General features: G+C 34.5%; 4 protein-coding genes across 6 annotated transcripts; 1 reads left to right on the forward strand and 3 right to left on the reverse strand.

Annotated features, from left to right (window-relative positions):
• The first annotated feature begins 10,734 nt into the window (after positions 1-10,734).
• On the forward strand, positions 10,735-31,771 carry adra1aa (adrenoceptor alpha 1Aa). The gene is made up of 3 exons (XM_042761647.1): positions 10,735-11,012; positions 18,952-20,752; positions 30,098-31,771. Exons 2-3 carry the CDS (start codon positions 19,828-19,830, stop codon positions 30,631-30,633), a joined length of 1,461 nt encoding a protein of 486 aa, XP_042617581.1. The 5' UTR covers positions 10,735-11,012; positions 18,952-19,827; the 3' UTR covers positions 30,634-31,771.
• Positions 31,772-43,625: 11,854 nt separating this feature from the next.
• dpysl2a (dihydropyrimidinase like 2a) lies at positions 43,626-68,298 on the reverse strand. The gene is given in 14 exon segments (XM_042761649.1): positions 43,626-45,895; positions 47,059-47,224; positions 47,324-47,503; positions 48,487-48,657; positions 49,478-49,619; positions 50,899-51,119; positions 52,066-52,125; positions 52,527-52,595; positions 53,480-53,560; positions 53,831-53,892; positions 55,579-55,743; positions 57,389-57,573; positions 57,679-57,767; positions 67,950-68,298. Coding segments are annotated over 14 exon segments (2,004 nt in total). The 5' UTR covers positions 68,271-68,298; the 3' UTR covers positions 43,626-45,803.
• A 5,978-nt stretch (positions 68,299-74,276) lies between these two features.
• bnip3la (BCL2 interacting protein 3 like a) lies at positions 74,277-83,900 on the reverse strand. Of its 3 annotated transcripts, XR_006160613.1 has the most exons (7): positions 83,760-83,900; positions 79,663-79,915; positions 78,373-78,454; positions 78,120-78,226; positions 77,419-77,574; positions 76,630-76,755; positions 74,277-76,575 (listed from the first exon to the last, which is right to left on the reverse strand). XR_006160613.1 is itself a non-coding variant. In XM_042761650.1 (6 exons), exons 1-6 carry the CDS (start codon positions 83,872-83,874, stop codon positions 76,707-76,709), a joined length of 762 nt encoding a protein of 253 aa, XP_042617584.1. In that variant the 5' UTR covers positions 83,875-83,900; the 3' UTR covers positions 76,582-76,706. The 3 variants fall into 3 exon arrangements, 2 of the variants coding, with proteins under 2 accessions (XP_042617584.1, XP_042617585.1); XM_042761650.1 differs by lacking the exon at positions 74,277-76,575 and having other exon boundaries at positions 76,582-76,755; XM_042761651.1 differs by lacking the exons at positions 74,277-76,575; positions 83,760-83,900 and adding an exon at positions 81,532-81,673 and having other exon boundaries at positions 76,582-76,755.
• A 545-nt stretch (positions 83,901-84,445) lies between these two features.
• ppp2r2aa (protein phosphatase 2, regulatory subunit B, alpha a) lies at positions 84,446-97,235 on the reverse strand. Its single transcript, XM_042761652.1, has 10 exons — positions 96,956-97,235; positions 96,423-96,494; positions 94,385-94,482; positions 93,343-93,508; positions 91,861-91,973; positions 91,598-91,775; positions 90,558-90,722; positions 90,271-90,440; positions 87,607-87,698; positions 84,446-85,640 (listed from the first exon to the last, which is right to left on the reverse strand). The coding sequence occupies exons 1-10, from the start codon at positions 96,960-96,962 to the stop codon at positions 85,361-85,363; spliced, it is 1,341 nt and encodes a 446-aa protein (XP_042617586.1). The 5' UTR covers positions 96,963-97,235; the 3' UTR covers positions 84,446-85,360.
• Positions 97,236-105,784: the final 8,549 nt, after the last annotated feature.

Below are 105,784 nucleotides of genomic sequence, written 5' to 3' on the forward strand. Positions count from 1 at the left end.
ACGGGTGCTTTCATGCTGTCAGCACATTCATTTCACACACCATCCATCTTCTTTTTGCTGTTTCATTCCCTCCCCTAGACCAATCAGGGAAACGTAACAGCTTTAAAATGGGGCTCGTCCCTTGTTGATTTTGTAGTATCACAAAAGTGTGTGTGTAACAACTATTTGAGGTAAGTGTTCATTCTTTTTGCATTGTTCACATTTGTTTGCCTGTGCCTGATTCACTTTTTGATGAGAGAGGGAGTAGTCTGTGTAGGATATGGAATTTGATCTAATTTCGTTCGCACTTATATCCTTCTTGGGAAGTATATAATCGGTGGCCGAAAAAAGATTTATTTAATTCAAATAGCCGATTTCTACAATATATTATTCCAAAAGAATCGAGGTAAACAAGTAATCAAGGAGGAGTTATTTGGAGAGCTAGTTAAAAATTGGGCGTTCTAGTACCAACCAGACGAGGGAGAGGATCGTTGGGGTAGAGTCTGATGCAGTGGTGGAGACCGCGAGGAGTCCCTGATTTCTATTCCTAACATGGGGCCTAAAGATACTTGTTCTGAGCCATTACTAGAAATTAAGTTAAAGGGAGATAGGAATTGAAGTTAAAAACAGGAGAGAATGTGATGGCAGAGCGTATTAATTGCGTATGGTAGAAGGGAAAGGAGATCGTGATATCGAACTGTGCGTAGGGTTAGAGATAGAAGCTTTAAAACTGCGTAGGCCTGTTTCCATTGCCTCGATCCAGTTTACCTTCTTCCTCGGTAGTGAAAATGCCAGAAGGGATTCTGTTAAAACAACTCTAGGTGTAACTCCTCTGATTACCCATTTGACTCCCCCTCCTGATTTTTGATGTAGGTAAATTCATTCGTTTGGTACCATCGTTCAGAGAAACTTACATGTGTGCGGAATCATGCACTATTTACAGCATGGGACAAGCGGATAGTGCAAAGGATTGGCGAGTGGCCTACTTAAGGAATTGCTGTGGGTTCTACTTTTGCAAAAGCAACTCTTTGTAGGGGAAGGCGCTACCGAGAGGTCCTCAGCTGCATTGCCATTCGAAGCAAGCCCTTGATTATGATGTAGTTAAGACGGGCAGTAGTTGAGAGCATATGAATTAGTACCTGAGTGCCTATCGTCAGAAGTTCGCGGATCGCATGTGAAATCAAAGCCAGACAGACATTTGTTCGATTTGCCAGAGAGAAGGAAAACACTATTTGATAAGTGGTGTCTTTCCAGTGGGATTACAACTTTTGAGCAGCTTCAGGAGTTGATCCTGCTGGAAGATTTTAAAATGTGTGCGCCAGAAAACGTTGTTGTATATCTTATGAACAAAAAGTGCAGGCTCTAGCTGACGCTGCTATTGCAGCTGATGAATTTGTTTTAACGCATTCGAAATGTGTTTTCAGGAACTCGGTTGCACAAAAGCCAGCCTTCCCAGGGGGGGAAGCTCTGAAGCTTTCCGACCATCTAGCCGTAATATCAACACCGGTCGAGACTACAGTTCACAACGTAAATTGAGTCCTAAACGTGCAGGTGATGGGACGAGCATGTTTTTTTTGCCTTGACCCTAATCATTTAATTTCGGAATGTAAGGCGTGGAAGCAACAAAAATGCTGCTTCCAAGTCCAAAAGTGTGGCGCTCATGCAATCGGGTCAAGAGATATGTGAAATGCTACCACTTATCAGCCATTTTATTTGTACTGGGTACCCCGTCTCTCCTTTCATCTGAGTCAAAGGAACGACAGTTAAGGATTTGAGGAAACTGGGGCTGCACAGTCGCTTTTATTTTAGAAGACCACAGCTCCACTTTTTTCTGCTGGTCATATACGGGTACTGACGTTGCTAGTTCGTGGTTTTTGGAATGGTTTGTGTCAATGTTCCTCTTCATCAAGTGTATTTGAAGTCGGAACCTTGTTAATGGGTTAGTGACGCTAGGGGTATGTTCACAGTTACCGGTAGATGGAGTTGATTTCATCCTAGGAAATGATCTTGCAGGTGGCAAAGTCTTTCCTCGTCCTATTGTGTTCATGAAACCGGTTGTTACTGGAAGAATCTGAACCTGTGACTCAGTATCGATCCGTATTCCCTCCCTGTGCTGTAACACGAGCTCAATCACTGAAATTTGGTGATGTTTCAGATCTTTCAGATACTGTGCTGTTTTCTCTAACCTGAGGATATGGAGAGGGTACCAAAAGTTACATCGAGTTGTTGAGTTAGAAAATATTGAATCCCCTGTGTTACCGAAAATTACATTGAGAATAGGTAAGGTGGAGTTAGCTGCTGCACAGATTACTGATCCTTCCCTGGCTACTTGTAGAGATGCTGTAGTAGACTGCAGTCAAGTGCCTAAAGCTAGAATCGCATATTTTTGGGAAGATGGAATTCTGATGCGTAAGTGGAAACCCTCTGCATTGTGATGCAAAGTGGCAAGAGGTTCGCCAGATTGTATTACCAACTGATTATCGACACCATGTACTAGAGTTAGCTCATGAGAATGTTCTAGCAGGACACTTTAGGAGTAACAAAAACATTCCATCGAATCACCAGATACTTTTTTGGCCTGGTTTGAAGTCTGCAGTTTCTACATTTGTTCGTTCATGTCATACATGCCAGTTAGTGGGGAAACCGAACCAGACCATTCCAGTGGCTCCTCTAAAACCGATTCCTGTCCTTCACGAACCATTTGGAACGGCTGGCTTATAGATGTGTGTAGGTCCCTTACCTAAATCTAAAACTGGGAACAAATATATTTTAACCATCATGTGCACTGCGACTCGTTACCCAGAAGCAATTCCCCTCCGCACCATAAAAGCTAAATCTGTGGTTAAGGAGATAATTCGCTTCTGTTCTCTTTGGTTTGCCTAAAGTTATTCAATCTGACCAGGGTTCGAATTTCACATCAAAAGTATGTTCACAGATACTGCGTGAATTGGGAGTTAAACATCAATTGGCGAGTGCATATCATCCAGAGTCTCAGGGGGCATTGGAGAGGTTTCATCAGACTCTTAAAGCTATGCTCCGAAGGTTTTGCACAGAGACTGGTAGAGATTGGGTGGAAGGTCTACCTTTAATGATGTTTGCAATAAGAGAAAGTGTTCAGGAATCACTCGGATTCAGTCCTGCAGAAATTGGTATTTGGCCATACAGTGAGAGGCCCACTAAGGTTACTGAGTGAACAGTTGCTTTCACAGACTTCTACAACCTGTCTCTGTACTGGAGTATGTGACCTCTTTCAGGGAACGTCTTCACCAAGCTTGTCAGTTAGCTACTGCGTGACTCATCTGGTGGAGTCTCAAGGAGAAGATGAAGACTCGTTGGGGGGACCACAAAAGGGTGAGGCGTGAGTTTCAGACAGGTGAACCTGTTCTGGCCCTGCTTCCTGTGTCTGGAACAACCTTGCAAGCTAAGTTCTCTGGTCCTTTACATCGTTGAGAAAAAACTTAGTGATACTAATTATGTTATTGGCACTCCTGGCGGCGACGGGAAGAGCAGGGTATGTCATGTGAACATGTTTTTTTGAAAGCATATACTAAAGAAATGTGAACCCAGATGTTCCTGTTTCTGTTAATGACCTGTGTCTGCAGCAGTTGTGTTACCTACTGAATGTTTGGAGGAGGATGGACTGATAGCAAAGGATGCTCAAACTCTGTGTGCCCGCTTGCAGAATTCAGTTATTCTGATGATCTGCGATCCTATCTCATCCACACTAACAGAAGAACAGCGTAAAGCAGTTAGTAACTTAATTGTTAACTATTCTGACCTGTTCTGTGTGACGTTCCCTCCCAGACTACCTATACTGATTGTCACGACATGTGATGTAGGAGATAGCCAGCCCATTTTAAACAACATCATATAGAATAAATCCAAAGAAACGAGTCATCATGAAAAATCTGAGGTAACCTCTTTAGTAAGCGCATGGTTTGCAACTCGCAGTCAGAGTCCCATGGAGTTCACCATGGTATTCTAGTGCCGAAGTCTGACTCTCTACGTTTCAGATTCTGCACTGACTATCGTAAAGTTTAATGCTGTGACCAGACCAGACTCTTTTCCCCTCTTCCCAGAATGGAAGATTGTGATTTGACAAAGTTGGTGCTTGCTCATCATTATGTTACTAAGTTAGATCTACTAAAAGGGGTACTGGCAGGTCCGTTAACTCCTGCGTGCCTCTGAAATATCTGCGGTGTTTGTCACACGCTGATTCATTCTTGCAGTACTCGCACCGTGTCATCCGGCGGCTTGGCTTTGGTTATGCGAAATGCACCAGCTACGTTCCAGCTTAGAACGGTTTTTATGAACAATGTTGAGTTTTGTCGAGCGGCAGAGCAAGCGCAGTGAACAAGAGATATGAGGGTATATGGGCGGGTGAGGATGATGTTCAAGAAGAGGAGTGTAAGTCTATGCCAACGCACTAACACGTGGGACTGGAACGCACCGTTGAAAAGGGTTAACTTTGGGTTGTTTCATGTTTTTGCATACCACGATGCTTGATGGCGCAGGGCGTATCTCTGACTCTTAATTTGGCTACCAAATGTGAATTTGCCAAAGCAACGCAGTTTACCTATCGTGGTAAATGTGTTGGGGCCAGGACAAGTAAGAACCTGTAGAAGCCAAGGTAGCTGCCATTTGTTGAGTTTCCAAGTCCCCACTATACAAACGGGAGTTGCGTCCGTTTTATTAGGAATGGGTGCGCTACTATCGAAGCTTTTGCAAGAATCTTTGCTGCTAATTCTCTCAAATCTCTTACTGATCTTCTGAGTGCATCCAGGAAGTTTGTCTGTGTGGACCTCCAGAGTGCATGGATGCATGTCAATGCAGTGCAAAAGATCTCCTTGTACTGCCCCTGTTCCGCGCTACGACGAGAGTCTGCTATCCCATTTCGGCAACGGTTTCTCAACTACAGTTTGATGCCAAGCAGCTGCAGGAGCCCGGGGCAGTCCTGATGCAGGAGGATAGAGCATGGAGTTGACCATACTGTATCTTTTTTCTCAAAGAAAATTCACGAAGTGTCAACCTAATTACAGTGTAATTGAGAAGGAAGCATTAGCTTTTTGTTACTACCCTTCAAAATTTTTGAAGTTTATCTGGGGGAAGGTGATAGTCCCCAGGTTGGTTTATACAGACCATAATCCAGTTGTGTTCTTAACTCGCCTGTCTAACAACTAATCAGCGTTTAATGCGGTGGGTCTTTAATTGTGCTAGGAATACAACATCTTGACATCCGACACAAGAAAGGAATTGACAACATCATTGGCAGATGGCCTTGTCCAGAACTCATTCCTTAGACAGTTATAAAAGGTTTGATGATTATGTGAATTAATAGGATGTTGACATATACCAGTGGGTGGTTATAGTCTTTTGGTGGTGGGCGTGTTACGTCCAGAGCAGGAGTTGCTGTTTGTGTGTGTTCAAGCTGGGCTGTTTTTCTTTATCCTGCTCTCTTCATAGGAGAAAAGGGTTTCCACCTGGTTCAGCTAATCAGTGCCCTGCTGTGATTTTTGGGGGGATGCTGGGAGTATTGAAGCTGGCAACAACCATCAGAGCGGTGTTGGTGGTGCGGTGACTGTGTGCATCATTTTGACGGTCCAGTTTCAACAACAGACTGATACTTGTTGGACACGTAGTGAAACAGTGTTATCTATTACCTGTCATATTGTGCAAACTACGTATTGACGTATTTTATTTTGTAGTCTCTTTCTCTGACTGTTATGATTTGAGATCAAAGGCAGAAGTGAGTGAACTAAATATTTTCTTTAATGTTCTCTCCAAACCCCATCTAAAACCTTATTTCCCCGCCTGCTGATGACACGCTCCATGTCTTTCGAAATCCAGACCCATGACATTTGTTTATTCAAATCACCCCATGCCATTTAGCGTTTGGTTTCTTTCTTTATTTTTGTTTGATTCGGGTTGAATCATTGATGGTTATTGATGGGGATTGGGATGTGTGGGGGGGGGGCATCGATTGTACGGAAGCCCCTGACTGCAATCATTTTCTTAAGATGCATGCCGACCTCCCTCTCCTCTCATATCTAAAGCTATTCCTGAGCAGTGATTTAGGAGATAAATACAACCTAAGAGTTGTCATGGTGATTTAGACTCGGGAGGTGGGGATAAGACGTGCTTTCCTGAGGCAGAGGAGGGTGAGACAAAGACAAAGAGGAGGATGAGAGACACAAAGCACGAGAAAGAGAGAAAGAGAACACAGAATACAGCTGCTGGAGGGCATGATAATGTGTAGAAGCCCACTTGATTAGTTTGTGCTTCCCTCTAAAACGAAACTGCGAGACGAATAGTGATAGCACATTTGGGCTGTGGACCATGGAGTGAGAATGGGTTTGGTTTGTGTGTGTGTGTTTTTTGGTGGTGAGGAGGGAGGGGGGGACTTGTTGATGAGGAGAGAGGGGATTTTTTTTGTTGGAATAGTTGTTGTTTTATAATGTGGTTTTTTTGAAAGTGTAGAGTCTTTTTTGTTGCATTTGTTAGAAAGACGCTTAAAGTAGCTTGATCTGAATGTGTTTTGAGTGCACCATTTAACTACAGTATACCAAAAACATATGTGGGTCTCTGATAATGGGACAGTCTGACCCCGTCAAATATCGAACGGTAGAGCGAATGACACCTGAGATCCTAAACGTTTGGGCTTGTGATCTCTTCTGCTCTTTCGTTTTATACATACATTTTTTTCCCAAAGATTCTCTATCATCTAATGTAAGTCATCTCAAGGAGAAAGACGGATAAATATAGCCCTGAACCAAACCCTGCAAAAGCCAAACCCAATAGACTGCTGAACACGAGCCTGTCAATCTAATCATAGCCTGACCTGAGCTTTAGGAAGACTGACTTGGCTCTCCTGGGATTGACTGTGATAAAGGAGGAAGGTGAAATGATATGAAGGGAAAGAAAACACATACTGTAGAAGGTCTGTAACAAAACCTACCGAGCTGCCCTGAAGTCAAAGGGAATGTTACTCATTATGCAGGCTTTATGGAAAGTAGCATGTTAAGTTAATTTTGCATTACTTTTTACTACATTACATTACATTTACATTCTTACATTACATGATAGGTAAAAAGTGATAGCCTGAATGCACTGTAAGTCGCTTTGGATAAAAGCGTCTGCTAAATGCATAAATTAAATTTAATTTAATTTTAATTTTACTTTTTCTCACTGTATTATTCTTATTTTCTTTATTTTTATTTTAACATTGTACATGCTAGTTTTTATATTTATTTATTTTTTGCTGTAGACCAAGTATTTTATGTCATTCCATGCACACCAGGGTTATTACAGGTAACTAAAGCGAAAACTTTAAATAAAAAACACATGGACATATGTTTTAAGAAAACCAAAACTAATAAAAATGACAAAAACATGCAACAAGATTGCTAAAACTTTTGCTAAAATGAAAATGAAGTGTAAGTTTTTTTTTTTTTATTTTTCGTGCGGTAGATAGAAAGATGGATGTTTTTTTTTTTGATGTTGTTTGTGATTGATTAAATTGCTTGCTTGAAATAACACCAGTTTTGTTAAATATATAACTAATTTTTTTCAGTATTCAATAAAATATGTTTATTATCATTTCTCTTGATTCCAGCTTCCGTCGTAATCAGTGTTGTGGAATGTAACATGTTGCATTACTTATTATAAAAACGAACTAATTGTTATACCGTTAAATAATAACTAATAATGTTACATCACTACATCACACCTTTGCATTACTGTTTTTTGTTCTGTTTACTGTTTTTGGCATGTTTTTCCGCTTATGTCATTGCATGCAAACTACTCACAAGCTTCTGGACTTTTTGCAGTAGAAATGTATTTACTCAAGAATCAAATTGCAGGAAACATTGTATCATGTGTTCGAACATTGCATTTTTTTCAAAAAGTGACTGTTTCTTTGGAACTCTCATGTGGCCAATAGAAAACAAGATGCACCGTTTGTCATGGCAACGACAGCACCTGCTGCTCTGAGGTAACACAAGTTCCATCATTTTATAAAAATATATATTAGTCATTTTTTTCAGATGGATTTGATTAATTGCAATGCATTGGGATTCCCTTTCCGCTGAAGGATATATGCAGTGTGTCTACAGAATATGTACAAAATGAGATGTAGAAGGCAATGGGAACAGTCTTCGTGTCAGGAGCACACCGGTGATGTCTAGATAGACAGCTCACTTGTTTTTGGAAGAGAGCTTTAGTGACTGATGGAGTGGGTGGACAGCTAATCACTGGACGCTATCAGCATCTGTGTGGCTCAGGTACACAACCGCTACTTCTCTCAACAGTGATGAGACATTTCAGAATGACTGCCTGGTTTTGCATAGAGTGATTCTTATTCCTGTACACGGATAGGTCGCGTGATGTCCGCTATTATTAGGGCTGTTTACTAAGGAAAAGCGTCACTAACTATTGCGACAGTGTACTTAGAGGCCAATTCACTAGAGAGGCCAAATTATTATAAACATCCCACCATAACCACAAGCTTTGTGCCAGAACACTCTTGTAGTTAAAGGTCTACTTAGATGACATTAAAAATTATTTAACAGACATACATTTGTAGACATCAGTTGTTTATGATTTTAGAATGTGTTCTTTTTTAATATTTTTATAAAAGGTGATGTTGTTATATAATATAAATTTTTGTGGGGGTTTTTAAACGGTTACATTAAATACAGTGTGACACCTCACAGCTGCTAGTGTGATAACAGTACACATACTGTACATCAGAAGACGGATATATAAATGTAAAATGTTAGTTTTCTGTTTGTTTGAATTAGTTTAAATATGCCATTGATGCAGGCACTTCTGCATTTCTAAACATCTGCTCATAAAAGCCTTTGGTTTTCTCGCTGGGCTTTTGTTAAGGCTCTAGTCTTTGTCAAGCTGATGTGGAGCAATTTGTGCAGTGAAAAGCTCCACATAACTCTGAATTCAATACTCTCACAGGTGAGTTTTGCTGCACATTTGTGCGTTTCTTGTACCCTAATTACTCATTTAATTACATTTAATTCATGATTATATCACCTACAAAACGGATGATTTGAGATACAGAATTCTTACAATAAGACTCTTAGTAGTGAACTGAACCAAAAAAAAAAAAAAAAATTTCTTCTGGTTTCATTGTGTTTTTGTTTTCGTGATAGATTTTCAAGGTTTTAATGTAATGTCCTCCATTTCAAAATTAGTTTTCTGTAGTATCCTGATGTTACGGTGCACAACAGTGATGGTTTTGAAGGTGTATATATATATATATATATATATATACATACACACACACACAAAGTTGTGGTCAACATTTTACATACACTTTGAAATATCTGCAAAATGTTAATTATTTTACCAAAATAAGAGGGATCATACAAAATGCATGTTATTTATTATGAAATATACTCCACAAGAGAAAATAATAGTTGAATTTATAAAAATGACCCTGTTCAAAATTTTAAATGCATGATTCTTAATACATTGTTGTTACCTGGATGATCAACAGCTGTTTTTTTAGATAAGTCCCTTGTTTGTCCTGAACATTTAAACTGGCCGCTGTTCTTCAGAAACATCCTTCAGTTCCCACAAATTATTTGGTTTTCCAGCATCTTTGGCGTATTTGAACCCTTTCCAAAAATGACTGTATGTTTTTGAGATCCATCTATTCACACTGAGGACAACTGAGGGACTTACATGGAACTATTACGAAAGGTTCAAACTGTTCCTGATGCTCCATAAGGGATACATATAGGAACACAAAATCATGCAGTTTGGAATGACACAAGGGTGCGTAAATAGGCTCTCACAGAAACATAATACACTCTAGAGAAAAGCCTATTTTAAAGACCATTTAAAGGATCAGTTCACCCAAAAGAGAGAATTTGCTGAAAATTGCTGTGTGTTTTAAGAAATGATTAAATTTGGTTTTTTTTTTATTAAAACTGTAATTAATCTATATGTTTTTCTCCAGTGAAAAAGTAATCTTGTTTGTATTTGTATGGATATGTCCACAGATCAAACACCATGTCCAAGCCAAACCAGCCCCAAATGATTCCAAACAAATATGTGGATGGATTTTGTTGTGACAGACAACAGGAGATGGAGTTTTTCACTGGAGGAAGCGTTATTATTTGGACTCCTATTTTATCTTGTATTTAGATTTTTAGGTTTGTTATTTATTTTTGATGGTTTTGATTTTTCTTTGTTTTTCAGATTTTTTGTTTCACAGGATGTTAACTGATGCACTGGAGTGGGTTATTTTTGGTTTGTTTTGTTGTTTTTTTTTTGTTGTTTGTTTTGTCTTTGTTTGTGAAGGCATTCATTGAATGGGGTGGATTGATTGGTGAGTGATTTATTTATTGATTTATTTATATATATCTGTTCTGATGAAGAAACAAACTCATCTTGGATGGCTTGAGGATGATTGTGTTTTCCTTTTTGAGTGAACTAAACAAACTCATCTTGTTTGGTTACTAACTTGTATGATGTATAATTTATTTTTGATTTTGGGGTTAAATATGACTCGTGCATTAGCAAGTTTCTCGTTTAGGATCACAGTCCAGTTCACATCGCGGAGTTTGGGTGACCACCCTTCTCATGTCTATTTTTTTCACCAGATTTTTGTGTATATTTTAACTTGATAACGGGTGTTGGGGTGTTTAACTATTATTTGAGTTGGTGTATGGTTGATTGTTCTTTGAGATGATGTACTATCGCTGGCCAATGGCCACGTCCACGAGCCCAGAGCGCAGCGGCACCAAAGTTTGTGCGTAAAGGAGGCGGCGCGGCGCGGGGCGCCATGACTCACTCCCTGTCACCTCCTCTGAGAAATACTGATGTCCCGAGGACCCTTCCGATCAAATGTGCGTGTGGAAACACAGAACTGCATTTGACTCGCTGAACTTGAGCTCTGCCGTTTCCACAGCGATGACAGGAGAGACTGAAGCGATGAACCGGAGACGCGCCGCGCGTCCATCTACCCAAACACCTCAGGATCGAGTTCTCGCGTTCACTGACACGCTGCTGAGGTGAGTGTTCAGTCAGTCGCACAACTGCTAGACTATATTGAGCATGCACTCATTATGCATAATAGGCTACATTAGAAATAGCCCATTCTTTTCCGTTTGCAAACTTCGTGTGATGTGCGCTGGAGTGAGTCTACAGGTTGCTTCTGATAACTTCACATACGTGCTGTTTACGGTCTTTAAAATGAGGGATTTTGAGTGTGTTCGCGTGTTTAGTGGTTGTGTTGGTGCCTACTAATGTAATGCATTGATTAGTTATGTGTTCCAGAAATTTCTGCATTCTCTCCCAGCTGTCACAATGATTTATGCATGATGGGCAACATGAAAAGGTTACTCTTGTCGTCTTGTATTGACTGGAGCAAAAATAGTTTGATTACAATGGAGAATTTTTCTTTCGATTGCCTCTGCTCAAAAACAAACTGTTGAATCAGAAAATGGGAACTATGGTGGTGTGCTTATTTATAATATATAATATAATATATAACATATACATATATGCATAAGAATAATGCTGTGACTTTCTAGTTTTTATAGTAAGCTGTTCAGAATCTTATATTTAATAATGGGGGAAATGATTAGGCACATTTTAATTACATTTTATTCTAATGAGTTTCAGATTTTAGTATAGCAAACAAATCTTGTTTTATTATGTTTTTGTATCTGAATGAAGATTTTAGATTAAGATTTACATGATTATTTAAGGTGCTGCTCATATTGCTGCTTATATATATAATTTCCCATTATTCTAATCACCTTTTCCCCTAACTGGTTCATTTTAAATGGCCATTCGGTGTAACAATATATATTTTAAAAGTACAAATATTCCATGTCTTTAAAAATATCTATCTATCTATCTATCTATCTAAAGATTGTTTTGAATATATACATACACTAATCTGAATGAGTGAGTGAAGTAGAAAAAGTGTTTAAAATGGTGAAAAACAATATATATATAATATTTAACTACATAACATTTTCTGCTGTAATTAGATCTCTTACATGTAAATTTTTTCATTGTTTCAGATATAGTCGTGAAATTTCCATAGACTACGACCACCTTCAAATTCAATTACTTCTCTTTCTTTCACTCATGACAGAGAGAAAAGAATAATGTGAGTCTCTCAGCATGTCTCTTCTGTTGCTCCTGAAGAGCCGTGGACTTGAGCTTTCAGTCAGGCGAGATACAGGACTGTCCGCGTGCCCCTTCACCCTCTGCTGAGGTCTCACGCTTTGATGCTGCATAAACACTGAGTCACAACGAGCAGCCAGTGGCGGAACTCATTTCTGTCTTTTTGAAGCCTGTACATTAGGAAGCTTTGACTTGAATTACCTTTCAGTGGTGAAGCCTAAATATTTACCTCTCTTTATGTAAAAGCAGGCAACCGTATCCATTAATTTCAGAGGAGGCTCTGGCGATTATAGAGAGAGCGCTGTGGCTCTGGTTATTGCGTGGCCCTGCAGGGCTGTGATAAGTACTAGGCAAAGAAGACCAATAATTGTGATTTAATCTCAGTCAGAGAGAGTGTGGGCTACAGGTTGTAAGGGGACCACCGAGCTGAAACCCAGCGGAACGACTGTTTCTGTGATGAGTGAGACTGTCGGACCGCCCGCAGGCCGCCCTGATTTCTTCACAATCTGTTAATGAATAATAGAGACTCCTCTGAAGTCCTCAAGGAATTGATCAGTCTAAAAGAAATATTGACTAACCCTCGTGTATAAAACCATATGCTGTTTTCAAAAGTTATAATAAAAGGAACCAAACGATAGCAAAAGAACTCTGTGCTATGTTGAATAAGTCATATGACTGCTTTTTGTGAGGAATAGCCTAAAATGTATGTCTTTTTGTCTTGTGACTGAACAAGAACCAATGAGGTTTGAGGTTTGCAATGTGATATTTGATGTACACTGAAATAACTGGTGTAAGATTTACTTTGAAACAGTTGTCAAAACTTGTTAGTTACTTTCACAAATAATACACTGTATTATACATTCAGTTTTGAAGTAGAAAGACTTCCTACATACTAAATACTAAAACATACTACATACTACATGGTTGCATAAACTTCTAAAACTTTCAAAAAAAAATAAAAAATAAAAAATGAAACAAAATAAGAATGATAAAATGATAAAATAATACATAAAATATTTGTAAAATTAATGAAAAATGTTTTGTAGATAAAAATGCATAGACTTGTTATTTTTTTCAATAATAAAAAAATTTGTTCAGCATCAATGAATCAAACTAAATTCATTAAATTTATACCAAAAAAAAAAGAAAAAATGGATTGAATCAGGTAAAAATAGTTGCAGGTTACCACTTTTTACAGTATAGTTTTAAATTACAGTATTAAATTATAGTAGTAAATTACAGAGTTTTATTTTTGGGTGCACTTTTGCTTTGAGAGTATTATATAGGCCTATGATTAATAATAATACTGCATTTTATTTGTAATGCACTTTTCTTAAACCCAAAGGGCTACAATAAAACAGAAACACAAAAAGAACAATACAGATGACAAAAATCAATTTAAAACAACCTTTAATAAATGCATCTTAATCAGTTTTTTAAAGTGATCCAGGATAGGTGCATTTCTGATATTAAAAGGAAGTGCATTCCGTAAGTTGGGCCCTTTGAATGAAAAAGGTCTTTCTCCCATGATTAAATATAAATATCTAATATTAAGTATAAGATATATCTCTCACAAGACTATGCTTGCTTCTGTTCGCTGAGGTGATGAGCTGTTTTGGTGAATCGTTTCATGTGCACGACCATATGGGTGCCAGTCTGGCAAAGCTCAAGGTCTCTGACTGATGGTAGTGAGAATCATCTGGCTGTCAGCTGAATTTACTGTTTGCTTGAGGACTAAAACAACAAATGCTTTAGTTGTGTCCCTCACCATAGGCGAGTGTTGTCAATCTGATGGAGCGCTGCTCCTTAAAGGAATAGTACACACTAAAATGAAAATTTCCTGAAAATTTACACTCACCCTCAGGCTATCTGAGATGTAGATGAGTTTGTTTCTTCATCAGATTTGGAGAAATGTAGCATTGTATCACTTGTTCACCAATGGATGCTCTGCAGTGAATGGGTGCCGTCAGAATGAGAGTCCAAACAGCTGATAAAAACATCACAGTAATCCACAAATAATCCACACCACCCCAGTCCACCAGTTAACATCTTGTGAAACAAAAAACTGCATGTTTGTAAGAAACAAATCCGTCATTAAGGTGTTTACTCTCACATCAAAACCCACCCACATATTTCTTTAGAGCTGTTTTGGATTGTTTTCACTCGTTTGATCTGTGCAGATTTCTCTCCTGATTCAGACGAGATGAGTTTTTTCACTCGGGAAAACACAATATTATGGATTTTGGATCCATATTTTAGTGAGAAGCAGCGGTTTGAAGTTAAAAACATGGATTTGATTATTACAAACACATATCTTTTCACTTCACCAGAAGTTAAGTGATGGACTGGAGTGGTGTGGATTATTGTGATGTTTTTATCAGCTGTTTGGACTCTCATTCTGACGGCACCCATTCACTGCAGAGGATCCATTGGTGAGAAAGTGATGTAATGCTACATTTCTCCAAATCTGATAAAGAAACAAACTCATCTACATCTTGAAACGTCTGAGGGTTAGTACAATTTCAGCAAATTTTCATTTTTGGGTGTTGTAGTAATGTTTTGTTTATATATTAATTTGACTGAAGATGATGAGCGTTGATAGCAGCTCAGGAGAGAGCAGCACATCTTACTGTTGATCTAACTGTCATCAACAGTGGGCAGACGGTGTAGCGCAGGCAGGAGGGCTGGTGTGCAATGCAGCATGGCAGCTCAAAGCGAGCCAGCTGAGGCTCTGAACAGCTGGCGTATCAGCATGGAGTTCCACTCGATGCAGCGGTGAGGCCCAAAGGTCAGACGCCGGTTGATGTCGTGATGGGGAGATCAGAGACAGAGAGACCGCTGAACTCCACTATCTCAGTCCTAGCACTAGTATTATCACGCTGAGCCTCACGAACCCGGGGCGGGATTCAGTTTCTCTCGCCTGTGTGTATAAATACAATAGCAGTTGCGTTTAGACAGGAGACCGAAGGAAATGAATGCTGACACTCACAAAGCAGCGGAAGGGAGATAATGCGACAGGGGATTTGTCATAAAAAAACAAATTTAAAAGTTTTTTAAAGGTAACGTGAAATCAAAATTGACCAAAATTGAACATCCATGGCCGTATTATGCATGATTTATCAGTGCATGTTTGTTTATATATATAGTCTTTCATCAAAATGCAATAACTGTCATAAGACTTTTGTTTCTCCAGGTGTGTGGGGAAAATAATATTAATCATTAATTTTTGAGCCTAACATCCACAGACAAGTGAAATCCAGATCTTAATGCATAGCATATGACTTTCTGAATATATAGATGTGCCAAAATGTGCAGAATGACAAATAGACCAGAAGTAATATTAACCATGAATTTCTAATATTGCTCTCTTGACTGATAAGATTCAAGACATTTTATACACTACCATTCAAAAGTCTCTTATGTTCAGCAAGGCTGCATTTATTTGATCGAAAATATTGTGAAATATTATAACAATTTCAAATAATTGTTTTTATTTGAATATATTGTAAAATGTAATTTTTTGAATATGCTTTAAAATTTAATTTTTTATTACTCCAGTCTTCAGTGTCACATGATCCTTCAGAAATCATTCTAATATACTGATTTGCTACTCAAGAAACATTTCTGATAATTATCAATGTTAAAACAGTTGAGCTGCTTCATATTTTTGTGGAAATGGCGATACATTTTTGTCAGGATTCTCTGATGAATATAAGAACAGCATTTATTTAAAATAGAAATCTCTTGTAACATTATTAATTGTCTCTTTTGATCAAGATATTGCATCGTATCTTTTTTAATTTTATTTTTTGTTTATTTTGTTGAATATTTTGTGTATTTGATTATTAATATTTTTTATCTATTTTGATGATTAATTTTATAATTCTATTTTAAATGTGAATTAAAAAATGCAGTTTTTTTTTTGTTGACTTTAATAAACTTTTCAACACTATAGTAAATTTATTTGTGTTTGTAGTTTTTTTTTTGTTGAATTTATTTTTGTTTATTTTTAAAAGGGTTTCGCTTTACTGAAGAACCATGAAGAGCTTTTAACATTTCATTGCGCAAAAGGTTCTTTAGATTATTAAAATGTTCTCAACAATAAGAAAAAATGGTTCATTTATGAACTGCTCATTGAAAGGTTCTTCAAAGAAACCCAAAATGTTTGGAAACCTTTATTTTTGTTGTTTCAGAATGTGCCTAACAGCTTGTGTTTTCATTTATGAACTGCTCATTGAAAGTTGCTTGTTTTTTGTGTCATGAGTAATTTTTAGTGTTGATTGTTGAGTTGGAGTAGGATTTGTGTTGTGTTATTTTTGTTTTGTAGTGTCTATTTAGTGTCGTCATGAAGAACAGTTTCATTGCACAAAAGGTGCATTTAGATAAAAAAAAGTTCATTGATGGAGAACTGGTCACTGTCAGAGCGTCTGAGTAGGGGTGTTAAGCTTGCGTGCATTTCTCATCTCAAAGTTAATTGGTTTATTGTTGTGTGGATGGTAGTTTTTTCTGTTGAAAATGAAGCATGTGTCTGACCCATAGACTCCTGAAGAGCGTTTTTGAAGCTCAAAGTGTGCATCTTGGCAGTGCGTCACCGCGGTTTATTGTTGGGGTTTTTTTTCTGTTGAAAATGAACTGGTTGCTGAAGCCACGCCCACCAGCGACGGCAGTCACCGGCAATCCTCCTTCAAGCAAGTGGCCAGATCCCTTAATTATGCAGAACTTTAAGGCTTAATTCATTTAAACGGATGAGTTATAAAAAAATTCACCTCCTCACAGTTGTCATGAAGGGCTTGCTATATAGCAAAATAATTTTTCTCACCAGGCTGTTTTAATTGATAAAGTTCACAAACATGAGGAGTCTATGGGACGACTCCATTTTGCAGCCAGCCTCAATCTAGCCAGTCGAGAATTGCAATTATAAAAACTTCCGTGTTTTTTTCAGAGAGAAGATGGGAGGTTGCTATCGTGTATGGTTTATGATCAAGTGGTTTGCTGTATGTGGGCAGACTCACTGTCACAGCCTTGCACAGTTGAATTTATTCTGACATCATTATAAATAGAGAAGCAACAGACGGCAAAAAAAAGATTAATTTTCCTGTCTGATTCTGCTGATGCCGTTTGGCAGAACATTGGTTAAGGTAGAAAACTGACAGAAGAGAAGAGAAGATTTTAATTTCTAAAGGTCAGGAAGCCAGAAATCTCACAAAAGAAACAAACCAATACATCATTGTCAATATGCACCGAAAAAGGGGGATTTTTGTGCAGCTGAGGGATTTGCCTGAAGTCATGCGATATTTGAATGTTATTAAATATGTTTTCTTAACTTACTAAGCTTTTTTTCTGTGTCTTTTGGCAAGCAGCAATAATTGGCTTGATTAAAGTGGGAATTAGAGTGCATGAAAAAGGCAAAAATAAAAACATTCTCAGAAGGCAGCCTTGTGTTTTTGCACAGTGTGTGCGTTTTTCACAACTGTGAGGTACAAAAAAAATATGTTGCTGTTTCACTTCATTCAGAACCGGCTAGAGTCTCACAGGACACGATCTCGTTAAAACCCCTGTGAAAGGTCGTTTTCTGCATCTGTGGTTTCCTTCGCTCAGAAACAATCTGAAACCAGGGTTTTACATGCTCGGAAGAAAATATGAGTGCTTGACAGAGCGTTACTATGCTGGATGCTGCTTTGCGGTTGCTAAGGTACTTCTGTGTGGTTACTAGGGTATTTCAAATGGTTGCTAAAGACTATTTTGGGTTGTTTTACTCTCTTTTTACTCTCTCTGCTTTTTTATACCAGCAAATGAAAATAAATAATCTGCACAAACTGTTTCAAAAGTATGTGCAATCATTTTATTTTCATCAGTTTGTCACATTTTAGAATAATGTGATATTGCCAGTCATCTATCAAGTTCTCAAGGTGCTGTTAAAGTCAGCGTGTTTTTTTTTTCAGTGTGTTTTTGGTTAAATGCCTGAAATAAGATTTGTGGTGAACACAAGCTCCAGATATTTTCAGTTTATTCTACAAAATAAAATACATCAGCAAGACCCCATTTGTAGTTTGCTCATTAGTCTCGAAAAAGTGAAAGTGAAGATCATCTTAATAACCAAAATGTGTAAAAATCATAAACTTGTCACAGAATTATTTTCTGCAGTAATTAAAATAATTTGGATTTTTTTTAATTTAATTTTATTTATTTTTATTTTTTTGAGGGAACAAACTGGGTTGGCCTACAAAAATACATGTCAAATATAAGAATTTTCATGACCATTTTCCAGTCTCTTCCAGATTTAGGTTACTGTACCTTTAAGACTTCTATGTGAAAAGTACCTCTGAATAAGCTGTCTTTGCAGTTTCAATAAAGTTGTGCATGTTAGAGTTTGGCTATATAATCACTAATTAACCTTTATAATTTAGACTACTTTTTCAATATTAGTTGTTTTGGATTTTGGAATTTTAATATCTATTCAGTGGAAAAATTAGAAAATTTTAGTTGTGTGTATTAGACAGCAACTGTTCATTTTTGTTGTCCCATTTGGTTATGTGTTTGACATGTCGAATGAATCCCTTCAGGAGAAACATATAAATAAAAGCATTTGTTTTGCTGAAGATCCCTCATGGAGAGAAATCCATTTGCGGGCCCTTTATCAGAGAAATATGAATTAATGTATCTATATATCATTATCCACTGGAACTGGTTCATATTTTTATGCTAAATGAGTGCACACTTCATTATAATGCATGAGCGGTGGTTTAAAAGTTGCTTGTCTGATAAATGAATCCACTTCACTGATAAAGCTTCATTTTCTCTGTCTGTTTTCAGGGTTCATCAGTCTTCAAACCAAACCAGCATGCCTGCTTTATGACCAGATCTCTCCTGATTGAAGCCGTTTGCCTAAAGATTGCGTGACTCACTGAGAACTGCTCTTCAGCCAAAAATATCTCCTCAGCATACGCCAAAGTGCTTTTAGCTTTGTCCTTGTTATCCGCTTTGCAACCTCAGTGACATCAGCCAATGCCATGCAGACTTTTGATGTGAATCTGATTCTGGAGTGACCGTCAGCACCATGTGGACTGTTTCCAACCACTGCAGATGTGCACAAAAAGACGGGAAGCTCTTGTTTTACAAAGTGCACTAAAACATTAACAGTGCTTTATGGATGTGCAAAGAGAGATGGAGAAGGCTTTGACACCTTCGCACATCGATGCATTGATGCATATCTAAAACAGATCACTCATGCATCAAACCTAATGCCTGGAAACTACAGACAAACCGCTTTTGTACCTTAATAGATCACACAGATTGCAACAACGGCGTTTGTGTCATTCACATTGTTCTGTATGATGTTGCAGCTGCACAAGGTTATGAACATGTCAAAACAACCCTTGAATTTATGACTTTATGACAAAAGAATCTGACGTTCTCCGCAGCATAATATGTTTAGTTCCTCTTGTTTATTCCTTCACCCACAGCTATTTTCTGCGAACATACATCATTAAAAGCCCATCTAGGAGAAATGAGAACTGAGACACAACAGGTTAAATTTCATTATGTTCCCTCATTGCAGTGCTGGAAATGCTCCAGTGTTCTTGTACCACTGCCAATGCAGAAGTAGTGCTGTTTTCAGCATTTTCTTGGAGAGGATCCGATATTAAGGTGCAAATCAAAACTGACGCCCCAAAATCAGACCTTTATTAAATGCCTGGACATCTTGAACTGATGATTCCCCTCAAAGACAACATGACCCTGGAGTTGTTCCTAGAAAACTGTAGCAACTGCAGCCAGGTTCTTGTCCCGGAGCTGAACGTCATGAAGGCTGTTGTTCTGGGAATGGTGTTGGCGATCTTCATCATTTTTGGTGTTCTGGGCAACATCCTGGTCATCCTCTCTGTGGCTTGCCATCGTAATCTACACACAGTTACCCATTATTTAATTGTGAACTTGGCAGTCGCTGACTTTTTGCTGAGCTCTACAGTTCTTCCGTTTTCTGCAGTCTTTGAGATGTTGGGCCGTTGGATCTTCGGACGGCTGTTTTGTGATGTTTGGGCGGCAATGGATGTCTTGTGCTGTACTGCGTCAATCATGAGCTTATGCATGATTTCAGTGGACCGATATATCGGCGTTAGTTATCCTCTGCAGTACCCGTCCATTGTGACGGAGCGACGGGGGTTGCTTGCACTTGTTGTTTTGTGGGCTCTGTCCATTACCATCTCAATTGGACCTCTTTTTGGATGGAAGGAACCGGCACCGGAGGACGAATCCATATGCCAGATAACCGAAGAACCCGGCTATGCCATTTTCTCTGCGTTAGGGTCCTTCTATCTCCCTCTAGTGGTGATTCTGTCGATGTATTGCCGGGTGTACGTGGTCGCGAGGAGGGAGACCCGAGTACTGATTAGCGGACAGAAAACGGAAAAGTCAGATCACACCACTGAGGCTGTAACTTTGCGGATACACCGTGGGAACACAATGGTGTCCGAAGACGAGGCCTTGCGCAACCGGACAAACTTTGCACTGCGTCTGCTCAGGTTCTCTCGAGAGAAGAAGGCCGCTAAGACCCTGTGCATCGTGGTTGGGTGTTTCATCCTATGTTGGCTTCCCTTTTTCCTGGTTCTTCCGATCGGCAAGTGTCTCACTTTTTACATTTTATTATAAGCAAATACCAGATTGTCAAAATTGAAGATACCTTTGTCTGCCAAAGCTACGCCAGAAAGTGTATTTGTAATGTGTTTGACACAACAGGCACACAAGTAGAAAAAATAGATTAAGAGAAAACTGGTGGCTGTAAAAAAAAGGGTTGCGCCTTTCAGTTTAGGATCATTCTCAGATTTATTTATTCATCTTTTTTTTGTCATGAAAATTCAGTGTCACACCAAAGACATATTTAAATAAATAAACTTTGCTTCCTGTCAGTTCTGATCTGTTGTATCATAATAAAAGGCAAAAACACCAAAAATAAATTACATACAAATTAATAACTTTTTTCCCAGAATAATCACCCTGTGCACCTTCAAAGCCTCTTCTTTCTCTAAAGTTTGACTTTAGTTTTCCACGCATATGATGCGATTTCATGTTTTCCTTTGTCTTTGGAGTGTTACAAACTGTTTGTGCATATACAGTATAAGATCCGTAAAGTCAAAAAGATTAAAGTCTCAAACCCAAAGAGATTTTCTTTATTAAAGTTAAGACTCTTCGACGCCTTCCTAAATCGTGGCCACTCTAGTCAACGCTTGTGTTACCAGCTCTCCGTGCTGATTCTGTCAAGATACATGCATACACCTCCTCCTTCGATTAAGTATAATGGCTTGTGTAGCCAAAATCCCATCAAAATCTGTTACCATGACTTATTGTGAGAGGAAAAAATTATGTTTTAGTCACATAACATTGGTTAATGGAAACGCAGTCATTTTGTAATATACTTTTTTATCAACATTTATGTCAATACATTTTTTTTTTTGCCAAAGTTTTGCACAAATCTGTAATGGAAACGTGCCTACACCCCCTCATATATAGGTCACTGTGTTGGAACATTTGCATAACACCACCCAAATGTATCCGCAAAGAAAGATTTTATTCTTGCTGTAGTATTGTTGCTGCCGCCATGGTAGCGGATATTCCAAATATGGTAAGAGGCGCAGCATTTACATCACACGCTTGAGGTATTCGGCCAATCACAATGCACTGAATAGCTGGCCAATCAGAGCACACCGTGCTTTTAAGAATGATGAGCTTTGTAAGAATCAAGGCATTTCAGAAAGGCGGGGAATAGAGGAGCAACAATAATGTACATTATGTGGAAAATAATGTTTTTAACCTTAAACTATGTAAATACATTGCATTAAACCAAATACACAAAATAATGTTCTTTTTAGCAAAGTCATATGACTCCTTTAAACATGTTTTTAACACTGGTAACACCAGTGGAAAAAGCTTAATTATTTATATTTTAGTAGATATAATATTTTATTTTATAATGTCAATAGATAAATTTTTTTAATTATTTATATTAATTCATTTGTTTAGATTTTTTGTGCATAACAATATAAAGTAAAAACATTTGACATGTTATTTAACAGACAGTTAGATAGAACAAGGCATTTTATATGGAATTTTTCTTCAGTATTTTGGAATATTTGTAAATATATGTTGCAGTTGAAACATTTGTAATGTTATTTTTCAGTTGTTTTGGATAGGAATTGACTGTTTTTTTTTTTTTCTTTATTTCCATAATGTGTTTAAATTATTTTGGACTAACAGGAAAAAAGTGATTTAGTGTGATTTACAGCAAGCTACAAAAGCAAAAATGATGCCATGTCTGACTGTTTTAATGATTTTGCAAGTGTAAACTTGGCAAAGTTAAGGAGATGTCGACCTTTCCCCATTCAGATCAATAGGAGTTGTTCTGAGTACTACCACCAAGTGAACCAGCTTACCTCACAAAGGACTTTGTCAGTGGTCAATGTGGTTTAAATGACTAGAAGACTGAAAATCATTTGAAGAGTTCTAGTTAACTTTTAGATGATATGCTCTTTGCAGTTTGTGAAATATCTGGTCTGTATGTGTGGTTTTCATGCTGTCCCCTGACACAAATAGGTTAACAGATAAAATGCACAGGGACATTTTTTGGTTTCCTGTCTGAAAATCAAATGCACAGAGATTTTTCCAAATGCTAGAAGATGGGAAAATAATAACCTCAAGTGGGTAAAATGCTGCCATGTGGAGAATCGAGAAGATTGGTAAAATATTTGAGTCAGGCCTTGGCTGTTAGTGTTTTAGTGATTTTAGCATGTAAACAGGTCGAAAGGATCAACTCTCTTGTGGCTCTGCAAATCTTGTAGTGCAGCAGAAGTGTTTGTTGTGCCAATGATTTAAAAGATGTTTGTTTAAACCCTCATTTCTAGCATTCTCTCAGACAACAGGGTCACGGGTGTTTACGCAATATGTTTGGCTTCAGAAATGAGTTTCACAGAGAGTCAGAACGGTCTGTAATTCACTTAATGCACGGCAGAGCTTCTTGGGTTCCCCAGATATGAATTTTAGCTGTTATTATATTTCCCACCCCTGCAATAGGGCTCTAGCGAGACCTTTCGGTTCAAGGTCAGAGTTAAACCACAAAATAGAGTCTATTCAGTCTCCAAAAAAGAGAAAGAATCCAGTAAACTGTATTTTTGGAAAGCCAATGCAAACAAATCGCACAGTCTTATGAATCTGTGGTAAACCTGGGGAGCCTGTTTACTCAAAAGGACATGAAAATTATTCTGAATCTGCATGGAGATTTATAAGAAACATGATTTGCACAATATTGAATCGCTTGCTAATTAACTGGCATTAAATTGCATACAATAGAGTGTTAATAAAGCTCAGGGGATTCAGTGACCTTATCAGTATGACTCAGTTTGAGACAAAACAAAGCACACACTCGCTCTGCAAACCGCGTTTAGTAACAGTGAAATCTAAAACACCGCCTTCAATAGGAAAGTTGTTCTTTTAATGTTACGCCGGTCGATGCTAATCTATTTTTGCATGTATGACATCTCGCTGTAAAGCTGAGTGACCCTTTCGCTCATTATGAATTCTCCATTTAGTTTGTAATAATTAAAAACAACAGGTTAATTGTTTTCCCAGTAAAGTAATGCTATTTTCATCACTGCATGGATGACTGGAGCTGAAAGACTTCATATAAATGCTGTATGGTATAACATCGAGGGGATTTTGCTTACAAATGTGGGTATTAGGATGAAGAATTTGCCCTTCAGACAGACATTCTTCCTTTTAAATCTTCCCTCGATGCTTTCAGTACAGTAGCAGCAGTGAAGGGAGAATCGCTTTAATGCTTGGTTGACTCTTAGGAACATCCACTGCATTAAAGTATAATAATATAAATACATAGTAAGTATCATAGTACTGCATAAACACAGTGACCTAATAAAAGACACACAGAACAAACCCACATGCAGCCAATGAAGCCAAAGAAAACAGTTTTTTAGAGTCGATCCTTACAAAAAAGTTGTTTAGAAGGTTAAAGGGTCTTTATAAGCAACAAATAATCATAAGCATAATACTGATAATTAATTAATTAATTAATTTATTATAATTATTTCTCTATATTTTTATTATATATTTATTCGCTTCCTCTATTTATTGTTATTTGTGTTAGTGTTAGTTTATTTTTTTTTAAATGCAATCTTTAGCAAAATAAAATACATTTAAATTAAAACAAATCAATACATCTATACATCACAATTGTATGTTTTGATGCCTAAATTCACTTGTAGCATTTAAAGCATTATTTAAATTACTTAAATTAGGTTTAATTTTAAATTATTGTGACAAAATAGTGTAAATTTATTTATGCATCACTGAAAACAAATTTGGTGTTTTTAACAATTTACAGAAATTGCTAGTTTTCCAATAAATGACAGAAATGGCAAGTAACACAGAATTTACATGAAAGTTTGAAGTAAAAATAGTATTTTCTTGTACAATGTCTTGTACAGTGTAAAAACTCCAGTTAAATTTGAGTAAATAAAACATTTTTTTTTTATTTAGAAACAATTTTCACCCAGAAATTTCAAAATTGTACAATAAATTACAAAGAAATGGCAAGGAATTAAACATGACATTTTGTAGTAGAAATATTATTTTCTTGTCAAATTTCTTGTAACATCAGTTTAAATAAATATAAATAAATAAATATTCTGAAAAAAAATACAAATTTACAATAATTTACAAAGAAAGCATAGCACATGCGAATTAGGCATATTGTTCTTTTGTTGATTTTGATTGCTTCTATTGTCATCTTTTGTTAGTCGCTTCTGATAAAAGCATCTGCTAAATGACTAAATATAAATGTACTCTTTTAAGGGGATGTAAATTTGTGGAACATTAACTGCTGCTCTGGTAATCCAGCAGAAATTGTTCTTACTGTAAATTTAGTGAAGTTAGTGTCTGAATGTGTTAGTTTGGTGGGTGAGTAGCTGTTCAGGACGTTTGTTGCCACCTGTAGCCGATTCTCTTATATTTCATGAGACGTGAGCTCTGTGTCAAACCTGCGTCAAGCAGGCATGAAATGCATGACTGAACCACTGCATGTATTTGAGGGAGACCACAGCCGTACCGTGACGTTTGCACAAGCCCTTTTAACATTGAATTCATGTCTGAAATTCTCAAGTGGCATAAACTCTCTCTTTTCTCTGATCATTTACTCAGACAAGGAACCATGGGAAATGAGATAGGAGGTACCAAACTGCTCAGGCTGAAAGAAATGAAATTTAAAATGAGCTCAGTCATCCTGTATTTTTTGAAGCACTTGCAGACTGGATGCGTAAATAGAGTAAAATGCAGTAGGGATCCGTGAAGCTTTAATAAATAATGTGCATCAGTATCTGCTGTGGTTAATATTACATTAGAGCTAATATTAAAAAGCAGCGGGCTTGACATTAAGAAAAGCTCAGACAAATGTGTTTAGTTTTTAAGAGCTTCTCAAACATTGAGAATCTGTGTGCTCATGACTCACACTGATATAATGAACAGGCTGCTAAAATAAATCACATTATCTGATAGATTTAACTTCAGTAATGCCAATGTTGTGCATTTTTTAAATATCACAATTATTTTTAAGTACTTGTTATAGGAATATTAGCCCTTTTTTTCCTTTTATTAAAATGCTTATTTTATTTTAAACGTTATTTTATGCTTTATATTTTCATTAACTAAAACTATAAAAAATCATTTTAATTTCCTGTGGCTCAGTGGTAGAGCATTGTGTTAGCAGCGCAAAAGGTTGTGGGTTTGATTCTCAGGGAACACGTTAGGTAAAAAGTGTTAGCCTAAATACACTGTTAGTTGCTTTGGATAAAAGCGTCCGCTAAATGCATAAATGTAAATGTTTTTTTTTATTTTTTTTATTAACTCAAAAAAAAAAAGAATAATTTAATGTTGAAAATGTCTAATTTTTGCAAAGTTTAAGTACTAAAATAAAGTAAATAAAGTAAATAAACTAAAACTTAAATGTACAGACATAAAAACAAAAACAAATAAAAATGACAAAAGCACTCGTCAAAATGACTAAAACTTTTAAAATTATAATGAAAACAAAACAAAAAGATGTTAGTATATGATAACATGATAAAAAACTCTGACATTTTTAAAGATATGTTTTATTATATATTTCATATTTCATATTTATCATATTTGAGGGTGTGTACAAAAATACTGCTTGACTATTGTGGTGTGGTGCAATGATATTTATTCATTGTTATTGGTGGTTTTTGGTCTTTTTTTCAATGATGTTTGAATTTTGTGTTTTGGTGATATGATATTTATTGATTTGCTATTAATATTTTAAAAGTATGTGTATTCCAAACCAACGTTATTTAGTATCACTGAGATACTATTATAGCTTTTGTTTATCTTTTGAATTAGATTTTATATTTATATGTTAATATTGCTTTCATGTTAACTTTATTTATTTTTATTTAAATACATTTATTGGTTTAGTTTTAGTTATTTTAGTACATTAATTTTTGATGTATTTTTATATGCTTTTATATTTTCTTATATTTAGCATTTATTTGATTTCAAGAAACAAAACCAATAAATGTATTCATTGAAAGCCTAGCTGAAAACCACTAACCTGAATATTAGGTCCTTCTTTTGTGGTTCCAAATGTCTATGGTGGTCCTTTGGGCCTGATGACTTGCGTCCAGCCTTTCAAATAAAAATGATTGGGACCCCCCCCCTCCCCAGATAGAAATGTCACAGTTTCCTGAGAACATCCCGGTCACTTTTTGTACTGAGCGTAACATAGGACTGTGTCAGAGGTCTTCATGTGTTTGCAGAAATTTATGACGACACCATGTTGATTCATGATGATTTTTTATTTGTTAAGAAGAGATTTTTAATGATTAAGGGAAGATGTTATAGATGTGCATTTTCAGCCTTATTTTGTGATTAGTTGTAATTGCTTTTGTTTTCTCATTTTGACTTCTTTCAATTTAATGCATCATTACATTGGATCCGCTCTTTATATTTCTGCACACATCACTCGGGATAGAGTGGAACATGAGTCATTTAATGTTTCCATTTTTATATTGTTCTCTCTCTTTATACATTAGAACATTATCATCAGAGGCTGGATGAATGAAGACTAGTCAAGAACATAACCAGATTTTAAGTCACTCCAAAATATTGGGATTTAGGACCATTCATTTTTTTTTTCATCATGTAAACTGGTGTTTAATTGTCATGAAAATAATGTTAAAATAAAGCATTTCCAGGGTATATTTCACTCCAAAATCAAAGTAAAGAAATCGATACAAATAAATATGTAAATAAACAAATTATACATTCAGATAAGTATTAAAAATTAAATGTAATTATTATTATTATTATTATTTTGGCATTAGTCACGATTTTTGGCTAAAAATGTGTTTAATCATTGTCATGTAAATAATGTCAAAATAAAGTATTTCCAGGTTATATTTCACTCAAAAATCAAAATAAATAGATTTTTAAAATAAATGTTTATATTTGTTTTAAAATACATTACAAACTAATTTTAAAGACAAATACATTTTTAAATAAATATTTTGTGTTATATTTAATTACTATGTCTGATTACTATGAAAACAATTTGTGGTTAAAATCTGTTTAATTGTCATCAAAAATATTGTCAAAAAAAAAAAAAAAAATTCTAGGTTATATTTCACACCAAAATCAAAATGAAGAAAGTAATAAAAAAATACATATATAATAAATAAATATTTAATTAATGAATTACAAATAAATAGTACATAGTATATTGTAGTAGTTTTGAATAAATGAATGAATGAATGAATGAATGAATTAAATAAAATGTACATACAGATACATGTAAAATATATCTGTTTTGTATTACAGTCATGATGACAATTTCTGGTAAAAAATGTGAAATGAGAATAATGTCACAAAGCCAAAAATGCTAATGGTCCTAAAAAGGCTTCATTTTTTAATGTAAAATAAATCTTGTAATTTCAGGGTGAAATATGTCCTGGTGGACAGTAACTGTAGAAGACCAAACCTCAGTCTAGCCTGAAGATACTAATGATTAAAGTGTGGCGTTTAGAGACTGTTCCCACAGCCCTGTCAGTCAGTCTCTGGCTCTCCTTCATCTTTGTGTTTTAAAAGCCCCTCTAGTCTCGCTCTTAAAGTGTGTTACTCGGCGAACCCAGCTTTCTGTTCTGAGGACAGGTGCTGCGTCTCAAGGCCAGGTGGTTTTGCTAGACACTTGAATGCCTTTAATGGTACTACCAGCATAAAAAAAAATCCAGTGGGTGTGTGAACGGTTAAATATATCGATGTGGCTTTCTTTTCTGTGCCTCTGTCCTTTATAACGGCGAACAATTCCCTTCCACTGAAAGGTCCTTCTCTGATCATATTGAGCTGGATTTATGGCGGCAATTTGAATAAAATTATTAAGCTTGATTAACGGAGGAGCGTTCCAGCGTGAGATCAGATCAGATGCTATAAAAAGACTTGGCCGGCATTGTGATGCATGACGTAGTTATCCGTCCTGTCACACCGAGGCAGCGGCGAGAACAATGCTTTCAGAAGCATTCACACGTTTTTCTCTTTCCCATATGTAACATTTCTCATTTTCTGCTCCTTATCTGTTCATTTCAGGTCCCATTAATCATCCCCATTGCATGACGAGATGAGTCTTCAATCTTTTTTCACAGAGAGAATGAAACAGCTGAAACACGTCTATTTAACTGTCTTTTAAATTCCAAAAGCCTGAACTTGACTTGTCGATTGATATCAAGATCCAGATGATTTTTACTGCACATGCATGGTTACATGCATTACATGAATATTTTTATATCTTAATAAAAACACCTGAAACTTTTCTTTTCATGTTGGATGAAACTCATCTGCTTTTATGTGAGTTTTTGTTTGTGTGCATGTCATTTTACATCTGATGTCAGGACTGCAGGATAAAATTTCCAATAATCTCATGTAAACAGATTTTTGCTATTAACGGTTTATTGATCTGATATTGATACCGGTCCTATCTGTTTTAAAACTAAACCTTTTGATTTTATTGTGAATGATTCTTCAATGCACATTATTCACACAATTTTCACCATCTGACATGAATATTGATTAATATTTAGTTTCACTACTAACTGATTATAGAAGTAAAATAGGTTGCAAATGTGATCTCACTGACTATTATGTATAAAAAAAACTGTATGTGTGTGTAGTATGAGAGGAAATTACGGAGCCCCTAAAGGGACATTCTCTCACAAAAATTTTGCGTTCCTTTGAGAAACTTTGCGTTCCCTCGCAAAACTTTTTGCGTTCCCTCACAAAACTAGTTGAGTTTGGACAAACACTTCCTGTTTACATTACAGCTTGCAGTGGTTCATACACATACAGCATATATATTGAAAATATTTACATGTATATATTTATATTCATATATATCATATATAAATATATTTAATAAATAAACATAACATATTTTATTAAATATATACATGCATGTATGTATATTTATATATACACAATAAATATACATAGTACACACATATACTGTGTAAAAAAAAACTTTTATTTTGGATGCGATTAATGTTTGATAGCACTAATTTACATTTTTATAAAAGAAAGTAAAAAAACTAACTTTTTGTTAAATTTTGTAAATATTGTATATATTTATAATATAGAATTTAGAAAATATTGAGAAAATTATAGCACATTAAGTTAATTGTATATATAAAACATAATTTAACTTAAAATGTGCTCAAATTTTTTTATATTTTTGTATATATTTATAATATAGAATTTATTGATGTTTGCACTTTTATCAATCAAAAATATGTAAACTATGAATGATCATGAATTACTATTTTTGATGTTTAAATCCATTTGTTTGGCGAATTTTTTAAATTGTGATGTGCTCATTCCCTGTGTCTTCTTCTATTTCTAGGTTCCATCTTCCCGAAGTACAGACCCTCGGACACCGTCTTCAAGATCACGTTTTGGCTGGGCTACTTCAACAGCTGCATCAACCCCATCATCTATCCCTGCTCCAGTCAGGAGTTTAAGAAAGCCTTCCTGAGCGTGTTGGGTGCCCGCTGCCTCCGCAAGAGATCCACGCCGTCCCACGCGCTCTATCAGAGCCACAGTCCACGGCACGGACAGTCTCAGATCCTCGGCCTGACGAGCCGCGACAACCCGTCCCGCCTGAGCCCGTCCTCTTCCATCGCTCTGTCCCGCAGCCCATCCTCCCGGGATGGCCGGGAATGGCAGGCCCCTTCTCAGACGTCATCGGCGGGGGCGACCGGGGTCAGCGCAGGGGTGAGCACGGGAGCGAAAGTGGCGGGAATGTGTGGTAAGAACCTGCTGAGGACATGCTGCTGCGTGAGAATGGATTCTCCGCAGCCCGAGCCTCCCGCGCACAACTCGCTTCCCGTTATCAAAATCCATCAGCTCTCGCTGTGTGAGGATGGGGATGCGGTGTGAATGAGCACGCTGGGGAAATCACTCGACACACGCTGTCTGTGATGCCACTTTGCCAGTTGACAGAGCCTCAGACTTGAGAACACAAACTGATGAAGAAAAGCGAGCTTTTGATTGAAACGATCAGCTATGGGGACATTGAAAGCTGCTGCGGCACTGTTGATGCCTCATAAAGGCATGAAATCTCTGTCTTTATTTCCTCACTCTCATGTTGTTCTAAACCTATCAATTAACTGAAATGCAAAGGAGATTTTGCAGCTTCGACAGAGGGAAGTGCATTAACGTTAACCCTGCAAAGCCTGAGATATGAAATAATAGTCAGAATCGTCTAATTTTTTTAAATGGTGTAGTTTGGACCTTTAGACAAAGTATAGATATATAACAGTAAATGTGTGTATAATTTTTTGTTATGCATCATATTTGCTACATCGGGCATTTATGGCTCATATAGTATGATATAGAAGAACGTGGAGGAGAAAAAAACACCCCAATTTTATTCAGAGGCCAAAGCTGCAGCTGATATTTACAAGCCAAAAAGATGAAATTCTGAAGTCTGTCATGTAAATCAATGGGAACTTTATAAGTTATAAAGTTTGTCACTTTATCTCCCAATGTCTTAGTAAGATTATATTTAATGCTTAGGTTTATGATCAAAGCTCTGTAATAATAATGCAATGCAATACAATGATTATTGAGAGATCCTTAAGAGCCTGATGATCATATCTGATACAAAAACAAAAAACATTAAGTATGAATAATAAAGTAAACCTATACTTCAGTCCAGTAAGTGTTCATCTTGAAATATTACTAAAAATACAAAAGCTATTCTTATATTTACTTCACAGAAATCAGTAAAGATTTCACAACAAAAAGCTAATTTCATGAGCTGCAGGAGGATGCTTGTATTATTATACTAAACAGCCTTTTACTCGCTAAAAAGTTTAAACTATCAATCAGATGACAGAAGGCATGTAGTAGAGTGTGAACAGGTTTTCAGCAGCTTTGATCACGTTGATCATTTAGACGCCTATGAAATTCATATTTCAAATATATTACTGTATGCTTTAGGGTTAAACTCTGTCTATTCATCAGACAAATCCATCACATTCTTCAGAAGATTTTGAATATAACGCACAAAATAGACCATTTTATGCTGCTTTTATTGTATTTTTTGAGCTTGACAAACACAGTTGCTATGACCTCTCATTGTTTTATATGTTTTTAGGTTTGGAATGACATGATGTGTGAACAAATAATGACGGAAATGTCATTTTTTAGTGAACTATTCCTTTAAAAGGAGGATGTCCAGGATTTTTTGTTGGAAATTATGGTGGACATCATTCTGCATGGGTCTGTGATAATATATACCAGCATCTGTTATTTTTGTTTTTTTTTAATTGACAGCAGTTTTATTTTAACATGTCTAATGAGTGTTATATTATATATGAGTGAATATTCTATTTTTGAGTGTTTGTTCTCCAGTTCATATCTTCTTTATTCAATCCTCAGAAACTGCACTACAGTTAGTGGGCATGGGTTGTTTGCACAGAAACCGTATTGAACTGGGTATCGATCGTATAAGTGTCTTTCTGATAATCCTGCATGATCGCCTTATTATCTGTGGTATTATAATGTGTTTTCTTATTATTTTCTGTTTTAGTTTTTGGTGTTTTTATTTTTTGTGTGAAAAATGATTCTTCCCATAAGTCGTGTTCCCATTACTATGACCTCGGAAATACACAAATTTTCTTGTGATATTGATACTTGACCATAATAAAGAATATGTAATGACCTCAAAATGACGTATGTGGCTTAAATGCCTTCTAACAAGTGGCACTTTGTTATTGTGTTTGTTTCTCAAATGACAGAAATTCGAATGATTCCAAAACGGAAATATCCAATAAAAAAATACTGCATCATAAGTGTATTGGGAATCGTTCTGATTGAACTTCCGGATAAACTGTCCATGAGAATGTCATCATGGTTCCAGCAGTGGACACATTAATGGGATATTTACAGTTTCTTGTAAATATGTCTTGCTGTATCGATCAAGTATGAGAAAAGAAGTGTTTACTTTTAATGTTTTGGAAGTTATGTCTCCGAGTTAGACTAATAGACGAGAAATATGATGACGGGGATGTTTGGGAAACGACATACTGTAGTCTGGGGTCAAAAATCCATCCCGTGAGACAGTATAGTACAGCCTTTATATGTCAAGACCATATGTCTGACAGTTATGACTGTACTTTTGCGGGTTTGTGTTTTGTTTTGTTTTTTTGCAAGATGTCATATTTTTTCTTGGCTGAAGTAAACTTATAATGTTAACGGAGTTGACGTTTATACGGATTTTAATTTATATGTATATATATATATATAAAATACATAAATATATATAATAAGCACACTTATAATAAGCATTTGAAAACGCAACAGAATAGTTACGTTTCTTGTCAGCGTTTTTGTTCTCGGTTTTATGAAAGATTTATTGTTTTATGTTTAAATGTTTTTTAGTTAAGGTCTAGGTTTTTTATTATTATATTAATTTATATATTTTATATATTTGATAGTATTTTTGATATTATATATTAGTTTTTTGATAGAATACAGTATTTTATTTAAATAAATTTTTATACAAAAAAATCTGTGTGTGTATATATATATATACAGTACAGACCAAGTTTGGAAACATTACTATTTTTAATGTTTTTGAAAGAAGTCTCTTCTGCTCATCAAGCCTGCATTTATTTGATCAAAAATACAGAAAAAAACAGTAATATTGTGAAATATTATTACAACTTAAAAATAATAGTTTTCTATTTGAATATACTTTTAAAAAAATAATTTATTCCTGTGATGCAAAGCTGAATTTTCAGCGTCATTACTCCAGCCTTCAGTGTCACATGTAACATCCAGTCTATCACATGATCATTTAGAAATCATTCTAATATTCTGATTTATTATGAGTGTTGGAAACAGTTCTGCTGTCTAATATATTTGATGAATAAAAGGTTAAAAAGAACTGCATTTATTCAAAATAAATAAAAAAATTCTAATAATATATATTTTAATAATATATTTTCTTTACTATCACTTTTTATCAATTTAACACATCCTTGCTGAATAAAAGTATTGATTTTATTTTTAAAAAAAAAGAAAGAAAAAAAATTACTGACCCCAAATTACTGACCAGTAGTGTATATTGTTATTACAAAATATTTATATTTTAAAAACATAGCTTTTTTTTTTTCTTACTTTTTTATTCATCAAAGTATCCTAAAAAAGTATCACATGTTCTGAAAAAATATTAGCAGCAGCAGAACTGTTTCCAACTTTGATAATGAATCATCATATTAGCATGATTTCTAAAGGATCATGTAATAATGATTCTAAAAATTCAGCTTTGCATCACAGAAATAAATGATAATTTAAAGTATAATAAATTTAAAGAAAATTTTTTTTTTAAATTGCAATAATATATAACAATATTACTATTTTTAATTTATTCTTTTTTAAATAATTAGAAATTTAAATATGAATAAAACTTCTTTCAAAAACATTAAAAAATAGTAATGGACCTTTCCAAACTTTTGGTCTGTACTATATATATAAGCTATAAGTTTGTTAAGAAGACCTGTGGTTGCTAGGGTTTTCTTGGTGGGTGCTAGATGGTTATTTAGTCAAAAGAGTCCATCTGCAAGTCTTTGATAGATATGTTGTTGCGGTTTTATTTTATTGTTAGCCTACTTTATTTTCTGAAAATTACAAGTAAACCTAGAAATGTAATATACTGCTCAACAAGCCGCACAAATTGATGTGTCATTCACAAGCGGTGCAGGGTGAGTTAACAGCCCTTATTCTGAGCATTAGTAATCAGGATGCTTGCCTTAGCAAACAGTACAAATATTATAAACACACTGTGATCGGTTGTGGCATCTCAGAATGGCTGTTTTTGATTTATGGCAGTGTTCAGAAAAAGCCTTTTTGAGAAGCATAAACAGAATCATCTGGGGAAGGTTATTTTCACAGTAGTACTATAGCTGTGAGTCCAAAAGCCTTCCTCTATATCTTCAACATCTTATCAGCACTGTTCACAGCCTTTCTGAGAGCATCTCAGATAATTTCAAGTTACGGAAGGTGGACGGGGCCAAAGGTCTTCAAACGAAATTTAATGTAAATGTAAAATTTGACCTTGCATCAGTAGGTTATGTGTACATTATGTATATAATGTCATGTCATTTTTAGTTGTTCTTTGTTCTTTCTCAGCTGGAAAAGTCTTAATTTACATTGCAACATTAATTAATTTACTCTAGCACAGTGGCTATCAGTAAAGCAATGCCACAATAAAGTAAAGAAAGGACTAATATGTGGGTAAATCTAGAGGAAAATGTGTATTACACATTCGAACATGGCCAGAATGTGCACATGCTGAAATGTTAAAATTTGTCTTGACGCTTGGTCTTTACACAAGGCAAAAATGGACACCTTAACATGGTATAAAACGTGCATGCCTAGACATAAAAAAGAAATGCATTCAAAATTACCATGTGTATGTGGACAAACAGTCAGTGTTGATATGGTCAAAATTTCACATTCCATTTAAAGATTTCTGGCCCCATCCACCTTCCATATCTAGTGGCGTCTCCTACCATTGACTGCGCTTCGCAATCACTTATTCTCAAGCAGACGTTTATCATACAAGTGTCATATTCACTGTCTCCCTCTTTAATCCTGTGTTGGTGTGTGGCACCCAAATGTAAATTTGGTTTAGTGCAATCTAATATATTAAAAAGGCACAGAAGGTCAAACGCAGCGAGATGCTACTAATAATACAATCACAATAAATCTATGGAACTCAGCACTGCAGGTTTATCAGACAAAATGTTCAGCTAATGTTGACATAATACCTCTCAGCATTTTAAAGGAATAGTTTGGACAAAAATGGTCTTTTCTTTGGATTCAATAAAAGTCGACAGTGACCAAAGGCTGCTAAAGTCAACAATAAATGCCATTTGAGACTCGTTTTAAGAATGAATTCTGTAACAATGAATTTTCTTTTTCATTTAGTGTAAAAAAAAAGTTATTTTTTCTGTGGGACATAATGTGCATGGGTGAATTGTGCACAATAAGACCAGGAACAGGCTGTACACTCTCAGAAAAAAAGGTACAAAAGCTGTCACTGGGGCACCTGGGGAACCTTTTCAAAAGGTACACTTCTGTACCTTTTAGATACACTTTAAGCACTAACATGCCTTTAAAGTACCAACATGGACTCAAAAGATGTACAAAGATGTATATATGCTCAAAAATATGCTCAAAGTCGGCCTTATCTTGAACCACAATTACAAAAATTCATCAAAAGTAGTCTCAATTAACCACATACTATATTTCAAGTCTTCTGAAGTCTTTTCAATTATTATTTTTTTATTATTATATAACTGTAAAATTATTTATTTAATTGTATAATTTAAATGATAACATACAGATATTTTGAAAATTATAATAATAATAATTATTATTATTATTATTATTATTATTGTAGTATAGTCATTAATTGGGGGAAAAAATGGTTAAATTACAGATTTTATTTTTATTAAACTGCCAATCATTTCTTTGCATTCAATAAAAGTCAACAGAGATCAAAAACAGATCAAAGACATAATAAACATAGTCTATACAATCCTGATTCCCTACACTGTTTCAAGCCACGTAAAGTCTTAATATTAAAAATCTTCCAAGACACCTGATCTATTAGTTCACGAAACAGCAACTTTGTACAATATATGTTGACATGCAAATGAAATTTAATAATCATCACATGTGTTTTGCATTGAATAAATAAAAGATTATCCCCGGTTTCACAGACAAGGCTTAAACCTAGTTCCAGACTAAAACGCATGTCTGAGCTGTTTTAACTGAAAGAAACTTGCACTGACATGTCTTAAAATAGTCAGTGACATTGATAAGTCTCAAGATGCACACCAGTAATGTTTTTTCTAAGACATGTTTATAAATTCTACTTAATGTCCCGATTGAACTATGATTTAATACTTGCTTAATCCCAGCCCTGTCTGTGAAAGCATGCCTAAGGGATTATTTTTGTCTGAACTGTTTGTCAAGATTTTTCGCCCAAGAAAACAGTCTGATATAAATTCTTCTGCATATCGGAAGGGTATTTTTTTCATACAAGTCCGTCTTGTATTTGTCACCGGCCTGATACACCAAGGTTGCACATTTCCTGGATCTGAATAACACAGTGTTCTCACGGGACTGAGATATGCTTCATTCAGGCCTGCGTGAGAGCCGCTCCAAACATAGTGCACATGAGAAAGCCATCGCCCACAGAAACATGGCAACATGACAATGTCCTCGCTCAAAGGATCGTGTGTTTAGAACCCAGCGCATAATTTACCTCAATACTGATGATCAAGGACTCTGTGAAAATAGTGTGTTTTATGTATACAAAATATGTGTTTATAGAAATCAATCTCAAAACATCTACACTCCATACCTCCTTGCACATTAATGCGGAAATGTTTCCTGAAATTATTGTGGAACACATATGGTGGTTACTATACAGCTGAACAGTATCAGAAATAAGCAAAGATTTCTTGTGGAAACATGGAAATGTGCATCACTTTCACTGCAGATGTGTGCTCTATAGAAATGTTGAACAATTATCAACATAAAATGCATCGGCCTCAGAATTTATATATATATATATATATATATATATATATATATATATATATATATATATATATACAGTACAGGTCAAAAGTTTGGAAACATTACTATTTTTAATGTTTTTGAAAGAAGTTTCTTCTGCTCATTATGCCTGCATTTATTTGATCAAAAATACAGAAAAAAAAATTTAATATTGTGATATATTATTACAATTTAAAATAATTGTTTTTAAATTTATTATACTTAAAATTATCATTTATTTCTGTGATGCAAAGCTGAATTTTTAGGATCATTATCACATGATCCTTTAGAAATCATTCTAATATGATGATTCATTATCAAAGTTGGAAACAGTTCTGCTGCTTAATATTTTTTCAGAACATGTGATACTTTTTTAGGATACTTTGATAAATTAATAAAAAAAAAAAAAAAAAAAGTGTTGTTTTTAAAATATAAATATTTTGTAATAACAATATACACTACTGGTCAGTAATTTGGGATCAGTGATTTTTTTTCTTTTTTTTTTTAAATAAAATCAATACTTTTATTCAGCAAGGATGTGTTTAAATTGATAAAAAGTGATAGTAAAGAAAATATATTATTAGAATATATATTATTAGAATTTTTTATTTTATTTTAAATAAATGCAGTTCTTTTTAACCTTTTATTCATCAAATATATTAGACAGCAGAGCTGTTTCCAACACTCATAATAAATCAGAATATTAGAATGATTTCTAAATGATCATGTGATAGACTGGATGTTACATGTGACACTGAAGGCTGGAGTAATGATGCTGAAAATTCAGCTTTGCATCACAGCAATAAATTATTTTTTTAAAGTATATTCAAATAGAAAACCTATTATTTTAAGTTGTAATAATTTTCCCAATATTACTGTTTTTTCTGTATTTTTGATCAAATAAATGCAGGCTTGATGAGCAGAAGAAACTTCTTTAAAAAACATTAAAAATAGTAATGTTTCCAAACTTTTGGTCTGTACTGTATATAAAGCGGAATACTTTAACTGAAATAAAATATTTTACAAAAATATATTAAATACATGTACATAAAATTCTATATAAATATAAAATTATTTTATTTCTGATATAGTTCCAAGGCAACATTTCTCATCTCCATTTAGTTTAACATTATAACTAAAACTTTTCGTAAAATAAAAAACTTTTCTTTCATGTTTTCATTTTAACAGTAAAACTCTGTTGTCCAACACTTTGTTTGCTTTTATTAATATTTCATGTCTTCATTTGATTATCAGTAAAACACAAAATTTCTGGGGAAAAAAATTTGTGAAATTGTATAGGTTTTATGATTTCAATTAATTAGACATACTTTTTGATTGCCAAGATTACTTTTATTACCATTAAAATTGAGTCCAGAAAAATTCTAACAGACTTTATAAAGGCCTAAATAAAAACTACAATTAATAAAAACAAAATGACTAAAAAATATATAAAAGTAAGAACTAATTCAAAATAATAATATAAACTATAATAGTATCTCAGTGATACTAAAACATCACTGCCCCATACAGAATGTTATTAATTATTTACTGCTATAATAATAATTATTAGTATTTATTTGTTTATAAATGATAAGTGTATAACACTGTATTATATTGATTTTTTTTAGTTATTTATTTATACTTTTTGTTTTTTGTGTTGATACTAAAATTTGTGAAATTGTATGTGTTTATTAAAGGTAAAAAAAAAAAAGGCTCTTTAAAATCAGTTCTGGGGACAAATACGGCCCCGTATTTGAAGTTCATTTCTAACTCTGCTGTACACCACACCTCCACGGCTAAAAAAATAATTATATATACAGAAGATCAGACAATAGCCAGTCATGTAATGATCTATAACGGGCTCTTGCCGCAAGACAGCGGAGGAGAACTGAAAAACCTGTCAGGGTCATTAGTGTTGTAGTCCTGGTGCTGCGGGGGAAGACAGCGCCTGCTCAACATCATCCCACAGGAACTTTAAATGGGAGCTTGTGTATATTTGCATCACTTTTCAGATGCCCTCTCATGTGGGAGGCTGAAATCGCCTCATGCCCCTTCGATCTCCCTTTGTAAAAGTACCTTCAAATGAGCACACATGAACAGAAAGCACTAAAAGTACTCATTACCATGTTTTCTTTAAGACATGGTAACTTGTCTAACATGGTAATAGCATGTTTTTGGGCATGCAATATGAGAAAATCATGCCTTTTTGAATATATATTCTTTTTTTATAATATAATATAACATATAATATGTTTTTAGAGATTTATAATGATAGTACCATGCTATTTTTGAAGTAGCCATGGTTTTTGAATATGGCAATGATTTAGTACTATGATACTGCACAACCTTGACTTTCGATCCACTCATATTTAGAATTTTTTTTTTTTTTTTATCTTTATTTCTTCAAATAGCTACATTATAATGAGCCATAGGTCCAGATGTGAAGGTCTTTTTCTTTGACCTACAACACCTCCTACTGTTCTAATGTGAGTATAACACAGAGTTTGAACACTTTGGCTGTTCAAAACAGCATACTGCTTCATTTCTGCAGTATGTATACTAGGCTAAAGGAAATATCCAAAATGCGCTACAGTACAAAACATTTTCAATGCACTGCATTGACAGCATTGTCAGTATGATGTAGCCTGGCAGGATGAACAATTATATAAAATGGATAATTTTTTTTTTTTAATAAAATAAATAAAAACTCCACGTATTACCTCCTCTTCTGCTGCAGCTGCGATCAATGAGAGCTTGAATGTTTTCAATGGAGTGGGCGGAGACTTGAGTAATCAACCAATCAGACGATTAGGTGGCTCACTATGTATTCGTATTTATTTATTTATAAATATAGCTAAATATTTATTTTAAGTGATTTCTAAAGACAAAACACAGAAGACAAAACACTTTACACAGATAGCTAGTATAAAACTCCTAACCCTCTAAATCTAATTACTTTCACATCACACCGTACACATGCATGCAGGAATTAATACAAGCACTTTAAAGAAAAACATATAATTTGCTGTTTATTTACTCACCCTCTGGCCATCCAGCGTGTAGGTGATTCAAAATAAAAGTCGAGGGTTACCATCACTTTGAAAGGAAAAATAAAGCAGTTACAAAAACACAAAAATGACAATATATGATGCCCCAGAAAATATATTTAGATCTTATGAAGTGAAGCGATCGGTCTGTGTAAGAAACTGAACATTATTTACAACAGTACTACCTGTGGTCTAGAGTCAGGTAAATGACACGTGCTCGCTCACGCGCGCTCTCATATGACGTATGCGCCTATGTGAATTTTTTTTTTTTCACTTGAAAGAAAATACAAAATACCAAATAAACAACAGTAAGAAAACTCTTAATACAATTCCAAGAAGTACAAATAACAGCATAACAAAGGTAAACATATAAACAAAATAAACATTCAAGATTCAAGATTTTTATTTGTCACATACACAATTATATAGAGCATATATAACCAGCAGTGAAATGTGAGATTTTTTTTTTTTTTCAAGATAAACATAATCAGAACTTTAAGAAAGAAAAATAAATAAAATAAATAAATAAATAAATACTATACAAGGACCTTACTCATAAAAAAAATACATTTAAAAGATTACATAGTGTAAGGTTTTTTTATTTTTATTTTTTTATGACGCATGAGTTTTAAGGATTTGAAGATGGCCATTAAATCTTTCTGGAAAAGTAGGGTTGATTTATGAATGAAGTAACTGGTCAAAATCACAATATTATTAACCAAATATTCACCATCACAATTCCAAGAAAAAGACAATATTTAACATATAAAATCAAAGTCAGGTATTACATACTTAAAACTTAAGCAAGCATAGAGGCCATCCCAGAATATTTGAGATAATTTGCATAAATAAAACAGATGTTCCAATGACTCTGTGTAGGTCTGTAATGAGGTGCACTCATTGCAAGCCAAATTAAATCTGTGTTTCAGGAACTCATTACACGGATAATTATCGTTAATAATTTTATACTCATTTACTTTTGGTAGAAGTGGAGAAGAGAGAAATCTTGTTCTAACTCGAACCACTTTATCTTCAGGAGAATCCAAAACAAGGGGTCCCTTCTTTACTTTAGAAGGGAAGATCAGTGTGTTTACTAATGTTCATAAAACCTTATTCTTACAGCTCTGCTCCCTTAAATTAAGACCGGAGGTGATACAATTACCTAATCTTGGTATCACAGGTGAATAAACACAATGCACCTTTAATAAACTGAACAAAAACCAGCAGGAACAGCTTTCACCAAAGACACATATAATTCCTGAGTACAAGTAATACTGTATTTTTCACCTAAATAATAATCAACTAAGGAAATTTCCATCCCCATTCATAATGTGCACAATGTCCATCCAGCCCTGAAAAAACTTTTATAAGGATACACTATTATTACACAAAGAACAACTATGTGGGGAAAAGTTGTGTTTGTATGTTAATTTCCAATATAATAAAACCTGACTATGAAAAAGATGATAAATTACACTTTAATTAAATATTTTAGATTTTAGAAAAGAATCTAAACCAGACAGAATGTTTATTCCTTGGAGCCACCTCAACTTGAGGGTACCATTCATAACATCAAAATCAATTACGTTGTAATCAGATCAACCCTCCCTCACTAACTGACTTCTCCACATCTGACTTTTTAAATATATAATGGTGCTTGTTTTTCCCAAATAAATTTATACTGAATATAATTAATTTCAAAGTCTTTTGTCCACCTATCAGATACTCAAAGAAAATGCTGGTTAAACCAACCTGGAAAGTGCTTCGGATTTCTTTATAAGAATTCTGCCAAATATAGAGATATCTCTCTGTAACCACATATTTAAAATATTTGTACTTTTTTTTTCATATTATCAACCAAATTATTTTTAATATCTTATTTTAGAGTCTTTAGTACTAACAATTACTAATATTTTACCTAATTTATATAATGGAATATTAAACAATTGAGATTCTGTGTGATTATGAAGTGCCATCAGCTCACACTTTTTTAAATTCAATTGCAGACTAGAAGCTTTTAAGACATAAATTGCAAAACGTTGAGCTATTAAAATAAATAGGTATGGACTTGTCAGATCCCCTTGACTGCAGCCATTGTGTGTGTGTGTGTGTGTGTGTGTGTGTGTGTGTGTGTGTGTGTGTGTGTGTGTGAAAGGTGCCTTGGGTTTAGTACTAGCAGTGTGTTTATACTTGCATTGTTAATTATTGTCTTATCTTATACTTTTTTTAAAATACATTTAGTACTACTGTTTTTTTTTATTGTAAAAAAAGGGAAGAATCAAAATTATTTTTAATAAAACAAAAAAACAAAATTGTTAATTATTGTCTTATCTTATACTTTTTTAAAAATACATTTAGTTCTACTGTTTTTTTTATTGTAAAAAAAGGGAAGAATCAAAATTATTTTTAATAAAACAAAAAAACAAACAAAAAAAATGTGTTACTTTAAGTTTGTGAAGCATCAGAGGAAAATATTTATAAGATGAACTGTGTGGTTTCTTTGGTAGGACACCTGTGCAAAAATGAGAAGAACTGACTAGGCCTACATAAAGTAACTAAAATCACCAAATCACCAGCTGATTCAAAGACATTAAGCAAAAGTGAAGAAAAGTCAAGATCCCACTGGATCTAATTCAATGGCATTCAGACAAGTGTGACTTAAAGGGATAGTTCACCCAAAAATGAAAATTCTGTCATCATTTACTCACCCTCAAGTTGTTCCAAACCTGTTTGAGTTTCTTTCTTCTTTTGAACATAAAAGAAGATATTTTGAAGAATGTAGGTAACCAAACAGTTGCTAGTCCCCATTGACCTCCACAGCATCTTGTCCACCTCATAATGGAAAAGTTTACATTTCCGGTCTCTGGTGTTTACAGCTTAACCCTGTGCACATTTTATATTAAGTTATTTAAAAAAAAAAATCTGTTTAATCAATTAATTCAACCTTTTTACTCCATTTTAACATGGATTTCTATGGAGACCGGAGAAGTCATCATTACGGCACTCATCGGAAAAAAGGTGGATACTACACGCATACATATGAGTCAGTGGGGACCATAAATGACAGAATTTTAATTTCTGGGCAAACTATACCTTAAGTGTCTAAATACAGATGGGATCAATATATATATATCACAACACCATTGGTTTACCACATGACATCATCAGTGAAGAAGGGCAAATACGTAAAACAGATGGGAATAATGTGTTTGTGAATAATGCGTCTTGACATTGGACAAGCTGTACAGGCTTTTGTTCACAACTGCATTTTATTGTAACAATCAAAGACATTAAGAAGGATGAATTGTGTACGTATCTTCCATGAGAAATGCTCAGCTTGTCATAACAACGCTCACAGACATTAATCAAGAACTGTATCACTTGGTGAATAGGCAGGCAAGTCAATTTATAAAAACAAAGCAGAACTGCAACGCAAGAAAAGCATTGTGACCTGACGTTTAATTCAGAATAACACTGATCAACCTTACACATGACGGACAATCACTGCATCCTTTAAAATGTCCTCACGGTAAAGGTCGGTTCTGTTGCGGGACGGAACAGCAGGGGGTGAGATCCGAGATCCACCGCAAGAATAAACCCCCGGTGTGAAGAGGTTACCGGGGCAACGCTCCAGAACGGCACGGCTGTTGTATCTAATCAGCATCCACCCCGAGTGATCGGGACCGTTGCTATAGAAACCACCTTCCTCCTAAACCGAAATGAAAGGGTGAAAAGAGCACCTCCCTCTCGATCTGCTGTTCACACAGAGAGTTTTTCTTTATATTCTCAACTGTATTGTATTGTTTCTGGTGAGACCCTCTTCGTGAAAACTGTGGGACAAAGTAGGAATGGACAGTTTGACATTTACAGCGAAAAATGAGTGAATTCAACTCACACCAAAACCCCACAGGACTGCGCACCACGGCCAAAAACACCACTGTTAATCTTTTTTTTTTTTTTGCTTTAAACATCTCCAAAACACCATTTAAATAATACTGAGAGAAAATAACAAAGTGCAAAAACGTGAGGAAGACAAACGTGAGGGACTTCAGGAAGCGTTGAAACACTGACCTGAAACCGAAATCATAACATGCATAGAAAATAATAAAATAAAAAAATAATCCCACTATTAAGTTCATTATAAAACAACATTCTAAAAACTTGTAATAAATCAGGCATTTGTGGAAGAGTTGACACTTTTGCAAAATGTAAAATGCAAATGTGGTTTGAATCCTAAACAATAAATAACTCATCGACTCTTCCTACAAGGAAAAAAACAACAAATCAACATGACGACAGCACGTTTAACACTAAACCATACAGGCGGGAGTTTTGTGCTGTTCATTTCCAGAATGCAAACAAATAATAACATTAAAGTACGGCGGCAAATGACGGATAATACTGCCTCGCTAACAAAACGTTATCAGAACGTTCTGGCAAGAATAAAATGTTCATTCAAAGCGGTCTTTAATAATGATATTAATCCTTAACACAAAAAACGTTATTTATACATCAGTCATGGAACGTTTTTCTGAAACATTTTAGTGCCACATTTGTCTAACATTTTTTATCCGTTACTGCTAGTTTAAGAATGTTCAGAGAACATTCAAAAGTAACATTCCCATAATGTTTTTTTTTTTTTTAAACTGGCCATTTGGAATGTTCAGAGAACAGTAACTTAATGCAAACATTGGCAAAACGTTCTTAGAACATATTCTTGTTAGCTGGGTAGTTCCTGTTCTTTGACTGTAGATTACTTGGTTAGCCGGATAAGTTTCAGGACCACTTGGCCAAAAACAACAGTGTTTGTTTTTCAAAGCACGCATTGCATGTTTACGTCACATTTATGAAGGCGTTAATAAATACAGTAATTTTGCATTTTAATCCAATTGCATGTAAAAAAAAAATAAAATAAATCCTAATTTATGACCAAATAACAAATAAGAAAAAAGATGACATTATTTCCAGTTCATTCGTCACATGAGAAATTAAAGGTTGCATTGTATTTTGGGATACAGTACACAGTACAGTATGCTCTGTTGCATAATGCACATTTTGCATGTAGAATGTCGTTCCATGCAAACAGATACCCCTCACTATGCACGGTATACATACTGAAGAATTATTAGTATGCTGTTCAGAACGTAGTCAAGTGAAATAGCACAACATATCTGACATTCCAATACCAATGCCAAGTCATCCTGAAACTTATTAATCTAAGAAAGATGCACTCAAAAACAGGATGCTAGAGTTAAAAGGATGGGTGTTAGGGTTGGATGAATGGACAGAAGTGTAGGAGGAAGTAGAGGTGTGCTTGTTGGGACGCAGTCCAGACGTCTGGACCGATCCCGGAGGAAAAGCCCAAGTTTCTTTAACCCCCATCCCACCCCATCCTTTTATCTCTGTAATAAGAAAATGATTTTATCCCAGGCTGGTAATGTTGGCCCTGCCACCTGGGGGCGCCACAATGCGCTGAGTGGTACGACGAGGAATGTTGTCGTCAATTTGAGCCCCTGTGGAATGATGAGAAAAAAACAAAAAAACATCCGGTTGGCAAAAACAGAGTGGACATTTGCTCCATATATTATAAAACTATTACGTGAAAAAGTATGCAAGAATACAAAACTGATATAAACAATCAAGCAGTTGAGATTTGCTATATACTATATATCACCACTTGTGAGTATACTGTAGTCATGCGGAAAAAAGTTGGACGTACTTATATATCCAGCTTTGCTATAATATGGTTCAACAATCACGTAGCCGAGATTTGTATATATTTCTTTATGCGAGTATACTAATTAAGTTAATACTGTATAAATAAGACACATTTTTATTTTATTTAATTTGAATCACATTTTTTATCTAAATTTATGTAAAAATGTCAAAATCTGTGGCAGAGTGATCAAACAATGAGACAAAAATGAAACATTAAAAATCTTAATTGCTACAGCTTCGTTCATCACATTGGAAACTGAAGGTCAAGTTGAGCACAGTGCATTGTGGGATACAGTGTGCTCTGGTTGTACTCTTTATTGCATATCATAATGGCACTACTGTCTTTTTAGAGCTGCTTTAAAGCAGAATTAGAATTTGTCTCATATTTGAAGAAATCTGCATCACTGATTCTGTTAATTACCACAATCTGCACTGTATAAAGCGCTATACAAATAAAGGTGACTTGACTGTTGCACATCACAGAAAATTTGAATACTGTGCATAGCATATATTAGGGGTGTATTTCATTTATGAAATATCTAGTTATAAATATCTTAATTTGAACAAATCATTATCAATTCTTAAATGCCAAGATAATTTTTTTGTCTATGCAGTTTCAATTGCATGCACGCCTCTGCCAATAATCGCAATAAGCTCCTTAAGAAATTTTTAAGTATAACTGAATTTATTTTAAGACAGAGCCACAATTTGTTCAGTAAAACACTGTTTCATAAAAAAAGAAAAAAAAAGCAGTTTTCCCCCCTCTGCTGTACCAAAAACACACCGAACCATGATTTCACAACCATAATTTTTGTGTACCATTACAACCCTAGTATATATATATATACTGCATACTGCCAAAATAATATGGCAATGTGCCATTCTGAAAAGTTCACTGGTAGCAAATGATATACGTTTGTTTCACAAATAAGAATAGGACATTTAGTTGTATATTCACCAGATAGACTGAATCCAGACTGATGCAGGTTGCGAACCGGTTGAGGAGTGTGTTTGACTGGAGAAGTCTTACTGGAGGTGACAGGGGTCATGACCTTAGGTGTCACCGTGACCTCACACACCGGGCCGTCATACAGACCTCGCGGGACTCCACACAGCTCACCAAGCTGCGATGAAAGATGCCATAATTTGACTAATTTTTAATCATTTATAACTATTTAAACTGCGAGTCTTGTTTGTATATGCATCTTTGTATGTGTATATACCCTGCTGCGGGCCTTTATCCTCTTGTAGACGTAGTCTGGGAAGGGTTTACGAGTGATGTAGCGTCCAGAGCCCTCAGTGGTGTGGAGGTTCCCGTCCTCCAGGACGATCTTGCCCTGGCTGATCACCACCAGAGGAGCTCCACGCACCTCAGTCCCCTCAAAGATGTTGTACTCCACCGCCTGAGAATGACAGAAGGAGGGAAGAGCTCTCATCTTTAACCACTACATTGCTTAAAAGTCTGTCTAGCTGAGCTTTTGAGGCACTATACTTTCAAAACAATCTGTAGCACAGAGCAATTAAATAGTAAATAAACCTAAAACATGGAAAAAAACTGATTCACTACTGATCAAAGGTTTTTAAATGTTTCTAAAGAAGTCTTTCATGCTCACCAAGGCTGCATTTATTTGATTTAAAATACAGTAAAAACAGTAATATTGTGAAATGTTATTAGAATTTATAAAAATTTGAATATGTTTTAAAATGTAATTTATCTCTGTGATGCGCAGCTGTATTTTCAGCATCATTACTTCAGTCTTCAGTGTCACATGATCTTCAGAAATCACTCTAATATGATGATTTGCTGCTCAAGAAACATTTCTGATTATTATCAATGTTGAAAACTCTTCATATTTTTGTGGAAACTGTGATACTTTTTCCAGTGGATTTTTTTTATGAATAAAAAATCAAAAGAACAGCATTTGTTTGAAATATTGGTCTTTGGTAAGATTGTCTTTTTATGCATCCTTGCTGAATAAAAGTACTAATTTCTTTCAAAATAAATAATTACATTTCTGACTTTTGAATGATAATGTACATTAACATATCCCAGAGTTCACCGGCGCTCAGATAATTGACTCTTTCTATATTGACCGCATCTGTGTCTCATTCCGGTCGAATGAAATCAGCACAGATCGCAGCATCAGCCTCACTGACAAACAGGAGAGGACAGACCGAGTGAGTGAGTCAGCAGAATACCAAAACAGCTCAGAGCAGAGCATCATAGGAGTCAGAGCTGGTCCAGACCTAATGGTGTCACCCACATTACGCTTCATTTAGAGAGCATTCAGATACACGAACAGCCTGTGATGCACTATCTAACACTCAGACCCCAGAGCTTCCTTCTGAGCTAACACACATGATTAAATGATTAAACTCTTCTCACCAGGTGGTGGCTCTTAGCAGAGATGATTTTGGTAGTGTCTGGGTCCCAGAGCACCAGGTCAGCATCAGAGCCCACAGCGATGCGGCCCTTCCGTGGGTACAGATTAAAGATCTTTGCAGCATTGGTGCTCGTCACGGCCACAAACTGGTTTTCATCCATCTTACCTGTCACCTGTGAAGCAGAAGATTCAACTTTTTAAGGGAATGAAACAGTAAAAATGAATGATACAGTATAGGTATAGTCTATTGTGCACGTCATGAAACATTTGTATTACTGACAGATGACTTGTATTTCTTGGCATTTTATTTTTTCATGTTTCATGTTTCATGATTTTTTAATTCGTAAAGTAAGTATTTTAGGTGAAAATGGTTCAATAAAATGTTGAAAGATTAATGGCAGAAGTATGGTTATTATTTATTGGAAGGTTAACTAAGGTTATTGGTAATGATTAATGGACTAATCACAAAATAATAAATAGATTCAATGTAAAAAACAAAATAATTGATAGATTTATTGATCATCAAAATAAACATTTTCTTCAGCCCTAAAACAGATTACTTCAATAAATACAACAAAGTATTTTGTAGTAATATTAATAATAACTACATGTATTATCTTTTTTTTTAATTTGAATTAAAGTAATAATAATAAATTATTAAAAATATATATTTATATTATTAGTAATAAGTTATATAATAATTGCCTGATAAATAACACATCATGGAACAGTATATATATATATATATATATATAAATAATTATTTATAAAATAAGAATATAATTTATTTTATATATATATATATATATATATATTTATATATATATTTTTATATAATTTATTATTTATAAGAAAATAAGTAATATTATTTAGATAATAATATAAATAAACCAATGCATAAAAAGTAACAAATGCATAAACTCCTCACGTCTCATTTAATCTGGACATGTAATAATATTAATGAACAAATAAAGCAGATAAATGATCTCTCACCACACACTTGTCCCAGATGATGGACATTCTCTCCTCAGTACCGTTTGTTCCCTCCGGGATGAAGGTGAAATTATCCTTTCCCACGGCCCTCTGGGAGGTGCTGAAGGTGCAGTGAGCACTGCCAGTCACCTGCAGATCACCGCTGCACACAAAACACACACTAAACACTTACAAACAGTATTGCTTTTGCACATTGTACAGTATTTTTGGCAATATAATACCATAGCATTCTTTGAAAAAAAAAAAAAAAAAAAAAAAAACGTGCTAAAAGCAAGTTAAGCATATAGCAATCATTCAGTACCACAGTATATTGATAGCTGACATAAAGTGCTTTTGGAAAGTAGTTTGACTAAACTACATCTAAACATATTTAGCTAATTATTTTATACAAAGAATTTTATGGCTGCATATGAATTGTGAGACTAAATGAAATATCTATACTTGTAAAAATGTATTTGTAATACCACATAAACATTTAAAATGAATTTGAAAAGGCAAAAAGTTGATAAAAGAACACATCTCAAAACATTTAGCTAATTATTTTACATGCAATTTTATCACAGAGACTAAATGAAATATTTATACTTCGAAAAATAAACTACAGTAACACCACATCAATATTTTAAATTAAAGAGAGTTGATCAAGAATAGTAAAAAGAAAATGTGATAATTTCCCCCCTTTTTTCATATACATCTTATTATATTTTGTTTATTAAAAAATGTCTAATTATGTATCCAAACCCATATACCAATGTACCATTATATTACCATCAGATACCATCATTGTACCATGGTGCTATTTTAGTATCATTAAGATAATATTTAGATTGTATCAATACTTTTAATTTGTTTTAGACTTTCTTTCATCTTAATTTTAGTCATTCTGATGTGTGTGTGTTTGTCATTTTCATAACTATATTTTTTTTATGAATTTTTATTTCAGTTGTAGTTTTAGCTATTTTAGTACATCAAATTAAACTAAATGAGAAATGAGAAATGCTGCCTTGGCGACTAGCTGAAATAAATGTATTTATTTATTTATTTATTTATCATCAGTTAACATTTATTTTAACAAACAAAAATGTATTTTTTTTGTTAAGATTTTAGTTTTACTAAACTATAATAACCCTGGAATTTCTCCCACAGTATGTTTTTGCACCATTTCAACTCGTAAAGGGTTTCTTTAATTGTCATTGGTAGTGTATATTAGTTTATCATAAGAATAAGTAGAGAGAAAGCTCTTTTTTGACTAATGGCGCCCTCTAGTGATCACCCATAACAAGTTTTCCCTTTGCAATCAGTATAACGGATGACATACAGTAAGTGCCTAAAAGCTAAACCCTTCTCTGCACACACTCACTGTGGTCCAAATAACCCCCCTGTACTCTATATCCCATAATGCACTACTAGTGGAAACACACCAGGCCAGCAGGGAGTTGAGATAGTCCGGGGTGGTGGGGTCGGGGCTGAGGGGTGGAGATGTGATGTAGGCTGCAGCTTTGGCCCAGTTCTTGCTCCAGTAGTGAGTGCCATCTGTCCCCAAACTGGCTGTGATAGGTTCCCCGTACACCACGGTACCTGCCGAGAAAAAACACTGGGTCAGAATCACTAGACCGCTTTTAAGAGCTAGATTTAAGAGCTACTTTGTTCTTCATACTTAAATACCTCGAGCTTATAAGCAGATGATGCTCTGTTTCAAATGCTAAAGAGCTGTTTTGCTGTATAACGTCTTCTAAAACCAGTCTTATTGTACAGATAAAATCTCGAATACAGTGAAGAAAATGCCAACTAGTGTAAAAAGACAAAATATATCAGTTTATCTTGTTTTAAGCATATTTAGACATTTTTACTGGAATTTTTAAAAGGCAGAGTAATAAAAACACCAGTCCCTGTTGAAAACAAAAACAATAGCAACCCTCATAGATTTTATATTGGTTTTAATGGGGACTGTATTGGTTTTAATGAAAACTGTAATGGTTCCTGTGGGTCTCTACTGGTAATTTATTGCCTTCTATTGGTGGCATGTTCAAACCACTAAATCCTAATGGAATATGGCCCAAACTGAACAGGGCTGACAGGTCTGTGAACAAAACCAGCCCAAAGACCATTCAAAAATAGCCCAAAACAAGCCCATGGACCCTACCCCAATATCAAAACTCAACATCCCATACCTAAAATACATATTTCGCAGTCACTCTTATGCATTATACACAATTTCAACTTGAAAATCACTAGTAGTAATCATAATCAGTATGATTTCATAAAGGCACTCAAAGTTTTTTTTTTTTTTTTGCAGTGTAGACAGTGTCACGTCCTCTAGTTAGGAGTGTGTTGATAATTTGGGGATAAAACCCATGTGTCATGTGATTTAGTGTGATTTATTTGTATTTTTAGATGGTTTTATGGAAACCCATGTGTCAAAAAAAAAAAAAAAACAAAAAAAAAAAAAAAAAACAAAAAACAAAAAAAAAAAAAAAAAAAAAAAAAAAAAAAAAAAAAAAAAAAAAAACGATAAAACCCATGTGTCATGTGATTTAGTGTGATTTAGTGGGATGTCAAGCTGGTTTTATAGCAAACATCTGAGGTACCTTTTTTCCTTTGGTCTGATTGGCGACGGTCACAGCCCGGTTGACGGCTTCAGCCTCCACCTATAAAACAACGGCCTGACCTTCAGCTCAAATTACAGACGCAGCCGCTGTAAAGTGCTGCTCAGCACCTCCTGAACGCTGACTGCACTTTTTGTGCGGCTAAAGGTTTCTGGAAGGCTGATGTGCCTGCAATACCAATGATCAATGAGTCTGGCAGCGAAAACAGTGGGAAAGTGGAAAGTCTGAAACCCCCTGATCCCTAAAGGGAAATAAACCATAAATGTGTTTTATTGCAGCATTTTTGAAGGTTATTTTGGAAGCGTTCTCGGGTCTCGATGTACTTGTAAGGCTGATGATGTGCTAAAAAGCCCTTCCACATGGTGCACAGCTGTAATTTTGCAGTGTGAATGTGTTGTGATGGTCAGTCTGATGTAGTCTGATGTGCATGTGAAGAGTTTTACCTCCTCTGGACGGCTCAGAACGTGTCCCTCTGGACCAGTGATACCCAATCCCAGAATCCTCTTCTGCTCCTATAAACAAAAGAGAGTAAAAGAGGTTTATAGTATCTACTTTTAAGAGTTTTTTCCATTGTAAAATTACTGTCATTACTGTCAATTAAGCACATTTGACCCCAGATTATATTAACTGTAATGGAGACATTTTACTTTTTTATATATTTCACTTATTTCTCATTTATTCTCAAATAATTACTGTAACTTTTTTTTATGATTTTACATTTAAATCAGCATAAAAGCAATACAACAAATACTACATGTTATATATTTTTTGTTTTCAGTTGCATTAATGTTATATATGTTATAATATATATGTGTGTGTGTGTACACGATTTTTTCATGTTTTTAAAAGACATCTCGTGTTCACAAATACTTCATTTACTTTAAATAATTAAAGGAAAATAAATAAATAATGTAAAACATTACAATATAATAGTTTTAGCATATTAGAATGATTTCTGAAAAAATAAAATAAATTATAGAAATAATTATTACATCTAAAATCAAATATATCAACATTAAATACAAAATATATAAAAATGGAAAAGTTATTTTAAATTGTAATAGTATTTCATACACACACATACACACACACAAACATTATATATATATATTATATATATATATATATATATATATAAAATCATATGATCAATTATTTATATTTATTTATATACATAAGAATTTTTATTCATTTTCTATTTATTCTAATGCCTATTTATATTAGATAATATATATATATATATATATATATATATATATATATATATATATATATATATATATATATATATATATATATATATTTTTTTTTTTTTTTTTTTTTTTTTTTTTTTTTTTTTTTGAGATTAATATGAAAATCATTTGAAAAAAAAAAGGGAAAGGAAAGGTGAGCTCACCTCAGCAATGATGTCCCCGTTCTCTGCATGCACCTGGGCGATGGCTCCCAAGTCCCTGATCACACTGAACACCTCATACATCTACAACAGACAAGAGGAACAACACTGGGTGTGTTTTCTGTGTTTATGCCGTGCAGTTTGTTTTATCATCTGTTCTGGATCTAAAGCAACAGGAAATGTGGTGAACACCAGAGCGAACGGGACTGTTCCCCGGTGACCATCAGCCCTGCACGCTCAAATCATGGAGAACTCATCATGACTGCTCTCTCAACACACTTTCACTGCTGATTCAGTGTCCAATCCATCTTTATCAGGATAATTAAAAGAATATGCATGAGAAATCATCCATACCTGGGAGTCATTTAGCTGGAAAATGTCCTTGTAGGCCAAGTAGACCAGGAAAGAGTTGACACCTGGGAGGAAAAAACCAGGATGCAAGACATCAGAGTGATGATTCTTCCCTTGAAAATGTGTGTAATTTGCGCCATAAAGTGCTAAAATCATCATGCTGTTCAAGCTCTATAAGTTCTAGCTGTATAAACTTCATTGATATAACTGCTGTACTGCAGTGTTAATTTCATTGACAAATAATTTTCGTCATAATTTTCATCAACAACATTTTTTCACCAATGAATACAAGACGATTAATGAAATAAAAACTTGTTTTGAATGAGAAAAACTATGACAAAAAAAAAAAAAAATACTGACATTTCCGTCAATGAATACGAAAGCGAGAAAAATGTTTATGTCTTAAGTTAATCAACAAAAGAGAGAAAATAACTCACTGGTAATAAGGATTACTCTAAACTGAATTTATATAAATAAATGTCTGGTTGAAAGAATGAAATATGTTGTTATAAAGAATGAATATTATAGAAGCATTGGTATTTCATTGAATGGAGGACCATGTTCTTGTTTCTTTATGAGAAGTGGTTTTATTTAGTTTGAATATAAAGGCATGTTGTGTGTCACAGCAGTTAAATCTGTGTGTATATATTGCATGTTCAAACCTTAATATATTACCAGGTTAATAGATGATTTCTCCAGGAATATATAATGAGTTTAGAAAGTTTGCTTAATAAATGCATTACACTGTAACTAAACCCATTTGAGTTTGTTTAATGGTTGATTTATGATTTATCTAGGAATATTTGATTTTAGTTGACTTAATCTACTGTACATTTAGTCAAGTCTAACAGATTCAAAAGATGATTAAAAATGAACACTAATTGTGATGTTATTTTTGACATTAAGCATTTTGACACACAATTCTTTTATACATTTGACAGCTTTTACTTTTTGAATTATTATATTATTTTGTATTTTTAAATCCTTTGAGAATGTGTGCAATTTAAGCCATAAAGTGTGTAAATCATCACTTTTCATGTGAGAACACTGTTATATTTTTTATGTATTATTTATTTTATTTTATAAAAAAAAATTTTGTTGTAAAAATTAATTATTGTATGATTATTATGTAATGTTTTTATTCGGTTATGTTATAGTTAAATAAACTATTTTATATAAATATATTTATATATATATCATTTATTTTGATTTATTTTATATAAACTATTTTACTTTTTGTTTATTCTAAATTATTCATTCTATTTTTTTTATTTTATTTATTCTCAAAGATGATGTTCATGTAATGTACAAAAAAAACTATAAATTTTTTATTTCCATGAAATTTTTTTTTTATGAAAAAATTATACTTTTTTAAATTCAAATCTTAATCTAAGCTGTAAACTGCCTAAATCATCACTTTTCATGTGAGAACACTGTTATAGGTGGATAAAGTAGTTCATTGATGTAACTGCAGTATTTAGATTTTTTCACATAATATGTGAAAGTTACTGGATTTACCTACTTGCCATGAGCATTTATTATCACTCAAATCTCATGTTAACACAATATTTTTAATTCCTGCAGCTAGACTTTTTGATACGCGTGTATTTTTCAAAGGAAAATCTGTTAAAGAAGTTAAAATGATCTTCTGTCAATCAATATTGCCACAAATGCACAAATCAACTGATCTAACCTAAGCTTTCATTTTAGTTGCACACATGCGAAAGTGTGTAGACTCCAGAAGAACATACCGTGATCTTTGACCAGCGCCTCGAGCTCCTCCTGCATGCCCTTGTGCCACTCTGTGATGTCCACATGCAGAGAGTAATCGCAGCAGGACTTGTGGTCAGCCCACTCCCTCCACTGGTTAAAGGCAGCGATCAGACTGACCCCCGGCTCTGGGACCACATGATCCACTGAAAACACACACATACAAATCACTATTAAGTGATACTAAATACTTGCATTGAAGAAATCTAAATATATTAAACATGTAATTTGTCCCACAGTTTTTAAGCTATCACTGAGAACGTCTTGGGGTCAGTATCATTTGAGTATTATATTTATATACTATTACAGTATTTAAAAATACTTTGAATTATCACCAAAAACATATTTGATATGTAACACTTTGCTCTCTTTCCTTAACAAAGGAACTGGATGCATTAAACATCATGTACAACATTTTGAAAAAAATATATATATTTAGAAGCAAATAATCATGAAATTGAGATTCATAATGTTAATATTCTGACAACTTTAAATCGCATATAAATGATTTATATACAGATAGATAGATAGATAGATAGATAGATAGATAGATAGATAGATAGATAGATAGATAGATAGATAGATATATAGATAGATAGATAGATAGATAGATAGATAGATAGATAGATAGATAGATAGATAGATAGATAGATTATGTTATGATAGATAGATAGATAGATAGATAGATAGATAGATAGATGATAGATAGATAGATAGATAGATGGATGATAGATAGATAGATAGATAGATAGATAGATAGATAGATGATGGATAGATAGATAGATAGATAGATAGATAGATGATGGATAGATAGATAGATAGATAGATAGATAGTAGATAGATAGAATAGATATTTATATCCTTTGTATTGGAGTTCTCCAGACAGAACTTAGATAGATATAGATAGATAGATATATAGATAGAGAGATAGATCGATAGATAGATAGATAGATAGATAGATAGATAGATAGATAGATAGATAGATAGATAGATAGATAGATATATAGATAGATCTAGATAGATAGATAGATAGATAGATGATAGATAGATAGATGATAGATAGATAGATAGATAGATAGATAGATAGATAGATAGATAGATGATAGATAGATAGATAGATAGATAGATAGATAGATAGATAGATAGATAGATAGATAGATAGATAGATAGATAGATAGATAGATAGATAGATAGATAGATAGATAGATAGATAGATAGATAGATAGATAGATAGATAGATAGATAGATGATAGATGATTGATAGATAGATATATAGATAGATAGATAGATAGATAGATGATTGATAGATAGATAGATAGATAGATGATTGATAGATAGATATATAGATAGATGATAGATAGATAGATAGATAGATAGATATATAGATAGATGATAGATAGATAGATAGATAGATAGATAGATAGATAGATCGATCGATAGATAGATGATAGATAGATAGATAGATAGATAGATAGATAGATAGATAGATAGTTGGTTGGTTGGTTGATAGATAGATAGATGGTATGATAGATAGATAGATGGTTGGTTGGTTGGTTGGTTGGGTCTATGATAGATAGATAGATAGATAGATAGATAGATAGATCTATGATAGATAGATAGATAGATAGATAGATAGATAGATAGATAGATAGATAGATAGATAGATAGATGATAGATAGATAGATAGATAGATAGATAGATAGATAGATAGATAGATAGATAGATCTTTGTCATATTTTTACAGGATTCATTCAGTCTCTAAATAACTAATTGACAAGAATTTAGACATACTGATCATAGTGGTGCCGCCAGCGAGAGCAGCTCGTGTGCCCTGGTAGAAGTCATCAGCTGCTATCATTCCCCGGTCGGGCATCTGGAAGCGGGTGTGAACGTCGATGCCACCGGGTATCAGCATCCTGCCCTGTGCGTCGATGGTCTTCACGCCACCAGGAACTATGAGGTTTTCACCGATTTGCCTGGAAACAGATGAAAACAAAGTGTCACAAAGGTCATCTCTACTGTCGGTGGTTACTTAAATAACTAAAAATAATGACATCGAATGATAAAAAAAAAACACTTGCTTGATGACTCCATCCTCCATATAGATATCAGCATGGAAAGACTGATCATCATTCACTATCTTCGCTCCTTTAATTAGAAGTCGGTCACTCTGTGAGAGAGAGGGAGACAAGAGAGTCATACAAAAATGCATTTATTCCCAAAGCCTGAATACATCTATTTATACAGTAATTTGACTAACTCAATAGGTATCACAAGCTATCAGTTTAAGCACAGAAACACTTAAAATAAATAAATGCATGTGCATATTTCACAGTAACATTTCTTTTACTTGTGGTTTTTAAAGGCTACAAACCCGCCGACACTAAATACAGTTTTTATAAATATATATATTTATGTATATACGTATATATAAAATTGTCTAAAAATGTATATGTATTTATATATTAATATAAATAATTGTTATTAATTTAAAATATTACTTCATATAGATCAGTAAGTGAGTCATTTTTGCATTTAAATGCAATTATGACACCAAAAACCTTGCAATGGGTTTTGAATTTTTCTATGTTGAATTTATTTTAAAGTGATTTGATTGGATAAATATCTTTGTATGGCAAGGCCACTGTAGAAAAATAACTAAATGAGATGCAACTGTAGATTGGGGACATACTGCACGGTCAGAATGTTGTTATAAACCACACAGCACACTAAAACATGACCAGCAAGCACTGGACATCAAGTTCAATCAGAGCTGAAGCATAAAGATCGCTGAGGCACATTAGAGAAACACAGCGATTCTTATCATGCTAAATCGATTCTGACACACCATCATGAGCCCAAACGTCATTTCAGGACACCGCCATCGACTGCAGCCCACATGCTTCCCTCCTGTTCAGACACACAGTGCACAGAACTGCACAGAAACATGGTGCACATTCATTTTCACCTTACTGCAATAGATGTCATAACACTGTCGTGGTAGCGGCGTGGAGGACATGCACCCTTATCCAAGAGCATGATGGGAATTGTGAGGGGTTTAATAAGATCTGAGTTGCTTTGTGCTCTGTAATATAGGACCTGCTAATGAATAGCTAAGAAAGAGGAGAAAGCAGAAAAGAGTCTGTGCTGTGGAAAACAAGACATTGTTGAAAAGACTGTTGCAAACTTAAAAATCTATGGATGAAATCCTATGAATTAAGACTTAAGTTCACAATTAAGTTCAAGATGCTTTACGATCCAATCTGAATGATTGTATTTCACATGAATGGAACCACAATACTGTATTTAATAATTGGCTGATTTGACCAAATTAGGATTCAATTTGATTGAATCTATTTGATTTTATTTGAAGCACAATTTTTGTATTTAATTTTTTTATACAATGAAGAAAAAAATTGTGTATTATTTAGTTTTTTTATTTTATAATTTTGAAGATTTTGAATAATTAAAATTTTGAAGTAGAAAGACTGGAATAGTATTTTCTTGTAAAACCTACTCTAACAATATAGGTTTGTTACTTTGTTTAATTTGTAATGAAACTTTGTATAATCATTTTTTAAAGTGCATTAAGTTTTTACAAAATATTTGATACCACTGAAATTTCACAACTCTGGACATGAAAAAAATAATACTAACCTAATTAATTAAAAGTTTCAGTCTTCAGTAGCTCCATTCATCATCATCATCATCATCCGACGCTCGCTCATGCTGTCAGCTGAAAACAGCTCACAAACACCCAAACCATCTTAACTGTGTTAGTCATAGTGGAAGGACTGCGATCACATGGGTTATTTGTGATGTTTAGACTGAGCTTGAGATCAATGTCAGTGATCAATATGCACTCTTTTTATTCGTCTGTGATGGACATATGCTCTGTATTGTTGTTGGTTGTTCCACTACTAACGCTGAGTCCAGACAAGCGCTGACTCATTCATTACGGCCTGAAGGCTCATTAAAACAGACCTTTACATCTGCTTTACTGCTGAGCTTTTGGCTTACTCGGCAGTTCTTTAATATAATGCATATTCAGGAATACTGACCAATTTGAGTATTAAAGAAGGCAGGCAATATCTCAAATCTTATCAAACGGATAGTTACATCCTGGATGCTAATAGGCCTTCATTATGATCCCGAATCTGATCTGGATAAGCACTGTGTCCAAAATATAACATATCACACATGGCTAACTTTGAACTCTGACTGCAGCTTTCCTAGAACGAATCAAAGCTTTAATTAGATGAAATATGAAGTTATTTGCTTTCAATTAGTAAAGTAGATTTGGGTACAAACAGACATTTAGTTGAGAATATAAATTGGTTGTCAAGTTTCAACCACACAAATGGTAGCTATTTAAGCTCAACTGAGCGTATTTGTGGCATGATTTTGAAAATAACTGAGAACAATAATGGCATAAGGAAACATATGCATAATTGTATATGCAAATATGCAAAACAAAACTTGTAAAATTATTTATTCACCAATATTTCAGCCTTACAGACTTTTTCAAGGTATACTATCATCAAATGGTGCACAGATATAAATACTGTATAAATAAATAGAATGTTTATATGAATAATATTGAATATTTTTTGGATGAAAAGCACTATGAATTAAGATTTAAGACCAGAAATTAAAATTAAAACTTAATTCGAATCATATCTGAATGGTTGTATTTAAAGAGACAATCACTGATAGTAAAATGATAATGGCAGAACTCATTTTTATTTGTCATAAACAAGTTTGAATTGTGAATGTCACCATTATAATTACAGTATGTACACATTTTGAATACTGTTGATGATTAGCAATGGACTAGAATTTAACAGAAAATACTACTCATTGACCTGGTTTGCATGACAAAAAGTTTCCCAACAACGGACTCACAGTTAAAATGATAAATAAAATGCACAGAATTAGCATCATACCTTATGTGCATCATTTGCTCTTGCTCTCCATTCATTTTTAGAACAGAGAGAACAAAAAATACATTTTATTAAGACAGAAACCCCCTCCCCGAAAAAAACAAATATCAGCTAATATGTTTTCATCACCCTGTTTTTATGCACATTTTGACTTATCGCATCAGAGACAAGTGACAGAAATGGCAAATAAACAAAAAAATCCCTAAATTTGCAACAACAAAAAAATCATGCTCACTAGAGGTGTTTTTTGACTTGTGTGGAAAAGGGTTTTTGCGAATAATGGGAGATGGAAACGCATTTGCCAAATAAATTCCTCCACGTGCATTAAAAAAAGTCATGTGACTTTGCGTTATGGGACGGCATAACCTGACTAACCAGCAGACTGATCTCGTCACACAGCCTCTGAAATGTTGTTTTGATCGTTCTTAATTGCCCGAACAAAGTCGGTCATTAAAGTACTTCTGTATAATTGCCTCCCAGAACTGAATTCAAAAACAGCAGCATTCGCCTCCGAAAGCATTTACTGAGTTTTCTATTATATATGAAAATTATTATATTCAGTGGTTTCTCCTACTTTGTTATATTTAGTGCCAGTTTATCAGGAAGTGTTCTCTTTGACTCATTGGATTCACAAATGTTTTATGTGATGATATTCCAATTTTGCGCAAGTTAAATTCGCAACTTTTGCAACCCATCTTATGTAGATATTATCCTTATATGGCCTGGAAAAGAATCAGATCATGCAATTATCATGACAGGACGACATATATAGTCTTCAACTATAACAAAAAATATTTTCTACTCATCTCTAATTAAAAAAAAAAAAAAAAAATATATGTTATTGGAATATGAAATATAATGTTTTATTTTGTAAAAAAAAAAAAAAGGCCACTAGTTAGCATGAGACTAGTGTGATATACCTTGTTAACTTATATCCGATATTACAACTTCACTGTCAAGATGACGTACACCATAATCCTGATAAATTCATTTTTGCATGAGGTCTGCACAAGAATACCAAAAAAGAAAGTGACGTAACTTTGGTGTTTTTTATGCAGCTGAGCTGGTACTTTGCCTCAGCTCCACAGAGGAACACAAACTTCCCGATGTCCACATGTTCATGGTGTTTGAGGACAAAAAACAACCAGAAAATAAAATATTCTGACACCCATCTGGAAGAGAACTCCCACCAAAAACAATGATTTAGACAGCTTCAAAAGCTCAAATAATACATGCTTTTGTATGGAAGAGTAAATGTAAGTGCTTTAACAAAAAATAAGAGCTTCATACAGTATTTGTATAAATAAATCCTCTGGATGCTGGCACGGCTTACTCTGACTCTATTATTCAAACTGCAAAACAGTTTAAATATTTTTCTATAGTAATCAGCAGTATGTTGTAGAGCTGAACTTGTATTGAACCTGAAATATTCCTTTAATCCATTGTAAAGCCTGTGAAGGGGTTTAATGAGTCATTACGTAACAGCAAAAAGTCCCTCCTCCAGATCAAGCATTACAGTGTTTGTACGTGAAATGTTGAACTAAAGCTTTGTTATGGTTAGATGTATTTCCGACAGCTAAGAGCGCCTAGTGCAGCTCTGTTTAGATTAAAGAGACAAATGCAGCACTTAATAATTGACTTTTCCTCAGCTGCACATGTAGTGTTTACTTCAAGGAGCGTGCGGGGCTGCTAATAAGAGACCATCCATACCAGAACAAATCCTTGTGACCCACTTACAGCAAATCTGGTGCATGCTTTTATCCTAAAGACATACACACTAACTCAAGCTATACTCTAATTGACTGTTATAATGGTCCTTGGACAGAATGCACTCCCATCCTGCATGCACGAGAAAAATCACCTTTCTGAAAGTCATGTGCACTGAGAACTAAGAGGTCTGTGCTCCAGTAAGTGGGTCAAACACGCTCAAATTCTTGAAGGTACAGTCACGTCTAGCAGTAGTGGAAGTGTTTCTGTGCCTGACCAGGTTTGTGTCTCACATCTTCACATGTATGCATTTATGATATTAATATGAAGACGCATGTAAGAATGCTGCCCAAACACAAAAAATACAAAATGCATGTGCATTCATAATTTATTTTGCGGGTCTTAGTCTGTAATGCTCTGTTTACTTTACTGCAGTTTTCAAAAAAATAAAAAATAAAAACAGACACCGAAGACATATGTACAGATCTCTTAGTCATGCTACATAAATGTCCACAGACAAATGATTTAATCAGGTCAAAGCTGGTTCACCAGTCTCAATTTCTCTTTCCACATTAGTGTTCATTTTGCTTTTGAACTGCAAATCCAGGCCTGTAAAGTGATATCCAGTATTCTGAATGGTAAGAATCATACTTCATTCAGTTACATGAATGCAGATGCCACATCATGCTCTGCTTTCTTCTACAGCATGTTTACAGCTAACACTTCTGGTTTAAAGTGCCCCTATTATGCCATTTTTAAGGTTCCTAATATTATTTTTGGAGTCTCCTACAACAGCTTTACATGCATGCAAGGTCAAAAAACACAGTGCGGCACAAAGCGCTTACAGTATGCACATCCGGCGCAAAGAATGATGCTCTTGAAGCAACACGGAGTCACAGCATGCAATACTTCGCAGCAAAAAGTTCAAAGCACAAAGGGAAGAGATTTTGATGATTTAAAGAGATTTTAACAGTTTTAAATTTCAATTAATGTGCGCTTTAAAAAGTCTTTTCTACTCCCATGTTTTGGTAGCCAGTAACATGATTTAGAAACAACAATAAATACTGAATGCTGGTTTGAATGCTGAATGAGAATGACTGACGGCCGCAGCAGAGAAAATGGTTAACTTTAATGTAAGACCTTAAATATTCATCATCTGTTATTCAACATTAAGCTATCGTATGTCTTCAGAAGACTTGGAATAGAATGCATAACGATTATTACAGTTTTGTAATTATTTGTAAAATTTACTAGCAATATCTGAGTGAAAATGGTTTCTACATCAGTTGTTTTTCAGTGTAACAGTAGGACTAGCTCACGGAGGTCTGAGTTTGCTGTATTCCCGAACATGAGCTCAACTGCACTAGCTGGAAATGTTAAGTCTTTCTGTGCCAGAGGTTTAATCATGAGTTCAGCTTCAAATCTGAATGATCAATCAGTGTAATCTACAGGGTCAGTGTGCAATCAAAAGCACATTAGGTGTCGACACCAAGTTTATTGGCACTGACTTTGTTCTCAGGAAGACGTAGCATCACATGCTATAACACTGCAATTTCCCTCAGTGTTTTTTCTAACCATACTTCTGAAGCACACGGCACTGCTACACTAACACGTGATAAAATGCCACATTATTTTAGGAATTTACAATAAAATATCACAAAGGAGATTTTTATTTCTTGTGCTTTTCTATGAACCAAAGGTCTCAATATAAACTCAAACATGCCTCATTAAATTCCTGAAAGGCCAAATGATCCAAATTTACAACATACTCCATGCCAACAAGTGACTCTTTTCTTTTTTTGTAAGGAATATATACACTGCAAAAAATAATTTTGTTTTGTTTTCTAGTACAAATATCTAAACATTCTTAAATCAAGATACATACTTGAGAAGCAAAATGGCTTAAGATATTAATTCTGAAAAAATCATCAAAATTAAGTGAGTTTATGCTTAAAACAAGAAAAGTATCTGTCAGCAGAGTAAGAAAAATAATCTTGGTTTCCTTTTGAATTAAGTTTTTATTTTTATTAATTACGCTCACTTAATTTTGACTAGTTAATAAAAAAAAAAAACAAGACTTAATGTCTTACATTAACTTTTTGCTTCTCAAATAAATGTATTTTGATACATTTAATTGAAATGCAAAATGGCTTAAGATATGAAGTCTTGTTTTCTGAAAGATGTATCAAAATTCTGTTAGTTTTTGCTAAAAACAAGAAAAAATATCTGTCAATGGGGTTAGAAAAATCATCATAATTCAAAGAGAAAACAACAACTAATTTTAAGAAAAAACTAATAATTTTGATACATTTTTCGGGAAACAAGACAAAGATATTAAGTAATTTTGCTTCTCAAGTAAATATATCTTGGTTTAAGAATGCTTAGATAATTTTAATGGAAAACAAGACAAAAATACTTTAAGAAAATCATTTATTTCCAGTGCATGAGAGCAGCTGAAACATAAATGAAAAATATCTGAGAACTGAGCTGCATCTATCATGATGGGTTACTGACACACATCTCAGTTTTTTGAGATGGCTTTCATTGCCATCGCTAATCACACAGCGGTCAAAGGAACGAACGGCTGCATTTTTATCAAATCAATGAGAGCCTGAGAGAATAACATAACACTAGCGGACCTCTCAGCCATTCGATACGCTGCGGATGATGAAGTCAGGCAAAGCAGAACATGGTCTGGGCTGCTGGAATGTGATTGCGGCAGAAAACATGGATAGAAAGTGGGCCATGGGGGTGTATGTGTGTGTTTCAGAGAGAAAGGATCGAGTGCTCAGGCCGTGTTTGTCACGAGTGGTGGCGATGTGACACTGTCAGACAATGCTAAAACGAAAGAGACAGACATACTAATGCACAGAAGTCAAATTTTCAACATGGCATCAGAATTTACCTTATGTACTTTCTTAACCTAAAGCCTATTGTATTATTTCTAGTACACAAACTTCTAAGGGCTTTTTTTATCATAACTTTGCTGAAAAACCTGTTGTACAAAATCATGCCTTCTGTTGATTTATAGTTTCTAAAAAAGCCTTTCAGTATAATTGTGCAAATGTCCATCTCCTGGCCTAAGCATCTATCAAATATCTAAGCATTTATCAAATATAATCTTATTAAGACATTATAGGTAGGTATAGAGTGACAGCTGATATTTATATAATTTTATGTACTCTGTTTTTATAGATTTGAAGTATCTGCTATACTGTTATAAAGATTTATCAGAATTGTATCTTACTTTTTGTCCGGATAAATATCTGCATCTGCACCAAACTGCATATTTTCTCTCAGTTTGGGCCTCTGAATAAAATGTACATGTTATTTCCTCCTCGAATATGAGCTCCATATTCTTGTTATATCATACAGTATAATATGCAAACTTATTTTTTCCTTTTTTATATATATATTTTGTCTAAAAAAAATTATATTAGATTTTTCCAGCTAATATTTCATATATTAAGTTATAAATCAGTGCATATTATTCTAAAGAAGAAAAATATGAAAAACATCTTTTCATTGACTGTTTTTCATATTTCCCACCATGTTTTTCTTATTGAATGTCTTCCTTCACTCACAAGATATCACGCTATGGAAGTCCAATAGGTTGCAAATGCCATTTCATGTTAACTTTATCCATCTGTAAAAATAACTCTTCTATTATTTAACATGCTTTTTCCCATAGGCATTTCTTTATAAAGACCCAAACAAAATTATAAGAATCTTCATGCATCTCTTTTCCATACAATCTCATTTCCTCATATTTTAACTGGCGCCACATTCACTAAATTTGGGTCTGTTCTTCACATAAGCTTTCATGTGACTTCAGGAGAACTGAAATATATAGTATGTACAGTAAGTCTTATAGACTAGTTACACAATAAATGATGGTGCTTTTTTGTTCATTTTGGAGCTTGACAGACAATGTCACAAATAAATGTCACTGTATACAAAATAGCTACATGAATCTTCAAACACTCGCCTGTGTTCCACAGCATACAGGTTTACAATAACGACATAATGTGAACTATACCTTTAAGTCTTTGAGTGTGCGGCACAGTATCAGTGTTTGCCACCCACTGGCAGTCTTATCACCGTCCCTTAAGATGGCTGAAGCTTAGCTGACGTCCAAGAGCTACAGGCAAAATCTAACGGCAAAGGCAGAGTTTCCATCTTTCTCCCTCCTGTCCCAGATCTGCCCGTTCCTACAGGCCTCCGCTAACTGATCAGCATTGCCTCTAAAACAATCCCAGTGAATATCGATGCAGTGCATGCTGTCTTTGGACTATAAAGGTCACTGGTTGACTGAAGACGTATTACAGGCATGTATCACCACAAACCATGACATACACTATACATTCACTGACCTACTTTTCAAAAGAGGCTTTTTTTATCCATTTCCTCTGGAGACGGTTCTCTGCATTTAGCATGGCTATCAAACCAGCTCCGGCTTACATCAGGGGTGGGTGTGGAGGCCATTGTACTGGCAGCTAAACTGAATCTGCTTTTTATATTAATGAAATACACTTTTGAAGGTGAATGCTGTCGATGCATGCCCAACCATCATTCACTGGAGATGTATCTAGTAAAATATATTTCTGCTACTAAATCTGAAACAGATTCTGTTGGAATACCGATGTTTGGTTTGATTTGATCCCATTTTATTTGAGGCTATGATATATTCCAAAGGATGCATGCATGCTATCCGCAAGCTAGTGTTTCAGTAAACTGACATTTTGAATCTGAACGCTTTCAGTACATGCAAAACCACAATTCACAATGATGTAATGTTTCATATTCATTGGAGATAAGATACATATCTTGTCTTTATTTGAGGCTATGCATATGGTATATTCCTAGGATCTTAAAATAATGCATGCATGTTTAACAGCTTTCCATGAAGCTGTTTTTAAATAAATTGAAACATACTTATAGTGAATGTTTCCAGTGCATGCAAAACCAAAACAAAGATTTCCAAGGAACTGCAAAGGGGCATTGCTTCATATTCACTGGAGATAAAATAAGAATGGCTAAAAATGTCTGTTTATTTTATTTAAAGTTATGCATTACAGCATAATCTTAGGATTTTAAAATAATGCATGCATGTTTAACAGCTTTCCATACAGTTGTTTTTAAATGAAAGAAAATGCACTGAAATCATTCACATCATTAGTACATGCAAACCACCAGTCACGAAGATGCTCCATTCATTTAGAACATAACAAGCAGCAGTCTAAGACACATTTTAACAACAAAATTAGAATTGAATGCAATAAATTAATTAAAGTAGCAATGTGGGCAGGTTATGGTTATAACCGGGAATAATGCATTCTATTCTATTTAAATGTTACCTGTATTACAATGCATGCATGCATGCTAGATAGCTTTCCACAAGGTAACAAATGAATCCAGATGTTACCTAAAGAGCTCCAATGGGTGACCCACAAAGAAACACATTTGAAAGTGGGACTGAGCACATATCCACAGAAACAGAGGTGACAGTAATCCAACATCTGATGGAATGGTGTTGACATAACTGGACCACTACAAAACCAAACTGCATATAACTTGATTATTTCTGCATTGAAATGCCATCATATGAATCTCTGGATTCGCTGTCATTTCATCACCTCATATTCTTTGCCGCTTTAATCGCGCGAGTTTTCAGCCCATCTTTCATGCTGATTTGTACTCACAGTGATGCGAGGGATGTTCTTCTTGCCCTGGTATCCGGACATCTCTGCGCTGATGGCTGGAGATCCGAGCGCGTAATGGTTCCCGATTCGCGTTTGGAGAAGCGACGCCCCGCAGCTCAATGACACCCGCCGCCGTCGGCACAAAACAAACCGGACGCGATGGAGGAAGGTTTCCAGACAATCCTGCAGAGATTCTAATTGTGGATGGTGAAATTCGCCCTGTGTTTCAGGTGACGGGCTTTTCTCTCTTGCTCCGGCGCAGCGGCAGGACGCTCCAGACAGACACTGATGGAGATTTACACGGCCAAAGCCACCGTGCATGCGCAAACACCCCGCCCTGATACACACACACACACACACACACACACACACACACACACACACACACACACACACACACACGCACGCACGCACGCACGCACGCACGCGCACACACACACACACACATCTTTATACATGCAGGACAAGATTCATTAAATAAAAACATTTATATATAGATATCTGTTTCTTATGTATTTTCATAGAATTATACAATTGTGTTGATTGTTTTGATTTTGTGAAGCACAGAAGTTAGCAATAAACGAGTTAATTTTTCTGTATAATATGAAATGACACACACACACACACACACACACACACACTTATACAATTGTGTTGAATATATATATATATATATATATATATATATATATATATATATATATATATAGATATATAATATATGACTGTTAATAGTATTCTGAGGTCTCTCTTTTGAATAAGATAATATACATTTTGTTAAAAAAAAGTGAAAAAAAGTGAAAGTGACGGAAATATATTGTGTTTGTACATTGTATAACAATGTACAAACATTTTTGCTGTTCAAATAAACAGAAATAAAGCTACTTTATTCATTATGGTTAGGTCAAATATATATATATATATATTTTTTTTTTAAATATTAAAATCAGTTCAATTAAAAATCTAATCAAATCTCAACATCTCAACATTTCTGCAAACTTAGAAATGACACCTGGCCTGGTTTATCCTTAATAATAAAAATTAAAAAATAAAATAAATTATGTATTAATTTATTAATCTATCCTTAATGATTATTTTTTATCTTTAATAAAATCACAGCTTTTAGGAAATGTGTTGTGTTGATTTATTGTTTTTCATTATTCATTATGATTAGACCAGCAGCTAGCCTTCTTTCTTTCTTTCTTTCTTTCTTTCTTTCTTTCTTTCTTTCTTTCTTTCTTTCTTTCTTTCTTTCTTTCTTTATTATTAAGTGTCTGATGTTGCAGAAAAGCTTACTGAAACAATATAACAATATAATATATTCATTTAGGATTAATAATGCAATTTAGTTATATTACTGATGAAGATTATATAATTTATTGTGGCTTTATCAAATTTTATGTATGACTTAAGCGTCAGCGAAAATAAATTGTGGAATCTCAACTAACATTTTAGTGTCACTAAAATATGCCAAGGCCTTATCAAAGAAGATGCACTTTTAAAAATGCAAAAGCATTTCTCTTTTGAGAGATTTTCATACTTAAATATTATGGGGGAAACTATAATATAATGGGAAAATGCTGACAAATAATAACTTCTCCTATAGTCTTGTGCACACACATGTAAATCTGGAAACAACCCCTCCACTTCAGCATATGCAACCTCAGTACATCTGCCAGCAGCCAATGACGTAAATGGAAGCCCACAGGCTCCTCCCACTGAGTTTCTATGGTTGCCGTGGGTTACTGGGTAGGCTGGTCCTCTACGCCTGTCTCCCATAAATGAAGAACACAATGGAATCCCATTCTCGTGTGAGATAATTTGGTATTTCACGGTCCGGTTCTCAGTGCATGGCTAATCGTTCTTTATTAATGCGACCAATTTGCTGCAGAAAGGAAAAATTAGTGTAGAAACTACTTGGAAGCATCTCACATTGTTGAATGGCATAACAAAGACAATGTGATTGTGAAAAGGAGCAACCAATGAGCTGCTTTGGAAACTGAAACCAGCTCCAGCATGCAACTACACAAACTAAACTACAGCATGTTTTACACTGCGATTAAAAGAATAGAAGCTCATTTGCTCTTCCTAGTGTTGCTGAGATCTAAAATCACAATATTCATCCGTGGCTCTTGATGGATGGTTGTTTTACTGCCACTTCAGTGTTTCATTTTTAACATCAGTTTGGCTTTTTAGCCATTAGGAGGCAGTAATGTGCTAATTATCACTGAGCAGGCCTATATTTAGAACAGCACACTATCATAATATCCCTGCGCTATGTACAATGTACACTTTTTTGTATGGTTTCAGTACGCAACTCTAGTTTCAATTTCAGTTCATCCAGTATAATTTATTATAAAGTAGAAATATTTGATTCCAAGAAATATTGTAAATATTTACTTTTTCCCCCCATTGATTCATTATATTATTAGAATTTCTAGGAGCACTTTAGACTACAAATACAAAACAACCTAATTTTCTAACGTTTCATTATTTTTAATTACTATTTTGTGATGAGGTCACGTGACAGTAGGGCATTTCACTTGAAACAGTAGACCCTGAGTAGAAATATGTAGAAGTAGAAAGAAATATGACGTTTTGTTTAGTGTGTTCACTGAAAATTCCAAAAAGAAAAAGTGCACTTTAAATACCCGGATGATGCACTTAAATCACCAAAAAAAAAAAAAAAAAAAAAAGTGTTGAATGTTAAACACTTCATGCACTCAACTGTCGCAGCTTTAATTACGTAGCAAAGGGGGAGGGGATAGCAGACTCCGGTTATAAATAACCTTATAATATAATTCATACACTACATGGTTGAGTATGTAGTGCATAAGTACATAGTGTATAGTGCATCATTTGGCATGCATCTATTCTGCTAACCCTGTTCTGGAGCAAGGATTCATAACCCCACCCTGTTGAAAAAAACAGCATATGCTGGTTAGGTATGTTTTGACGCTGGGTTGATGGTTTATGCTGGTCCTTTGCTGGTTATGTGCTGGCAAAAGACCAGCATAAACCAGCAAAAGGACCAGCATAAACCAGCAAAGGACCAGCATTGAATGGAAAAAGAAAAGGTTTTACTTGAGATAAGGGAAGACAGTGGGCATAACCAGCGTATGCTGTTTTTATCAGCAGGGCAGATAAAAGCGGGGTTCTAAATTGTGAAACTTTACTCTACTCGTGATTAAAAGCAGGGAATGACGAAACCCGCAGTGTGAAAAGCCCCTAACTTGATCGTAAGATGCATTCACCTATTAGCCTACCCATTAATTAAAAAAACAAAAAAAAAACAAAAACAATATGCAAAATAAACTCATTCAGAAACAACATAAAAATCTGTTCATCATTTATCTACTTTTAATGCAAACAAAACACCAGACATGATTTACACAAGTGTCAGTTCAAATTCTACAAAGGCCAGCTAAAAATGCTTTGGCAAAAGAAAGCTAACAGCTCTGTGTCCACCTATGAACGAGATTTAAACAGAAGTTCAGACCACACGAGGAAGAGATCACTGTAATCACTAACGAAAGACTTCAACAGATCAACAGATACAGGTTTACGCTATGATCTAAATGTTACTAAACCTATTTTGTGAAAACAGTTATTCACAGTGGGTTACTTATGAGAACCAAAGCTGGTTGTATTTCAAGCAACCATCCAAACAAAACAAATAAAAGTTCAGCATGTAGTAATTAAGGCAAGCGAAGGAAACATGAGGGAAGAGGTTTTTCTTTTGGCAGTGGCATAAAAGAATCATAAAAATAAGACAATAATGGACCAAAAATGTAAAATATAAAATAAGACTGAAAACAAACAGTTTCACATTCTTTGAACAGAGAGAAATCTGCTTGAATACCTATGGTTCCATCATGAAATGAAATATGAACATCACAAATCATCTTCAAACACTCAATCAATTTTAATGAGCTCTTAAAGGAACAGTGCACCCAAAATTAGATTTGAGGTGTACTGGCAAGCTCAGAAAAGGACAAAAGTAGTGCATACACCAACTTCACTGTATTCCAAGTCTTCTGAAGTAAAAAAAAAACTTTATGTGAGGAACAGACCCGAATTTAAGTCAGAATCCAATTTTAAATAACTTTTTTTCTTTATACTTTTATAATTGTATTATAATAGTAATCAGCTTTGTGAAGACTGAAGAAGAAAGAAAGTCAAACAGGTTTGAACATCACAAGCATCAGATGTCTCATTTTCATGTGCGCTTTCCCTTTAAACAAATCAACATTCTGCTTTTATCTGTTACTGAAGCATTTGTTAGATTTCTATATTTGAAGTTTGCACATAACAGAATAAAAGCGTATCCTGCACCATCCGGTTTTCTGTATCTGTAACATGCATCAGGACAGGAGAGACCACCATCAGAGCACAGGTCGCATGCTTGCCTGTCTGTGGAGACATTTTACCAATTAAAAAACATATAACCCCACATTTACAGTGTTTAACAATCACATGCATTCACAGTTCACACGTCCGCAGCCTGTATGTGAGTTATTCCATCAAACACACACTTGTGCACCTTTGCATTTAGAATTTGCATGATGGTAGTACTATCTTACCTTCACGTATGGATACATGCTAGAATGGTTTTGCCATAGATTAATTAAGAATGACATGATACATAATTGGGAATGAGAGGGACAAACAACAACAGCACATCCATTGTCAGGTTGAGTGAATTTGTTTGGTCACAGCGCCCCTAGTGTTGGAAAAAGAAAAGTATTCTAAGGCCAAGAGTAGATATTAATTTTTTTCATCTCTACAGCATTTGACAGGAACATGGAACTGTAATCCAATTAATTACTAGGGCATTGCAGAAATTATATCCACCTTATTTTGCATCGTGGAAGTAAGCTATTTTTTTGAATGTGGGAGACTATAGGAAAATAAATAGAAGAATAGCCAAGTGTGGTAAACAGTAAAACTATTTGCGCTACAAACCAGTGTGTTTATCACTATGATAATAAATTGAAATAATATGATAATAATATCAATAAAAATAAATATAATGACTGGTGTTTGCACAAGAAAAATAACTGGCAGTGAATAACACCAAAAGCCTCAAACATACAAGTTACAAATGGCCACGTTTCCTCTTACGTTAAAAATAAGAATTCATTTAGTGACTTTCTTGAGGCTTGATCTGAATATGATTTGAGCATGACATTTTGGCGTAGACTTGATAAATTGGACAAACTTAGCAGAGGAACAGCAAACGGAAATTCTGCTGAAATCTATCAAATTTGCGGAAAGGCATGCAACTTGAGGAATTGTTCATCATAGCCACCAAACTGGTCTTGTCAAGGTATTATGGCAATCATGCATAGCAAGTTTCATGCCAATTCGTCAAAGTATCGCAAAGATACAGCCCATATTTTCCGTTTGAAGTCAAATTTGTTGATCTGTTACATGCGAGTAGGTTGCATTACAAAAGGCTTTGAGCAAAGTGCACTCCAAAACTATGAACTTAAAGCTTCTGAGAGATGGAAAATTGAGTTTTGGTGGAAAATTTTGTATTTAAGCTAAAGACACTTGTTGGTCATTTACATTTATGCATTTGGCAGATGCTTTTATACATTGCTTTTCAGGTGTACATTTTATTAGTTCATGCATTCCCTGGCAATCCAACCCTTGACCTTGACTTTATTAGCGCAATGTTTTAACTGTAGAAATTCTGGGACAACATACGGGAAAAGTCACAATTTAAGGAAAAATGGGAGCATTTCAAATAAATGCCCTATAATTAATAAGGGTATTTTGGTTGGGATTTGGACTAACTGTCCACTGTCGACAACTATTTGTTTACTAAAGCACTCTTGAGCAGGGTTTTCAAAGTTTTTTTTTTTTTTTTTTTTTTATTGCTGAAACTGCATGGGCTTTGCGAATTGATGAAATACAAATAATTATCAAATCATAAAATGTCAAATAAAAAAAAAAATATATATATAAAAATAAAAGATGAAATATTTTGTTTACCTGCATTTCATGTGAATGCTGTACTGCATACTGTAAACATGCAAATGTGTTGTAAAATTATTGAAATATTAACTTAAAATCAAATATTTAGGTCAAAGGGTTTAAATGACAAAAAAGTTTGGGTATCCTTGCCAAACAGTACCAAACTAACTGTACCGTAGTTTTAATCTACATTTGTATAGTTCTAAGTGCATATTAATGCAAAAATATTTAAGTGATTAATATAATAGGGTAGTCAAACAGTTTCACATAACTTCCTAACTTGTCACATGGAAAAAGCAAACACATGAGGAACGTTCAACAATGGAATGACAACAAAGGAAATGATGAATGTCAGGTTATATTTTAATATCAGTTCACTTTTCCTCCAATACCAGTGAAATACAAGAAACTACTTGTCATTGCTTCATCACTCCAGTCGCTATTGGAATTCAAACGAAACACATGGTGTTGCTGTCAATCACAAGGGCCCCACCCTCCCGTATCCACACTCATGATTAAAGCAAAAACTCAAAACAACAAAAGAGATATAACAGAGAAGAAAAACATCATACTGTGCGTAAAACATCTCTTATGGTGATCCGACCCGACACAGACCAGGCAGGGCTAGTTTATCGTTTCTGACTAAGCTATAGCTATTCCGTTCACAGTTCTCATTCCGCCCCACACAGGGGAACACTTCATCGCCGTCGCGTCCTGATGTGAATTTTCTGAACACACACATGCAATGGGGCTCAGAAAAGGTGCAAATAAAAGTCGAGGCATGGTTGAAGTGACACTAAATTGGCCTCTTGTATTCCTCTCCCCCTCTGAGAGAGAAAAAAGCACGAAAACACAGTAAAGAGGTGAAGTGTGGCACAATGACACAGACGGCTTTAATGCAAAGGGTGACCTGTAAACCGCTTTGGGTAGCGCTTGACTATTTAACTGTTAGTTTTTTGTATGAAACACTTTGGTTAGTAGAAGCGTTATTAGATACTGTGAGGGTGAATTATAAAACCCGTCAAGAAAATGTCCAGGTTATCTTTTTTTACCCAAAAAAATCAAAGGTAAAAATATTAATAAAATAAAATAATAATAAATAAAATTATATATAATTTCTTAAAATACTTAAAATAAAATATAAATAGTTTTTCATGATTTTTGAACTGAAAATTCACTCATATACGATTTTTTATTTTATTGTTTTCAATCAAAAGCTGTATAAATTCAAGGGCGGTGCAACCAACTTAACCATGATGTATAAATGTGGTAAAATAGAAATAATTTTTACAATTATGGTAATGAGACAATGTGCTTAATTGTTATGAAAATAATGCCTCGGATGTCTTAATGGTATATAATCACTCAGATGGGTTGAAATATGACCTGGACATGTTCGTGACAAATTTAATCTGTAAATGAGTGAGTGTAAACCTGTTAAAGTCTTCTAAATGAGTAGTTTTATCTGTAAAACTACACCACATTGCATATAAATATGTACACGGAGTGTGGATCTGTTTGACAAAAGTACGCACAACAGTGTATAATACACAACTATTGCAACACTATGCCTAACATCCACAGGCTGTTCACAGTAAAACCAAAGGCCTTTGTAAGGTGTTGTCGAAACAGGATCAATAACCCACTCAGACCAGACTGAGTCTACGAGAGGTGCAAGCGACTCATTGAAACCCTTTGGCACTGAGATACACAGTCAGAAACTTCTGCAAGCAGGATATGCATCAAGGCAAACCAGAGCGTGTGAGTTTGTGTGTGCTTAGCTTCCCTAGTAACTCACAAAAATGACTAACCTGACCAGTGTGGCTCTTAAACAGATGTACGTCCATACTGATCTCTTTAGCTTAAGGTCTTTCGATTAGAAAAACATGTATTGTTCATTATATATTTTCATACTGTAAAGCTGCTATAAATTGATGCTTCAGTTTTGTGCCTGTCATATTGGATCTTTACAGAAGAGCAAACAGAAAAGGGCCTAATACAGAACCGAGAGGAACCTCTAAAGGTTTACATTCTATGCAATATAAGTCTCAAGATAACTGTCGTAACAGTCCAATGCAATGCAGCGAGTGCACTAACATTTGTAAAGAATGACTTGGTCTGTCTTTCAACAGTCGTCGTTCTCCTATGACTAACATGCGTTTTTGATGCTGTCGCTCAGGAAGGGAAGTGAATGAATTCAATTGCTCAGCATAATGAGCAAAATCATCTCTCTAGAAAAAAATATCACGACCCACATTTTTGAACAAACTAAATTTCCTATTAAGAGTCAATATACTCTCAAGATTCCCGCTCACATCCAGACTCTGTATCAGTTGCATATGAAGTGCGTCATGCAGAAATAAAAGGGTAATATGGCTGCGGTTGTAGTGGGGCTCTAGCTTATGTAATAGCGTTTCATGAAAAATAAAAGTCAGTGAATAATTCACTACATGTCCAAATAAAAACATCTAAAACGTGTTAGTAAGCCACGGCGTTAGAGGGCAAGAAACTGCGACACAGCCAAAGGTCAACAAGCACAATGTCTCCCAGCAGAGGGTGTGATGGGAAACCAGGACTGTGGGCTCAAAGAAACAATAAAGAGAAAGACAGAGAGGGGGAGAGAATGAGAAAGAGAGAGAGAGAGAGAGAGAGAGAGAGAGAGAGAGAGAGAGAGAGAGAGAGAGAGAGAGAGAGAGAGGAATCATCACACGATTGGCCACTGCTGTGCCACCGTTGCTCATGATGGGGCGTCCAGGCACTGGGGTCTGTCCAGGTTTAAAATGAGCTGGTGGAGGGTGTGGTCAACCTCTTCCCAATGTAGACCCTAAAAAAGGACATAAATTTAATAGATTCAGTATATTTACTTATAATCCTGTATCTTTATTTGCTATACCTTTAGATGCTGGATGAATTAACTATATTATTTGGTGAAACAATCATTTTTTTCTGATTGTTGCTGTTCAAAATAACTGGATTTGCAGCAGATTTTCTCAAAAAATATATTCACATTTTTATGGTGTTTTTGCAGTTTTATGGTGTTTTTGAAGTGAATTGTGTGTGTATTTGTGAGTATTATATAATTTACAAATATTTTTATTTTATTTTAACTGAACATGCAATAGGCATTAACATATTAACACAACAAACAAAGTAATAGCCTCTTGATTAGATCTGGATAGGCCGAGATAGGTGTGTGTGTGTATGTGTGTGTGTGTGTGTGTGTGTGTGTGTGTGTGTGTGTGTGTGTGTGTGTGTGTGTGTGTGTGTGTGTGTGTGTGTGTGTGTGTGTGTGTGTGTGTGTGTGTGTGTGTGTGTGTGTGTGTGTGTGTGTGTGTGTGTGTGTGTGTGATGTGTGTGTGGTGGTGTGTGTGTGTGTGTGTGTGTGTGTGTGTGGTGTCGTTTGTGGTGTGTGTGTGGGTGTGGTGTGTGTGTGAGTGGTCTGTTGTGTTAATGTTGTGGTGTGTGTGTGTGGTGTGTTGTGGTGTACCCCAGTCCCAGAGCCAGGATGTGGGTGAGCAGCAGCGAGGGCATGAACACTTTGAGGAACTCGGCGGAGAACACGCCCCCTTTCTTCATAGCACCTGTCTTTCTCATGCTCAGAGACACCGACCCAGAACGCTTTGGGTGGCGGAAGTGGAATTCCCTGTGAACAGTCAAAGAGGATCATACTTATATCTCACTGAACTTTGTATCAAAAAACTGTTCAAATTGCAGAACAGTTCTGTTGTGAGTTTGGTACTTCACTGAGGGTTTAAAATAAAATAAAACACAAATATTTTTAAAATAAATAAAAAAATACTTTTTAAAATGAATAATATATTTTTCAAAATAAATAAAATATTTGTAATAAAAGGTAAAAAAAAAATAATAATAAAAAAATGAAACATTTAATACAGTTTAATAAATAAAAATGAATGTTAAATAAATATATTTAATTACATTTTTATGCAAATAAAAAATGAATAAAATGCAAAAATAAAAATATATATTTTATAAAATAAAATACATAAAATATTTTTAAATAAATCTATATAAAATAAAACAAACTGTAATTATATTTCAGTTTCACAGAGAACAGAATATTTTATGAATTAAGTATATTGGATTTGTTTAGGAATTAATAAATTTGTCATGTAGAAAATGATGAACATACTCACTAAATGGTTTTATTTTGGTATAGGTTCTTACTTTGGGGGAATGTTCTCTGGTCGACTGGACCAGTCTGCCACCCAGCTCTCCCCTTTATTCATGAGGATATCATCCTCTTTGTCCTTCTCCAGACTATCATCTTCTGACTGAAGGAGATTAAAAAAAAACAGCATGTTTGATAAAGGGCACTTATTAAAGTGTGTTTATTAAATAACAGTACTATCAATGATAGATATTAGTTCAATAATGACTGTAGATTATTGAAGATTCATATACTGTGTGCTGCTCTTACCTGACAGTCTCTCTCGCTGGGCATCTCCACATCGAACGTGATCTGCCCCTCATCCTGGTCAGGACTGTGTGGTCGTGGGGGGCTGTAAACGCATCAGGGAAATGTAAAATACTGATCACAGAAAACAAGAGAACAACAGAAGTCTGAATCATTTAAAGAGTGAATTAACAAAAGTGTCACCACAAAAGTGTCATGAAAATAGTTAAATACATAAAGCTTCAACTTCAGCTCTTTAAATATGGAACTTTTTGGTGCATGAAACATTGGTTTATGTTACACAAGTACGTGGATCTCAGGGACAAAATAAAAGGGAAAAGAAAAAAGTGATTATGGTCTCTAACAGATTTTTTAATACTACATATAAAATGCAATTACTACTCGTCTGACGTCACTAAAATATCTTGAGGGCAGTGTTGTTATGTCTAACTAAAAATAAAACTATTACACACAGCTTTTGGTCATTTCAAATAAAGCTGAAATAAAAGAAATTCCAAACATTAAATTAAAAACTTTAAATGAAATTTAAATTAAAATTATAAATGTTGCACTGGCAGCTAAATTGAATAAGTTTATGCTTACATACTAATATTACTAAAAGTAAAGAAAAGTACAAAATAAAGCTAAATAGAAATGAGACACAAAATATAATTAGAAAAAAATTAAAATTAAATTAAAATGAACATAAAGGACATAAAATTACTAAGATTAAAAACTTAAAAAATATTAAAATAAAAGTTCATATTCAAAATATGAGTAAAAAAATACTTTAATAGTATATTAATAATACTAAAATAACACTGAAATTTGGGGCAGTGAATCATTGTATCATTGTATCATTGTATCATTTTTATTAATAGTTTAAATTAGAATGTATTTTAAAATTTTCCATTTTGAATTTTTGGGAGAGGTTAAGTAATTTTGTTGTGTGTTTTTGTAATTTTTATTAGTTTTTCTGTATATGTCTATATAGTTTTATATATTTTGTTTCAGTTTTTCAGTTTTGGTTATTTTAGTGCATCGAGTTGAACAAAAAAAAAAAAAAATCTGAAATATTGCCTTGGAAACTAGCTTAAATAATTTTTTTTAAATTATATATTTAATTTATATTTTATATTTCAAGTAACAAAACTGTTTTTACTTATCTATAATAACCCTGGTCTGGGGAGTAGCCCATTCATTCTTAGCCAATCAGAAACACTCTCTTCCTGTCAATCATTTTGAGTGTTCTGATTAGAAGGGTGGAGTTTCTGAGAATAAAAGGAAGTCGGCGGCTTGTTTCAAGGCTCGTACCTGTTACAGGACGAGCTGCTGGGGCTGGACTCGTGCTGGGCGTCCAGTAGGATTTTCTCCATGTCTCCGTTATGGATAGAGGAGGAGGAAGGCACGTGCTCCAGTCCTCCTGTCAGGACCTCCTCTTCCTCCTGCACGGCCTCCAGGGCCTGTGAAGCCTGGGACTCGCCTTGGTTCCCGTTCCCCAGCAGCGAGGGCAAGCTGGGGTTCTGCTGCTGAGTGTTTCCGTTCATCTCCAGCTCCACCCAGGACCCTGAAAAACCCCAAAAAGTCTTTAGCATCGGCTCCTGCTTCACAAGAGTAATGCATTTATGGTTTCAATGGGCCGGTCTTTATTTTATTTTTTTTTAAATCCAACGAAATCCACTTTAAGTGAGTTTTTATGAGAGTCTCTTAGCGTACGTGTCAACCGGTGTGGAGCTGAGTGTGCGTTTTCAATTCTTTCTCTCTCAGGGGATTGTGGGATTGACATCAGCACAGAACACAGAGCACCAGAATGTTAAACAAAGGACAGCCTAAAAAAATACACTCTTTGCTCCAAAGGGAATATGAGACTGACTTGTGAGAACAAACATCCACTGTTGACCCGGCGCAAACATGAGACACACGTGTGCCCTGTCTGACCCTCACTGTTGCTAGGCAACACAGAAAGATCCACAGACAGGTCCCATGATGCTTTAATGACATGATGAAGTGATGGGATGTTGCTAGGGCATTGCAATGCGGTTGCTAGGGTGTTGTGGTTGGTTGAGTCCACCCTGAAGGTGCTCCAGACAAAGTAAGTCATTTAAAATGTGTACTCATCATTGCAATATCAAGGGAAATAATCAACAACATTTGTCATAATCAAGCAGCACTAATAAGCCAGCGTCCTGTTTAAATCAGCACATCTTATTATGGCAAAATCCTTCACCAGCCCACAACACTGAACGCTTGAATTTGCCCACAGTTACGGGCAGGATGCCATGGCAGAATGCATTCCAGCAGCTCTTCATCTGTGAGCATTTGTTGTCACGCTGCATCACAACAACACAAAATGAAGAAGACTTCAGACTTGCATTGAACCCAGCCAAATCTGGCAGCTAGATTAACCACCTAGTAACCACTCAGAACACCCTAGCAACTGCACAGCAACACCTCGACAACGTGTTGACAAGTTTTGCATAGGCAAGTACCACTCACATGCTGAAACAAAATATACAAATCTAGTTTGTTTGGTATGAAAGCTTGTTTCTGCCACCGAATAAAAAATAAAAAAGGTCTAATTGTGACTTTATATCTTGCAATTCTGACTTTTTTGTTTTTCTTGCAATTGTCTTTATATCTTGCAATTCTGACTTTTTTTTTTCTTGCAATTGTCTTTATATCTTGCAATTCTGACTTTTTTGTTTTTCTTGCAATTGTCTTTATATCTTGCAATTCTGACTTTTTTTTTTCTTGCAATTGTCTTTATATCTTGCAATTCTGACTTTTTTTTTTCTTGCAGAATTGCGCGAAATAAACTTGCAATTGCGAATTATAAAGTCAGAATTGCATGATATAAACCCGTAAAATAAGTGTGACTTTTTAGCTCATAATTGGACTTTATAACTCACAATTTGGAATTTATATCTCTCATTTCTGAGAAAAGAAGTCAGAATTGCGAGATATATTCTATATTTTTATATATTTATATTAATATAGGTATAGATATATTTCTATCTCACAATTCTGAGTTTATGTCTGTCAATTGCAACTGCAGGTTTATATGTCACAATTCTGAGAAAAAGTCAGAGTTGGTGGATGTAAACTCAGAATTGCGAGAAAAAAAGACTGAGTCCATATCTCGCAATTCTGAAAATAAAATAAAAACTGTGAGATCGCAATTACCTTTTGTATTTTTTTTTTCCTGTGGTGGAAACAGGCTTCTGTAGTTCTGCCATCTAGGCCACATCCTGGCCAAAAAGTGGTGAACGACTCCATCAGTGTGTTAAAATATTCAACACGCCAGCTCTAGTAACACAGCTAAACACACGGATCCTGGAGCAGCTCTGAAGGAGTTCACCGCGGGACGGAGGGAGGGATTATGTAATCTCTGGCACATCAAACCCTCTCCCATCCCCCTGCTGTGTCTGTAACCCAGATCTGTCTGTGCACCACAGACGCCCATAAACCTACCATTCACACGCATTAAACACTAACTAATAAACAGGATGACTTATTTTCATGAGTTTGCACCTTCTGAAAAACAAACTGTATCCTAAAACCCATAAAGCTGCCTATCTAGACAGCATTTTTGGGTTTCATAGGATGGTTTAATGCTGTCTAGGTAGGCAACACGCTACGTTTTTGAGATACAATTGCTTATTAAACAGATGATTGTAAATCTAATGCATAAACAAAAAACTGAATCTAAAAAATCATAAAACAAACTATTTTTCTTTAGAATAATGTGCATATAGGTGAATTTTGCATCCAGATCATGAGCATGTACTAAGAAAGCATAAAAGCTTATTTATATCACTTATATTGACTTGTTTGGTCATGTTTTTGGGGGCTTCTTTTGATTTAGAGAGCCATTATAAATTACATAACAGACCTTAAATTACTTTATAACATCATTGCAACCAGAACCACACAAACAGCAGGGAAATGTTGTTACCTACAGCTGCTACACAAACCCAGCACAAACTCTGAACAAGCTTATACGTTTTCCAGATATTTGCAGAAATATGCATATGAAGATCCATCTGCATTATATTCAAATCAACAATGCTTGTGTAAGTAATAGTACAGTTCATTTTTGGTTCCAGATGATGCAATTACATGCACTACAAACCTTATATGTAGTGTTATTATAAAAAAAAAATTAAGCACAAAAAAGAGAAGGAAATATGCTTTGCACTTTACTTTTTGTTTGCACTTTAGGTACAAAAAGAATGTGGAAAATTAACGAGATGTGCTGAGGTTTGGAGTCAAATGATCTGACCGGTTAAAGATTTTTTATGTTCTAAAATATGAAATGATCAAGTTTTACGAGCTCAGTGCTTCCGGAGAGTTGTAACTTAATGCAAATAAACGGTTTAGATGTTGCAGTAATGATTATTAAACACAAGCACTAATAGCTAATTGTTCCCACATCACAATCAAAGTGATTCAGCGATATCTGCTCCATAAATGAAGGTTGTGGCATGCAAGTATAATAGAGTGCAACTCATAAATATTCACCAGAACTGTAGAAACATAGGCCTTAATTGTCCTTACAAAAAAAAAAAAAAAAAAAAAAAAAAAATTGTAAAGTACAGCTTGATTAAACGTTCCCAGCAAAAACTATATTTAAATGAAAGCTTGTTTGAATATACAGAGCAGAAAAAAAAGAAAGAAAAAGAAAAAACCCTGGAAATTTTCCTAATAAATTGCTTTCAGGACAGGACATTGACAAAATTCACTTAAGTAGTGAATATATTTAAAATGAACCTCTGTGTTGACTTAATTGTGGCATTGTGATAAAAGAAACTAATGAATACAATTTCATTCTTTAAAAAGATTTTTTAAAAGATAATGTGTTCAATATTTTAACACGTATAAAGTGGGGCATGGAAATACTGGAAACAGAAATGAGCCTGCTACTAAACAACTAAAACAGAACGGAACACAAAATATACAGTAGAATATTAAGGCATTTAAAACGCAATGAATTCAGCGTTTTTATTTATTTATTTATTTACACGCCCCCCCGCCTCCATTTTTCTCAGATCCCCTTCGTCTTGTTTTGATATCATCGTAGCCCCGCCTCTACGGCGCTCGAACTTAATCTAGAACTAACAATTGGTTTACGTCCCGTCAATCATTCTGTGTTGCCAAGCAACTCCACCCCGCCTCCCGCGCTCCTTCACTCTCATTCGCTCCATCGGTACGACGCCCTCTTACGCTCCGCCCCTTCACTCCTCCCCTACGAGCGATGAGGAAATTCCAGCCATTGAGCTCAGTGAGACAATAGATGTTGCATAACAGCGTTTAAAAGCTCCAGAGAAAACTACAACCTCCACAGACAAGTTTTAAAGCGACATTAGGATCCCTCCCGAGTCCTCCCTGCAGAAATACACACGGAGGTTTACCGTTGAGTCCTGGTTCTTCATTGTTGTTCAGCTGCGTAGCGGCTCTGGTGGACATGTCGCCTCTCCAGTCCGTCAACACGGCGCGCTCCCGCCCGCTCCTCGTGCACGCGCACATGCATCTGCGGCGCACTGAGCGCAGGCGCGACGTCATCACATTCATTTTAATAATGCCTACTAAATAAATGAAAATGTTCCTGCACAGAAGTGCAAAAATAAATATAATAATAATAATAATAATAAAAAAAAAACAGACGGAGAGATCAGTAAACTCTAAAATAAGCTCTCGTTTCTGTACACAATATACACAGGTAGAGGTATATATACTGACAGACAGATCTATCTATCTATCTGTCTGTACATTTACATACATTATATAATCATTGCATGGTTAAGTTGTGGATTTAAAGATAGACAGCGTCCAATGTTTACATGCACTGCCATTATAACAACCTAAAAACCCGTTACTTCGGTTCACAGATCATCAACTCCTAAAATTGCAGAGGCACAGATTCATTTCAGGGTGTCCTATTCGCTCCTGCTATCCTAAATGTGGGGCAGATGTTTAAATATGAGTGATTCTGCTCTGTATAGTTTTACATTACCTGGTTTATAACACAATGCCATTTAATTGGATTTTCCTTTACTGACATCCGAATGGAAAAATAAATGACGCCGAGAAGTTTCGCTTCCAGTCTTAAAATTAAGTTTTATTTTACATTTTGGGTTTTACAACTATTAAGATAAAGGGAACATACTTCAGGGTTTGTTCGTATACAGCAGGCCCGATTTCCGTGTAAACACTCTGATTTCCGTTCCGCACCAATCAACAGCACTGATACACTGAATACTGTCAAGGACATCATTTCAATTCCCGAAAATTCATATAAAAATATCTAGAGCATTCTTCACCTCACAGGAACCATTCCGTATTAAAAAGCCGCAAATGAAATGACGCACATCAAAAGATGCTGAAAATCATAAAACATGCACAAACATTTACTCACGACTTAAAACGTTTGTATGTCTCTCTATAAAACAATTAAAAGAGACTGATTAAAAAGTCTCCCTTTCCTCAAAGATATTGCATAAAATTAATGCCACGATTAGTTATATCCGTTTAAATGTAGGGAATAATGGAGCTATTTGGGAACCCTGCTTGAAGTCAATTGCACTTGTGGACGAATGTCAGGCGTCAGACTGAGTGTTCGGTGAAGGAGACCTCCAGCTGCACCAGGCCTGAGTTCAGAAGGGAGCGATCAGTGCGTGACTAGTCGAATTGATTAATTATGACTCTGCAAACTCATTAAATAGGATTCTACGGTTTGCTTGCATGTTGCATGTTTGTAACCCAGCAATCAGTGATGTTTCTGATTAAAGCTAAAACGGACAAGGTGCAAAATAAAAAAACAAATACAGTAATACAAATAAAAATCCCTTCCACCGGCCTACAGTGTATCAGTTAACGTAATAGAATAAACCAAAGGTATTTTTGTACTATAGTGGTTAATATTAAGACTATGGGTTTCAGGAGAGATGTTGTGCTTGGCCTGTATCCCGCCGGACTCCTGCCGCGAGGAATGGGGACGAAGCAGTTTGAAACCCTAATTGGGTTTCTCCTGGAATATGTAAAGGTTATTGACTGTCGCCAGTGCGACGACGTTATCCTGCGGGTGCCAGGAGGTGTAGAGGATCTTTCTGCTGAAGTCCAGGCAGTCGACGCCGATCTCGTTCCTCTTGCGCCGGCTCCCCGTGCACACGCGCCAGGGCTTGAGCGGGCAGCCGGGGGAGCCGTTCTCCCACGAGGCCTCCAGGGTCACGTCCTGCTGGGCGTCGCGGTTGAACATCCGGAAGAAGTTGTTATAGGAGCCCGTCATGACCTCACTGTGAACGGAGAGATGATGAGGCAAAGATGAATATTTTCTTCCTTCATTATGAAGAAAAAAATTTAAAAAGCTAACTGTTATTACCAAAATTTTGCAGAAGGGCTGAGATATAAATATTTATTATATGTATAAAAGTGACCCTGGAGCACAAAAGCAGGCTTAACTTGCTGGGGTATATTTGTAGCAATAGCCAAAAAAAAAAAAAAATACATTGTATGGGTCAAAATGATCGATTTTTCTTTTATGGTAAAAATAATTAGGATATTAAGTAAAGATCATGTTCCATGAAGATATTTAGTAAAATTCCTACCGTAAATATATCAAAACTTAATTTCTGATTAGTAATATGCATTGCTAAGAATTCATTTTGAACAACTTTAAAGATGATTTTTTCAATATTTAGATTTTTTTGCTCCCTCAGATTCCAGATTTTCAAATAGTTGTATCTCAGACAAATATTGTCCTCCTAACAAACCACACATCAATGGAGAGATTATTTATTCAGCTTCAGATGATGCATAAATCTCAATTTCAAAAATTTACACTTAAGACTGGTTTTGTGCTCCAGGTTCACAAAATATTAAATAATGAAAAAAACATTAAACAATTACTTAAAATGAACAATTTTAACTGAAATAAAACAAAATAGTTATTTCAGCACTTCCCTTTTTAATTTAGTTTAACTTGATTTTTTTTTAAATAACTGAAACTGATTTAAAATTAATAAGAACTATATAGACATTTAATAGACACAAAACTATTATAAGCGACAATGCACAACAGAATTACTAACACTTTAAAATTAAAATGAAAACAGAAAATACAAAAATAACATTCTAAATGCTAATTAAAATATTAATAAAGTATAACACTAATACTAAAACAATGATTGATGTATAATTTATGTATTTGCTTTGACTTTCAGGAAAAAACAAACTATGTGTCACGACTTTCACTATAATTTCAGACAAAGGGCCACTGCTGCATTACTGTACAACACTAGTACAAATAAATAAATGAATAATAAAAAAAATATATATCTTGTCATTTTCTACATTGCTTTTCACTAAATAAACAGAGGTAAAAAAAAAAAAAAAAAAAAAAAAAATTATATATATATATATATATTATCTATATATATATATATATATATAAAAAAAAATAATATATATATATATTTGTTTTCAAATGTATTTAGTGCATTCTGAATAGATGTTGTGCAAAATGAAAAGTTCAATTTGATCAATTCTTTTCTGCAGTTATTACTGCCATTGTATTTTATTTATGGGGTCTTTAAGATTTTTTTTTTTTTCAATTTTTTTGAAAAAAAAAAAAAAAAAAGTCTTTCTGCTCCTCAAACCTGCATTTATTTGATCAAAAATTCTGTAAATACATTAATATTGTGAAAAATTATTAGAAATGTCATTTAGCTGAATTTTCAGCATCATTACTCCAGTCTTCAGTGTCACATGATCTTCAGAAATCAATAATCCAAAACATTTCTGATTATTATCAATGTTAAAAACAGCTGTGCTGCTTCATTTTTTTTTTAATAAACCAAGGTTTTCAGGATTATATGATGTATAGAAAATTCAAAAGAACAGCATTAATTTTAAATAGAAATACTGACATTACAAATGTTTTTACTGTTACTTTTGATCAATTAAATGCTTTGCTTAAGTATTAATTTCTTCCAAAAAACACCACCACAACACTGTATGTATCATAAATATTCTTGTACGTTAGCTGAAAATGAGGAAGTTCCTGAAACGGTGTCATGTGTCAGTAAATACTAGCGCTCTGTTAGTCACAGATAAAAGCTCCAGTCAGATAAACTCTCTCTGGATGCATGGCTGTTGGAGGTTTGCTTTGATCATAAACTGAAATGCACCCAAAGAGGCTTTCGTCATTAGCAGGATGTGCGGGAGCTGAACAGAGACGTCATGATGATGGCTTCTCCTCACCTGTCGTCGCTCCTCCAGCAGCACTCAAACTTATCAAAGATGCAGTCGTTCTCGTAGAGAGAGCACAGCTTACTCCTGAGATAACCATGAACCTGATGAGAGAGATCAAATCACAAAACATGTCACACACAGCAGGGAAAGCTAGTTTATGAATATCTCAGTTTAATCTCAGTGCATTCTGGGTAATCAGAGCCATGAAACTAATGTCATAAGTAGACCAAGCAGCATTCATTTAATTACTTGCGATAAAAAACTGCTTAAAGTTTCTGTGAAACCTCTTTGACTTTATCTTCAGAGCCAAAATTAAAAAAAGTTAAATATTGTAAATAAGTATATTTTAAATATGTATTAAAGATAACACATACATACACACACACATACATACAGTACAGGTCAAAAGTTTGGAAACATTACTATTTTTAATGTTTTTGAAAGAAGTCTCTTCTGCTCATCAAGCCTGCATTTATTTGATCAAAAATACAGAAAAAACAGTAATATTGTGAAATATTATTACAACTTAAAATAATAGTTTTCTATTTGAATATACTTTAAAAAAATAATTTATTCCTGTGATGCAAAGCTGAATTTTCAGCATCATTACTCCAGCCTTCAGTGTCACATGTAACATCCAGTCTATCACATGATCATTTAGAAATCATTCTAATATTCTGATTTATTATGAGTGTTGGAAACAGTTCTGCTGTCTAATATATTTGATGAATAAAAGGTTAAAAAGAACTGCATTTATTTCAAATAAAAAAAAAAATTCTAATAATATATTTTCTAATAATATATTTTCTTTACTCTCACTTTTTATCAATTTAACACATCCTTGCTGAATAAAAGTATTGATTTTATTTAAAAAAAAAGAAATAAAAAAAAATTACTGACCCCAAATTACTGACCAGTAGTGTATATTGTTATTACAAAATATTTAGATTTTAAAAACATAGCTTCTTTTTTTTTTTTTTTTTTTTTTTACTTTTTATTAATCAAAGTATCCTAAAAAATTATCACATGTTCTGAAAAAAATATTAAGCAGCAGAACTGTTTCCAACTTTGATAATGAATCATCATATTAGAATGTTTTCTAAAGGATCATGTGATAATGATCCTAAAAATTCAGCTTTGCATCACAGAAAATAAATGATAATTTAAAGTATAATAAATTTAAAAACAATTATTTTAAGTTGTAATAATATTTCACAATATTACTGTTTTTTCTGTATTTTTGATCAAATAAATGCAGGCTTGATGAGCAGAAGAAACTTCTTTCAAAAACATTAAAAATAGTAATGTTTCCAAACTTTTGACCTGTACTGTATATATATATATATATTTAATGTAAATGTTTTTACAGTAGAACACTAAAAAAGTATCCATGCTTTCTACACTATTTTATTTTTCACTAAATAAACAAGCAAAAATTATATTTAAACAATTTTCATTTTCAGATGTATTTAGAGAATTGAGCAGATTTTATGCAAAATAAAGTTTAGTTTTTTATTATTCCATTTCAGATATTATTACTACCACTGTACTGTATTACACTACCATTCATACATTTCTAGGTATAGTTAGCTGTACATATTTATGTTTAACATTGCCTATAATTATCACTAATTATAATTTCTTACTAATACAGGATAGTTAATAATCCAAAGACATAAAAATATATGTCAACAGCGAAGTCAGTCATGTATTAATTTCGGCATTATTTCTATTGACATAATTATTTCGGAATCCAAAGTGCCTTAATTAAGTTTATAATTAATTATAATCATGGTTATTGCAATGTGTCATTAATGCAGTGCATCATATCCAACTTTTCATAATCCAATCAAATCCTGATGGCTTTTGCAACTGAAATATGGAAAAACAGTATTACCATGCAATGCAAAAAACCTATATAGAGATGGTCAAGAAATAAATTCCTGACACCACCTAGTGGTCAATGTTGATAAATTATTATTCTGTTTATAGCAGGGGTCTCCAAACTCAGTCCTGGAGGGCTGCTGGCCTGCAGAGTTCAGCTCAAGCCCCAATCAAACACACATGAACCAGATAATCAAGAGGCATGCTACAAACTTCTAGGCAAGTTGGAGCTAAACTCTGCAGGGCACCGGGCCTCCAGGACCGAGTTTGGAGACCCCTGGTTTATTGGATTCATTCACACAAAATGCAAATGGTAATTTTCTAACCCTCCTGTTGTTCTAAACCTCCTTGACTTTATTCTAAGGTTAGAGAGAAACTTTAAAGAATCTCCTGGATGTTTCTTTTACATAACTATAAGTTATAGAGAGCGTTAAAGATTACCAACAAGGACAAACACTGTCTAATAAAAGCAGTTCTTCTGAAATTGTCTGAATTCATAAAATAGCTTAGATTTCAGTTGTTACTCATTGATGAAGGTCCTCTCCAGAAAGGTGTTCACCTGCAGTGAGTTGAAAACCAGATCAGCATGATTCGAGAATGAATCTTTTTAAGTTTAGTGGGTTGAGTACAGGTTAAGTGTACATTGCAAAGTGAGTCATACAAATTAGAGCAACAATGAGGCTGAGTAAATTATGACAGTTTTCATTTTTAGGCGAACTAATCCTTTAAAAACGATTATGGATTACTATTTTCTCAAGAGCTATTCTGCCTCAGAGACTGAAACAGCACCTGGTAGGTCTCCACCGGTCGGCTCTCCATGTGCAGGTCCCAGATCTTGAGGGTCAGATAATCTCTGGTCATCATGTATCGGCCGCTGTGGCTGAACTTGACGTCGGAGATGGAGGAGATGATTTCAGAGAAGAAGGAGCGTGTGCTGGGGTCCTCGGGCTCCTCGAACACTGCACAGAAACGCATTATAAATGAGTTATACGACAACAGAGAGGTTTACAGCCGAGATCAACCGAAACCGGTGTCATTATGTGTGTCTAAGGAGCAGGGAAACTTCAGAAACGGACATTTGGAGTGTTGGTCACACAGCGCGGACGCCCTCATGTCACACAGGCGCACGGAGCCCTTGCTGCTGCCGTACACAAACGTGTTGCACTGGAGCGGGTGAAACTCCGAGGCCGTGATCACCTCCGTCAGCTCCTCCATGTTGACCGGCTTGATATCAACAATGTCTGAGTCAGCGGTTAAGGGCAAACTTCAGCTACACTATAAGAATGTGAACCAGTGTGCATTATGAGGAAAAAGAATAGAAAATAATAAAGGAAGTTCAGCAATTGCCTTATTAACCACTACGAAACATTCATGTGTTATATAACATTATTGCAAAAATTAAGCATGCATTAAATTGATTGACAGTAAAGACATCTGTAATGTTACAAAAGAGTTCCATTTCAAATAAAATTCCGTTCTTTTGAACTTTTTTTATTCATCAAAGAATCCTGAAAAAATGTGGAAATCATGGTTCTCACAAAAATATGTAGCAGCACAACTGTGTATTAGTTTATTTTCCATAAGCTGCATATTTTATCATCTGAAACATTTCCCACACAGTGATAGTTTCACTTTATATAAATTAATTTATGCTTGCCGTTTATAATAAATGTCACTCTAATTTTAGTTTATACTTATATTTTAATTCCTGTTCTGTTAAATTTAAAGATTTGTTAAATATTATTAATAGTGTTATCGTTAAATTTAAATATCTGTTGAATAAGGGGAACTAAAATACATGTTTATATTATTTATAAGATTTTATTTACTGGCATTTTACATCATTTCTGAATGTAATAATAAAGTGTGACCTATGCACTGAAAATATGAACGATTTCTTTAGAATATAGTGTTAGTGTATATTGTGTTGGTTGATGTTACAGTGAAGTAATTCAGCTTTGCATCACAGGAATAAATTACATTTTCAAATATATTCAAATAGAAAACAGTTATTTTAAATTGAAATAAATAGTTTTTACTGAAAGGCATGCGGCCTTGGTTAGCAAAATCCTCCGGACTCTGAACATGAATAAACACAAATGGATGAACAGGATACTGAAGCTTCGGTCGGTGAAGTCCAGGTGCCACAGGTTGATCCGGAGGTCATCGGCGGACAGGTACGTCTCGTTGTCGCTGTTGACGGAGATGGAGTTGATGTGGTAGGTGTGAGCGTTGGCGTAAACCCGCCGAGGACTCGCCTCCACCATCAGATCCATCGGCTGGAACACTGGAACCTGCGCCGAGCAAAGCCTGTTACTCCTATGGACTTATTAATGCATTAACAGAATTCATAATGTGAGTGTGTGAGTGTGTTCACACCCGTAGTGTTGTGAGGGATGACGGATGCCTGAAGCGGCCATCCTCTTCTTTGAGGTTATAACCCTCCGGTCGCTTGTCTCGTTCACTGATTTTCCAGAGCTTGATGGTTTTATCTGCATGCAAGAAAACAACGGTGCATCGAATAATCTACATATTTGATAACAGAGCAACCTATACATATAAACGTGTGAATGTGACTGTATCTGTGCCAGTGCTGCTATTATTAACTGAACTACTGAAAATCATTTTCATGTAATATTATATGAACAACTTAAACATTTGAAATGTTGCCTTGGGAAAGAAATATAAATATGTTTAAGCTTAAGTACTAAAATTACTAAAACTGATATTTTATATATATATATATATATATATATATATATATATATATATATATATATATATATCAGATTTGTGCATTATGTATTGTATAAATAAAAATAAGTAAGACACACACACATATACATACATACATGTATATATACATACAGTACAGGTCAAAAGTTTGGAAACATTACTATTTTTAATGTTTTTGAAAGAAGTCTCTTCTGCTCGTCAAGCCTGCATTTATTTGATCAAAAATACAGAAAAAAAACAGTAATATTGTGAAATATTATTACAACTTAAAATAATAGTTTTCTATTTGAATATACTTTAAAAAAAATAATTTATTTCCTGTGATGCAAAGCTGAATTTTCAGCATCATTACTCCAGCCTTCAGTGTCACATGTAACATCCAGTCTATCACATGATCATTTAGAAATCATTCTAATATTCTGATTTATTATGAGTGTTGGAAACAGTTCTGCTGTCTAATATATTTGATGAATAAAAGGTTAAAAAGAACTGCATTTATTCAAAATAAAAAAACATTTCTAATAATATATACTCTAATAATATATTTTCTTTACTATCACTTTTTATCAATTTAACACATCCTTGCTGAATAAAAGTATTGATTTTATTTAAAAAAAAAAGAATCAAAAAAATTACTGACCCCAAATTACTGACCAGTAGTGTATATTGTTATTACAAAATATTTATATTTTAAAAACATAGCTTTTTATTCATCAAAGTATCCTAAAAAAGTATCACATGTTCTGAAAAAATATTAAGCAGCAGAACTGTTTCCAACTTTGATAATGAATCATCATATTAGAATGATTTCTAAAGGATCATGTGATAATGATCCTAAAAATTCAGCTTTGCATCACAGAAATAAATGATAATTTAAAGTATAATAAATTTAAAAACAATTATTTTAAATTGTAATAATATTTCACAATATTACTGTTTTTTCTGTATTTTTGATCAAATAAATGCAGGCTTGATGAGGAGAAGAAACTTCTTTCAAAAACATTAAAAATAGTAATGTTTCCAAACTTTTGGTCTGTACTGTATATATATATATATATATAAAATATTAACAATAGAAGTCATATTAAAATAACACTAATCTGTGCATTTCATCTGTTAGCTCACCGTTTGTGGACAACAGGAAATGTGCAGCATTTTTCTGAGGAAGCCAGCGGATCTTGTTGATCTTTTCCTCGATTTCCAGACTCTTCAGATAGTCGAACTCCGGCTCGTGACTCTGGAACGTGCTGTAGACGTTATACTCAGCGCGGCACTGCGGCAGGCTCTTACTCTGATAGGACACAGATGTCACATGACCTTTTAAACATCCTGCATTACAATGATGCTGGCAATCTATGTCGTTAACATAAAAAAAATTATAATTTTTTTTTTTTATAATTATAATTAACTGAAACAAAGCTGAAATAAGATCTAAATGTTAGATGACAAACTTAAATGAAATGTTGCCTTTGCAATTAATTACGAAAAAAGCTGAAACACTAAAATAAACCTAATTCATAATATTAATAAATAATATACAATAGTCTATAAAAAAAAATACTAAAACATAATTGCAATGTGCATTATCAAAAGAATAGTCTACCCAAAATGCTCTCAAATGTGCATATATTTAAATCCAGCGTGTCGTAATTGATCACAAGACACATGAGGACCGATACGTTTTGCACGGCATGTCTAGAAGTGCCAACGTTGAATATGTGGAATATTTATTTATGCTCTCCATTTCAAGCAAGAAAAGCCCATGCACTATAATAATAATTATTTTCATCACAGAAAATTCAATGATATTTTAAGTTTTTGCCGCCTTCCACAAATATTCCAGGATTATAAACCACAAATTTACATTTTGCCAACATGTTTTCAAAACCATAAAATTCCTGATGGAAACACGTCTGTTTGCATACTCAATCTATAAAATCATAAACTTCAGGACCAATTAATAATAAAACAGTCCACTAAAAAATTTGTCTTTTCAAACCTGGTGTGTTGTAATCGATCACAAGACACGCGAGAACCAATAACATTTCGCCTTGAGGTGCCAGGTTTTTGAATATGTGGAGTATGTATTTATGGTGTCCTTTTGCATTTCGAATAACAATTTCAAGCCCGAAAGCTCAGTTACGCTTCCATCACTGATCCATCTCACCTCTTGCTCTTGCTGGAAGATCACTATTCTTCCACCTCGGTCTCCTGTGGCCAAAAGCTCGCCGGAATGATTGAACTCCACCGCGGAGATGATGTCAGCTGCAACACACACAATAATGAATCATTGAAAAGAGCAACTATGAGAGCATATTGTTTCTCTGAATGCTTGTGAGAAGATAAGTGACTGCTTGTGTTTGAGGGCGTGTGGGTGGGAACATGCGGAGCCTGGCATTAAAAGCATCTCGGGCATCTGTACACACAGCATCGTCCAACAACCCCCCATCCCTGCCTTCCCTAACAATAACAATCTCTCTCTCTCTCTCGCTGTCTGTTGTATTATTGTGACGGGCGGCAGCGTGGTGCTGCGCCGTGCCACGCTCTGACTCAAGCCAGAAAACAAATCCTTTATGTTTACAACACATGCACAATTTAACCTCATATAAACATGAGACATATTTAGAGACAAACCGTCGCAAGTCAGAGCCAGTGTTCCGTTTTAAACTTCTCCATGACTTTTCCATTCATCCAGAATTACATTCTAAACTGTTTTATAAATATAGCACTCAAAAGGGCACTTTATAGCACGTAGAACATTTTATAATAAATAAATTATACACAAATAATATAATATTATATACAAATTCACTATAGAGAATTCAATATTTTAAATTTATTTTATAATTTTCATAAATATTCCAGGGATGTAAATCACAATTTTAAAATTCGCTAATATGTTTCCATGACCGTTACATTAGGGCTGCACAATTAATTGAATTTCTAATCGCGAATATATGCCACAATTACGTAATTGTTCAAAAAGGCAATTAATCGTTCAAAGTCCACTTATGTTATTATGCATGCTTAAAATGTGTTTTTTTTCTTTCTACATGTTACCTTAAAGGTTTTTCCCTTTATTTTAATTTTAGTATAACATTATAATAGCATTCATGTTTTTATTTGTTTATAATTTAAAGAAGAAACCAATCCGATGAATAGTTGACATTTGAGGCTTAATACTATAGACAAGCACTAAAACTTTTTTAGGTTATATTCATATAAAAATATGACATGCAGTTGCATCAAATAATGATAAAAACATCATTCAATGTAAATTGTAATAATCGTAATTAATAATCGCAATTACAATTTCAAGGGAATAATCGACAATTATGATTTTTGTCGTAATCGTGCAACCCTACATTACATGCAAAAAGTACAGAACCATAAACTTCAGGAGCAAAGACAGTAGAGGATAAGTGTGAAACATGGCAGCCAAAAACAAAAAAACAAACAAAAATAATAATAAATTCATTACAAAAAAGTAATAACCGGCAAAAAAATGACGCTAAGATTACTACAGATTTCATAAGTTTTGAAGAACCTTTATCAATTTATAACAGTTTTACGGTAGTAACTAAGATATTTTATAAATAGATAAAAACTACATTATTTAATGTATATATGTGACCCAAAAATAATTAAAAAAAAATAGCCAAAAATACACTGTATGGGTCAAAATTATATATGCTTCTTTTACGCCAAAAATCATTAGGGTATTAAGTAAAGATAATGTTACATAAAAATATTTCGCAAATTTCCTACCATAAATATACCAAAACTTAATTTTTGATTAGTAATATGTATTGCTAAGAACTTCATCTGGACAACTTTAAAGGCGTTTTTCTCAAGATTTTGTTTTTTTTGCACCCTCAGATTTTCAAATAGTTGCATCTTGGCCAAATATTGTCCGATCCTAACAAACCACACATCAATGGAAAGATTAGTTTCATATTATATACAATATAAAAATTGACACTTAAGACTGGTTTTGTGGTCCAGGGTCACATATGATTATAAACAAATAAATTAGTAACAGCATTACAACAGTCAAACTGTTTTGACTCGAATAATATCAAGCACAATTATCAAAAATAATACTATAAAAAATTAAGATTTCACAAGCTTTGAAAATCATTCTAATGATCTTCTTATGATTTTACAGTAGTAGCTCTGGTATGTGTGTTTCTGGTGCATCTCACCTTCAGCTACATCATCATCCACAGCTCCCTTGACCTGGGACAGACACCAGCGGCTCTGGCCCTCTCCATCTCCTGGAACCCAAGACAAATTCAGACTGTATGTCCAACACGAAGACCACATGAAAAAACCCCTCTCTGTGTCCAGCACCACAAATGTGTCCTAAACTACCACACCTGTGAAGGACTGGACACTCATACAGTTAATAAAAGCTTCATGAAAATCAGAAATGTCCAATACGTTTGCATGGATCTGAGGAAGAGCTGCTGAGCAGGACTGTGTCCGGCAGTCTGTGCCAAACATCTGAGCACAGCAGCAGCACCAAACATCTGATGATCTACACATGCATCATAACACAGAGGTGGGACCGCGTTTCTGATTCAACATCATGTGCAATTCAAATCAGATTCAACATGCACAAACACTGCAGGACACTAACACCTACAGTTTAACTTCGAAGAAACGTAATGCACGGAAAAACATCATATGCCTGCGTGAATCAGGAGAAATACAGCGAAATTAAAGTTGCATATACCGTCCATGCTGGGCTGGATCTGATTCAGTCCTGGGCCTGTTTATTTTTCGATGCTGATTTCAAGCGTCTTTTCCTCTGACTCGGTTATTTCATAAAGATATCGTAATAAGAGAATGCTGGTTTTCTTAACAAAGTGCCGGAACGCGATTTGATTTCATAATTCCCTCCGTACAGAAGCGCGTTTAGCTTCTCTATCATTCTATCGTCACGCGCGCTGGTTGTGCCCACGCACGAGGCCCGACAGCGACCACACGCGGTCACGTCCGGAACCACCGCTATTTTTGGTCTTCTTCTTTTTAATGTTTAACGGCGGATGGCATCCAGCGTAATTGGCGCACTACCGCCACCATCTGCTCCGGAGTGTGGATCAGATATTAGGTTTACAGACTAATTCAACCAATTCCCTCCTTCTCCCCCAAGCATACAAATACACACACTTCATCCTTATTCTACTATGTAATAACAATACTACTACTAATAATTTTAACCTTCCTCATACTCTATTAAAAACCCCTGTGTCCTTTAAGAAGTCCATAAGAATTCTAGTCTGTGCACCTATTTGGTGTGCTCAATAGCCCTTTTAATGTCATGTCCTGAACCTCTATCTCTCTGAACATCAGACCTGCTGCATCTCAAGACCACATGATCCAGTGAGTCCTCTTCCTGGGAAAGCTCACACAATCACACAATCCAGTGTCATGTATTCCTATCAATTTGAGTGTTTTATTTACTACTTTTTGGTAAAATCGTGACAACAATTTGTAGTCCCAATGGAAGGTTTTTAGGGAATATTAACTCGTAATTCATTTAAAGGTGGTTTTTTTTTTTTTTGTGCACTTAATATCTCAGTCCTTTTAGTCTTTAGTAAAAGCATTTTAACTGATTACTTCATCAAGACATCATCTTCCAGTAAATTACATCATTTTGGTGGAAAAACAACCCGGCGACTTGAGCAAAATCATAATAAATTGCGATAATGTTGTATTATGATAATATATGAAGAGTTCATTTGCAAAAACAGATAACTCAGTTTTTATTAAATTTCATAAATCATGTTATTTATTGTTTTCTTGTGTTAGTAAGCTGTATTTATTTTAGTTAATATTATTTAACCAAAACAACCCAACTGCAGTTTGACTGATATTACTTGGAATGCAGATTAAAAAAAAAAAGAAAACAATTTTTTTTGACATTTTTTTTTCAAATTAACTCTTCATATAAATATTATGTAGGCATGTTAACTTAAATATGTTGCATAAAATAATATTTATTATACCTGCAACAGAAAAGGCCCGATCCCCTTTTAATTTGAAATGAGTTTGAGGAACAGAAAGTAATAACTTATTTGATCTTAATAACAGAGCAATAAGCTCAGACACATAAGCAGGAGCCATGCTATGCACTGCTTTAAAAACATACATCAGAATTATTTTATCCTGAAGTCCACTGGTAGCCACCTGAGCATCTGTTGTTGTTATTGAGTATTATTTCGGCAAATTATAACAGTACTTGTACTTGAGTACAGATTTTCAGTGCTCTTTCCACCGCTGACTCTAAGAGCCATAATACAGTGCTGTGTGCATTCAGACTGCATGCTATAGCTGGAGGTTCTGCTGAAAGGAGACCAGTGCTAGATCACTGAGCTGCATTACACTTTCCAGGACGACAGTTACCTCGTATGTGTCACTTCACACAGCCGTCTCACTGATTCATGAGACATGAGACAAAACACAGCTTGACCTGTGTAATATATACTGTTAATAATTTTTTGTTTTTTGTCTGTTTGTTTTTTTTTAGGACTGGAATTGCAGTTACTTGCGGAATTATCTTCCTTGCGTGGGTTGTACTCTGGCACTGCTCCAGCGCGGATGAATCTAATGTTTTGAGGAGTATGTGTGCATGGCAGTCAGCCACCGCACCAGTGTGAATCCTATATAAGTTACTTAGTAATCACAGATTCTAGCCTACGTCTTGGAATATATGACCCAAATAATAATTTTGCTTGACTATAGTGTGTAGATTTCAAATTATGTACAGTCTATTCTCTAATTGTCATACAATTCGTCTTTAAAATACAAATTTTGTGTAATCCCAGGCTATCTCATCCGATGCACATTTGAAACTGAAATATAATCATGTTTCAACTGTGTCAAATGTTTCATAAAATCCTTTCTGGAATACAATCCGCCATCAAAATGATTATTTGATGTTTAATTATTCCAGCTGCTGTGAGAAAAGGCTACAAACGATCCACCACCTGCAGGACTGTAGCTTTAAAACACTAACGTTTCCACTTTGATTTGAATCAGAACACAACTGTACCAGTTCAGTTGATTTATTATTTGATCGGAAGAAGCGATTGTCTATTTTTCTCTACTGTGACGTCTATCTGAGTGAAAAGGCTCAGGACAAACAAGCGACTCGTGAACAACTATCACTAAAAAAAAAAAAAAAACCTGTGGATCATTCAGGTAACAACACAGCATTAAGAATCAGTAAGTAAACTCTTGAACAGGGCCATTTTTATAAATGTAACTATTATTTTCTCTTGTGGACTATGTATACATATTTTATGTGAAATATCTTAGAACGAAGACGATCAACGGCACAAAACAACAGCGCTCGCGCTCGTGGACTGCTTGAATGACTGAGTGCATCCTCCATCAGGTTAAGTCATATGCATAAAAAAAAAATAGTTTGCATTTCCTAAGAGTAATGTTGTGGTAATATCCTATATCCTTTCAATTTTTGAGGCTAGTGTACTCCCCCATGGCTTGCATAACTCTGGCCAATGCATTAGTGATGTTACATATGACACTAAAACTTCAAAGCACGTATCAAGTACGCAGCGCAATTTCTCACGAAGCTCTGTGCTGCAGCGCGTATTGTTTTCATAGAATCAAGTTAACAACGAAAAATGAAGCCTCACTTTCTGTCCAATCATGTGCTCATGTCGGAATGTTCGAACCCCCAGATCTTACTTTACTAGAACGTTTTCATTCAGACTTATTCAGTTACATTTTTAAATACCCAGTCAAACAAGTAATATAAAGAATAAACATTATTTCAGAAAAATAAAATATTTGGCATATGCAATTCATATATGTGTACATTACTCTTCTGTTACATCATATTGATATTCATATTGGCATTTAATGCCACAGTTTAATGGGATATTTGGCATTTTTTATTAATAATACACACACACACACACACACACACACACACAGTTAGGCTTTTATTTGTGCACGTAACATGAGTCGATCTTCTATGGAATTTGTGGTCGCTGCTTCGTCCCTCGGGGTGTCTTTCACAGGCTTTTGGCTGCTATATTTTTTATTTGACACTCGCGAAGCTTTGAATCTTTTCCCGAAACAGTCAGAGGAAAGCCTCGGTGCTTCATGAGGCTTCGTTTGCCCATCACTACAATGCATTGATTTCTATAAAGTGAAGCATCAGCTTCAGGTTTTCCCCTGGTGTTTATCCCAGCGTTTACCCCTCACGTCACTAACTCCGCCCTTGCGCCGTAGCTCGTGACCGGGAGAGAACACGAGTCGTTTTGAGGTGGAGGTTAAAGGGTTACTCCATCCCAAAATGAAAATTTTGTCATTATTCACTTACCCACATGTCATTCCAAACCCGTGAAAGCTTAGTTCGTCTTCGGAACACAATTTAAGATATTTCAACTAATTGAAAGAATTGACGCAGAATTGACGCGCTACATTTAAACAATATTCTTTGTTGTATTTTCATGTCAAAATAACGGCGTTCCTATGGAAGTCTTCAGCTTTTAAGAACAGCCGGGTTTTCCGGTAGTGGGTGGAGTTAATGCGCAAACGGCAATCTCATTGGCTGGCGCTCACCTATTATCGTCCCTGTTTTGATTTCAGCAAATCAGTTCAAGCGAACGCACAAAACCTGATTAATATTCATGAATCCAGCAGCTCATTAATCCTTAGTAATCCTTAGTGTGTTTTATAGTTCTTGTTATTAAAATTCGTATCATTATTGTCTATCAGTATTTTTGTTAGTTTTTTCCCAAATTTTTTTTTTGTCGGAAACATTGAATGACAGAAAAAACAACCACCTCTCAAGTTAAAATGTTCAGTTAAAATGACTAATATTCATTCAAACATGGTTATCAAATTTACTTCTAATTACTTAAGTTATATTAAATAATACTTGATTATTATAAAGCTTGACTGACTGATGTTAAAAGTGTATTTAAAAAAACTGAGCCATTTTACAAATATTTTATAAGTTGTATTTAATAATACTTGGTTATTTTATATATATATAATATATATATATATATATATATATTATATCAATCAGTCTGGCGAGTAAACTAAAGTATTTACTAGCCAATGGACGATTCAATTGCCAAGGTGTCGGTAGAGGGTTGCAACCTAATCAGTAGTCATTATTAGGGCCTGAGCCATAAAAATGACACAAACTAAAATGTGTTCTTTATGATGAGAGGAACATTCCCCTCTAATTTTACTGAAGATAAGCAACTTTGTCTGAACCATGGCATGCATTTTTCGTGAGGTTTTGAGACTGACCTACTTTCCACTGCAACTTGTAACAAAGAATTTCCCAGTGTGGTTCAATAAAGTAATTGAGTCTGATATTTTGATATTTAGTGTTTCTAATTGTTTATGTTTTTTTTTGTTTTTTTTTTTCAGTTTTTTTTTTTAAATCTTTTTTTATTAATCTTCTACATCCATGCACCAATTTTATTATGCAATAAGAAGCTACTTTTTTATGTCTTTATCTTAATACATGGTTTTATTTAAAAAAGGAGCTTTACACAACCTTATCAGAGCTAATGATGTGTATTGTTATACATTTATGTAGTCTTTTAACAAGTATTCATTTGTTAACGAATCATTTGAGTCCATATGAATGTTATATAGGATGATTGAATATTTATAATCAGCTTGATGTCTTCTCTCTTCCTGTAGAATTGAGAGATTATGATGTCAAAATACCTGTTGTGGTGAGTAGCTAAGTTCAAGGTAATTTTATTTATATAGCACATTAAGCATTCGGTGTTAAAGAGACAGCAGTCTAATAAACCTGCTGCTGTTTGACATTAATGTTCACCAATCAACAAAAGACAGAATACCTGATTTAAACCTACCTGAAAAACTTAAAGCACAGATTTTATTGTCATCAAATGTAGCTTTGCTCACTGCTAACATCTAGAATGATTTTGATCAGCATTTTAGTGTTCATAGCAGAGGGCTCTCTCAACTTCTTATATTTTGGTTAACTAATGTAAGATTTTGCATACATGTGCATTTATTATATATATATGCTGATGTAATATTTTGTGTTTATGTGCACACATATATATATATACATACATATATATATATATATATATAGTACACACACACACGCACACACATCTTAGATGATACAGTTTCAAGAACAAGCAGAAGTGATGAGAAATCACAGTGTGGTTGGTTATTGATTTACCAATAATGCATTATTTTGGAAGTGCTATAAAGTGCCCGTTTAAATTGTAGCTCTGAAACCAAATTAATATCAATCCAGCAGAATAAACAGAATTTAATGTGTGTTAGATAGTGCAGCCCAGAGGCTTTATTTGTATGACATGGCCCATAAACATTAATTTCTCCTATTAAACAGAACACATGCTGTCTAGTCTTGGATCTGGATCCTCGGGCCTTTTTAGCAAGTGCATTGATTTAGACCAAAACAAAAGCTTTATGAGCCTTTGATTTCCATTGCAATTCCCGTAATCCTAATTAGCACAACTATGCAAGTTAAATGATTTCAAACAAAGGCTACTTTCAGTGTGTTAGACTTATGTACTGCATACTGCACAATATATACTGCATATATGCAACTATATACCACATAATTACATATGCAAACACTTCATATAGCAGGATGCTACACTGTTGTCACATGACCTCATTATGTTAATTCAGTAACTGGCGTCCATGGATTTTATGGGATCTTCTGTGTTTTGCATTTTTTTTTATTTTTGTTTAATTTTGTGTTTTAGTTTATTTATATTAATGAAAGTCAAGAAAGAGTTACACAGTTGATATCACTTCAAGTCGAGTGCAGTGTATTGTGGGATACATTAGTAAACCCAAGCAAGTCTGAAATGGAATCATTATCTGCAGAAAAAAAAAAAAACTTTTTAGACTGGATGTTTTTAATTCTTCTGTTTTTTTTTTTTAGTATTATTTTTATACTATTCTAAAATTTATTAATATTTTGAATTAGTTTTTTTATTTTTTTTTTTTATTTTTTTTTTTTAGTATTTTTTTATATTTTTTTATTATATTTTTTAATTTTTTTTTTTTTTATTTTTTGTTTTTTTTTTTTTTTTTTTATTAGTTTTTTATTTTTTTTGATATATTTATTTTGGTATTTTTATATTTTGGTTTTTTAATTATTGGTTTTTTCCATTATTTTTATTATTCTTTTTTTATATTATATATTATATTTATTATTGTTTTTTTATATACTTTAATTTTAATGCATTATCCAAACCTTCATAATAATCATATTGCCATTTAATATGTTATATCATATGTTAGTAGCAGGTGGCAGTGTGTTCCTACTGATTGAACCAGACTAGCCTGACTCTTTCAGGCAGCTGAACCCTTTACCTTATCAATATTTGAATAGATAACTGAGACACATTTAACCAGAATGTAAAGCCTAACATCCTGAGAGGATTTTGTTAATGATTACTGTAGATTGCTGAATTGATGTCCAAGAAATATTGCCATTTCTCATGCCAAGCCCTGGCTAAAATCAAGGCTGTTGAAATATTAATGCAATAATAGCATGAATGCATAAACATGTTTGATAGGTGAAAGTGTAACTGTTTTTCAGTAAGTAATTACATGATTTTCTTAAAGGGTTTAAAGGCAACATGAAATCAGGCCCTGGTTTTTTTTTTAATACACATCCCTGCTATTATTGTGCATGACTAATATGTGCACATAATTTCAAGACAAAAAAAAGTTTACCTTCATAATCAAAAATATATAAATGTATAGTTTTTTTTAAATAATCTAATTCATAAAAATAATAAATAATCAAAAAAAAAAGTTCTTAAATATAAAGATAACATTTATATATTTTAGCTATATATTACAGCTATATATTTTCACATTGAATATCCCGTTTCACTCGTATATGCATCAGACTAAAAAATTAGAATAGATTGTGAAAGGTTTAAATCAGTGCCTTGGAAAATGATGTACAGTACAGTATATATCTCTGTGTTCTGTTCAAGGTGTCTAGTACACAAGTAAATGACATCATGCAACATCTTTTGTACATTTGTATGTGTTAAAGACTAAACTTATTTAGTGCTTATCAGGATCAACAAACACTGGCCAAAGAAAGCTGCCATGGATTACGCGAGACTACTGTTTAAGTACATTAAGCCACATTCAGGGTTGTAAACAGTGCCTTGAACTAAGCACTGACTGTATTTCTTTATACTTGAGTCCAAGTTAAAAATAAAACTCTATGAACCGCTCCGTTGTGAACGTATGGAGCTGTATGAACCACAGTAATAAACAGGAAGTGTTTCTCCGAGCTTAACTGGTTTTGCGAGAGAACATATCTTCGCAAGAGAATGCAAAAGTTTTGCGAGAGAATTTCAAAATATTTTTTCCTCCTACTCCGTATTTTTTTCCACCACCATGTCCTTTTAGGGGCTCCGTAGTAATGTGATGTTTTGTATAGAAATCGAGTTTAGCATCTGTTCTCTCTGGCCCAGATGTCCTTGCAGAAGTGCTGGTTTAGGCCCTGAATCACACAGCCACATGGGATCAGCAGATGGTGAGAGAGAAAGCTCACACGTCCATGACCTGCTGCACTTCTCACGACAAAGAAGAACCGGCTGCAGTTTTACCTTTCTGCTCTAATATATAAGATCTCAAACATGGCCTCCTGCCAGTGGCTGCCCATATGTCATGGTCTCCCTCCACATCAATTCAGCAGGCTTTACTTTGATTAAAAGATAAATCATAATTTATGTACTGCCCAAGGCCGCCATTTCATCAAACGGTGATAAATACAAAGAGTAGAGGCAAAAAACATGTAATGACGATTAAAGAAAACCCCAGAAACTCTTCAGGCCTTTTGGGTTCAGTGTGTCTTTTATGCACTGCTTTGACCTCTGCATGAAGCGGACCGTTTTACGAGGTTTCTAAGTGGCAGGGTGTACACGGGGAAAATAGTGAGGCAAATGGAACATGCATTTGAGCTTAGAATAGAAAAAAGTCCTGGCGAATGCTATAATGCATAAATTTTTCATCTGATTTTTGCACCAGAGTCTTCCCACGTTATCATATGTCATGTTTAATGTCATGTAGTCACTGCATAGGTCAGTGGTAATGGGGTCAAAGTTGAAACAACACTTGACCTGGATGCAGCCTGGTGCTTTAAGATGCTATTCTGTATATGCATATATATGTATATGATCCAAGATCATGGGAGGTCAAGGCCACGTCCCAGAATAAAGCAACATGAATAGCAAATAGAGAAACACGCTTTTTTAATCAGAGAAGATTATTCATTGTTGTTGTTATAAAGAGTGTGGCGGATATGGGGTTTTTGTGTGCTCGAGTGTGTTTGGTTATGGACCAGATATACAGGAACGCACTGAAGCTTCAGACAAGATATTGTCCTGTTATTGTAAGACTTTGCATGCGGACAGAATCATAACCCAGCTAGAAAAACCAGGTCACATCCAATTAAAGTCAACATGAACCCGTTTTACTTCTTTAATCAATTATATATATGTATATATATGTATAT

This window comes from Cyprinus carpio, chromosome A8, assembly GCF_018340385.1.
Source record: "Cyprinus carpio isolate SPL01 chromosome A8, ASM1834038v1, whole genome shotgun sequence".
Classification (NCBI taxonomy): Eukaryota; Metazoa; Chordata; class Actinopteri; order Cypriniformes; family Cyprinidae; genus Cyprinus; species Cyprinus carpio.

Excerpts from the sequence above, each read along its gene's own strand:
- adra1aa (XM_042761647.1), top strand. The coding sequence starts at position 19,828 with ATGCCTGGACATCTTGAACTGATGATTCCCCTCAAAGACAACATGACC. Across the intron at positions 20,753-30,097 it reads TTTCCTGGTTCTTCCGATCG|GTTCCATCTTCCCGAAGTAC; the intron begins GCAAGTGTCTCA and ends TTCTATTTCTAG.
- bnip3la (XM_042761650.1), bottom strand. The coding sequence starts at position 83,874 with ATGTGCGCGTGCACGAGGAGCGGGCGGGAGCGCGCCGTGTTGACGGAC. Across the intron at positions 79,916-83,759 it reads TGAAGAACCAGGACTCAACG|GGTCCTGGGTGGAGCTGGAG; the intron begins GTAAACCTCCGT and ends GGGGTTTTTCAG. Across the intron at positions 76,756-77,418 it reads ATCCTGGCTCTGGGACTGGG|GGTCTACATTGGGAAGAGGT; the intron begins GTACACCACAAC and ends GTCCTTTTTTAG.
- ppp2r2aa (XM_042761652.1), bottom strand. Across the intron at positions 90,723-91,597 it reads CTTCACCGACCGAAGCTTCA|ACATTGTTGATATCAAGCCG; the intron begins GTATCCTGTTCA and ends CCGCTGACTCAG. Across the intron at positions 90,441-90,557 it reads GTGTGACCAACACTCCAAAT|TGTTCGAGGAGCCCGAGGAC; the intron begins GTCCGTTTCTGA and ends GTTTCTGTGCAG.